The sequence below is a fragment of the Schistocerca nitens genome, chromosome 12 (assembly GCF_023898315.1).
Source record: "Schistocerca nitens isolate TAMUIC-IGC-003100 chromosome 12, iqSchNite1.1, whole genome shotgun sequence".
Lineage (NCBI taxonomy): Eukaryota > Metazoa > Arthropoda > Insecta > Orthoptera > Acrididae > Schistocerca > Schistocerca nitens.
The window spans coordinates 4,542,672-4,686,850 of NC_064625.1; the positions used below are offsets into that span (position 1 = coordinate 4,542,672).

A 144,179-nucleotide genomic window follows, 5' to 3' on the forward strand; every position below is an offset into this window, starting at 1 on the left:
AAGACAATACAGTCCAATATAAATGCATAAAGGAAAGGATCTGATAGGAACAACAGGAAGGAATGTTGAGATCCAAACGATGTCAGCAATATTTTTAATCAACATTATGTTGAGGTAGTGGAAAAACTCATAAAACATAGCAGTGTCTCCTAAAAATCAAGAAACGTAAATAACATATCCAATGTTACACTCATTTTATATTATGTAGCCTATGGGACTACACATGTGGTTTACACTGGTTATATAATCAGTGACAAAATTCGCTATAAAAACATAAATGAAGGATACATAATGAACTAAGATAAAAGAGATAAAATATAGAATACAATAAGACAATAAACAAAACATAACATAGCAGAAGATAAACTTCTTATCTTGTGTCTTCATATTCTGATGTCTAGATGGGTGACCCATTCGAGGCAGGATGCTGTGGTATTGAAAAAATCAGCCAGGTTACCCTAACAGGCTCTTAATTGACAGTTCCAGTTGACGTGCTGGACAGTTTGATTTGGAGCCTACAGTCACAGCTATGCCTGGGTGGCTTTCCCCACTAGTGGAGATTGTGTGCTCATATTCAATGTCCTATTCAGAATCTGTTTAAGCTCTTCCAAATCCATTGTGAAAGTTCAAAACCCTTATATTTTCTATTGGGTTGATTTGGCCACAGTTCACAGAGGAGGCATTATCACTCCAGCACTCATGCTATTTAATGTCTCTTATGAAGTCAGCAGCTATCAGTTATTGGTCCACTCTCAGAGGCTGGAGAGGGGGGGCCGGGATTATAGAATGAGGTCAGGTTGCTTCCAAAACTGAGTCATATTTGTGGTTCATCGATGGAAAGTAGAGAATTGCTCAGTACTTTCGTATTTTCCTTCACAAAAGTTTCCTGTCTACACACGGAAGGTATCTTAGTGTCAGAAGCCAATATAATGGGGTCATCCTTATAAATCCACTTATAAACCTCATAGTAGCTTTGAGATGGGTGTACACCTTCCTTGCATGCTTGCTGGTTAGCCACACTTGTGAGCGGTAATTGGTTGCAGAATACATTAATACAAAGGTGTATCTGCTGATGCTCCCCAATTAGTGCTGCAGAGTCTACAAATTTACAGCTGCATGAACATGTTCTGTAGAATACACTTTCATGATGTCATTTGAAGGATAAGGTATTATTACGAGTAACCCAGAAGCACTTTAGATGTAGGTGATTGGGAACTTCAATGTTATTCTTGTGAACCATCAGCTCATATCCCGACACTTTGTTATTCAAATGAAAACAGTCAGCCTACCTCAGTCTTGGTGAGGTTAAGGGGCTCCGGAAAGGCTCAAAATCATGAAAAGTTCAATTTTTACTTTTTTGCGTTTTCTGAATCTGCAGACTATTACCTTTTAATAGATATATAATTTATTCAATTCCGAAGACTACAACTATTTTTAATTTTTTTTTGAAATGTGTTCTACATGGGCATGACCCACTGTGGCGCTGTTAAACTGCTGTCAAATGGTGTTATTATTAACGTCCATGTTCATCAGGTACATTTTAGTGATGTGAGATAAAAGTGTGTGTTGTGGCTAACCTGTGATGGTTCAATATATATCGCTGGTGTGATTGTCGATTGTTTCATGTTTATTTACTCTGTCGTTATCTCGAAAATATTCGTAATTAATTCTGTTTCTTGAGTCTCTGTTTTGTTGAAGTATAATAATGAGTAAAAGTAAAGTTATTAGAAATCCTCTGAAGGCTTTTAAGAAACGGAGAAATGTTGGAAAGCCAAAGGTATGTGTTATTACTGTAAACAATAAAGACGATAACCAAGTGAGTGAACCTAACCTCTCAAGTACACCTGCCCATAGCAGTCAAAGTGAAAAAGAAAATACTTCACAGAAGAAGCTTGGTGCAATGAGTGAAAACTATGAATGTTTTATGGGCGAATCGGATGTGAATGAAATATTTGATATGTCGGTTCTCAAAGGAATTTTTTCAAACTGTGTAAGATGTATTCATTGTAGTGAAGTTGGTCTGGAACTCTCCATAATAAGGCCCGTAGGACTTGCTAGTGAAATACAACTGAAATGTGATAAGTGTTCATACATGACCACCTTTTGGAACAGTATTGCAGTAACTGCAACTGAAGAAAATGGTAGCAAAATCTACGAACACAACATTAGATTTGTTTATTCCTTGCGTTCAGTTGGTAAGGGTGCTACTGCAGGTGCAATTTTCTGTGGCATCATGAATCTTCCAAATTCCCCAACCAAGTTTACGACCTATAATAAATTAATAGGGTCTAAAGTAGAAGATGTCTGTATAGAATCTATGAAGAACGCTGTGGAAGAGGCAGTAATGGAAAATAATGGTAACAGAGATTTGACTGCAGCGTTCGATGGTACCTGGCATAAACCGGGACACACATCTCTTCATGGTGTAGTATTTGCCACCAGTATGTATACAGGGAAAGTTTTAGATGTAGCAGTAATATCAAAGTATTGTAGATGTCCACAAAAATATAAAGGTACACATGAAAATAATTGCAAAGCTAACTATAGTGGCAGTAGTGGAGGAATGGAAGTGGCTGGTGCTGCCAGTATATTCCAGCGTTCTGAGGCGTGTGATAAAGTGCGATATGTTAATTACCTAGGTGACGGTGATTCTAAAAGTTTCAAACATGTTCAAGGACTGAAGCCCTATGGTGATGATGTTGTAGTGCAGAAATTTGAGTGTTTTGGACACGTCCAGAAGCGAATGGGAACAAGACTTCGGCGACTGAAAGCTTCGTACAAAAAACAAAAACTCAGTGATGGTAAAGGGTTGGATGGGAAGGAAAGGTTAACTGACAGTGTAATTGACAAAATACAGAACTATTATGGAATCGCTATTAGGCAAAATACACAAAGTGTCGACGAAATGAAGAAGGCTGTTTGGGCTCTTTTTTTTCATACTTCTTCAACCGATGAAAATCCCCAACATAGCTTGTGTCCCAAAGAAGAAGACAGTTGGTGTAAATATAACAAAGGATTGCTAACTGGTGAAGTGTACACTCATAAGCATAGTCTGCCTCATGCAATAATGGAGGTGATAAAACCTATTTTCAGAGACTTAGCAGCACCTGAACTGTTGAAAACGTGTATTCACGGAAAAACTCAAAACCCCAATGAAAGTGTAAATAGTGTTATATGGTCGAGAATCCCCAAGACTGTATTTGTTGGAATAGAAACACTTCACTTTGGTGTGTATGATGCTGTTGCGACTTTCAATGATGGCAACATTGTAAGGTGCAAGGTATTTAGAAATATGGGAATGAATATAGGTTCTAACATGGTACGAGGGATGTTTGCTTTAGACAAGGAACGCCGTCGGGCTGCAGACAGGGCTGTAAAGAGTCTAGAAATACAAGCAAGAGTAACCAGGAGGAGGAACAAGAGGAAGCTGGAAGAGGAGTTTGCAGAGGATGAAGATAATCCATCCTATGGACCTGGAATGCACTAGAAAGTTAATCCAATCTTTGTCGCTCGATTCCCAAAACTTTTATTTTCTCAAACTAATTACATGTTTTCTAAGGATCTTCCAAACATATTTGTTTAAAACTTTCAGTAAATGTTACACAGTACCTTCTGCATAATTTAACACAGCCTTTTTCGAAAAAACTGTATATTTTTGAATATATAAATAAAAAATTGCAAAAAAATGTTGTGAAAAAAATCATCTTTAATAACTGAACTAAAATTTTGTAAAATCCCTGTGTTAAGTTGTAGCCCATATTCCAATAAATAATCTGTAAAAAGTTCAACTTCCTACCTCAAATACTTTGTGAGGAAAGATGTAATTTATAAGTGTTATTTTAACATTGCGAGTATAGGGTGTTCCGGAGCCCCTTAAGTGAAATACCCATGAATTTTATTTAGGTCAGCATTGTGAATGTTTTCAGCCTCTTCAAAGTGCTAGTGTTGAGTAGCTATAGCTATATCATCAGCGTAGCTGAACTTCCTCGACGTGGTTTCAGACAGATCAGAAATGAAGAGGTCCAAAAACATGAAATTAAATGAAATTAGTGTTAACACTGATCTTTGAGGCAGTTCGGTACTCAGCTTCCTCTTTTTGCTTATGTGATTACCCTGTATCACATGGAAGTGTCTAGCTCAAAGCGTGTTATTGTTAAATCTCAGCGTAGTTCAGCATGGAATTACTTTAATCAGTATATGTTTAAGCCGCATTTTCAGTAGTTGCAGGGGCAACAGTCTGGATGATTGACTGATCTGGCCTTGTAACACTAACCAAAACAGCCTTGCTGTCCTGGTACTGTGAACGGCTGAAAGCAAGGGGAAACTACAGCCGTAATTTTTCCCGAGGGCATGCAGCTTTACTGTATGGTTAAATGATGATGGCATCCTCTTGGGTAAAATGTTCCAGAGGTAAAATAGTCCCCCATTCGGATCTCCGGGCGGGGACTACTGAAGAGGACGTCGTTATCGGGATAAAGAAAACTGGCATTCTACGGATCGGAGCGTAGAATGTCAGATCCCTTAATCGGGCAGGTAGGTTACAAAATTTAAAAAGGGAAATGGAGAGGTTAAAGTCAGATATAGTGGGAATTAGTGAAGTTCGGTGGCAGGAGGAACCAGACTTATGGTCAGGTGAATACAGGGTTATAAATACAAAATCAAATAGGGGTAATGCAGGAGTAGGTTTAATAATGAATAAAAAAATAGGAGTGCGGGTAAGCTACTACAAACAGCATAGTGAATGTATTATAGTGGCCAAGATAGACACGAAGCCCATGCCTACTACAGTAGTACAAGTTTATATGCCAACTAGCTCTAGAGATGACGAAGAAATTGAAGAAATGTATGATGAGATAAAAGAAATTATTCAGGTAGTGAGGGAGATGAAAATTTAATAGTCATGGGTGACTGGAATTCGACAGTAGGAAAAGGGACAGAAGGAAAAATAGTACGTGAATATGTATTGGGGGTAAGAAATGAAAGAGGAAGCCGTCTGGTAGAATTTTGCACAGAGCATAACTTAATCATAGCTAACACTTGGTTCAAGAATCATAAAAGAAGGTTGTATACATGGAAGAATCCTGGAGATACTAAAAGGTATCAGATAGGTTATATAATGGTAAGACAGAGATTTAGGAACCAGGTTGTAAATTGTAGGACACTTCCAGGGGCAGATGTGGACTCTGACCACAATCTATTGGTAAATGGAAATGCCATGTGGCTAGGGCCTCCCGTCGGGTAGACCGTTCGCCTGGAGCAAGTCTTTCGAGTTGATGCCACTTCGGCGACTTGCATGTCGAATCTATTGGTTATGAACTGTAGATTAAAAGTGAAGAAATTGCAAAAAGGTGGGAATTTAAGGAGATGGGACCTGGATAAACTGACTAAACCAGAGGTTGTACAGAGTTTCAGGGTCAGCATAAGGGAACAATTGACAGGAATGGGGGAAGGAAATACAGTAGAAGACGAATGGGTAGCTCTGAGGAATGAAGTAGTGAAGGCAGCAGAGGATCAAGTAGGTAAAAAGACGAGGGCTAGTAGAAATCCTTGGGTAACAAAAGAGATACAGAATTTAATTGATGAGAGGAGAAAATACAAAAATGCAGTAAATGAAGCAGGCAAAAAGGAATACAAACGTCTCAAAAATGAGATCGACAGGAAGTGCAAAATTGCTAAGCAGGCATGGCTAGAGGACAAATGTCAGGATGTAGAGGCTTATCTCACTAGGGATAAGATAGATACAGCCTACAGGAAAATTAAAGAGACCTTTGGAGAAAAGAGAGCCACTTGTATGAATATCAAGAGCTCAGATGGAAACCCAGTTCTAACCAAAGAGGGGAAAGCAGAGAGGAGTATATAGAGGGTCTATACAAGGGCGATGTACTTGAGGACAATATTATGGAAATGGAAGAGGATGTAGATGAAGATGAAATGGGAGATAAGATACTGCGTGAAGAGTTTGACAGAGCGCTGAAAGACCTGAGTCGAAACAAGGCCCCGGGAGTAGACAACATTCCATTAGAACTACTGACGGCCTTGGGAGAGCCAGTGCTGACAAAACTCTACCATCTGGTGAGCAAGATGTACGATACAGGCGAAATACCCTCAGACTTCAAGAAGAATATAATAATTCCAATCCCAAAGAAAGCAGGTGTTGACAGATGTGAAAATTACCGAACTATCAGTTTAATAAGCCACAGCTGCAAATTACTAACGCGAATTATTTACAGATGAATGGAAAAACTGGTAGAAGCCGACCTCGGGGAAGATCAGTTTGGATTCCATAGAAATGTTGGAACACATGAGGCAATACTAACCTTACGACTTATCTTAGAAGAAAGATTAAGAAAAGGCAAACCTACGTTTCTAGCATTTGTAGAGTTAGAGAAAGCTTTTGACAATGTTGAATGGAGTACTCTCTTTCAAATTCTAAAGGTGCCAGGGGTAAAATACAGGGAGAGAAAGGCTATTTACAATTTGTACAGAAACCAGATGGCAGTTATAAGAGTCGAGAGGCATGAAATGGAAGCCGTGGTTGGGAAGGGTGTGAGACAGGGTTGTATCCTCTCCCCGATGTTATTCAATCTGTATATTGAGCAAGCAGTAAAGGAAACAAAAGAAAAATTCGGAGTAGGTATTAAAATCCATGGTGAAGAAATAAAAACTTTGAGGTTCGCCGATGACATTGTAATTCTGTCAGAGACAGCAAAGGACTTGGAAGAGCAGTTGAATGGAATGGATAGTGTCTTGAAAGGAGGATATAAGATGAACATCAACAAAAGCAAAACGAGGATAATGAAATGTAGTCGAATTAAATCGGATGATGCTGAGGGGATTAGATTAGAAAATGAGACACTTAAAGCAGTAAAGGAGTTTTGCTATTTGGGGAGTAAAATAACTGATGATGGTCGAAGTAGAGAGGATATAAAATGTAGACTGGCAATGGCAAGAAAAGCGTTTCTGAAGAGGAATTTGTTAACATCGAGTATAGATTTAAGTGTCAGGAAGTCGTTTCTGAAAGTATTTGTATGGAGTGTAGTCATCTGTGGAAGTGAAACATGGACGATAAATAGTTTAGACAAGAAGAGAAAAGAAGCTTTCGAAATGTTGTGCTACAGAAAAATGTTGAAGATTAGGTGGATAGATCATCTAACTAATGAGGAGGTATTGAATAGGATTGGGGTGAAGAGAAGTTTGTGGCACAACTTGACTATAAGAAGGGAGCGGTTGGTAGGACATGTCCTGAGGCATCAAGGGATCTCAAATTTAGCATTGGAGGGCAGCGTGGAGGGTAAAAATCGTAGAGGGAGACCAAGAGATCAATACACTAAGCAGATTCAGAAGGATGTAGGTTGCAGTAGGTACTGGGAGATGAAGGAGCTTGCGCAGGATAGATTGGAATGGAGAGCTGCATCAAACCAGTCTCAGGACTGAAGACCACTGTGGTGTCACCGCTAGACACCACACTTGCTAGGTGGTAGCTTTAAATCGGCCGCGGTCCATTAGTACATGTCGGACCCGCGTGTCGCCACTGTGTGATCGTAGACCGAGCGCCACCACACGGCAGGTCTAGAGAGACGTACGAGCACTCGCCCCAGTTGTACGGACGACATTGCTAGCGACTACACGTACGAAGCCTTTCTCTCATTTGCCGAGAGACAGTTAGAATAGCCTTCAGCTAAGTCCATGGCTACGACCTATCAAGGCGCCATTAACCATATCTGGAGAGAGTCTCACTTGTATTATCAAGAGAAATGTACCACAGTGAATTAAAGTTAAGTATACGAGAAGCTCCGTTCTTTTCTTTATAGCTTTCATCACGTATCCTGTTTCAGACTTAGCGCCGGTCTGCGTGTGTGTACGCGTGCCTTTCGGTTACCCGTCACTGTGGACTGGCTGCCTTGTCAGTCCACTACAACCACAACAATAACAACATGTTTAAGCCCCTCTTTCCACATAGTGTCATTGGCAAATGTTAGGAATATGAAAGCTACGAATGTCGTTTTTTGTTTTTGAAAACCTACCTCAATCTGTGCATTTAGGCACAAAATGCAATTCCTTTTTTGTCTGAGACCCGCCTGCTCTGATGGGATGACAGCAGGATTTGTGGACCCATCTTATTCAAAAGCACCCTTCCAAAGAGATTGTAGCGGCAGCTGAGAAGGGCTATCGAACAATATCTTTCCGCGTTATCCCGTGGTTTGTTTGAGTTCAATACTGAAATTACGTTAGCAACTTTAAAAGCTTTTGTTAAACAGTCCGATGTCTGTATGCGAAATTAAAATTTGGTCAGCCATTTCTTCGTTTCTTTCCCACACTGAGTCAAGAATTCAGGGCGCATCCCATCAAAATCAGTCGCCTCTTATCGTCATTGATAGCCGCTTCTACTTCTTCAGCGGTGAAGCCCTGAGAGTATTCAGTTTCCTGTGCTATTGATAGTTGTGCATTTGTATATTCCCTTTATACTTTCTGTGTGTGATATCTGTCTCCTGGTGCTCTAAATAGTGATGCAATTCCACTTGATATTTTCTCTGGTGATAATAAATGTGTTACTTTGACTCTCCAAATTCACCAGTAAGCTCCATGCTGGCCTGCTAGATTTCTTAAAACCATTTCAGTAGTTGTCTTAATCCCCTTTTCTTCGTGCTTCCTCCAGTCTCTGTATCAGTTGGTCGGCTACATCTGCATCGCCACTCTTTATTCATGCTTCAAAAAGTTTCTGAGAGTCTTTGAACAACAAACTTATCCTTATTAACAAAACACCAGCATGGTTTTAGAAGGCAAAAGACAACTACCACAGCTATTTATGAGTATCTCAACAAAACGTCAAAAGCACTTGATATTAAGGAAATCACTACTGGTATCTTTTTAGGTTTATCCAAAGCCTTTGATGTAGTTGACCATACCATACTCCTTAAGAAGTTAGCAAATGAAGGTATAAGAGGAATTGCAGACAAATGATTAGAATCTTACCTGTCAAATAGATTTCAAAAAGTTGAAATTAATTTTGAAAAAAAGATTACAACCACCCAACAATCTACTGTCCACTCCTCTGACACAATGCCTATTAGAGGTGGTGTGCCACAAGGCTCAATCCTGGGACCCATACTGTTTTTGCTATACATTGATGACATAAGCACGAAGCTTGCTACAGGACATACCACACTATTTGCCGGTCTCACGAGTATACTAATACAAAGGTATTGATGCAGAGGACCACAACCAAAAAATTAAACCGCTTATGTCGTCACTCAGCAAATTGTTCAACGAGAACAAACTGATTATAAATATACAGAAAACATCGTACATGAACTTCAGTCTCTCATCCCAAAAACAAGAAATGCCCAATGTGATTCTAAATAACCAAGAGCTTATGTGTGTGGACTCTGTCGAGTTTCTTGGCATATGGCTTGAAGAAAATCTTAAGTGGGAGACTCACACAAATTATATCTCAAAAAGGCTAACAACTGTGTGTTACATTTTAAGGATACTCAAATAATCAGTCACAAAATCTGTTCTCATATATGTATGTTATGCTCACTTCCACTCTACATTACAGTATGGAATCATATTTTGGGGGAACTCATCTGGAGGTAGATAGATTTTCAAAATGCAAAAAAAGGCAATACACATAATATGTAACCTAAGACATAACGAATCATGCAGACAACATTTCAAAACAAGTGGCATAATGACACTGCCCCCTGCTTACATTTATAATATCGTCTCATTTGTTAAGTCATACCTCTTAAACAATGACTGCACATTAAAATTCAATGGAGATATTCATAAATATGCAACAAGGCAGCAACCTGACCTACATATTATTCAGTCCAGAACTACCTGCTACGAAAAAAGTCTTTTAAATGTTGGAATACAAATGTATAATAATTTACCAAATGAAATCAAAGCAATAAAGAACCCAAGAGCCTTCACACATAAATTAAAAAAATATGTCTTGTATCATTGCTTTTATGCAATTGATCATTTTTTTGAAAGGGGTTAAAATTGTAAACAATTTTATGATAAATGTTCAATTAGGTCTGAAAATTATATACTGTGCATGTCTAAGAAATATACTGGATTCTTATATACTGTGCATGTCTATTAAATATACTGGATTATTTTACTATTACATTTGTATTGGCTATTTGTATTTTCCTATACAACATTTGTATTTATTGATTTGTTAAAGATAGCTAACTTCCCCATTACAAAATAATGTAAAATCAATTTATTAAAAATTACTTGCAAATATGTTGTCTTGACCTGTCCAATATCATATGTACAACTGTACAATTCTATGATTTGTATTAACTGTTTTGTTTAAGATGGATAATTACCTTGCTACAAAATAATGTAAAAATCAATTTATAAAAATTACTTGTACATAGCTCTCTTGACCTGTCCAATATCATATGTACAGCTGTAGAATACTATGATTGCCTGGATCAATAAAAATACAATACAATACAAATCAAATGAATAGAGAACTATATGTAGCTAGACGAATAAATCATATTACACTCATGTCTATGCATACATAGCAGCACTTTTCTAGCCGATGGCTGGTTTCCCCAAAAGATGTTTCCATATATTATAATCGAATGAAAATAGCTAACATAGCATTTTGCATAGTTCTGGGATTTGGTTTGCTATCAATATGTAAAACCAGATATTTTGAAGCATCTACCCTAGCTACCTACTGGTCATGCATTTTTTCTTACATATAAAGATCGTGGTTGAACCGCATCGTCATATTCTGATTTCTCAGTTTCTTCGGATATTGCTTGAATTAAAAAGAGTACATTTCGTTCATATCAAACATAAAAAGAGTAAAACGGGACTTAGTAATTCACAACTGATACATGGCTCTCGACTTGCCATTGCTCCCTCTCTGACATGCCGTGTATCAAATGCGGACGCGGGAAGTATATTTTGTTGCTCTGCGTGTTTGAGTTCTGTGAGACTTGTTTATGTGTTGACAAGTTCGACTGCTTTTGGTATTCTGCTAACGGAACGGTGTTGTATGTGTACAAATTTTCAGGATAATTTAGTGAATGGAACCTTGCGAAATTTACGGGTCTTGAGCAGATGTGTTATTCGTTGTGTTAAAATAAACACATTAGCTAACACCGCACAACTGGCGTCCAACAGCGAGTCTGTGACAGCTGTTAACACCAAAACCGCGTTTCGTTTTAAATACTCATATTTTTGTTTTATGAGACTTATTCAGTCGCCGAATTGAGAAGTACATATATGTAGTATTGGCATAAACAAAAAAACTTTGGATACTAGTGACATGCACTAACTTAGGATATAGGAAAATACATCCAAATGCTTTGTTTTTCTAATATCACAATACCAATTTCATGCACAATGATCGGAGCAGAAAAAGGTTAGTGTTGCACGTTTGATAAACTACCTTTACAAACATAATTTTTATATTAACATGTCGTTGTGGTTGCTTGTAATTCCCAGTAACAATTGTGTATGTCGTTTAGTGTGTAATAACTCTGTTAAAACAAGTCAACTGATATTTGCAAATTGAAGTGCCAACAGTGAATGAAAAGGTAGGTTTCTTACGTTTTAACAAATACGAAGTGAAATTTTGGAAGAAACATTGTGTGCAGTCGGTAACATACATTTGTTAATCGCTCAAAGCTCGAACTACCTCCTGTTAAACACAGAGATCAGCGTTCTTCGCAATCAAAAGTGGTCTTGTAGGTCTATAATGAATCCAAAGCCCCGTATTTCTTTCGCCAACTCATATAGAAGGTAATCGAGAGACCGTTTTAGCTAATAGTGTTAATAGTAAACTGTCATTACCATTACATTTCAGCTTTACATCTATGCCACGAAAACTTATAATAATAACAATAATATCATCATTTATCATCATCGTTATTCGGTTTACTCATTGTGATCGGCGTAACGTCAATTCTTCATCCATTTCGTAAGTAACCGCAACTTCGAATAGATGTCTTCAACGTTTTTTAATGTAATGAAGCACATTTATTGCCTATAAATAACCTCACTATCTTTAGACCATTAAAGTAGTATGCATCAAATACACAATATAATGCACATAATTATACAAAACTTCAATGGATTGACTGGCGACATTAAAAGTTTATAATATTAATAATTACTTTTATAGTGTAGAAGGGGATAACCAGCCATAGTGTTTGTTTGCTTGTTTAGAAATATCTTTTATTCATTATTTATTTGTTTCTTGAACATTTAATACAGTGGTATAGGATGTGCCAAATACATTTAAGATATATTTACACGTTATCCAACATGTATGAAGTTGGTTTATATCAGGCAACAGTGGAGCAGAAAGTTACGGCCTTTCAAACTGGACCATCCTAGCATTCACTTCATAGACTCAGGGGAAACCAGTCAGGATGGCCATACCAGGGTTAAACTTCAGTCCTCAATAGTACCATGACATGGTACCACCTCACTTGTTATTTGCTTTACAAACAAACAATAAATAATGCAATAACATATCTAGAATCTACGGTTAGCTCAATCCATATGCAAGAACTATAAACAATAACCTACTTGAATGTGAAAACTTGTATAAGTTCTGAAAGCTTATTTAATAATTAGTGCCCTGTTATTTCATAGCTGTTAATTGACTTTGGCCATATGTAGTACAATGTATAAATCAATAGAATAGTTAAGGGTCAGGCCATGATATTGTATGCCACAAGCACTGAAATTCAAAAACCTTTTAATGACCTTAAAGCTTTGTGCTATATCGTTCAGAAAACTGTGTAGTTTCATATGCTATAGTCATTTTCCTTTTTAAAAAATTATTAGTGTGATTTTTTTTTTCTCACACACTTAGAAAAAATAAAATATTTTCTGTATTGGAAGGACATTTCATTTTTATTATTTGTATCACACACATTGTTGATCCTGTGACAAAATCTATGTGGGCAGTTAAGTTAGCCTAACAGGAATAGTACATTGGTATTGTTGTTGTTGTTGTTGTTGTTGTTGTTGTGGTCTTCAGTCCTGAGACTGGTTTGATGCAGCTCTCCATGCTACTCTATCCTGTGCAAGCTTCTTCATCTCCCAGTACCTACAGCAGCCTACATCCTTTTGAATCTGCTTAGTGTATTGATCTCTTGGTCTCCCTCTACGATTTTTACCCTCCACGCTGCCCTCCAATGCTAAATTTGTGATCCCTTGATGCCTCAAAACATGTCCTACCAACCAATCCCTTCTTCTAGTCAAGTTGTGCCACAAACTTCTCCCCAATCCTATTCAATACCTCCTCATTAATTATGTGATCTACCCATCTAATCTTCAGCATTCTTCTGTAGCACCACATTTCGAAAGCTTCTATTCCCTTCTTGTCCAAACTGGTTATCGTCCATGTTTCACTTCCATACATGGCTACACTCCATACAAATACTTTCAGAAACGACTTCCTGACACTTAAATCTATACTCGATGTTAACAAATTTCTCTTCTTCAGAAACGATTGCCTTGCCATTGCCAGTCTACATTTTATATCCTCTCTACTTCGACCATCATCAGTTATTTTGCTCCCTAAATAGCAAAACTCACTACTTTAAGTGTGTCATTTCCTAATCTAATCCCCTCAGCATCACCCGATTTAATTTGACTACATTCCATTATCCTCGTTTTGCTTTTGTTGATGTTCATCTTATATCCTCCTTTCAAGACACTGTCCACTCCGTTCAACTGCTCTTCCAAGTCTTTTGCTGTCTCTGACAGAATTACAATATCATTGGCGAACCTCAAAGTTTTCACTTCTCCATGAATTTTAAAACCTACTCCGAATTTTTCTTTTGTTTCCTTTACTGCTTGCTCAATATACAGATTGAATAACATCGGGGAGAGGCTACAACCCTGTCTCACTCCTTTCCCAACCACTGCTTCCATTTCATGCCCCTCGACTATTACAACTGCCATCTTGTTTCTGTACAAATTGTAAATAGCCTTTCTCTCCCTGTATTTTACCCCTGCCACCTTCAGAATTTGAAAGAGAGTATTCCAGTCAACATTGTCAAAAGCTTTCTCTAAGTCTGCAAATGCTAGAAACGTAGGTTTGCCTTTTCTTAATCTTTCTTCTAAGATAAGTCGTAAGGTTAGTATTGCCTCACGTGTTCCAACATTTCTACGGAATACAAACTGATCTTCCCCGAGGTCCGCTTCTACCAGGTTTTCCATTCGTCTGTAAAGAATTCGCTTTAGTATTTTGCGGCTGTGACTTATTAAACTGATAGTTCGGTAATTTTCACATCTGTCAACACCTGCTTTCTTTGGGATTGGAATTATTATATTCTTCTTGAAGCCTGAGGGTATTTCGCCTGTCTCATACGTCTTGCTCACACGATGGTAGAGTTTTGTCATGACTGGCTCTCCCAAGGCCATCAGTAGTTCTAATGGAATGTTGTCTACTCCCGGGGCCTTGTTTCGACTCAGGTCTTTCAGTGCTCTGTAAAACTCTTCACACAGTATCTTATCTCCCATTTCATCTTCATTTACATCCTCTTCCATTTCCATCATATTGTCCTCAAGTACATCGCCCTTGTATAAACCCTCTATATACTCCTTCCACCTTTCTGTCTTCCCTTCTTTGCTCAGAACTGGGTTGCCATCTTAGCTCTTGATATTCATACAGGTGGTTCTCTTCTCTCCAAAGGTCTCTTTAATTTTCCTGTAGGCAGTATCTATCTTACCCCTAGTGAGACAAGCCTCTACATCCTTACATTTGTCCTGTAGCCATGCCTGCTTAGCCATTTTGTACTTCCTGTCGATCTCATTTTTGAGACGTTTGTATTCCTTTTTGCCTGCTTTTAATACATTGGTATTAAAAGAAGGAATTTGGTATGTTTGTCAAAGACATAAAATTTCCCCAAAAATTCTAAATGTCCTTCTGTAACAAATTGTTGACATAATTTCAGTATAAAATGTAATGAACAGTTAATATAAAATTTTCTTTTCCATAACTTCCAAATATAAGAGTATTATGATGTCGTCAGTAGCATAAATCCACATGAAACACGACTATTTAATAAATGTTTAATTTGTAAAACTTGTTATGGAAGGACATTTGTTATAAATGTCTATTTGAGTTTCCCTCTAAAAATCAAACCAGCCACTCACAGCATGTCTTTACCTAGCTAGCCAATGAAACAGTTGTGTCAGATGTTTTCCCTCCAGTTTTCTGGTCTCTCTCTCCATTGTTGTACAGGTTTCAAGCGGCTGTTCATGTTGGAAGTGTAAATTTGCTGGTTGTAAAGGTTGTAAACAATTTGAAAGTAAGTATTAGTTTAATGTAAACAAAGTTTGTTTATTTATGCATAAGTCTGAAACATTTTTTCGTATAAGCCTGATTACTTCAAAAGCCTGAGTGAAGAATGTAGGCCCGCATCTCGTGGTCGTGCGGTAGCGTTCTCGCTTCCCACGCCCGGGTTCCCGGGTTCGATTCCCGGCGGGGTTAGGGATTTTCTCTGCCTCGTGATGGCTGGGTGTTGTGTGCTGTCCTTAGGTTAGTTAGGTTTAAGTTGTTCTAAGTTCTAGGGGACTTATGACCACAGCAGTTGAGTCCCATAGTGCTCAGAGCCATTTTTGAAGAATGTAGGCTATAATTCAATGTGCTATATAAGCAAGTGTATCAAATATTTACATTCTTGAGGGATCTTGTTAATATTGTTAGTATTTATCTGACAACTTGCGAATATTTTTATAATTATTAACAGTGAAGAAATATTGTAGCCTACTCTGCAGAGGCTAGGTGACATTGTTATGTGCAACACTTTTAAAAACACGTAAAAAGAATTTCTCAGTTTTTTGACTTTGTAATTTTTAATTTATACCCTAAACAAACACGACATATGTCCGTCGTTGGCCATTCGTGCAGCCAGACGGTGTGTCATTTGTCGTGCCTGTGGAGAATGCGGCATTGTGGTTGCAGCTTAGCTTGTAGAGCACGTGACTGCTAACACAGGCAGACCTGCCATTGGTGGAACAAATGATGCTTGTGACCAGCCTGGAGTAGGTGCGGTCGGAGGACACACGGGGTAGGTCTGTTAGAGGGATACGAGTCGAGGGGTCGGGAGCAGGTGTCGTGTAGAGACAGACGAGGATACCGTGTAGGCAGGGTGGGTGGCGGAATACCACTGTGGGAGTGGTGCGAAGGATAGTGGGTAGAATATTCCTCATTTTGGGGCTCGACGAGATTTAGTCGAAACCCTGGTGAGGAGCGTGATTCGGTTGCTCCAGTCCTGGTGTTCAGTTATGGGGCGAGTGCTCTCTTGTGGCCAGAGTGCGGGTAAGTGGGATGTAGTAGGTCGCCGGAGAGACGAGGCACGGGAGATCTGTTTCTGTAAAAGGTTGGGAGGGTAATTAGAAGGCCTCAGTGAGACACGTGATATATTTTGAGTGAGACTGCTCGTAGGTTAGGAGGTCAGTCGAACATCGGGAAAGGTAGCGTTCGGACACTGGCATTGGGGATGTTAGTGTAGAGGGAAGTGACATTGAAAGTGATGAGCAGGATGCTGTGTGGTAAAGAAACAGGAATTGTGGAGAGTCTGTGGTGGAAATGGTCGGTGTGTTTTATGTAGGTGCGTAGGTTGTGGGTAAAAGGTTGAAGGTGTCACGAGTGCAGAGGTTCTTTCTGGTGGGCACAGAAACCGGCCACAATGGGTTTTGAGTTTATGGACATTAGGAGGTGTGTAGAAGGAAGGAGAGTGGGTACAGAGAGAGGTGGGGGAGAGTGAGAGAGAGAGAGGGAGAGAGAGGTGGGGAGGGGGGGCGTCTCTGGGGAGAGATTCTGGGATAGGCCTAAGAGTTTGAGGACTGACTTAAGACCCTGTTGGATTTTTGGAACGGGGTCACTTTGGCAGGGTTTGTTGGTGGATGAATCTGACAGCTGGTGTAGTCCTTGCGGTTCAAAACCGCAGTGGTGGAGCCTTTGTCAGCAGGTGGGGCTATAAGGATGGGATCAGATTTTGGGTGGAGGATTGCGGTTGTGTTCGCAGATGTAAGGTTAGCTTCCACGTCGAGAGACTCGGGGGAATGACGGTGAGGCGAGGTTCGAGGTTAAGAAATTGTGATGTTAACAGGGGTGATTTGAGAGTAGTGGGGGATGTAGGAGTCGGGGGCAGTGTTCGGCACTGACTTAGAGGCGAGTTTGGTCGGTAGGGTGGTGGCTGTAGGTTCCTGGAGGAGGAGGGAAGTTCGGCACGACTGAATTTGGGACTGGGGCAAAACATAATGCCTTTGGAAAGGACCGAAACTTCTGTGGGAGTAAAGCTTTAGGAGGAAAGTTTCGTGACTTCTTTTTAGTAGTTAACAGTAACATTTTTGTCCAAGAACCTAGTAAGCTGCCAGGATTTTTGCAATCGGGAAGGAGGCGTTTGGTTATGGGACAAACCGTTATATGTGGAGTAATAAAACTTGATGTGTTACTCTTCCAGACATGCGCCTTGAATTATTAAGTGTTTACTGTAATGATTAAAAGAGGGAGTAGCTGGCAAATAATCTTAAGATTTATATGTTTTGTGATACCGGAGACCCGTGGGTAGGAGTGTGGAACACCTGCCTTGTAGTGTGCAGAGGTAACCACTCACTATATATGGGACTTTGAGGAGCAGGCTGACAAGGGTGAAGTCAATTTGTTCAGATTCTAGCTTTTGCTAATAAAATGTCTTTGTAATTATCTCGAGCGTGTGCTCAGAATTGAAGTCCCTTGCCGTTATTTTAATGGAGAAAGTGCATTAGATTGTGCTTTTCGTGTAGCCGTTGCGACGAATAATAATCGAATTGTATATTTTGCAGTGGCAGCGACATGTGGTGTCGTGAGAAAGAGGCCGTTCGTGTCCTGCATCAGACTGAATGGAGTCCCCATTCTTCCACCACTAGTAAGTAGCTCTTTCCTTAATAATTTGTTAATTCTTTATAATGGTGTTTCAGTTTGATGCTGTATTACAGGGTAGCCACAATTTCTGGAAATCTGGGAATTTCAAACATGTCGTGGGGGGGGGGGGGGTGTAGAAAAATCTCATTTTTGTCGCAGTAGATGAAACGGTTTGTTTACTGGGATGCGGTGCACCGTCGCTGGCTGAGTATGTGCGCTGCTTCCCCGCTCCCTCATTCTCACTGCTTCTCCCCTCCTACCACTCCCCTCAGCTTGCAGTCAGTGCTGCCACAGAGTCTTGCCGACTAGTGGCAGGGAGGCGTGAGGAGTGGTTTATTCGGATCCGATTCTCAGAGACTGTCGAAGCGGTGGCCGGAGACGGCAGTTGTGTGTCCGTGAGTTGTCTCCGAGTGATCGTGTGAATGTATCTGTGCTCTCATTTTCTGACAGAGCCTGTGGCTGAAAATCTAGTTGTGAGAGTGTGATTGTCTTTCCTGTGTGCCTGTCTGCGGCTCCGCAATCATCTTTACAGGGATTTGTCACCGATTCTCGGGGTATTCGAGCAAGTTATCTGCCGTGCGGATCGATCACCCCGGTCTCGTTTCGTCGACACGGTGTTTGTGACGTGTAAATAACTTTCCACACGAATGGACTTGGAAAAGATAGGCTAAAACCGCAGGCTATTTTTGTGGGTGTACCCAATGGATCAGGCCTGCAGAACTGAAGCCCACAGCTTGTCACTAATGTGCAGATCCTGCCTGCTGTATCTAGTCTCACCGATCGGCCCGCAGGCTGGGTCTGTTTGTGTGTGACTTAATGTAGTGGATTTTTACGGTTATTCCACGGACCTAGGACTGCAGTGCTCGTCGGCAGGCTGTTGGGGATATGTGAACAAACATTTTGTAGCGTGCTTAGTGGCGCACAAGATATGATGTTCAGAGTGCATTAGACTCTGTGGAATATACGTGTTCCGTGTTTGTTGATGGGGCAACGTAATATAATTTTGTTGTCATAATATACACTCCTGGAAATGGAAAAAAGAACACATTGACACCGGTGTGTCAGACCCACCATACTTGCTCCGGACACTGCGAGAGGGCTGTACAAGCAATGATCACACGCACGGCACAGCGGACACACCAGGACCCGCGGTGTTGGCCGTCGAATGGCGCTAGCTGCGCAGCATTTGTGCACCGCCGCCGTCAGTGTCAGCCAGTTTTCCGTGGCATACGGAGCTCCATCGCAGTCTTTAACACTGGTGGCATGCCGCGACAGCGTGGACGTGAACCGTATGTGCAGTTGACGGATTTTGAGCGAGGGCGTATAGTGGGCATGCGGGAGGCCGGGTGGACGTACCGCCGAATTGCTCAACACGTGGGGCGTGAGGTCTCCACAGTACATCGATGTTGTCGCCAGTGGTCGGCGGAAGGTGCACGTGCCCGTCGACCTGGGACCGGACCGCAGCAACGCACGGATGCACGCCAAGACCGTAGGATCCTACGCAGTGCCGTAGGGGACCGCACCGCCACTTCCCAGCAAATTAGGGACACTGTTGCTCCTGGGGTATCGGCGAGGACCATTCGCAACCGTCTCCATGAAGCTGGGCTACGGTCCCGCACACCGTTAGGCCGTCTTCCGCTCACGCCCCAACATCGTGCAGCCCGCCTCCAGTGGTGTCGCGACAGGCGTGAATGGAGGGACGAATGGAGACGTGTCGTCTTCAGCGATGAGAGTCGCTTCTGCCTTGGTGCCAATGATGGTCGTATGCGTGTTTGGCGCCGTGCAGGTGAGCGCCACAATCAGGACTGCATACGACCGAGGCACACAGGGCCAACACCCGGCATCATGGTGTGGGGAGCGATCTCCTACACTGGCCGTACACCACTGGTGATCGTCGAGGGGACACTGAATAGTGCACGGTACATCCAAACCGTCATCGAACCCATCGTTCTACCATTCCTAGACCGGCAAGGGAACTTGCTGTTCCAACAGGACAATGCACGTCCGCATGTATCCCGTGCCACCCAACATGCTCTAGAAGGTGTAAGTCAACTACCCTGGCCAGCAAGATCTCCGGATCTGTCCCCCATTGAGCATGTTTGGAACTGGATGAAGCGTCGTCTCACGCGGTCTGCACGTCCAGCACGAACGCTGGTCCAACTGAGGCGCCAGGTGGAAATGGCATGGCAAGCCGTTCCACAGGACTACATCCAGCATCTCTACGATCGTCTCCATGGGAGAATAGCAGCCTGCATTGCTGCGAAAGGTGGATATACACTGTACTAGTGCCGACATTGTGCATGCTCTGTTGCCTGTGTCTATGTGCCTGTGGTTCTGTCAGTGTGATCATGTGATGTATCTGACCCCAGGAATGTGTCAATAAAGTTTCCCCTTCCTGGGACAATGAATTCACGGTGTTCTTATTTCAATTTCCAGGAGTGTAATTTGGTAGTCAAATGTATTAACATGTGTTGTGCGAATAAAGCGTAAGTTCATTTTGTCCCTTAAATAGTAGTTACCTGTCATTTAGCTGCGTTAATCTGCATAAACTACATCAGGTTATGGGCCCAGGTACTGGATTAAAGCGAAATAATAAGCTTTAAGGTGACGTGTATTTGCGCAAAAGGTGCGCGGAAGTTCGGTTAAACTTGGATTGTGTACGCTATACGAAGAACAAAATAACTGTAAAATGAATACAACTCAGATACTGCAGAGCGGCTTGTTGGGCACGAAAATTACACGACCTAGAAATTTGCCGTTGAGGCGTATTTGCAATCGGGTGACTAATGGGACGTTGTAAACGGTAAATTGGCACCTACGGAATCAAGTTTAGCAACTGAGGATTGGAAGGCGAAATCAAAACTAATCCTTTTGATTGATCCAGTGAATTATGTTCGCATAGAAAACGCTACGTCACCAAGGGAGGTATGGGACAAACTGAAAAATGCATTTGAAGATGGTGGTTTAACCAGAAAAGTAGGATTACTTCGTGAGCTGATAACCAGAAGATTAAGTGTAAAAGCGTGGATGAATATGTGAATAAAATAATTTCAATCTCTAATCGTCTGAGGAATATTGGTTTTGAAATTGCGGATGAATGGATTGGAACTGTATTGTTAGCTGGACTACCAGAGAAATATTTGCCAATGATTATGGGTTTGGAAAGTTCCGGAACATCAATTACAGCGGATAGTGTTATAGTATGATGTTCAGTCGAGGACTGACATTGGAATTTCCACAGTTGACAGACCTAAGTTAAGGTGTGAACCCGCAGGAAAAGTGGATCTCAATTTGCTTGTGAATGGGGAAAACGAAATTGTTACTGCTCGTGATGTACATTGTGTAAAGAATATTGCAACTAATTTGTTGTCAGTAAGCGAAATAGTAAAGAAGGGTAATAAAGTTATCTTCGATATAGAGGGAGCCTAAGTGATAGACTCTTGTGGTGATATTGTAGCTACTGCAACTAATGTAAGAGGTATTTGCAAAGTGAATACAGTTCAAAATACTGCTGAAACAGGAAATCACTCTGTCTATGCTGCAAAAGATTTCTTGTGGCATAGGAGACTTGGACATTTGAATAGGAAAAGTATGACTTTACTGAAGAATATAGCAACTGGGATGGAAAATTATGGAATGAATAATGTTCAATGTTAGGTATGTTTGCAAGGGAAGCAGGCTAGATTGCCATTTAAATAGAGTCAGAGCAGATCTACCGAAGTCTTGCAACTCACACATTCAGATCTCTGTGGACCTATGGAGAATGAATCCTTAGGAGGTAGCTTCTATTTCCTGACATTCATAGTTGATTTTTCTAGATACATGCTTGTTTATTTTATAAGTAGTGAGGACCAAGTAAATGATGTATATTTTATTTATTGCAAAATGGTCGAAAGACAGACTGGGAAGAAAATTAAAATTATTAGATCAGACAATAGATCAGAATATGTAAACAGACGGTTTAAGAAACAGTTGAATGGAATGGGTATTAGGCATCAGACTACAATTCGCTACAGTCCTCCTCAAAGTGGAGTTGCAGAACGAGCCAACAGAACCACTGTAGAAAAGGCAGGAAGTATGTTAAGCGATGCTGAGCTATGTAAGTGTTTTTGGGCAGAGACTGTGTCAACAGCAGTGTATTTAATTAACAGATCACCTACCAGAGCTGTGAGACACAAGACACCGTACGAAGTATGGACTGGGAAGAAACCAGGTCTAAAGCACTTAAATCTTTGGATGTGAAGCCATGGTTCAGATTCAAAACCATTAAGAGGAAAGTGGAGCGCAAAATCTCAAAAATATATTTTTGTTGGCTACTGTGAGGATTCAAAAGGCTACAAATTTTATAATCCTGTGAATAAGAAGATAATAAGTAGTAGAGATGTAGTATTTTTGGAGGATTATAGACCTAAAATAAAGGAAAGTAGTCAAAGTGATACAGTAATGCAACCAAGCATAATGTGTGATAGTGCTGAAACAGAGATGGAAACTGAAACAGAGGAAGACAAGAATAAAGAGGAAGCTGATGCGCTACCCGAGAATCAAATTGAGGAAGAAGATTCAACAGAGGAAGTCAGTTTAAGGCGGTATACACGTATAGCAAAACCAAAAGAATATCCAGATTATGAAATATATGCTGTCCAAACAATCAACAATGAACCAATCACAGTTGATGAAGCTTTAGCAAGTTCAAATGCTCAAGATTGGAAAAAGGCTATTGAAAAGGAGCTGCAATCTTTTGTGGATAATGAAACATATGAATGGGTTGACATGCCTGAAAATAAAAAGTCACTAAGAACAAGATGGGTGTTAAGTATTAAAAAACCTGAGAGTGCAATACCAAAATTCAAAGCAAGACTGGTAGTTAAAAGGATATTCCCAGAAAGAAGGAATAGATTACAATGAAACTTACTCACCAGTGGTGAAGTATTCATCATTAAAATTCCTTTTACCTCTTGCAGTAAAGGAAGACTTATTAATTCATCAATTGGATGTGAAAACAGCCTACCTGAATGGAAGACTGAAAGAGGAAATATATGTGATTCTACCTGATGAAGTTAAGTGACCCTATTAAGGGAAAGGGAGAATTCGGTGTTTGAAGAAAGGCATATACGGATTAAAGCAAAGTGGCCATTGCGGGAATAAATGTTTGCATAAAAGGCAGATCCCAGTATATATTATAAAAGGAGCAACGAAGAAATTGTAATCGTGGCCATATGGGTAGATTATTTTTTATTTTAACCAATAGTGAAAGCCAGATGTTCTTTTTTAAAGAACAGTTATGGTCAGAATTTAATATGCACGATTTAGGGGAAATTAATCAATACTTAGGCACGAAGATTCTACGAAGTGCCGACAGAGAACCATATGCGACTGGAACAGAAAAGGGAGGTAACGACAGTGGCACGTAAAGTGCCCTCCGCCACACACCGTTGGGTGGCTTGTGGAGTATAAATGTAGACGTAGATGCAATCGACTACTGGGTGGGTATCGCAGATGTTAGTGCTAATTTTACTGGATACAATTTCCTTGCAGGTAACTGCATCAATTGCTCAAAGCCCGGATGTGATGGAATTTGCTGTCTTTAATGTACAATGTGAACGGCAGCGGTCTACCTTAGACGTAGCAGCCATTACTCCAGCGTCTGTGGAGGACTCTTTGTCCAGGAGAGAGTGCTCGGCCTCTGACCTCCCTGTCGGGAAATTTTCATTGCTGTCACAAACCCGGTTCGATGCACTCTGGTAACAGATTTTCCTCAGAAGGTATCAGTGTGGTTTCGCAGTCCTCACTCGCAATAAAACTGCTTTACTGTATCTTCACGTGGGCAGTGGGTTCAGTTGTCCCACTTCAAACACTCTAGCCGCAGGTGCTGGTTATATTGGTTATGCTGATGGCATTTCTATGCAAATGAGGTGCCATTTACGATACTGGACGATGCAGGAGGTAGTGTGTGATGTCGAGGTGTCTGTTTCTAAGGAAACGGTAGTAGAGTTGAGTGCTCGTACAGAATGTACCACTGCTGCCTTTCACAGTTATTGTTTAGTTGTCCATTAAATACAACAGTAAGTACGAGCAACTCTGGGATGAACACCACAAATGTTTCTACAGTAACGATGATGTACAAAGATAGCTGTATGTCTTTGCACTTAATTTATTCTCGAGTCCCCCCCTGCGGGTCCGGGGTTTAGAATAGGCCCGAGGTATTCCTGCCTGTCGTAAGAGGCGACTAAAAGGAGTCCCTCCCCCTCAAGGGGGTAGTTAGCGCCTGCGTCCGGAGACGGACGGTTCCACGACCTCTATTTGCGGTCATTTTGCTTTTTCACTTCTCGTTTCTTCCTTCCTTTGGTTGGTTCCTTTCTTTGCTCTTCTCCACCTCACTGTCTTCCTTACACTTTCCCCTGCAAAATCTCCTTGCCCTCTCATTGCCTTCTTCTTCTTGCCTTCTCATTGCCTTCTTCTCATTGCCTTCTTCTCCTTGCCTTCTCATTGCCTTCTTCTCCTTGCCTTCTCTGGTCTCCGCCTCGGCGTTTGAGACAGTCTGTCCTCTCTCTCTCTCTCTCTCTCTCTCTCTCTCTCTCTCTCTCCCTCCCTCTCTCCTTTTTCCTCTTCTTCCTTCCTCCCTGTGCGCGCCTGAAGGCCGACCCACGCATTTGCACGCGTAGCCGGTGACGGGGTAACGCGTAATTCCCCACCCTGGGTAGACATGTAAGGCACGCGTACCCCCTGGTAAAGGCCAGGCCCGGGGAGGGGTGATTGCCTGAGCTGATGATACCTTCTGACCATGCCGATTGGTCCCTCCGTCTGTTTCTCGGGAGGTGTGACCTGAGGTGTAAACATTCACCTAAGGCGGGAGTGCCCTCTGAGAGGGTCCCCACAAGGAAGGAGCGCGCCATCGGAGACGCTGGCAATCATGAGGGATTCCTCCGCAATGGATTTCACTCCATCTCTCTCGACTTCTGCCCAAAAACGGAAACGTGACCAGCTACCAGTGACAAAAGTACTACCGCCTGCCCCACAGTTCCTCGTCGTTTCTCAATCTGAGGACGGAAAGGATTTTTCCTCTGTCAACCCTTTACTTATCCAGAAGGGCGTCGATGCCATAGCCGGATCTGTCAAATCTTGTACCAGGTTGCGTAACGGTACCTTATTACTCGAGACTGAGAGCGCCTTTCAGGCACAAAAACTGCTTCGGGCCACACTCCTGTACACATTCCCTGTCCGGGTGGAGGCTCACCGAACTTTGAATTCGTCTCGTGGTGTGGTCTATACTAGATCCCTCGACGGCTTGACTGACGAGGAGATTCAATCTTTCCTCGCTGAGCAGGGCGTGACGGCTGTCCATAGGGTCATGAAAAAGGTCAGCAATGACCTTGTACCGACCCGGACACTTTTCTTGACCTTCGATATTGTTAAGCTGCCACCGCGCATCAAGGCGGGCTAAGAGGTCATTTCAGTTCGCCCCTATGTCCCGACACCTAAGCGCTGCCACCAGTGTCAGCGTTTCAATCACACTCGACAGTCTTGTTCCAATGCGGCTAAATGTGTCACTTGTGGCAGGGATGCCCATGAGGGTGACTGTCCACCTCCGTCTCCTCGTTGTGTGAACTGTCAGGGTGACCATGCCGCATCCTCCCGCGACTGTCCTGTCTATAAGGAAGAACGCTGTATCCAGGAAATTCGAGTCAAAGAGAAAGTGTCCACCTCGGCTGCTCGCAAGCTATTGGCTAGTAGGAAGCCCACGCTGCTCCCAGCGGGGAAATACAGCACTGTCCTCGCCTCTCCTCGGACTACCCGGGAGGTAGCAACCCAGACATGCGATCTGACCTTCAGCACCACGGTCGTCCGTTCGGCCAGTGCTAAGATCGCGCGGTCGACGTCTCCTCTTCGTCCCATCACCCCACAGACACCAGCCCCTTCATCAGCTTCTGCTAAGACGAAGACCCAGAAGTCAGATGCACGGGCCTTCAAGAAGGAACCGTCCCGTGCAGACTTCCTACGTACCTCGACCTCCCAGCCTTCGACCGGTACTTCCACCAAACGACCTTCCAAGAAGGCTAATAGGAAGCACAGTTCTCCTTCTCCGCCACGGCGCATTTCTTCTCCTGCGCCACCCAGCGGTTGCTGCCCCAGGCCGTCCTCCGTTTCGCCTGGCCGCACCGCTGGTAGCCGAACATCTGGCCGTTCACCGGCGGAGGAAGCTCCCCCTCCCGGCCATCTTCCCAAGATGGCCGATGAACCTATAGACCCAATGGACGCTGACTGTCCGCCTACTGATAGCGGCGGCAGTGCTCGCTCGAAGCCAGGCCCTCAGCGGCCTTCGAGGTGACCCCTTCTTTCATCTTCTTTTTTTTTCTTACGATGGCACTTATTCACTGGAATATTCGCAGCATTCGCTCCAACCGAGAGGACTTGAAGTTGCTGCTCCGCTTGCACCGTCCGCTCGTCGTAGCCCTCCAGGACACGAAGCTACGCCCATGCGATCAAATTGCCTTGGCACACTACACCTCTGTGCGTTTTGACCTACCCCCTGTGGTAGGTATCCCAGCTCATGGAGGGGTTATGTTGCTGGTCCGGGATGATATTTACTATGATCCCATCACGTTGCACACCGGCCTGCAGGCAGTTGCCATCCGCATTACTCTCCCCACTTTTACATTTTCCATTTGTACCGTTTACACTCCATCGTCGTCTGCCGTTACCAGGGCAGACATGATGCAACTTATTGCTCAGCTACCTGCACCATTTTTGTTAACTGGAGACTTCAATGCCCACCATCCCCTTTGGGGCTCTCCAGCATCCTGCCCGAGGGGCTCCCTGTTAGCAGACCTTTTCAACCAGCTCAATCTCGTCTGCCTCAATACTGGCGCCCCTACTTTTCTTTCGGACACATCTCACACCTATTCCCATTTAGATCTCTCTATATGTACTCCCCAACTTGCACGCCGGTTCGAGTGGTATGCACTTTCTGATACATATTCGAGCGACCACTTCCCGTGTGTTATCCATCTCCTGCAGCATACCCCCTCTCCGTGCTCATCTAGATGGAACATCTCCAAAGCAGACTGGGGGCTCTTCTCTTCCAGGGCGACCTTTCAGGATCAAACCTTCACAAGCTGCGATAGTCAGGTCGCACACCTCACGGAAGTCATTCTCACTGCTGCTGAATATTCCATCCCTCACCCTACTTCTTCTCCACGTCGCGTACCGGTCCCCTGGTGGACCACAGCATGTAGAGACGCTTTACGTGCTCGTCGACGTGCTTTACGCACCTTTCACCGCCACCCTACAGTGGCGAATTGTATCAATTATAAACGGTTACGTGCACAGTGTCGTCGTATTATTAAAGAAAGCAAGAAAGCCAGTTGGGCTGCTTTCACAAGCACCTTCAACAGTTTTACTCCTTCTTCTGTTGTCTGGGGTAGCCTGTGCCGGCTATCTGGCACTACGGTCCACTCACCAGTTTCTGGCTTGACGGTCGCGAATGACGTCCTTGTGGCCCCTGAGGCTGTCTCCAATGCCTTCGGCCGCTTTTTCGCAGAGGTTTCGAGCTCCGCTCATTACCACCCTGCCTTCCTCCCCCCGCAAACAGGCAGAGGAGGCTAGGCCACCTAACTTCCGCTCCTCGAATCGTGAAAGTTATAATGCCCCATTCACCATGCGGGAACTCGAAAACGCACTTGGCCGATCACGGTCCTCCACTCCAGGGCCTGATTCTATTCATATTCAGATGCTGAAGAACCTTTCTCCTGCGGGTAAAGCTTTTCTTCTTCGTACTTACAATCACATCTGGATTGAGGGACATGTTCCCGCATGCTGGCGCGAGTCTATTGTTGTCCCGATTCCTAAGCCGGGGAAGGACAAGCACTTGCCCTCCAGTTATCGACCCATCTCGCTTACCAGCTGTGTCTGTAAAGTGATGGAGCGAATGGTTAACTCTCGATTGGTTTGGCTGCTCGAGTCTCGACGCCTACTTACCAATGTACAATGTGGATTTCGTAGGCGCCGCTCTGCTGTTGACCATCTGGTTACCTTGTCGACCTTCATTATGAATAACTTCTTGCGGAAGCGCCCGACCGCGGCTGTGTTCTTTGATTTGGAGAAGGCTTACGACACCTGTTGGAGGGCGGGCATTCTCCGCACCATGCATACATGGGGCCTTCGCGGTCGCCTCCCTCTTTTTATTCGTTCCTTTTTAATGGATCGACAGTTCAGGGTACGTGTGGGTTCTGTCCTGTCAGACACCTTTCGCCAGGAGAATGGGGTGCCACAGGGCTCAGTTTTGAGCGTCGCTCTCTTCGCCATAGCGATCAATCCAATAATGGATTGCCTCCCAGCTGATGTATCAGGCTCCCTTTTCGTGGACGATTTTACCATCTATTGCAGCGCGCAGCGTACGTGTTTCCTGGAGCGCTGTCTTCAGCGTTCTCTTGACCGTCTTTACTCGTGGAGTGTCGCCAATGGCTTCCGTTTTTCTGCCGAGAAGACGGTCTGTATTAACTTCTGGCGCTACAAAGAGTTTCTCCCACCGTCCTTACGACTCGGTCCCGTTGCTCTCGCATTCGTGGAGACAACAAAATTTTTAGGTCTTACATTTGACAGGAAACTTAGTTGGTCTCCACATGTGTCTTATTTGGCTGCCCGTTGTACCCGTTCTCTCAATGTCCTCCGTGTTCTCAGTGGTATGTCGTGGGGAGCGGATCGAACCGTCCTACTTCGCCTATATCGGTCGATCGTCCGCTCCAAGCTGGAATATGGGAGCTTCGTATACTCCTCTGCACGGCCATCCATCTTACGCCGCCTCAACTCCATACAACATCGGGGTTTACGACTTGCGATCGGAGCGTTTTATACTAGTCCCATCGAGAGTCTTCATGCTGACGCTGGTGAGTTGCCACTCACCTACCGGCGCGATATACTGCTCTGTCGGTATGCCTGTCGGCTACTGGCAATGCCCGACCACCCGTCTTATCGTTCCTTTTTTGATGACTCTCTCGACAGTCAATACGGGTTGTCTGTCTCTGCCCTGCTACCCCCTGGAGTTCGCTTTCGTCGCCTCCTTCAACACCTTAATTTTTCACTCCCTGCAACCTTTCGAGTGGGCGAGAGCCACACGCCACCTTGGCTCCAGGCTCAGGTTCGCGTCCACCTTGACCTCTGCTCGCTCCCGAAGGAGGTTACCCCCGGTTCAGTCTACCACTCCCGTTTTCTCGAACTTCGTTCGAAGTTCATTAATATGACCTTCATTTATACAGATGGCTCTAAGACCACTGACGGGGTCGGGTGTTCTTTTATTGTCGGGGCACAAAGTTTCAAATACCGGCTCCATGGCCTTTGTTCGGTCTTCACAGCTGAGCTCTTTGCCCTCTACCAGGCTGTCCTTTACATCTGCCGCCACCGACATTCTGCATATGTCATCTGCTCCGATTCCCTGAGCGCTATCCAGAGCCTCAGTGATCCGTACCCGGTTCACCCTTTCGTGCACCGGATCCAACGCTCTCTTCAGCAGCTGTTGGACGTCGGTTCTCCAGTTAGCTTTATGTGGGTTCCCGGCCATGTCGGTATCCCTGGGAACGAAGCTGCAGATGCAGATGCCGCGGCCAAAGCTGCGGTCCTCCAACCTCGGACAGCTTCTTGTTGTGTCCCTTCGTCAGATTGTAGCAGGGTAATTTGTCGGCGCATTTTATCGCAGTGGCATGCCGATTGGGCTGCTCTTACAGACAACAAACTTAGAGCCCTGAAACCTCTTCCCGTGGCTTGGACGTCCTCCTCACGCCCTTCTCGGCGGGAGGAGGTCGTTTTGGCCCGGTTACGAATTGGCCACTGCCGGTTTAGCCATCGCCATCTGCTGACGGCTGCGCCGGCGCCGTTCTGCCCATGTGGGCAATTGCTGACGGTCCGTCACATTATAACGGTCTGTCCGGATTTTGACACCCTGCGTCTCGATCTTGGCCTGCCATGTACTGTAGAAGCCATTTTAGCGGATGACCCACGAGCAGTTGCTCGCGTTCTTCATTTTATCAATTTGACAACCCTCTCAAAGGACATTTGATTCTGCTGTTTTCCTTTTTTAATCCTATGCCTGTCAGTCTGTCTTTTATCGTGTTTTCCGTTTCGTTGCTGTTTTATACTTGTGACCCGCGGTGCATTCCTCACGTAGTCTGGGCGCTAATGACCGTTGAAGTTGTGCGCCCTAAAACCACAAAAAAAAAAAAAAAAAAAAAATCTCGAATAATTTACTTTTGATTATAAATATGCACGATTTTCAGTTTATAGGCCATTGGCAGCCATACGTTATTTACATTGATATTTATGACAAATATGGTTTTGGACAGTTTATCAGCTGAGGAATTAACGTATTGTGTCACACCTTTGACATTCTCGGGTGGAACAGTCTGAAAAGTCCGTAAGAGTATTGTACGGTACGTTGTGCTCGGACATAATTGTTAAGAAAAAAATTTGTATGTTGCACCATTTCCGAGTTAATTAGCATTGCGTGTGCAAATTCGAATGTCCTTTGAGAGGGTTGTCAAATAGTGTCAGTTGTTCTCGTGGCACAGGTGATAGTGCACGAGACTTCCCGGACTTTGGCTCGAGCTCGATCCTTACCACTGTCACGTGCCCAATTTTTGTATCTCTCTCTTGTTCGGCTTTAGGAAACCGAACGCAGAACACGTTTGTCAACTCCTCTCTGGGGGGTCGCTCTAATTTGAGCACAAAGTGGTTCAATTGGCTAATGTCGATGCCGATTAACTCGGTAACGTCACTATATAGTGAATATTTTCGTAACCGTTATTTCTCAGCACAACACAGCTTGCAACACTCTTACTAGCTATTCAGGCTGTTTTTGACCACCCTCTATAGTTTCCCTTTTTATAGGTATCACTTCCTTTGTATCATTTCTAGTCAAATCTAATTTATTAATACCTTTCAGTGTGTCATAGTTCCTCTTCCATAATACGTATTTACTTTAATTGTTGTTGGTTGTTATTTTCAGCTGGACAAAAGCACCAAAACAATGGCAATGGAAGCAAAGAACAGGGCATTGCAGTTGGAAATGCAGCTTGGGTGGACTGATGGCTACCGAGAACAAAAGTGTGCTGAGAAGTTGGCAGAGAAAAGGAGAGAATGTGCGGTTAGCTTGTCAGTTCAGAACGGTACGTGCGGCAGAGGTCCCGGAGATGCGAGCGAGGCTTTCCCGCAGTGTACTTGTGGTGGAAAAGGACATCACATCTCGAGGAAATTTACCTCCGCACCGTGTCTGACGGACGGGTCACCGAATGCCGTGCCGTGGAAGTCGCAGACGGGCAGCTCTTCTGCCAGAAGGTCGACGATCCTTCCTTTCTCTCAGTCTACGGCGTCGACAAAAGTTTTGAGAAAGTGCAGTTCTGCAGAATACCTGCCAGTGAAACGGCAGAGCGAAAATAAGTCAGATTCGGAGTGCGCTCGCTGTAGGTGCGTCAGAGAACCCGATCGAGCTGTCGTATCTAGCAGCCGGTCATTTTCCTCGGAGCAGCAGAGAGCCAGAAATTCCAAAGTCAGTTTGCCAGCTAAGGTTTGTGACAGAAACGGGCCACAGATCACATACATGAAAGGCGGGGGTGTCGCATCTGCAGAGTCCGAGCTCTCTCTCGTGTCGGCGTCGCCCCAGAAGAATGACCCGAGTGACAATTCTGCTTCTGACTCCACGTGGGCGGTGAGCTTCTACAGACAGCTGTTCCCCCTGGAGAACGAGGACAGGAACTTCGACTCCGACTCGTCAGACGAGGTCGACGGGAGCCAGCCGCCGGGGACTGGGGGCTCGGGAGGCGGCTCGCACAGCGCGTCGTCGGACTACGTCACGGCACGGGAGAGCGGCGTGGTGCTGCTGGACATCCCGCCCACCCCCGGTGCCGACGACAACCGGAGCGGCGGCTACCGGCTCGTTCGCCAGGGCTCGTACGTCCTGGATAAGCCCAGCGAGGCACTGTTGGACCACCTGAAGAAACAGAGCACGGGTGAAACTGGGCTTCATCAGCCTGTCAGACCTACGAAAGAATCGTCAGTCCAGACAGAAATAGATGGTAAGTCAGTTTTTGTTCTTATGTAATCTGTTTGCTGTAGTTTTTTTTGCAGGTATCAGTTGGTACTCCTTTATGTGTAGCAATTGGAGATTATATGTGATAGTTCCCAAAATATGAATTTTGATGGAAAGTGTTGGGACCTCCCCTGCTCCCTTTGTTCCTGTTGTGACTTGCCGATTTTTCAAAGTGCCACTGCGCAGTTACGCGCGTCCTCTACATGTGGCGCTGTCTGCCAGCCGTGTAGCAGCAGCGCCACCTAAGTGGCCGGCCAGCCAGCGGCCGCTAGACTTGGACTCAGTTATGATTTGACTGTTAAAGTGTACACACATCTTACTTTGTTTACTTGATCTGTGACTCTCGTGTATTGCGTCATCCTTGAAATATGCTTGTTCAATTTGAAGTTATAACAGCTCCATTTCTTTCGCTGATCTTTCCTCTTCTTTCTTCCTTCTTCTTACCGCAGCTATATCGCAGGGTTTTCAGTGCAGAAATGTAGTGAGAAGGGGCACGTGTGTTGTGGTTGACGATATTGTAGTGCTGTGAGGGAGCATTACTCGTGCCTCTGGTTTGAGGAGACTGACGACTGAAGTACAAACATTTCTTAAAAGAAAAACAGGTATGTGCTCTCTTTTCTTTTAAAACTATAAATAGTAGCGTAGCTAGTACTATATATCGTTCTACTAAACTGAATAAGCGTGGCACCATTGATGGTGTTTCAATCTGGAAAGAAATTTATTATACCAGTTAACTGAAATTAAAAAAAAAAACTCATCCAATCCAGAAGTCACTCACAGTTAAAGTAATCAGTTTCTGATGTGTATTTAGTGGTTGTTAACACTTAAAAGATAGTTTCAATAATTCTATCTCTGTCCGTTTATGAGTTGCTAAGCAAAGTATCAACAAGCTGACTATACAATGATTAATATTTCTCATATCCCGACAGTAAATCGCTTCTCGTCTGCGTTAGTAATCAAGACGATTACTATGCTGCTCATATAAGTCTTTGATAGTTATTATCAAGCTAATGTCTGTAAATTGCGGTTAATGTTACAGAATCACACAGGCTACGATAATGCCCGATATCCAGCCGCGTATCTTAAACTCCTTCCCCCATGAACCATGGACCTTGCCGTTGGTGGGGAGGCTTGCGTGCCTCAGCATTACAGATGGCCGTACCGTAGGTGCAACCACAATGGAGGGGTATCTGTTTAGAGGCCAAACAAACGTGTGGTTCCTGAAGAGGGGCAGCAGCCTTTTCAGTAGTTGCAGGGGCAACAGTCTGGATGATTGACTGATCTGGCCTTGTAACATTGACCAAAACGGCCTTGCTGTGCTGGTACAGCGAACGGCTGAAAGCAAGGGGAAACTACAGCCGTAATTTTTCCCGAGGACATGCAGCTTTACTGTATGATTAAATGATGATGGCGCCCTCTTGGGTAAAATATTCCGGAGGTAAAATAGTCCCCCATTCGGATCTCCGGGCGGGGACTACTCAAGAGGACGTCGTTATCAGGAGAAAGAAAACTGGCGTTCTACGGATCGGAGCGTGGAATGTCAGATCCCTTAATCGGGCAGGTAGGTTAGAAAATTTAAAAAGGGAAATGGATAGGTTAAAGTTAGGTATAGTGGGAATTAGTGAAGTTCGGTGGCAGGAGGAACAAGACTTTTGGTCAGGTGATTACAGGGTTATAAATACAAAATCTAATAGGGGTAATGCAGGAGTAGGTCTAATAATGAATAAAAAAATAGGAGTGCGGGTTAGCTACTACAAACAGCATAGTGAACGCATTATTGCGATAGACACAAAGCCCATGCCTACTACAGTAGTACAAGTTTATATGCCAACTAGCTCTGCAGATGATGAAGAAATTGATGAAATGTATGATGAGATAAAAGAAATTATTCAGGTAGTCAAGGGAGACGAAAATTTAATAGTCATGGGTGACTGGAATTCGTCAGTAGGAAAGGGAGAGAAGGAAACATAGTAGGTGAATATGGATTGGGGGGAAGAAATGAAAGAGGAAGCCGCCTTGTAGAATTTTGCACAGAGCATAACTTAATCATAGCTAACACTTGGTTCAAGAATCATAAAAGAAGGTTGTATACATGGAAGAATCCTGGAGATACTAAAGGTATCAGATAGATTATATAATGGTAAGACAGAGATTTAGGAACCAGGTTTTAAATTGTAAAACATTTCCAGGGGCAGATGTGGATTCTGACCACAATCTATTGGTTATGAACTGCAGATTGAAACTGAAGAAACTGCAAAAAGGTGGGAATTTAAGGAGATGGGACCGGGATAAACTGAAAGAACCAGAGGTTGTAGAGAGTTTCAGGGAGAGCATAAGGGAACAATTGACAGGAATGGGGGAAAGAAATACAGAAGAAGAAGAATGGGTAGCTCTGAGGGATGAAGTAGTGAAGGCAGCAGAGGATCAAGTAGGTAAAAAGACGAGGGCTAATAGAAATCCTTGGCTAACAGAAGAAATATTGAATTTAATTGATGAAAGGAGAAAATATAAAAATGCAGTAAATGAAGCAGGCAAAAGGGAATACAAACGTCTCAAAAATGAGATCGACAGAAAGTGCAAAATGACTAAGCACGGATGGCTGGAGGACAAATGTAAAGATGTAGAGGCTTGTCTCACTAGGGGTAAGATAGATACTGCCTACAGGAAAATTAAAGAGACCTTTGGAGAGAAGAGAGCCACTTGTATGAATATCAAGAGCTCAGATGGCAACCCAGTTCTGAACAAAGAAGGGAAGGCAGAAAGCTGGAAGGAGTATATAGAGGGTTTATACAAGGGTGATGTACTTGAGGACAATATTATGGAAATGGAAGAGGATGTAGATGAAGATGAAATGGGAGATAAGATACTGCGTGAAGAATTTGACAGAGCACTGAAAGACCTGAGTCGAAACAAGGCCCCGGGAGTAGACAACATTCCATTAGAACTACTGATGGCGTTGGGAGAGCCAGTCATGACAAAACTCTACCATCGTGTGAGCAAGATGTATGAGACAGGCGAAATACCCACAGACTTCAAGAAGAATATAATAATTCCAATACCAAACAAAGCAGGTGTTGACAGATGTGAAAATTACCGAACTATCAGTTTAATAAGTCACAGCTGCAAAATACTAACGCGAATTCTTTACAGACGAATGGAAAAACTGGTAGAAGCGGACTTCGGGGAAGATCAGTTTGTATTCCGTAGAAATGTTGGAACACGTGAGGCAATACTAACCTTACGACTTATCTTGGAAGAAAGATTAAGAAAAGGCAAACCTACGTGTCTAGCATTTGTAGACTTAGAGAAAGCTTTTGACAATGTTGACTGGAATACTCTCTTTCAAATTCTGAAGGCGGCAGGGGTAAAATACAGGGAGCGAAAGGCTATTTACAATTTGTACAGAAACCAGATGGCAGTTATAAGAGTCGAGGGGCATGAAAGGGAAGCAGTGGTTGGGAAAGGAGTGAGACAGGGTTGTAGCCTCTCCCCGATGTTATTCAATCTGTATATTGAGCAAGCAGTAAAGGAAACAAAAGAGAAATTCGGAGTAGGTATTAAAATTCATGGAGAAGAAGTAAAAACTTTGAGGTTCGCCGATGACATTGTAATTCTGTCAGAGACAGCAAAGGACTTGGAAGAGCAGTTGAACGGAATGGACAGTGTCTTGAAAGGAGGATGTAAGATGAACATCAACAAAAGCAAAACGAGGATAATGGAATGTAGTCAAATTAAATAGGGTGATGCTGAGGGGATTAGATTAGGAAATGAGACACTTAAAGTAGTAAAGGAGTTTTGCTATTTAGGGAGTAAAATAACTGATGATGGTCGAAGTAGAGAGGATATATAATGTAGACTGGCAATGGCAAGGAAATCGTTTCTGAAGAAGAGAAATTTGTTAACATCGAGTATAGATTTAAGTGTCAGGAAGTCGTTTCTGAAAGTATTTGTATGGAGTGTAGCCATGTATGGAAGTGAAACATGGACGATAACCAGTTTGGACAAGAAGAGAATAGAAGCTTTCGAAATGTGGTGCTACAGAAGAATGCTGAAGATTAGATGGGTAGATCACGTAACTAATGAGGAGTTATTGAATAGGATTGGGGAGAAGAGAAGTTTGTGGCACAACTTGACTAGAAGAAGGGATCGGTTGGTAGGACATGTTTTGAAGCATCAAGGGATCACAAATTTAGCATTGGAGGGCAGCGTGGAGGGTAAAAATCGTAGAGGGAGACCAAGAGATGAATACACTAAGCAGATTCAGAAGGATGTAGGTTGCAGTAGGTACTGGGAGATGAAGAAGCTTGCACAGGATAGAGAAGCATGGAGAGCTGCATCAAACCAGTCTCAGGACTGAAGACCACAACAACAACAACAACAACAACAACAACAACAACAACATCATCTTAAACTCTGCGCTGATATTTGAGAATTCGCGCGCGTTTTGTTTGCACCAAAGTCAGGCCATGGTTCCCTAGAATAATTTTTAAATAAATTGCTGGTTGTAAATTAACAATTCTATGCCCTTCATGTAAGCTGCAGCATATCCGCACTCGACGACTACTTTATCGCGCACTCGTACAACACGGAAGTTTTTTGTTCTTACAAAGAGAGAACACATCATGGGTAATGCATCAAGGTGATTTACTGTGTCAAAACATATTTATATCTATCTCATTAAAATTCACCACCTATTAAATGTTGTACATAATTAAATTCTTTACTCTGTAAATAATCAATAAAATTTAGAAATGAATGACACACATGAAAAAATGTGAAGTTCATATGACGTCATGGGTCACTACTGGCTTCGACTCCCCTACACCCCGAGTGACACAAAGGAGATTCGACTATATAGGACATACTCATGAAATGTTACATCACCCCCCAAACCTTAATATCTTTGAAAGGTCACAGATATTGGAGGTTTCTCTGAACGATGTCAATATGGTGTTGTGTACTGTTGTTTTTGAACCAGTCATTCACGCACTCATATGACAAGTTACGAACATCGTACGTTGATCTTTACAACTTGATTAAATGTGGGCCCTAACAGGATTTGCCCATTAAATAAACCACAAACGTCATAATACTTGTCCATACTTTTTAAGCACCTTTTCACACAAATATTACACTTTTCACTTCACTGCACTAACTTCACAACACTATTAGTTGAGAAGCCCTTCTTTAACTGACCGCACAAAGCAGGGATTGCAGCCAGTTGCGATGGAAAAATGACCAGGCAGCGCCTGCCACCGAGCCGTTCAGGCTGCTAAAGACAGCTCGGCCATGTTCTTCGGCTCTTCGTCGTTCGACGATCCCGGTACTGCTGCTCGGCGATCGGCTATTCCAGATTTTAAACAGGCCACTCGTATTGCCGGGTTATTTAATAGTTCAGCTGATAGGGTCATCCCCGTTTCTCAACAGTGAGTGTTTCTTTTCTTTGGTGTCAGCATTACATCCTTGACATTTCATGTTTATCAACACATTGTATGTGTTAATGTAATCTGTTCCAGCTTTCATTTACAATTATACGGCAAATGATTCCCAACTTTAATTTAATAAGAAATATTATCAGTCTTAATACATCTTAGTACTGCTGTGCATTTACTATACTCCATTTGTTGATTGTTGAATACAGACTTCACTATTGTGTGATACATTCTACGAATCTGTTGTGAGTTCTCTTCAATCTTGAATTGGTTTATCCTTCTGAGATACCTTGAGTATATTTATTGTGTTTTTGCTTGCAAGTCACATTTACATTGTGTCATAATCCTCTTCCATTTTATATTAAAATCCTTTCCTATCTGCCGTTGTTTCTAAATTACTTCAATGAACCATTCCACTGTTTCCATCATTTTTGTGTTTACACGATGTTTGTCCTCCCATTTTGTACCTTACTGGTGATTAATTTTTGATAATAGTCATAAAATTATTTTACATATATCGTGTCCAGATTCACTCCAATTGACAATGAATTCTCCGATGTGATCTGTTGTAGGTCATCTTCTCGACAATGATGATCTCCTTTTCCTTTTCCGTATACATGTTTCCTGTTATCACGTCATGTCCTTTTTCTTTCTCCTACCCACCACACACACACACACACACACACACACACACACACACACACACGAAATTATTTTTCATCTTAATACTATTATTAATAACATATTCTTCATAACATATAAAAATGTGAGAAAAATATTTACAAATCTTAAATCAATTCTTCAGTCCTCTGAATAACACTTTTGGAATCCGTTAGCATTCTCTCTACCTCTCTCCCTCTGTGTAACGGAAAATCTGTTATCCAATTATTTTTCCAATTCGGATATATCTTTTTGCTTCTTATGACTTTATTCATTCCATCTCCTCGTAAAAAATACTTTCTACTATGCATATATACTATTTTCATAACAAAGAAAAAACAAATACTCTTCTTAACCGTATAATACCAACATACAATAGCAGTCTTGATATGCCTTTGTATTATTCATAAGGCTTCATTCCATTAATGGTGTCTCAGTATCAAATTTCTTCTTTCTTTTTCTTTCTTGCAGTTTATTTCCATATTATTGTTCTTCTCTTCTTACTGAAAGTATTTCTTAATTTCTGTACGGTGAAACAGTCCCTTTACGATATCTGAGTCACAGTCAGCTAAGATGTAACTTCCTTCATGTGGTATTTGAGTTATCTTATAAGGCCCGGTATACAAATACTGCCACTTTTTGTTAAGCTCCTTCTTGCTGGATGGTTTTGGATGATTTCTTAATAGTATTTTCTCACCAACTGTATATGTGATTACTTTCTTTGCACTTTTGTCAAACTGTACATTCCGTAGTTTAGCCTGATGTTGTAGGTTCTCATAAAATTTTTGCAGAATATCCCCTTGCATATGATCATCTTCTTGAATTCTGGGCCAATTCCTTAACCAATCTTGAAATTCGTTTCTTCCACGCTTTGTCTGGTTCAGTGAATATCCAGTAGTACCATGTGGTTGGTCATTGTAGATCCTCTCGAATTCTGGCAACCAATCAATTCATTGGTATTGTCGCTGTGGTGTATGTGCCTGTAGAAAGCGGTTTAATTCCCAAAATAGTCTCTCTATCGGATTCCCACAAGGATAAAACCGGGATACGTATATATGTTTGATATTATGTTCCTTCCACAGTCCACTAGTAAAATATGCTGCATTGTCAGTCAGAATCGTTTTTGGTTTCCCATAATCAGTAATGTAACTGATGATAAATCTCCATAACATTGGTCGGACATGTAGACTCCGTAACAGATATAATTTGACATATTTTGAAAAAAATGTCGTAACAAGCCAGTATATACTTAAATCTTCCTCGAGCAGTCGGACACGGACCACACACATCGCAAGCTATTAGTGTTAAAGGTCGGTGAGGAATTGTAGGATGTAGTTCGATTCTTCGACAATAATTTATGGGTTTGGTCTGTTGGCATATTTTGCGTTTCTTCAGAATATTGTTCGCTAGTCGTTCTAGGTTCGGATAATAGCAATATTCACCCAATTTGGCTTTAAATTTAGAAGGCCCAAAATGTCCCCACTTCAAATGAGTATACCAATGTAATGGCTCTATATAACCCTGTGGGACACAAACTTTCCAGTTGGTATTGGTAGATTCTTTCCTAAATAATACCTCAGATTGTACAGTATATTGATATTTAGTATTAGTAGGATTTTTGTGCATTATCTTGTCTCTAACAGGCTTCCAGTGTAGTTCTTCTTCTTGTAACTGTGGCAGCTTTTGACACAGCTCTGAAACTTGCCTTCATAAGAATTTTCTGATATGTCCATTACTTTAAAATTTAAAGATAGTTCATCATCCTTTTCATTCATTCTCCCTTTTGGTAGTCGAGATAAAGCATCAGAAATTACGTTGTCTTTTCCCCTTATGTATTGCCCATCGGGTTAGCCGCGAATGAAACGTTCGACCTGTCAAGATTCGTGATAAAGCCTTACGATCACAGTATATCGTAGTCCTCTTGCCATCTGAACTTCTCGAGTGCCCAAACGACAGCTTAAACCTCTAATTCAGTGGTACAATATGCTCTCTCGCATTTAGACAATGTTCTGATTGCAAACCCTATAATTTTGATGGTGTTCAGGTCACACGGATCATCTATTTGAGACAATGTGGCATCTAAACCAGTTTCTGAAGCATTCATTGCAATACAAATGTCCTGTTCCAGATTCGGACGGTGCAGATGTTGTGCATTAATCAAAGGATGACTGATTTTATCAAATGCTTGGCTGCATTCCTGGATCCATTTCCAAGTAATGTTCTTTCGCAGTGGTTGTAGTAAACAGTCTTGGCTAATTATTTGGTCAGGTAGAAGTTGACGGAAGAATGAAGCAAGCCCCAAAAAAGACTTTGTCTTTTTTACTCCGAGGATATGGGCACTTTTTGATAACATTCATCTTCTTGGCGTTGGACATAATTTCGTTCGGCGTAATTGTGTGTCCAAGAAATTTTGTTCGATTCTTGGCAAATTCACTGTCACTCCGTACTCTGAGATTTTCATTAATACCGTCTCTAACAAATCGAGGTGCTCCTCGCTCGTCGTTGTCGTCGCAATCGAAAGGTCGTATATGTACAAAGTAACTTCGTCAAGGAGATCTCGTCCTTGTAAAGTATATAATGCGGAAATAAACACTCCTCCGCTGATGTTTAAGCTGAATGGCATAACTGTGAATTGATAGCTTCACCCAAGAAAGATAGAAGCAGTGTACTTCTGTGATTTAGGTGATATTCTCGTCTGCCAATAGGAACTCCTCATATCCAGGGATGTCAAAAACGGGCACATTTAAACTTCTGAATAAGTTCTTTTAAATTCTCAAGTCTCGTTTGTACTGGAATAATAATTTTGTTAATTTCCCTAGCATCAAGAATTAGTCTTACATCACCATTCGATTTTATGACAGCCAAGAGAGGGCTTGAATATTGAGGACTAGAGGGTTTAATTATTCCCCACTCTAACATCTTAGGTGATTTCTTTTTTCACTGCCTCTCTCTTAGACCACGGAATAGGGTATGAAGTGCGACAAAAGGCTTCATGAGGATAGGTTTGAATATTAAACTCGATCTCTTTGATGATTCCTGGACGTTCACTAAATACTGATGCATAATTAGTTAACAAACATAGTAAGTCTTCCTTTGTCTCGTATTGTGCCTTGATCTATCTCTTCTTCAGAAGATTCGATAAAATGAATTTCATTTGCTGAATCGCACTTAACACCAATACAGCTAACCATTAGCTTTATACAACGTTGCTCTGGGACTACTTGCTCCTTCATCATAGGAATTGTCATAATCTCGCCTCCAGAGTTCAAAGTACGCGTCCCTTCTTTCAAATTAATTACTGCTCTGGCTCTACTCAAAAAACCAAGACACCAAACACAGGGTACGGCCATTTTCAAAACAATCAGGAAGGTACTATCTATAGTAGCCCCCCACATTATAATGTCGACTAGTACCTGTTTTGAGATACTCTGTGCTTTCGCACCAAATGCGCCGGATACAGAGCATCCAGTAACAAGAAACTTTAATACTCTCCGTCCTCTGCTGATCTGTTTATAACACGCTTGCATCACTACGCTAATTTTTGCACCTGTGTCGACCGAGACCTCAATATCGATATCATTTACTACTGCTTGCACGACAGCTTGTAAGATTCGTCCACCTTTATTGGAAATATTCGTCACTTCTTCACTCGACTCTTCCCTTAAGTCCAAATCGTTATTATATCTCGATACATCTACTGAAAAATGATGCCTGCCCTCCTTTCCATCCCCGGTCATCCTAGGAAGGCTTTTGAAGACCGTTTTTAGTTTAACCTTTCGGTGGATGTCTTCATTGTTAATTCGTGAACTTCCACTGTACGAATATTGTGTTCAGTGTTCGTTATTGGTTTGTCATTCAGTGGTATCAGTCCTTGCAGTTGTAGTGCTGGGGCATTACCTTGCGGATAATCTACCCACGGTTGTATCCTATCAGGGTCTTCTTCCGGATATGTATCATGTCTCCATTTACGATTAGGCTTGTGTTAACATAATTTACACAATTACCATTATTCTGAGAAGTTTTCTTAGTATAATAAGCATTGCATTTATATATATCTCTTTCATTGTTACTTTTATGATAGTCATAGTGTGTCGTTTGGTTTCCATCTGACGAAAATGTCTGAAATTGCCTGCTTTTAAATATGCTAGTTTCAACTTGTAGAGATAATAGGTACCCTCTCTGTACAAACAGATCATGTTCATTCTCGTAACATTCATAAGATTTATCAGGTACCGTGGTATTGTAGCTACATTTACTCTCACTACAGTGTCTACTGTTTTTCGATTTGTCCATTGAATGATTGTTGTCAGTCAAAACATTTTGTCATGACCTCCGACCTAAGTCAGACATTTTAAAATTCGTGTCCCTTTGCCCCTTCAGCAGTTCTTCAATTATCCTTTCCTTAATTGCCTGAAATTCATCCGTAAACAATTTGATAAGTTCGTCATGTTCCAACTGTACCCTTTCGATACGTTCAGATTGTTTCACTTCGAGAGCATTATTAAATTTCTCCTCAACCTCCTTGTTCTTAACCTCAATCCATTCATTAAGATCTTCCTCCAATTTTGAAAGTTGTTCCTTTAAATACTTACGAATGCCCTTACACGTATCGCTTTCGAAACCTGTCATTTTTGCGCACAGATCTTCGATCTGCACACCGGTTTTCAGACAATTACTTTCGCAACTACTGACTCTGTTTGATAAATCGGTATGCCCTTGTGAAATAATATCACCACCAACAAATCCAATATCTTGGCGTCCCTGTCCATTATCGTGCTAGTGGACATCTCTACCTCACGTGGGTCAACGGCTGTGACACCTGTCTCCCTATCTGTTTGAGTATCGTGCACATCACTTTCACCCAAACCTGGTGTTTGTGATTCTCTCCCCTTCACATTTGACATTTCGTGGCTCTCCTCCCTTAGCCCATGCAATGTCTGTCCCACATTTAATTCCTGAAACGCCTCACCCTGGGGCTCAGGTTCTGTTTCCTTATCACTACTCCATGTGTCCATATTTTTCGTACTCTTATTCAAATCTCTTTTTCTTCGAGTATGCATTTCACATAATAAATCTCCCAACACACTGCTGCTACTGACGTTGTTACGACACACACAAAAGATTACAATAACAACTTTTGATTCACTAGTCTACAAATACCTGCAAGTCTCGCATTTCAATAGCGAATGCTTATTCAGTTGGTCCGTGCGAAGTTAGACGTTGCGGCCAGATGTTTCCTGCGCCGCAAAGTACTCAGGCCAACTCGTTGGGCACCAAATGTGACCTTCCCTTCTCTCTTTGCTCCGTTTCTTTCGCTGATCTTTCCTCTTCTTTCTTCCTTTTTCATGTCGTGGCTATATCTCAGGGTTTTCAATGCAGAAATGTAGTGAGAAGGGGGCACGTGTGTGGTGGTTGACGATATCGTAGTGCTGTGAGGGAGCATTACTCGTGCCTCTGGTTTGAGAAGACTGACGACTGAAGTACAAACATTTCTTAAAAGAAAAACAGGTATGTGCTCTCTTTTCTTTTAAAACTATAAATAGTAGCGTAGCCAGTACTATCTATCGTTCTACTAAACTGAATGAGCGTGACACCATTGATGATGTTTCAATCTCGAAAGAAATTTATTATACCAGTTAACTGAAATTAAAAAAAAAAAAAACAACTCATCCAATCCAGAAGTCACTCACAGTTAAAGTAATCAGTTTCTGATGTGTATGTAGTGGTTGTTAATACTTAAAAGATAGTTTCAATAATTCTATCTCTGTCTGTTTATGAGTTGCTAAGCAACGTATCAACAAGCTGATTATACAGTGATTAATATTTGTCGTATCCCGACAGTAAATCGCTTCTCGCTTGCATTAGTAATCAAGATGATTACTGTGCTGCTCATATAAGTCTTTGATAGTTATTATCAAGCTAATTTCTGTAAATTGCGGTTAATGTTACAGAATCACACACGCTATGATAATGCCCAATATCCAGCCGCGTATCTTAAACTCTGCGCCGATATTTGAGAATTCGCGCGCGATTTGTTTGCACCAAAGTCAGGCCACGGTTCACTAAAATAATTTTTAAATCAACTGTGGGTCGTCAATGCCCGTACATGTAAGCTACAGCATATCCGCACTCGACGACTACTTGATCGCGCACTCGAGCAAAACGGAAGTTTTTTGTTCTTACAAAGAGAGAACACATCGTGAGTAATGCAACAAGGTGATTTGCTATGTCAAAACATATTTATATCTATCTCATTAAAACTCATTACGTATTAAATGTTGTACACAATTAAATTCTTTACTCTGTAAATTATCAATAAAATTTAGAAATGAATGGCATGTATAAAAAAATCTCAAGTTCATATGACATCATGGGTCACTACTGGTTTCGACTCCCCTACACTCACACGATGCAAAGTAGATCCGACTATATAATACATACTCGTGGAATGTTACAATGTTTACCTGTATACTGAAGTACTGCTAGGGTCTCCACATACATCTTCCTCCGATCAGTGTGGTAAACGGCTGTAGGACGGGTGGTTTGTTTCATTGTCGTCGAATGTATTTCCATTGTTTTGCTTGGACTAGTTTGCCACTTTGCAGTGGCCAACCTGAAAGAGCAATAACTTTGTATTAAGTTTTGTTGTAAACTTGGGAAGATCACTGCAGAAACACACAGACAGTTGGAGCGAGCTCGTGGAGGCAGTGTGTTAGGTCAGACACGGAGTTGTGATGCTATATATATATTTAAAACAATGGTCATATGTCGACTGCTGATGTTTGTTCCAGTTCACAGTCAACTGGAGTCTGGCTATTAAATGTCCAGAAAGAGAGGGATTTGATTTTGCAAGATCATAAACGGATCATCTGAGACACTGCAACAATTTGGGAGTAAGTTACAGTACATACGAATGTGTTTTATCACAAGAATTGACACGAGGAGGAGTCCAGCAAATTGCGTCAATGTGCTCAGAAGCGACATTGTGTGGAGGTCTCCAGCAAACTTTGAATGCTCCTAAACTGTCCAAACTCTAATTTCAAAAGTTGGATTTGTGACATGTGCCTGAAACTGAGCACAGTTGTTGCAGTGGAAGTGTCCCGCTGCACCTCGACCTACAAAAAGTTAGAGAGAGTAACATTGAGCCTTCGTTGATATTTTTCTCATATATTAGTGGAATTGTACGTAAAGAGTTTGTCCCTCCTTGATTGTATGCTCAATAAAATTTCTTTTGCCGATTCCGAGATGTTTGGAGGAGGACAGGAGGAGAAAATGCGTGTAGAAGTGCCGTACAATGATTGTGTACTCAACTGTATCAGTATGTGACATTATGTGGCCTACAGTATTCAGGAAATTTTTTGTTCTCCACACACCATACTCACTAGACTTAGCTTTGAATGACTTCTTCCTCTTCTTTGAGATGGAAGTCGAGTTGAAGGATCAGAGACTCGATACGGTAGAGGAGTTTCGGGCAGAATGGTTGTTGGTAATAAACGTACTAACTAAGAAAAGACTGCAGGGTGCATTTCAAAATTGACAGAAACATCGTGGTCAGTGTATCCTTTCCCAGGAGTACTTCTAAGGGTAAGGAGCAGAATAAGGCCTAGATAAGATGTAATAATTAAATTGATAAGTTTTGGGAACTTATGGATACCACCTTATCATCAGAGGCCTTCATTGCAGATTGTATTTTCTCTCACTTTTTGGTGGGGCAGAGCTAAGTAACACACGTGTACCGACACTCCACATGCTGCCGTATCGTGCGTGGCAGTCATTTCCTCTCCTGTTTCAGTTGCAAATTGTGTGAGGCAAAACAACTGTTTATATTCCTCTGTATGCCCTAATTTATTTTGTCTTGTATTTGCAGTCTTTACATGTAATATATGTGGGTGGCAGTAGAATCATTCTGCAGTCAGCTGCAAATACCATTTCTCCACATTTTCTTAAGAGTGTTTCACAGAAGTGCATACATAGGAAAAGAAATCCACTACTGTACAGCTACACTATTGATGACAAACAGCCGGAGACAGCGTCTGCCGTAAAATATCTAGGCGTAACTATCCGGAGCGACCTCAAGTGGAATGACCACATAAAATGGATAGTGGGAGAGGTAGACACCACACTCAGATTCCTCGGAAAAATCGTAAGGAAATCGTCGGAAGAATCTTAAGGAAATGTGACTCGTCCACAAAAGAAGTGGCTTACAAGGCGCTCGTTTGCCCGATTCTCGAGTATTGTTCATCTATCTGGGATCCCTGTCAGGTAGGACAGATAGAGGAGATAGAGAAGACCCGACGACGAGCGGCGCGCTTCGTCGCTGGATCGTTTAGCTGGAGAGGAAGTGTTACGGAGATGCTAAACGAACTCCACTTGCAGGTGTTACAAGAGAGATTTACTATTAAAATTTCAGCACAGCACTTTTCAGCAGGAGTCGGACAACAAATTATTTCTCCCCCACATACATCTCGCATATTGACCACGAGGAGAAAATTTGAGAAATTAGAGCCAATACAGAGACTGACAATCATTCTTTCCACACACTATTCGCGAGTGGAACAGGATTGGAAGGATCGGACAGTGGTACCGAAAGTACCCTCCGCCACACACCATTAAGTGGCTCGCGGAGTATGACGTAGATGTATATCACCTTCCTTCCGAGGATTCCCATATGAGTTCACGAAGCATCTCTGTAATATTCACTTGGTGATAAGCCGTATTGGTAACAAATGGACGTAGCAGCACACCTGTGAATTGCTTCGATGTCTTCTTCAGTCCGATCTGGTGGCGAACACAGAGACTGGACCAGTACTTGAGAATAGGTAGTGTATGTGGTCTCCTTTAGAGATGAACCACACTTTCCCAGAATTTTCGTAATAAACCGATGTCAACCGTTTATCATCCGTACTATTACCCTCACGTGCTCATTCCGTTTCGTATTACTTTGCAATGTCACACCTATATATTTAACTGACGAGAGTGTGAAAGCAGCTCATCACTAATACTGCAACGAAACGTTACAGGAATGTTTCTTGCTCGTACACATTAACTTACATTTTTGTACATTTAGAGTGAGCTGCAGCTCATCACACCAAATATAAATTCTGTGTACGTCATCTCGTACCCTCCTACAGTCATTCGGCAACGACACTACCCGTACACCAAGGTGCCGTCAGCAGTTAGCTGCAGATAGCTGTTCATTCATATCTGCCAAATCATTTATGTACGTAGAAAACGAGAGTGGTCCTATCCCACTTCCACGGGACACTCCCGATAATATTTCGTAACTGGCAAACACTTACCATTCGGGACAACACGGTGGGCTCTATTAATTGCGAAGTCTCGGAGTCACGCACATCTGAGAACCCGTTTCGACATTTGTTAGGAGGCTGCAGTGTGGCACCGTGTCTGATGCTGTCTGGAAAACTGGGAATATGGAATCTGCCCATTTCCCCTCATCCCCGGTTCACAGGATACCGTGACAAAAGGGCGAGCTAAGTTTTGTACGAGCTAGACTCGTGAACGGGAGTTTTTCTGTCTCGAGGAAAGGCCTGCCGAATCCACCGCGCAGCACTTCCTATTCCAATCCTGTCACAGGTTTATCCTACCCCGTCAGGGGCAGGACTACCTGTGAAAGCGGCCGTGTCGTGTACCGGGTATGCTGCAAATGTTTCCTACATCGGTACGACTGCCGACCACCTGTCCTCCAGGACGAATGGCCGTCGCCAAACTGTGACAGAGAGCAAAATGTGGCACAGAGTGCTGCCGAGTGTAACGTGCTCCATTTCTGTGGCCGCTTCACTACCTGAGCTGTATGGATTCTTCCCTTTGCTACCAGTTTTTTGAAACTGTGCAGATACGTGCTATCCGCACCGCACATTCTCCACGCCCGTAAGTATCCCGGACTCGGGCTCAGTAATGTGCTGTCTCCACACCCTCCACCCGACTGTTTTCACCCCAGAATGAGGTTTTCACTCTGTAGCGGAGTGTGCGCTGATACGAAACTTCCTGGCAGATTAAAACTCTGTGCCGGACCGTGACTCGAACTCGGGACCTTTGCCTATCATGTTTACAGTTAGTAGCAATATATCTTTTTCTATGCTGCTGACACTCCGACGTAGAGTTTCTGTTGTTTAAATTTGTCGGATATTAACAAATACCGCTTTTTCAGAAATGCTTTTCTTGCTATAGCCAGTCTGCGTTTTATATCCTCTATACTTTGACCGTCATCGGTCACTTTGCTGCTCAAGTAGGAAAACTCTTTCACTACTTTCAGTGTCTCATTTCTTAATCTAATTCCTTCTGCCTAACCTGATTTGATTTGACTACATTCCATTACACTCGGCTTGCTTTTGTCGATGTTCATGTTATAACCTCTTTTTGAGGCATTATACATTCCATTCAGATGCTCTCCCGAGTCTTTTGCCATCTCTGACAAAACTGTGACATCGTCGGGAAATCACAAAATTCGTGTGCCTTCTCCTTAACTTTAACTTTCTTTCCAAATTTTTCTATGTGTTCTTTGTTGCTTGCTTAGTGTACAGATTACCTTCAAGGAAAACCTACGACCCCGTCTCGACCGGTGCTTCCTTTTCCTGTTGTCTGACTTTCATAACTCGTCACGTTCCACCGATTATTTGCCGTGACAGTGGGTGGCAAAATGAAGTCTGATTGGGAGCTGAGACTTCCTATTATTCAAGCTCGCTCACCTTATTAATTCCTCGCCAATACCTTCTGATCCAGTTTTGTTCCTCGAAGTGCTGCAGTTCCTGCTGTAAGTGTAACAGTACAAATCCTAAATCCATTTCTCAAAATAAATACGACACTTCTCATAAAGTGTGTTCCGTATATTGTACTCCCGTTTCCTGTGACCGTGCATTACAAAACTGCTTCGTTATTAAGAACATAGCAAATACAGTGATGTGAACTAGGAGTCCGAAAATGATCTGTCATATTTAACAGATTCCAATCGGGTAACTATATAACACATTTTATCTTGTCCCCACGACATCGCAGGCATTGTCACAGCCAGTCTTCCTCAGTATCTCCGAAGCAGGAACCGACGACACGGAGTAAACTGCCCGACCGGCAGGTATTGCGAATGTGGTACGATGTCTATCTTTGACCCAGCTTGCAGATTTGTTGCGTCCATTCATTTCATAATACACATGCATAAGTAAAGCACACATCTGAAAAGGAGGTTATTCTAAATCATTACGAAAATAAACTTTTTTGTAGTGGCGATTATCATTCTTCTGTTCGGAAAATGCTTGTGTGGCACTTTGCTTCACCAGAATGATAATGCTACACTAAAACCTGTAGTTTTGTTTCTGTGCGAGCTGTAAGTAATCTCCCGCTCCCTGTGTTTTATCCGTGCTACAATCAAAAGTTAAAAGAGTGTAGTCCAGTCAGCAATGTCTTTTTCTAAATGTACAAACACGGTAAGTGTAGGTTTGCCTTTCTTCAAATTAACCTCTTAAGACAAGTTATCGAGTCCGTAATCTCTTCAATGTTCCTACATTTCTCTGGAACCCAAACTGATCTTCCCCGAGCTCTACCATTTTTTTCCATTCCTCTGTAAATAATTTCTGTCACTATATTGCAACTGTGATTTATTAAACTGATGGTTTGGTAGTATTCACACTTGTCAGCACCTTTCTTCTTTGGGACTGAAATTTTTACGTTCTTCTTAATGTCTGAGGATACTTCCTGTGTCTCACATATCTTCCACATGAAATGGAGGAGTTCAATAGTTTTGCAATAGCTTCCTCTCTCCCCCTCTCTCCGCCTCACTCCCCCCTCTCTCCCCCCTCTCTCCCCCCTCTCTCCCCCCTCTCTCCCCCCTCTCTCCCCCCTCTCTCCCCCCCCTCTCCCCCCTCTCTCCCCCCTCTCTCCCCCCTCTCTCCCCCCTCTCTCCCCCCTCTCTCCCCCCTCTCTCCCCCCTCTCTCCCCCCTCTCTCCCCCCTCTCTCCCCCTCTCTCCCCCCTCTCTCCCCCCTCTCTCCCCCCTCTCCCCCTCTCTCTCCTCTCCCACACCTCTCCCCCTCTCTCCCCTCTCCCACACCTCTCTCCCCCCTCCCCCAACCCTCCCCCTCTCTCCCCCCCTCTCTCCCCCCCTCTCTCCCCCTCTCTCTCCCCCTCTCTCTCCCCCTCTCTCCCCCCTCTCCCCCCTCTCCCCCCTCTCCCCCCTCTCCCCCCTCTCCCCCCTCTCCCCCACTCTCCCCCCACTCTCCCCCCTCTCTCCCCCCTCTCTCCCCCCTCTCCCGCCCCTCCCCCTCTCTCCCCCCTCCCCCTCTCTCCCCCTCTCCCCATCCCTCCCTCCTCTCCCCCTCTCCCTCCTCTCCCCCTCTCCCTCCTCTCCCCCTCTCCCTCCTCTCCCCCTCTCGCCCCTCTTTGCCCCCCTAGCGCCCCTCTCTGCCCCCTCTCCCTCTCTCTGCCCCCCTCTCCCTCTCTCTGCCCCTCTCTCCCCTCCCCCTCTCTCCCCTCCCCCTCTCTGCCCCCTCTCTCCCCTCCCCCTCTCCCCTCCCCCTCTCTGCCCCCTCTCTCCCCTCCCCCTCTCCCCTCCCCCTCTCCCCCTCCCCCTCTCTGCCCCCTCTCCCCTCTCTCTCCCCCCTTCTCTGCCCCCCTCTCTCCCCCTCTCTCCCCCTCTCTCCCCCTCTCTCCCCCTCTCTCCCCCTCTCTCCCCCTCTCTCCCCCTCTCTCCCCCTCTCTCCCCCTCTCTCCCCCTCTCTCCCCCTCTCTCCCCCTCTCTCCCCCTCTCTCCCCCTCTCTCCCCCTCTCTCCCCCCTCTCTACCCCTCTCTCCCCCTCTCTCCCCCCTCTCTCCCCCCTCTCTCCCCCTCTCCCCCTCTCCCCCCTCTCTGCCACCCTCTCCCCCCCTCTCTCACCCCCCTCTCCCCCCTCTCTCACCCCCCTCTCTCACCCCCCTCTCTCACCCCGCTCTCTCCCCCCGCTCTCTCCCCCTCGCTCTCCCCCCCCCCGCTCTCTCCCCCCCGCTCTCTCCCCCCCGCTCTCCCCCCCCCGCTCTCCCCCCCGCTCTCCCCCCCGCTCTCCCCCCCGCTCTCCCCCCCGCTCTCTCCCCCCGCTCTCTCCCCCCGCGCTCCCTCCCCCCCGCTCTCTCCCCCCCGCTCTCTCCCCCCCCGCTCTCCCCCCTCCGCTCTCTCCCCCCGCTCTCCCTCCCGCTCTCCCCCCCGCTCTCCCCCACGCTCTCTCCCCCACGCTCTCCCCCACGCTCTCTCCCCCCCGCTCTCCCCCCCCGCTCTCCCCCCGCTCTCTCCCCCCGCTCTCTCCCCCCGCTCTCTCCCCCCCGCTCTCTCCCCCCCGCTCTCTCCCCCCGCTCTCTCCCCCCGCTCTCTCCCCCCGCTCTCTCCCCCCGCTCTCTCCCCCCGCTCTCTCTCCCCCCGCTCTCTCTCCCCCCGCTCTCTCTCCCCCCGCTCTCTCTCCCCCCGCTCTCTCTCCCCCCGCTCTCTCTCCCCCCAACCCTCTCTCTCCCCCCCAACCCTCTCTCTCCCCCCCAACCCTCTCTCTCCCCCCCAACCCTCTCTCTCCCCCCCAACCCTCTCTCTCCCCCCCAACCCTCTCCCTCCCCCCCAACCCTCTCCCTCTCCCCCAACCCTCTCCCTCTCCCCCAACCCTCTCCCTCTCCCCCAACCCTCTCCCTCTCCCCCAACCCTCCATCTCACCCTCCATCTCCCCCCTCCACCTCCCCCTCCCTCTCCCCCCTACACCTCCCTCTCCCCCACCCTCTCCCCCTCCATCTCCCCCACCCTCTCCCCCTCCATCTCCCCCACCCTCTCCCCCTCCATCTCCCCTCCCCCTCCATCTCCCTCTCCCCCTCCCCCTCCCCCTCCCCCTCCCTCTCCCCCTCCCTCTCCCCCTCCCTCTCCCCCTCCCTCTCCCCCTCCCTCTCCCCCTCCCTCTCCCCCTCCATCTCCCCCTCCATCTCCCCCTCCCTCTCCCCCTCCCTCTCCCCCTCCCTCTCCCCCTCCCTCCCTCTCCCCCTCCCTCTCCCCCTCCCTCTCCCCCTCCCTCCCTCTCCCCCTCCCTCTCCCCCTCCCTCTCCCCCTCCCTCTCCCACTCCCTCTCCCACTCCCTCTCCCACTCCCTCTCCCACTCCCTCTCCCCCTCCCTCTCCCACTCCCCCTCCCTCTCCCCCTCCCCCCCTCTCACCCTTTCCCCCTCTATCCCCCTCTCCCTCCCCCTCTCTATGCCCCGCTCCACCCCCTCCCCCCTCTTTCCCCCTCTCTGCCCCCTCTCTCCCTCCCCCCTCTCTCCCCCTCCCACCTCTCTGCCCCTCTCCCCCTCTCTACCCCTCTCCCCCTCTCTACCCCCCTCTCCCCCTCTCCCCTCCCCCTCTACCCTCTCTACCCCCCTCTCCCCTCCCCCCTCTACCCTCTCTACCCCCCTCTCCCCCTCCCCCCTCTACCCTCTCTACCCCCCACGCCCTCTACCCTCTCTACCCCCCACTCGACCTCCCCCCCACTCGCCCTCCCCCCCACTCGCCCTCCCCCCTCTCTCCCCCTCTCTACCCCTGTCCACCCCCCTCGCCCCCCTCCACGCTCTCTGCCCCACTCGCCGCTCTCTGCCACCCTCCCCCCTCCCCCCTCTACCCCCATCGCCCCCTCCCCCCTCGCTACCCCCGTCGCCCCCTCCCCCCTCGCTACCCCCGTCGCCCCCTGCCCCCTTGCTACCCCCGTCGCCCCCTCCCCCCTCTCTACCCCTCGCCCCCTCCCCCCTCTCTCCCCCCTCTCCCCCTCTCTCCCCCCTCTCTACCCCCTATCCCCCCCTCTCTACCCCCTATCCCCCCTCTCTCCCCCTCTCTACCCTCATATCCCCCCTCTCTCCCCCTCTCTACCCTCATATCCCCCCTCTCTCCCCCCTCTCTCCCCCCTCTCTCCCCCCTCTGCCCCTCTCTGCCCCTCTCTCTTCCCCTCCCCCTCTTCCCCCCTCATCCCCCCTCTTCCCCCTCTTCCCCCCTCTTCCCCCCTCTTCCCCCCTCTCCCTCCCTCTCCCTCCATCTTTCCCTCTCCCTCCCTCTCTATCTTTCCCACTCCCTCCCTCTCTACCTCTCCCTCTCCCTCCTTCCTGCAGATCTCAATTACTTCTTAGGGTATGTCTTCTAGTCCAAGGACCTTGTTCCCACTCAGGTCTGTCGGCGATCTATCAAATACTTCTCGGTATTATTTCGCTGATCTCATCTTCACCAGCTTACTCTTCCCTTTCTGCAATATTGCCTTCAAGTTCGTTTCCCTTGTCTAGCCCTTCTATATACTCCTCACACCTTTCAGCTTTCACATCTTTGCTTAGTACTGGTTTGCATCTGAGCTGTTTATATTCCTACAGCTCCTTCTCTTTTCTGCAAAAGTATTTACAGACAGCTTCTAACTTTCCCCTAATGCTTCTATAGCTCTGCAATTTTCCTCTAACTGCCTTGTACTTTCCGTCAGTCTCCTACTTTAGACATAGGGCACGGGCTTGTGCGTGCTTCATTTACTACATTTTAATTTTTTCCCCTTTTGTCTGTCAAATAAAATATCGCATGCATTATTTAAGAATTTATCCAAAGTCTTGCCTTTTTGCATATTTCAACCTCTGCTGACTGCAATGTATCACCTCTCATAGCTACCCATTGGATTTATTTCCCCACAATTCCTTCAGTTTTAATCTGCCATTCATAACCAATAAATTATGTTCTGAGTCCACGTCTACCTCTTGACATGTTTTACAGTTCAAAATATGTGTGAGAATTTTCGGCCTTTCCATTAAATAATAACTTTGATACCTTACGTTCTCCGTTAAACTGAAAGCAGATTTGATTTATAGAAACGCTTCCTGTTTTTCAGTATTGTCATATCACATATGTTATCAATGTTCTTCCCACAACTTGCATTACCAATTCACACGCAGACTTTTTTCTCCAGAGCTCGAGCTGCCGGACGTCGAAGACGACACCGCGGACCTGGTGGCGAGTTCGAAGGTGTCGGAGCTGCGGGAGAAGCTGAGGAAGAGGTTCGACGCGGCGATGGAGGCACTGCTGGTGAGGCAGCGGGCCGAACAGGAGGCGCTGGCCAGGTCATTCCTGCAGGTGCAGCAGTCGGCACGGCTGCAGGTGAGTGCCGGGAATCCACGTGTTACTGCCAGTGGCGGCTTAAGCAGGTCAGCTGCTGCGGGCTGTGGTGTTACTCTGTCACGTATGCAGCTGACGCCATAGTTTCTTTAGCATTCGACCTTTTTAATGCGTGCGGTTGCAGGACTTCTCACAGTGACTATCTGACCTACTTCTCTGATCTTTAGATTGTGCCTTGAAAAATTACAATAATCCAATGTACGTTAAATTTTGTACGCTCTCAAACAGACCGCTTTAAATGAACAGCAGCACCAGTGCCCGAGGTCACTCACTGAGCGAACATGAAGTTTCTTCCAGATCTACTGACCGAACTTGTTCATTTTGCTGTACGTCTTCTCAATATTCTCTAATATACGACACGGAGATATTGGTGCTCTTCCGGGGCGGCACGTCGCACTGCGAGGAGACTCTGTTGCCTTGCCCGAACGGGTACTTCTTCTCGACACACCTTCCTAAATTGTTGTGAATGCCTCGTTCTGAAGGCACTAGTCAACCCCAAATATATCTCACCACGTGTACGTAGAAATAGAAATGCTGACAGTATCTGACAATTATATTTGTCCTATATCAGTCACCATTTGCTAGCACGAACCGTGTGGAGGGGTGCGTAATTGCCTCGGAGTGGCGTGTCCCACTAAATATATTCCACCACCTACGTAAATGATCTTGATGACACTCTTGTCTGTGAGTTATTTCCTGCTGTTGTTTATGTGCCAACAGTGTCAGTTGTCATTGACTTTGTACATTTTTTCTCAATTACTTGTTATTTGTACTTGTTCCCAGAATGTTTCTGCATCCGTTGGCGATATCTTAAGTCTTGACCTGGGCTTAGTGTTAAATAGAGACCTTAAACTAAATCGACTTGCTGCAATAACACTGGTGCTTGTTTTTTCAAGAAATGCATTCAAAAAACCCTTGCGGCCATGATATTAACAAAAATCTTTTGTTCTGGCTTATAATCAGGTGAAATCTGAAGACTTACAAACTGTTAGTTATGCAAATAGCTTCTGCATGACCTCGTCATTTTCAATTGACTTTTCTGATGTATATGGTCTTAGCTGCTCAACTCGGGTACGTCATTCATCATCTTCAGACCCTCCAAAGTACGGAGTTCACCCTATTCACGCAACACTGCAGTAAGCTTAAAAAATAAAATTTCATATTCTTGAGGAAAAAAACCTTTTTTCACAAAGAGCCTAGCATCCAGCGCATGTTGGTCTGTCGATTATTTATATAATTTTGAATCGCATCCCTGTCGGTTTTTGAACATATTTGAACACATTCCAGTTTGATTTCCGAATGAATCATAAGTTGATTTTTGAATGCGTCCATTGTGTACGTGATGTCTCTGTCAGGGGAATCCCTGTCGCATCTGGCAATAAACTTTTCTGCAGACAAAAGAGGACGGGGCTATATGAGCTGAGCAGGTGAATGCCAATCGCTGTTTATGTGGTTGACTGAATTTGGGAATGATCAGCGTTGTTATAATTACTAGTGAAATCAAAGGTTCATACCACCAGAATGAAAATAAACAACTAACAGGAATAACAAAGTAAGAAAGATTACATATCATCTTCTCATTGTAGTCAATAAAATGAAAGTTTGACAGAAAAATTTTGACCAGACTGCTACACTAGTAAGGACCAGTTGTACATTTGCTGGCCAGCAGCCGCTTAAGATCTTTCCTGGGAGTAGCCTGGAAAACATGTTGTACAAACATGTAATAACACCCAACTGGAGAATAAATGCGGGATAACTGAACCGGTGAGTGTGGCAGGGTTAGTGAAGTTAACTGGAGAATAAGTTTTGACACTGGAAGGAATAGTTACAGAATTATTGATGACATGAGTGTTTATTAGAACGACAAAGAAGATGAAACAGGGACATCGAACAAATTATGGAAGAATATGATGATTCCAAATTTATATAAAAATTTTGTACTGCTATTTTTTGATCTCATGTTTGAGAAGCTGGAGTGTATGAGTGAACTGTGAAACTATTTCTTAACATAAAGCTCTTTGCTTGTAGTATGCCTAATAGGAATTTCATACTGGTACTTCATGAATTATATTCTGTCGTGTTATAAAAATGACCATTTGTAGCAAAACAGTGTTGTTTATTTGGTGTGTGTGTGTGTGTGTGTGTGTGTGTGTGTGTGTGTGTGTGTGTGTGTGTGTGTGTGTGTGTGTTAAAACTGCTGCAATATTAGGCAGGCCTATTTGATTTTATCTAACAGACAGTGACAAAATACGCGTAATCAGATCGGGAAACCACACCAGTCTCAGGTACTGTTTGTATTATCAGCTTTTTCAGTATTAGATGATGACATTTTGTTTTTTCACTTAGCAAAATGTTTGACGAACTTTGAGGTAATAAATTATTTCCCAGAAAGGAAAGCACGCCTATGTCACACAAAACAGCAAGTTATTAGCTAATAGGCAATAGAGAATGCAAATTTTCTGAAGAGTTCTTGTTCTCCCGGTTACAAATAACCCCATCCAGTATTAATTGCGAGTTTGTTTTAAGAGGGGCGGGATGTAAAACCGACCGACTGGGAACAGGAGAGGCACCACAAGATATTTTAATTTTCCCTGTCCTGAATATAGTTTGATGGCACCCATTACAAAATATTACACATTCGAATTCCACAGAGCGAAATACAGTGACGTGCGATTGAACAGTAATGTGTGAAGAAGCGTGGGACTGCACTTTGGCACACCTAAGACCAAATAACACATCTTACATTTCCTCAAACACATATGTTTTATGTGTCAGACTCTTTAGAAAGATGTGCACTACAAAATGAACATTTTTTTTTTTTCCGTCCTACCTCAAACGCTTGGGGTGCGGAGGGGGGCAGGGTGGGGGGTGGGGTGGGGGGGGTCGCCGCTATCTAGTATTGCCCCAGTCCAGAAATATCGGAGATCCGGACGTGATGCACAGAGCAGTCTGAGTTGTAGTGGGGAGGTGGGTAGTCTCCATGTGACTCGTGTTTATGTTTAGTGATTTTGCTGCTTCCTCTTCATTTATTCCTCTCACGTCAAATGAAAACAAAACGGATTTCTGTGGCCAGGAGCTATCGAGTGAATTAAAATACATTCAAATATTTTATTTCCACCTTTCTGACATTGAGCACTAATTGCCTTGCAGAACAATGAAGTTATTTTTGTCGGATTGCTAAAGAAATTAGACTTTTATTAATCTTTTCCACTGATGCAGTCAGTTTATTTGCAATGAAGTGTTTAATTCCATACTATTAGCTAATTTCAACTGTTCACTGCATTTCAAGTGCACATTTTCATCTTCTAGCATGTGTGTCATTACGCCATAATAAAAAACCAAACATTATATAACACGGAAAGAAAATTTACATCCGAATTTGGACATACAAATCTACACTTTAAGCCGAATTATGCATTTTAGTATGGTTCACAAAATGCTTATGCTCTTGGAGTCTCCTCTAATGTCCTGTTTATTTCATGACATAATGTAAGATCTTTCAGTGTTTTACTAATGCAAACATATGGGCTTCCTCTGTCATCGTAGCTGCACAAGCGTGGTGACTCCTGTTACCCGGCGCTCTCTGGCAATTGCTGAAACGGACCTATTCCTAACAGGGTGCGGGAAAATATTGCGAAGGGTTGTTTGAAAAGCGTTACTTTCGAAGTAAATTTCCTTTTACACAAGATGAACTATGTGCGAGAATGTACAATGAATTTCTTAAATCGCAGAGCGTTTGACTCTTATTTAAAAATCAAAACTTTGAGGATGACCATTTAGAAGAATTCCGAGCCCAGATGATCAGACATTTATGTCGTCCTTAAAAATTTTACTGGCACATTTGTGTGATTTATCTTAAGTGTAACACGCAGAAAAAAGATTGACATTATATGTGAAATCTTATCTTCTCTTGCAGCATATTAATCTTAGAGACTCATATTATATGTGAAAGCTTTTTTTTCTCCTAGCAACATTATGTATATTAATTTAAACCATTAACTTTTACTATTTGTGTGTTCGCGCTACTTAACAGTGATATTGCTATTGGCTGACTATGTCATGTGTCCTACGCTTTGAATATCCTCTGTCATCAGCTGGCGAGATCACGTGACACGAGCCATGACTGGCTTACGAAAGTGCATCACAATCTCAATTTCGGTGCTTCGGAAAGCAACGTGCAGTGTTTGGTGGAATTCGAATTTATACTTTTGTAATATGAAAAATATGCAGTGTACATATTGGTGTACATTACAGATCTTTCCAAAACATTCCCCCCCTCCCCCCATGCCACCTCCCCCTTGAGTTTTGTTTTCTAAAGTGCCAGTAAGTTCTATGGCGGTGTATAAAACCATAAAGCATTGTTATGTTTTACAGTTGAGAGGAAAAGTAGACAGTCACTTAACACAGAAAAGATGTGTTTTCACCTGGGAGAAAGTGTATTTTTACCCAGGAAATCTGGAAAAATCAGGGAATTTTTTTCCTTTGTCCGTGTATACACCCTGTTAACGCAGTAAATAAAAAAATACAAAATGGGAATTAATGCAAGACCGAAATACTACACACACACACACACACACACACACACACACACACACACACACACACACCATCATCCTGTGCCCCTACATGGTGCTGGATGTGTCCGGGTCATGGGACGGGTCTGTTTTTTTTGTGTGTGTGTGTGTGTGTGCTGTTTTTTTTTTTTTTTTAACTCCATCTCATGACAGGATAACTCCGAAAGTTGGCAAGTTTTCTTTCTTTGTGTTGGTCTATCAACAGCTCAATGCTCCTGCTTTTTGGAGTGGTCTCCTTTAATACAAAAGTATTTGATTTGAAAACAAAACAAAAAATATTGAAGTGGAAAAAAAGTGTTAAGAGTTGCATATGGGGCTTAGCATTTTAAGGGTGTGTTTGAGCTGCGGTGTCAGAGATTCGAGCCGCGGTGTTGGAGATGCGGGTTACCGGTGTGACAGATGGGTCGAACCACTGATCTATTTCATATAGTTACTCTGAATTTTCCAGTGTTTAATTTTACAGGTTCTCACATTTGTCTGCATTAATAACAACTATGTTCAGTTTGTACCATTTCTTACTGCCTGCAGATGAAAGCGTCGGCAGTTATAAATGCTGCCGCGAGGGGCTACCTCGTCCGGAGGCTGATGAAGACGAAGCACGTGCAGGACCTGATAGAGACCATGGAGGAGAGTTTGAAATGCATCTTCGAGTTGAAAGGAGAGTCACTGAGGCCACTCCGTGCCGACCAGGAGCTGTACGATCGGCTCTTGCAGCAGGTAGGAGTCGCTTGTTCCTCGCCCTGCTGTTTTTTGTTCAGTATAAAACTGACAAGCCTGAAAATGGCATTAACAGTGGATCGGATCTTTTTCTGTGCCTATCTGCCGTTTAAACATCCTGTCAGTTACGAGCTTACATTTAATTTTTAAGAAACACAGCTAGCTGTAACCCAGACTCGAGAGTACATAAAGCTTAGGATATGTTACTGCAAATCATTCCAAATTTCTACTATTCATGTACATATAACTGTTTCAGCATAATAGCAGCAACTGCAACCAGGTGTATCTTTACCAAACACGATAGTCGCATGCTAGAGTGCACTGTAAATTGATAATACCAACATTGATAAATGACCTCTGGTGGTGACTCAGAAATAGTAAATTGGACTTTTTTCTAACAAATTTCTCCATTACTGCCAGCAGCTGTATGTTCCATAGACATTTTGTCTAAGATAAAGGTTATTTAGGAGAAGTGGTATCTTCAGTTTTATCATACAGCTGAAGAAATGTTACCTTGCTGCAGTGGTTCTAAAACTTTTCTGCTTTTGCTGCATGCATGTGAATCATTTGCCAAACATTGACAAATTTCTAAAAATCTGTGACATATTTTGAAGACCCGAGGGCCCGAAAGGAACCTTATTGAATGCAACAAAAGTAGCAGCTTCAGAGGCACACAATAACAGTTTAACTCTTACACACTTCCTGCCCCAGGAGTACTACACACTGTGGTTGACTTCCCGTCCCCTTAGCTCGAGTGGCACTTTTTCTTTGCTGTGACTGGTTGTCTTTCCTAGTACCGGCACAGAATTTCACGTTACCACAATGTTTACTACCCGTGTTCTTCTTCACGGTACATATTGATGAAAATAATTAATTTTTGAAAATATGATATAATTGGATAGATAAAGAAAATCTACTCAGCGGCAGGAGAAAACGTGTATAAAGCTTACAGAAATTTACTAGCTCTTGGGGCCAGTGGCTGCCTCTTCTGGCAGAAGGGTAGAAGGGAAAGGAAAAGGAGTGAAGAAAAAGGATTGGCGAGGTTCAGAAAATGAGGAGAATTTGGAAACGTTGCCCAGAACCCCGGGAATGGAGGCACTTACTGGAGGGGATGAGAATGAAAGACTGTGATTGTCGGGGGCTACACCGGACGAGATTTGAAAAACTGAGAGCTTAAAGGTAGAAGATAAGGTAATAAAAGCAGATATCTAAGTGCATTGTATGTAATGGAGGTGGGAGGAGGACGGTGAAAATTAGTTAGGTTAGAAAATGGAAGCTGGACAAATCTAAAATGGAATGAAGAAAAGGAGTAGTTGCTGAGAAGTAGTCCTGTGTCCAAACGAGTTGACATAAATGTAGGCCAGGTTGTAATGCCAGTTCCCACCTGTGGAGTTCTGAGAAACTGGTGTCGGGGGGAAGATTCCAGATGGCATGTGTGGTGAAAAAGGCACTGATGTCATAACTGTCAAGTTGCGGAATCAGAGGATGTATGGTTGCAGCAGACAATATCCTGTTGCAGAGCACTGTCTTCAACACGGCAGTCGTGACCTCGGTGCCTTTCTCACCAGACGTGCCATCTGCATTCTTGCCCCAGACACCAGTTTCTCAGAACTCCGCACGTGCGAACTAGCGCTACAACGTGTCCTCGGTTGTCGCCACCCCCCTGGCCTAAATTTACGTTAACGTCTTCAGATACTGCACTTATTCACAGTAACTATACTTTTCTTCACTCCATTTTAGTTTCCTGTATATTTATTTTCTGATAATCTATTTTTCCGTGCCCCACACATCTACCACACACAAATGCATTTAGCTTTCTGCTCTTGCTAACTCTAGCATAATGTTTAGCCAGTAATTTCTGTCTTGTGTATTACTGTATATTCCAGTTTTAACAGTGTGGCAATTTTTTCTGGAAAACCTAGAATTCTCAGGGAATTAAATTTTACCTGGAAAAATCGGCGAAGTCATGGGAATTTAAAGAATTTCATAAAATCTCAAGGAATTGTGCATTTTTGACGTATTTAAATCAGATTTTATTGAGTTTTATAAATCACAAATTTAAAAATACTTAATATGTCGAAATGTGTAAATAATATGAATATTATTCCATATAGAGTATTAATGTTTAAAAATTGTGCTTCTACTGCTTGTGGCAGGTATATAGCTCAGCTGAGAGGAAGTAAGTCATTATTGTGGTATGCTGCCCTTGCCCCGTTCTCCATTCACCAATTATCAGGAGCTTCTTGAAACTGTCTTCTTCCTCGGACCTAGAATTCTCAGGATATTTTAATTTTCTCTCCATATTTGAGTAGCCACCCTGCTTTAAGCTCTCAGATTTTCAAATCTCACCCAGTGTGGTCCGCAACAATCGAGTCTTTCTCAGTACAGTTTGTTTCGAGCCTATCCCACCTTTTACTTGCACCCAGTACATTAATCAATATTTTAAATGTAAGTTTTAGTGGTTTTCTCCATATGTTCACATGACTAATTTACTGCGCATTATAAACTTCCTTGCCCAGCATTTGGAGTGACTTTTCCTGCCTTCCATCATCAGTACGTATTGATCTTTATTTCCGTTTTGCTAAGAGAAAATAGCTGGGTGTGTGCATGTGCGTGTGCTTGTGAGTGGGTGTGTGTTATTAATTTCAGATTTATTGCATATTTCTAGACATGATTGTCTGCAATTCTACTCAACTACAGATTTAGCTTCATTGAAAGTAAGGGGAAAGATTGTAACTGTAGTAAACACTACATTATTTGGTTGTTATGTTGTTCACGAGAAATTGTACTGTTTTCTTGTCGTGTTGTCTTAGTAATCGGAGAGCCTCTGTAGAACACGACCGTTGTAATGCCCGATATTTTCTCTGCCACTTCCTCGTACAGCCCTCGATGCGCCACGGAAAGAGACAGATCCCGTGTCTGACACAGGGAACACTCGGCTGCAGTCCACCTGCCCAACACCCACTCTCGGTCCCCACAGAACAGGCACTTCACGTGCCGTGCGTCTTAATCTCATCTGTAGGCCTGCATTTGGCCCGTGAACACGTGCTGTGACTTCACTCTGCTTTACAGGGTAGAGTAATCGTAGCAGCGTGTGACGAACACTGTCGTACTATACTGTAGGTATTCTGCACCTGTAGACCCAAATTCAGAAGAAATACAAACTTATGTGCCGTAAAAGAGGAGAACGTGGAGAAATATTGAGGTTGCAAATGTGTACGTTCTTACAATGTATCATTCTTAAAGTGTGTGTGGTGCAGCACAGTGCATCATTTGGCCACAGAATTAAGAGTTCTGTAATACAACTACCGTAGTTACATAACAATTTGCCTAAGAAGGGATGCGAGGCCCATTGTGATTCAGTCCTAGACATTTGAGAGTTGGATCCGCCGACCAATTTGGTGGTTTCTTTTGGAAGGTTTCTTCATTATTATTTGCATTAATATTTTAAAATGGTTAGTTTGGATATACTACTGAATTATGCTTACCTTTAAGGTGGAAGTGTAATATACCTAAAAAAATTCGGACAGGATAACTGCAAAACAATTCAAATACAGTAACATTTGTATAGTTCGATTAAATTTATTTCTTTGGGGGATGACACATTCTCTGTCTCGACTAATAACTTACATGAAAAATGGCCCTTTTGCAGTGTTGCCGCCTCCTAATTTTGTGTCTGTTACCTCTGCTCTATTTGCTCTGGTTTCAGGATCTGGTAAGCGGGTATATTTGTTATTTGTTAAGTATGGTCAGTTGAATCTGTGGGAGAGACTTCATACGGGTGGCATTAAATATGAATGATTTGGGCCATATTGTATACTTGAACAACAGTCGCAACTCTTCTTTAATATAACTGCTTATGTTATATGCGTACTTACAAGTAGACTGCTGCAAATAAAAACTGTAGCAGCATTAAGAAGGGTCTCACTGACATAAAGTGTACTACATCTACATCTACATATAGCGGAGATGCCGAGTCGCGATAGGCACAACAAAAAGATTCACACAATTATAGTTTTCGGCCATTGAGGCCTTTATCAGCAATAGACACACATGCACTCGCACTAACACAACTTGCACACACACATCTGCAGTCTCTGACAACTGAAACCACACTGCGCACAGCAGCACCAGTCCACAATGGGAGCGGCGACAGGGTGGGGGTAACAAAGAGGTGGGGAGGGGGAGGGATAGTATGGTGGGGGTGGCGGACAGAGCAGTGCTGCAGTTTAGACAGAGGGCAGGAGAGAAGGAGGGGGGGAGGGGCGGGTTAAGTAGCAGAAAGGAGAGAAATTAAAAGATTGGGTGTGGTGGTGGTGAAATGACTGCTGTGTAGTGCTGGAATGGGAACAGGGAGGGGGCCGGATGGGTGAGGACAGTGACTAACGAAATGTCGAGGCCAGGAGGGTTACGGGAACGTAGGATGTATTGCAGGGAAAGTTCCCGCCTGCGAAGTTCAGAAAAGCTGGTGTTGGTGGGACGTTCCATATCAAACCTAATAACCACCAGCAATACCTCCACTTTGACAGCTGCCACCCATTTCATACGAAGAAGTCCCTTCCGTACAGCCTAGCCACCCGTGGTCATCGCATCTGCAGTGACGAGCAGTACCTCTCAGAATATACCGAGTGTCTCACTCGAGCCCCACTGACTGTAACTATCCTCCCGACCTTGTACAAAAACAAATCTCCCTTGCCTTATCTTTCCAGTCTCCCACCACCTCCCAAAGTCTCACAGTCCAGCCAGAGAGGAGCATTCCCGTCGTAACTCAGTACCGTCTGGGACCGGAGCAGCTGAATTACATTCCCTGCCTGGCTTTCGATTACCTCTCGTCGTGCCTCGAAATGAGAAATATCCTGCCCACTATCCTTCCCACCCGTCCTATAGTGATATTCTGCCGTCCACCGAACCTACGCAATATACTCGTCCGTCCTTACACGACCCCTGCTCCCGATCCCTTTCATCGTGGCTCGTACCCCTGTAATAGACCCGGATGCGAGACCTGTCCCACGCATTCTCCCGACACCACCTACTCTACTCCGGTCACAAACATCACCTATCGCGTCAAAGACAGAGCTACGTGTGAAACCAGTCGTGTGATTTACGAGCTAAGCTGAAACCACTGTGCTGCATTCTATGTAGGCACGACAACCGACAAGCTGTCTGTCCACACGAAGGGCCACCGACAAACTGTGGCCAAAAAATGAGTGGACCACCCTGTTGCTGAACGCACCGCCAAACGTGTCCCTCATCTCAATGACTGCTTCACAGCCTGTGCCATATGGGTCCGTCCCACCAACACCAGCTTCTCTGGACTTCACAGGTGGGAACTTTCCCTGCAATACATCCTACGTTCCCGTAACCCTCCTGGCCTCGACCTTCGATAGTCACTGTCCTCACCCATCCGGCCCCCTCCCCATTCCCATTCCAGCACTACACAGCCGTCATTTCACCACCACCACACCCAATCTTTTAATTTCTTTTTATTTCTCTCCTTTCTGCTACTTAACTCCCCCCCCCCTCCTTCTCTCCTGCCCTCTGTCTAAACTGCAGCACTGTTCTGTCCGCCACCCCCACCATGGTATCCCTCCCCCTCCCCACCTCTTTGTTACCCCCACCCTGTCGCCGCTCCCATTGTGCACTGGTGCTGCTGTGCGCAGTGTGGTTTCAGTTGTCAGAGACTGCAGGTGTGTGTGTGTGTGTGTGTGTGTGTGTGTGTGTGTGTGTGTGTGTGTGTGTGTGTGTGTGTGTGTGTGTGCAAGTTGTGTTAGCGCGAGTGCATGTGTGTCTATTGCTGATAAAGGCCTCAATGGCCGAAAGCTATAATTGTGTGAATCTTTTTGTCGTGCCTATCGCGACTCGGCATCTACGCTATATGGTGAGTGGCAACCTTCCTTCTCTAATATTGTTACATTCCATCGTGGATTTTCCATTGTTTCATCTACGTCTACTACGTACTGCACGAGCCGACGTACAGTGTGTGGCGGAGAGCGCCCTCTATCACTGTCAGTCATTTACTTTCCAATTGCACTCGCAAATAGAGCGATGGAAAAACAGATGAGCCCTAATCTCTGTAATATTATCTCCGTGATCCTTACGGGAAATGTACGTCAGCAGCAGTAAAACCGTTCTGTAGACAGCCTCGAGTTTCGGTTCTTTACATTGTCTCGATAGTGGTCCCGGAAAATATCACCTTCCCTCCACTCGTTCCCGTTTGAATTCCTGAACCGTCTCGGTAACACTTACGTGTTGTTCGGTGCTATCATTAACAACTCTAGCAGCCCACCTCTGAATCGCTTTGACGTCTTCCTTTAATCCGATCTGGTGCAGATCCGAGACACTCGACCGGCACTCCACGCTAGTGACCTGTATGCGGTCATGTTTACAAGTAAACCACATTTTTGTAAAATTATCATTACAACTATCCTGTCGAGCTCATTCCACTTCGTATTGCTTTGCAGTGTTACGCCCAGATATTTAAATGACACAACTGTGTCGAGCACCACACTGCTAATGCTATACCTCAACATCGTGAGTTTCTTTCTCCTACCTATCAGGATTAACTTACATTTTTCTTCATTTAGAGCTAGCTGCCATTCGTCACACCAACTTGAAATTTTGTGTAAGTTATCTCGTATCCCCGTAGGACACGGCGTCGTCAGCAAACTACCGCCAATTGTTGCTCACCGTGGCCGCCAGATCGTTTGTGTACGTAGAAAATAACGGCAGTCCTGTCACACTTCCCCGGGGCACTCCTGACGGTACCCTCGTCTCTGACAGACACTCGCAATCGAGGGCAGTGTACTGGGTTCTATTGCTCGAGAAGTCTTTGCGCCACTCACGTATCTGAGAAACTGTTACGTAAGCACGTACCTCTGTTAACAGTCTGCAGCGGGGCACCGTCTCGGACTCTTTCTGGAACTTAGAACCTACCTGTTTGCCCTCCTTCTGTGGTTTGCAGGATTTCACGTGAGAAAAGGACAACCCGAGTTTCACACAAGTGACGCTTTCTACAGCCGGTCAATTTGTGGACAGAAGCTTTTCCCTCTCAGGGAAATTTATTGTAATCGTACTGAGAATATGTTCAATGATTCTGCAGCAACCGGCGTTAAAGATGTCGGCATGTAGGTTATCGGGTCCATTTTTTTAATATTCTGATGTGCCGGAGGCCCGTGCACTTTTTTTCCAGTCGTACGAGACTTTGCACTGGGCGAGAGATCGGTGATAAATGTGAACTAGGTAAGGGTCCGATGCTGCAGAGTACTGTTTGTAAAACTGATTGTACAAATTGTGAGAATTTTAGTGCAGTCGGACAGCACAGGTAGGAGTAGATCCACTTACGTTCTGTGTATAAGGAAAGATTGTGCGGTGGGTTTCCCGTCCAGTAATCGGATTTTGGTGTCGCTCATTTGTGAGGAGATCCTCTCGTGTCACGTGTAAGACAGAGAAATGTCTACCGGCACTCGTCCGATTTCGACTGTGGCGGGACCGTAGCGTGTCGGGACTGCAGTTCCCAGTACCGCAGTACTGTCGTTTCCGTCGAGGGAGGTCCCGAGCCCGTCACGCGAATACGGAATCGGGAGGCACAGAGGGCCCGTACCGGACGCCATGCAGAATCTCGACGGTCGCACGTGAGTCGCACTCGAGAGGACGTACGTGTCGTTTACTCGGTCGCGTGCCTCTGAGGGGGAAGTGGCCCGTACGTGGCGAGACGTCCGGAGTGCCGCACACTGTCGGCACGGCGACCGTCGCCATGGCAGTAGAGACGGGAGTCACGACAGTGGAGCGCTCGACGCGGGACCCGGCAGTACCACCGTGTCGACAGAAAATCTGACGTATCGCAATTTCTGAAGGGCGGACCCACCTCGTGAGCTTTCCTTATGGGCGAGCCCCCCAGTTACCGCGACTGTGAAGGTGTGAGACTGCATGGGTAACGGGATGACACGGACACCAAAAATGAGCAGTTTCTATTGTAAAAATCATCTCTGTCGTATTTGTGAAACACTCTGCTCGTCACGTTTGAAAGCCGCTCCCTATTTGCACGTTATTTGCCTCAAACTGACACTTATTTACAAAATTATACTTAAAAAGCACTGTATTTCATATTGTTTGCTTTCAGTTTACTTTCAGAAAATAATCGTAGGTTTTTTTCTCTGTTTATGTTTCTAATTCACTTGTCTCATTTTCTGGAGACTCAAAGCTTCGCTACAGTCCAACAAATTTTGTCACAGTAGGCCTACTCTAATAACAGGTTGACTCGTCGCAGTGGCTCATAGTGTGATTTGCGTGCTAGTAATGTGTTCTGAGCAAAAATACTTGTTGTGATGAAAACAGAAGACTTCAGGCTTTATTTTCCATTTTTTCAAGAATTCCCAAGTAATGTAAAGGGTGAGTGAAAAAAGACTAAACAACTTTGAGACTATATGGAAATTTACTGAGGTAACTTACAGAATCATTAGAGGTGTCATTTTGTGGCAAACAACCTCAAGGTTCACGTATAAGTGCCAAATGTCATTTTGGTTCAGTGTGACTACCATTTGTGATGTGACAAATGTCCTGCCAGTAATCAGTTTTTCCTACACTCGTTGCACCAAATTGGGCATAACTTACATGGCAGCAGAGTGGATTCAATTTTTTCGATCACGTACAGTATTTAGTAGGAAGGGACATACACACGGCCTTTAATGAAACCCGAGAGCAAGAAATCCCGTGTTGTCAAGTCTGGGGAGCGAGGTGGCCACGCGATTGGCCCTTCGCGGCCAGTCCGCCGACCTGGGAAGAGATTATTGAGAAGGAAATGTGGTGCACCATCTTGCCGGTAGTAAATAATTCCGTATCGGTCTTCTTCGTTGAACTGCGGAATTAAAATTTTTTTGGGCTTATCCAGATACACGATACCGGCAATGGCTTTCTCCACGAAGAATAGAGGACTGTACACTTTCAGTTTGATAAGGGCACAGAACACATTAACTTTGGGGCTGTCACGAATGTGTTCTGGGGTTGCACGTAGATTTTCGCTGCCCTGTATTCTGCAGTTATGGGTGTTCACTGTACCACTTACACGAAATGTCGACTCACCATTACAGATTATTATGTTCGGGAATGTCTTGTCGTCCTTTGTTGTGATGCAATGTTTCTACCAGCATACCCCACAAGCAACTTTGTCTGGACCACTACCTTGCTGTGCCATTCCGAAACTGTACGGTTTCACTTTTAAAGTCTACACAGTACTCACCAAATGGTCATTTGAGGAATGCAGATGTTACGATATGCACGTATGTCGATTCTCGTGGACTGCGGACAGAGCTCTCCCTAACCTCTTCGATACAATCGTCAACGTGTGCGTGACCTGACAATTTATCGTTTCACAGTGCACGATCCATCTCGACAAAGTTCTTGAGGTGAGAGAAAATTTCAGGATGGCTTAGAGGTTGTTTAGCATATTCAGTGCAAGTCTGCCACCTGCTTTACCCACAAATGAACCTATGTGGTCATTCCATTTCATATCCCCACGAACAGCTGCACCCAGGTATTTGTACAACACCGACTCATTGATATTGTAGTCACAGGATACTACATTCTTTTCATTTTGTAAAGTGCCCAATCTTGCACCTCTGAACGCCTAAAGCGAGTTGCCAATCTCTGCATCATTTTGAAATCTTATCATCATCTGACTGAGTATTTATGCAGCATCTTTCTGATAGTACTTAACTAAAGATAATTGCATCATCTGCAAAAAGTCTGAGGTTACTATTAATATTGTCTGCAAGCTCGTTAATATACAAGACGAACAAGGGTCCCAGCACAGTTCCCTGGGGCATACCTGAAGTTACTTATGCTTCTGTGATGACTCTCCATCCAAGATAACATGCTACGTCCTCCCTACCAAAAATTCCTCAATCCAGTCACAAATACGATTGTACTTGTGACTTATCTGAGTGTGTAGTGCATTGAGGATCTGTTAAATGGCGATCGATTTGGCTTTAGGAAAGGTAAAGGCACCAGAGAGACTATTCTGATGTTGTGATTAATAATGGAAGCAAGACTGAAGTAAAATCAAGACACTTTCACAGGATTTATTGATCTAGAAAAAGCATTTTACAGTGTAAAGTGGAGCAAGGTGTTTGAAAATCTGAGGTGTAAGCTAAAGGGCAAGGCAGTTGGTGTGGATAGTCTTTCACTCCAACTGTTCAATCTACACTCCTGGAAATGGAAAAAAGAACACATTGACACCGGTGTGTCAGACCCACCATATTTGCTCCGGACACTGCGAGAGGGCTGTACAAGCAATGATCACACGCACAGCACAGCGGACACACCAGGAACCGCGGTGTTGGCCGTCGAATGGCGCTAGCTGCGCAGCATTTGTGCACCGCCGCCGTCAGTGTCAGCCAGTTTGTCGTGGCATACGGAGCTCCATCGCAGTCTTTAACACTGGTAGCATGCCGCGACAGCGTGGACGTGAACCGTATGTGCAGTTGACGGACTTTGAGCGAGGGCGTATAGTGGGCATGCGGGAGGCCGGGTGGACGTACCGCCGAATTGCTCAACACGTGGGGCGTGAGGTCTCCACAGTACATCGATGTTGTCGCCAGTGGTCGGCGGAAGGTGCACGTGCCCGTCGACCTGGGACCGGACCGCAGCGACGCACGGATGCACGCCAAGACCGTAGGATCCTACGCAGTGCCGTAGGGGACTGCACCGCCACTTCCCAGCAAATTAGGGACACTGTTGCTCCTGGGGTATCGGCGAGGACCTTTCGCAACCGTCTCCATGAAGCTGGGCTACGGTCCCGCACACCGTTAGGCCGTCTTCCGCTCACGCCCCAACATCGTGCAGCCCGCCTCCAGTGGTGTCGCGACAGGCGTGAATGGAGGGACGAATGGAGACGTGTCGTCTTCAGCGATGAGAGTCGCTTCTGCCTTGGTGCCAATGATGGTCGTATGCGTGTTTGGCGCCGTGCAGGTGAGCGCCAGAATCAGGACTGCATACGACCGAGGCACACAGGGCCAACACCCGGCATCATGGTGTGGGGAGCGATCTCTTACACTGGCCGTACACCACTGGTGATCGTCGAGGGGACACTGAATAGTGCACGGTACATCCAAACCGTCATCGAACCCATCGTTCTACCATTCCTAGACCGGCAAGGGAACTTGCTGTTCCAACAGGACAATGCACGTCCGCATGTATCCCGTGCCATCCAACGTGCTCTAGAAGGTGTAAGTCAACTACCCTGGCCAGCAAGATCTCCGGATCTGTCCCCCATTGAGCATGTTTGGGACTGGATGAAGCGTCGTCTCACGCGGTCTGCACGTCCAGCACGAACGCTGGTCCAACTGAGGCGCCAGGTGGAAATGGCATGGCAAGCCGTTCCACAGGACTACATCCAGGATCTCTACGATCGTCTCCATGGGAGAATAGCAGCCTGCATTGCTGCGAAAGGTGGATATACACTGTACTAGTGCCGACATTGTGCATGCTCTGTTGCCTGTGTCTATGTGCCTGTGGTTCTGTCTGTGTGATCATGTGATGTATCTGACCCCAGGAATGTGTCAATAAAGTTTCCCCTTCCTGGGACAATGAATTCACGGTGTTCTTATTTCAATTTCCAGGAGTGTATATATCAAAGAAACAGCGATGGAAATAAAAGAAAGATTAAAGTGTGGGATTAAAATTCTGGGTGAAAATATATCAAAGACAAGATTCACTTATGATTGCTATCCTGAGTCAAAGCAAAGAATGGACAATGTAATGGGTAAAGAATATGAATTGAGAGTAAATCAAAGAAAGATGAAAGTAATGACAAGCAGCAGAAATGAGAACAGTAAGAAAATTAATATCAGAATTGGAGTTCACAAAGTAGATGATATCAAGGAATTCTGTTACCTAGGCATCAAAATAACCAATGATGGACGGAGCAAGGACATCAAATGCAGACTAGCAGTGGCAAAAAAAAGGCATTTCTGGTCAAGAGATGTCTACCAGTATCAAACATAGACCTTAATTTGTGGAAGAAATTTCTGGGAATTTTTATTTGGAACACGGCATTGTATGGCAGTAAAACACAGACTGTGGGAAAACCAGAACAGAAGAATATCGAAGCATTTGAGAAGTGGTGCTACAGAAGAATGTTAATTAGGTGGACCGATAAGGTAAGGAACGAGGAGGTTCTACGCAGAATTGGCGAGGAAAGGAATGTATTGAAACCGTTAATGAGAAGAAGGGACAGATTGGTAGGACGTCTCTTAAGAAATCGGGGAATAACTTTCGTGGTATTAGGGGAGCTGTAGAGGTTAAAAGCTGTAGAGGAAGACAGAGATTGGAATTTTTGTTGTTGTTGTTATTGTTGTTGTGGTCTTCAGTCCAGACACTGGTTTAATGCAGCTCTCAAAGCTACCCTATCCTGTGCAAGCTTCTTCACCTCCATGTATCTACTGAAACCTACATCCTTCTGAATCCACTTAGTGTCTTGGTCTCCCTCTATGATTTTTACCCTCCACGCTGCCCTTCAATACTAAATTGGTGACCCCTTGTTGCCTCAGAACATGTCTAACCAACCAATCCCTTCTTCTGGACAAGTTGTGCCACAAATTCCTCTTCTCCCTAATTCTATTCAGTACCTCCTCATTAGTTACGTGATCTATCCACCTAATCTTCAGCATCCTTCTGTAGCACCACATTTTGAAAGCCTCTATTCTCTTCTTGTCTAAACTATTTATCATCCATGTTTCACTTTCATACATGGCTACATTCCATACAAAGACTTTCAGACTTACTGACACTTAAGTCTATATTCGATGTTAACAAATTGCTCTTCTTCAGAAATGCTTTCCTAGTCATTGCCAGTCTACATTTTATATCCTCTCTACTTCGACCATCATCGGTTATTTTGCTTCCCTAATAGCAAAATCCCCTTACTGCTTTAAGTGTCTCATCTCCTAATCTAATTCCCTCAGCATCACCCGACTTAATTCGACTACATTCCATTATCCTTATTTTGCTTATGTTGATGTTCGTCTTATATCCACCTTTCAAGACACTGTCCATTCTGTTCAACAGCTCTTCCAGGCCTTTTACTGTCTCTGACAGAATTACAATGTCATTGGCAAACCTCAATGTTTTTATTTCTTCTCCATAGATTTTAATTCCTACTCCGAATTTTTCTTTTGTTTCCTTTACTGCTTGCTCAATATACAGATTGAATAACATCGGGGAGAGGCTACAACCCTGTCTCACTCCTTTCCCAACCACTGCTTCCATTTCATGCCCCTCGACTCTTATAACTGCCATCTGGTTTCTGTACAAATTGCAAATAGCCTTTCGTTCCCTGTATTTGACCCTTGCCGCCTTCAGGATTTGGAAGAGAGTATTCCAGTCAACATTGTCAAAAGCTTTCTCTACATCTACAAGTGCTAGAAACGTGGGTTTGCCTTTCCTTAATCTATCTTCTAAGATAAGCCGTAGGGTCAGTTTTGCCTCATGTGATCCAACTTTTCTACGGAATCCAAACTGATCTTCCCCAAGGTTGGCTTCTACCAGTTTCTCTATTCTTCTGTAAAGAATTCATGTCAGTATTTTGCAGCCATGACTTATTAAACTGATAGTTTGGCAATTTTCACACCTGTCAACTCCTGCTTTCTTTGGGATTGGAATTATTATATTCTTCTTGAAGTCTGAGGGTATTTTGCCTGTCTCATACATCTTGCTCGCCAGATGGTCGGGGCCCTGTTTCGACTTCGGTCTTTCAGTGCTCTGTCAAACTCTTCATGCAGTATCTTATCTCCCATTTCGTCTTCATCTACATCCTCTTCTATTTCCATAATATTGTCCTCAAGTACATTGCCCTTGTATAAACCCTCTATATACTCCTTCCACCTTTCTGCCTTCCCTTCTTTGCTTAGAACTGGGTTGCCATCTGAGCTCTTGATATTCATACAAGTGGTTCTCTTTTCTCCAAAGGTCTCTCTAATTTTCCTGTAGGCAGTATCTATCTTACCCCTAGTGATATATGCCTTTACATCCTTACATTTGTTGTCTAGCCATCCATTCTTAGCCATTTTGCACTTCCTGTCGATCTCATTTTTGAGACGTTTGTACTCCTTTTTGCGTATTTCATTTACTGCGTTTTTATATTTTTTCCTTTCATCAATTCAATTCAATATCTCTTCTGTTACCCAAGGATTTCTACTAGCCCTTGTCCTTTTACCTAGTTGATCCTCTGCTGCCTTCATTATTTCACCCCTCAAAGCTACCCATTCTTCTTCTACTGTATTTCTTTCCCCCATTCTTGTCAGTAGCTACCTAATGTTCTCTCTGAAACTCTCTACAACCTCTGGTTCTTTCAGTTTATCCTGGTCCAAACTCCTTAGATTCCTACCTTTTTACAGTTTCTTCAGTTTTAATGTACAGTTCATAACTAATAGTTTGTGGTCAGAGTTCACATCTGCCCCTCGAAATGTCTTAAAATATATAACCTGTTTCCTAAATCTCTGTCTTACCATTATATAATCTACCTGAAATCTTCCAGTGTCTCCATGTCTCTTCCACACATACAACCTTCTTTCATCATTTTTGAACCAAGTGTTAGCTATGATTAAGTTATGCTCTGTGCAAAATTCCACCAGGCGGCTTCCTCTTTCATTCCTTATCCCCAGCCCATATTCACCTACTACTATTCCTTCTCTTCCTTTTCGTACAGTCAAATTCGAGTCCCTCATGAATATTAAATTTTCATGTCCCGTCACTACCTGAATGATTTCTTTTGTCTCATCATACATTTCTTCAATTTCTTCGTCATCTGTAGAGCTAGTTGGCATATAAAATTGTACTACTGTCATAGGCGATGGCTTCGTGTCTGTCTTTCCTGCTATGTTCGTAGTAGCTTCCCCTGCTCCTATTTTTTTTTTATTCATTATTAAACCTACTCCTGCATTACCCTTATTTGATTTTGTATTTATAACCCTATATTCACCTGAACAGAAGTCTTATTCCTCCTGCCACCGAACTTCACTAATTCCCACTATATCCAACTCGGTTTGGAATACATCCGACAAATAACTGAGGCCTGTGTGGTGCTGCAGTTTTAATGGCGAGCAGTGAACATCGCAGGCAATCTGCAGCCATTATGCTGCCTACTGTGGGGACTGTGACTTCAGTAACATACAGCCAGAACTAACACAGCTTCAGATACGGAACACTGTTAAATGTACTGTTGTAATGTCGGCCTCAAAGTTTCTCTTGTCTGTGGAATTTTCAGTGAAATTTTTTCTAATGTCTTCTGTGTAGCAATATTTCTACTACAAATTGTCCCTTAGGAATTCACACACACTTGAACATTTTCTGCGAATCACCTAACCATTTTCCGACCGAGTTGGAAATTCACATCTGAGTGCAATTTGTGTATATCTGCATCTCTGAATATGTTCGCTTGGAAAAAGGCTGTTGCGATTTTGATGCACACCCATCAGAGGTGAAATGTTTTGACTCAATCGGACGTACGCCTCAGAAGTAAGTATCGTCATCGAGGAAACGGTAATGTGTAACTGAGTCCGTAATAGCGTGTGCCCGTCACACTGTGGTTGCAGGTCACGTTCTGAAGTCGGTCTTCGGGTCGTGGCTTTGGTTGACGAAACTGGGTGACATTTGAGGTGGCGGTCTTTCAACAAAGAAAGAAATTGTCGTTTACGTCCGAGTAGTGTACTTCTCTGGCCACGGATCCTGTGCAGGTGTCGCTGCAGTTTTCCGGCATCGCAGCCCCACTGTGGTTGGCAGCATTGTCTGCTGTAGCCTCGTTACTGAACTTCTGATGCTCCAGTTGTCATTATTTCAGAATTCTACAGGATTTACACTCCCCCTCCCCGCCCCCCCCTTTTTTTTTTTTTTTTTTTTTTTTTTTTTTTTTTTTTACGCCCGACTTCTTACTTACACGGTGTTCTGTCTGATGATGGCTTACTGAGAACTGAGAAGTTGAAACTGGTAATGATACCGTTTGAGTGACCTGATAACGAAATACGTAAGAGAAAAACTTTGCAAGGTAGTCACCGTGTTTACCCACAGCTTCCTTGCGCAGGACACGAAAGCGGTCGAGCTCGGATGACGTTTGCGGCATCAGAATGTGGAATTTCACGTGCGGGCATTTCTGAGGTGGAAATGGAGAACAGGACACGTGAATTTTTTTCTTTGTGGGTAAGAATGTGGCCAGTGAGACGAGAGATCACTTCTATGTCACGAGCGGAACTTGAGCGACACCGTAATTGATTAACAGTGTAGGAAAGATAGATTGCTACTTACTGTACAAAAGGTACGTTAAGTTGCAAATGGGCACAATTGAGACACTTGCACATAAGCTTTCAGCCACAGCCTTCATCAGAAAAAAGAGAAACGCACACTATCCATTGACACAAGCGTGCACACGTCATGCACACGTGGCTGCCAGCTGTGGCAACTTGTGCCAGAGTGCTGCTTTCCTCGTGCATTAGTGTTTTCTGATTGTGGCTGTCTGCCAGTTAACGTGTCATCTTCACGGTAATGAACAATCTGTCTTCTCCTACATTGTTGATATTCCTACCTGGAGTTTCCATATTGGATTAATTTGTTTGCAGTCGAAGCCTGTATTTGACGATTGTTACACTGCAACTCGTATGCTGCGAGTATGTCCACGGGCACAGTGACAGTCTTTACAGCTCGATACAATAAAGTGACAGGAACAATATATTGACGATTAAAGGCTTTTCATTTACAAGTTGCGTGACACAGAACAAAGTGTTTGCGGGCACCGGCACATTGAAGATTGAAATGCAGTTGCAGTGATTTTTAGTACAGCAGCAGTGTTGCTTTTCCAGTGTGTGATCTGTAATCCTGTTACGTTTGATATCAGTCGATTTATTTATTAAAATCTCTTTCAGTCACCTTTCTCGATATTTGCTAGGATAGACCTACTGCTCACTTCTACCAGACCGTGCTCCGACAGTCTTCGCAAGACAGATGTCGAAAGAGTGTGTTATTTGTCTTCCGAGGTACTCGAATGGTGTAAACGACTGAATTTTAAATCTTTTGTATTCACACACACTATTACGACAACACCGTCTTTCGTAATACGATCTCGTATACGGAGGGGGTCGACAGATCGTCTCAAATGTTTGTAGCTTGTGTAGCGGACAAGAACTGTGTCTTTACGTAAGCCAAATCGAGTCTTTTGTCACAGCATCCACAGTAGCTGTGACCTTTTCTGTTTTTTTCGTCAACTTCCAAACACCTACAAAGTCAGCGGTGCCCCACAGCAGTGGAGACGCTTTCGCACTCTAGAAGTGATGAGTTTGAGCCATTCTCCCATCTGCACGTACTCACTAAAGAACGTCACAAACATTGTTTGTCATCACGTTTGCTTGGAAGTGGGACGTGACACATTTGAAGATTTATGAAAAATGTGTACCATTTTTGGTTTGATCTTTTTGTAATGGTAATGGTATATCAACAGTTAAAACCCTCGGGGCATATAAAATGTGTGTGTCCGTGTCCGTGTGTGTGTGGGAGGGGGGGGGGGGTGTTGCTTGCAGATGCTCAATGTTAAGGTTATCACTGCCCTTGCGCACATTAAAAGAAACAAATGCGAGTGAAATTACTAAAATGTGATTGTATGCACTAAGACGATGGGAACAAATAAAAGATCTGTACGCCGCTAGTGCCACACGTCGGAGGGTCCTCTCACCAGAGGGAAAAGCCGTACATCACGGGGCTGTGTCCTACGTGAAGACGAGTGAGGAGAACCTCGTCCTGTCTACGTGGCTGAAAGGAGGTACTCCGTGGCTGTGCTAGACAGTACTTGTCGTATAAAAGTGAAGACGGAGAGATGTGAACTCTGTATTTCTACTGAACACAAATCTTCTGAACTTCTCCTAGATTCACCTGTGGTCATTCTGTCTTGTCACTTCTGTTTAGTGACAGTCACCGTAGGTCCCCAGCTCCTCTCATCCATTTGTTTGCTTTCCTGTCACTTTTTGTCTTGTCCGACAGGTGCCCTTTCCGTTGCTTGTCGGGCAACTGTCCATTTTTGAACTGTTCGCGCATTTAGCATTTACGTTTCACTACTACAAATTAGTAATGGTAGTATACACTCGTTACATTTGTTCTGCGAGAGGAAAATCGGCCATTTATGCCAGACTACAGTGTTTGGCTTCCCAAAAGAGCCTCGGGCCATTCTTGGCTTCCTTTGTATTTCTTGGAATGTTCACCTGCAAGTTTTTTTCACTTCTACATATACAGGGTGTTTCAAAAATGACCGGTATATTTGAAACGGCAATAAAAACTAAACGAGCAGCGATAGAAATACACCGTTTGTTGCAATATGCTTGGGACAACAGTACATTTTCAGGCAGACAAACTTTCGAAATTACAGTAGTTACAATTTTCAACAACAGATGGCGCTGCGGTCTGGGAAACTCTATAGTACGATATTTTCCACATATCCACCATGCATAGCAATAATATGGCGTAGTCTCTGAATGAAATTACCCGAAACCTTTGACAACGTGTCTGGCGGAATGGCTTCACATGCAGATGAGATGTACTGCTTCAGCTGTTCAATTGTTTCTGTATTCTGTCGGTACACCTGGTCTTTCAAGTGTCCCCACAGAAAGAAGTCACAGGGGTTCATGTCTGGCGAATAGGGAGGCCAATCCACACCGCCACCTGTATGTTTCGGATAGCCCAAAGCAATCACACGATCATCGAAATATTCATTCAGGAAATTAAAGACGTCGGCTGTGCGATGTGGCCGGGCACCATCTTGCATAAACCACGAGGTGTTCGCAGTGTCGTCTAAGGCAGTTTGTACCGCCACAAATTCACGAAGAATGTCCAGATAGCGTGATGCAGTAATCGTTTCGGATCTGAAAAATGGGCCAATGATTCCTTTGGAAGACATGGCGGCCCAGACCAGTACTTTTTGAGGATGCAGGGACGATGGGACTGCAACATGGGGATTTTCGGTTCCCCATATGCGCCAGTTCTGTTTATTGACGAAGCCGTCCAGGTAAAAATAAGTTTCGTCAGTAAACCAAATGCTGCCCACATGCATATCGCCGTCATCAATCCTGTGCACTATATCATTAGCGAATGTCTCTCGTGCAGCAATCGTAGCGGCGCTGAGGGGTTGCCGCGTTTGAATTTTGTATGGATAGAGGTGTAAACTCTGGCGCATGAGACGATACGTGGACGTTGGCGTCATTTGGACCGCAGCTGCAACACGGCGAACGGAAACCCGAGGCCGCTGTTGGATCACCTGCTGCACTAGCTGCGCGTTGCCCTCTGTGGTTGCCGTACGCGGTCGCCCTACCTTTCCAGCACGTTCATCCGTCACGTTCCCAGTCCGTTGAAATTTTTCAAACAGATCCTTTATTGTATCGCTTTTCGGTCCTTTGGTTACATTAAACTTCCGTTGAAAACTTCGTCTTGTTGCAACAACACCGTGTTCTAGGCGGTGGAATTCCAACACCAGAAAAATCCTCTGTTCTCAGGAATAAACCATGTTGTCTACAGCTCACTTGCACGTTGTGAACAGCACACGCTTACAGCAGAAAGACAACGTACAGAATGGCGCACCCACAGACTGCGTTGTCTTCTATATCTTTCACATCACTTGCAGCGCCATCTGTTGTTGAAAATTGTAACTACTGTAATTTCGAAAGTTTGTCCGCCTGAAAATGTACTGTTGTCCCAAGCATATTGCAACAAACGGTGTATTTCTATCGCTGCTCGTTTAGTTTTTATTGCCGTTTCAAATATACCGGTCATTTTTGAAACACCCTGTATTAATAGGCAGGCTGTTTCTGTAAATTAATCATTCACATTTGCTGTTCCATGTTTGCCCTTTATTTTGATCTTACCATAATTGATTTTCAGGTCTGTCATTGTACTTATTATGATGTGTTCCTCCATCTTTCGCTCAAGTTCCTTTGGATCTGTAGCAAACAAAACAGCGTCATCTACAAATTGAAGGTGGTCCAAATCGGGCACGTATTCCTCCTCCGTGCCAGTTTAATGGTGTGAAGACCTCTCCTGAGGCTGCAGAAGACAGTTTTGCTGAAACAGAGCCCTTGCCAAACCCCTTTCTCAACCCGAATTCTCCGATTTCACGATGTAATGCTGTGAAAGCTGTAACCCCCTCGCATATATTCTTGTGTACTGTGGGTACATTCTCTTCCTCAGCTCTCGAATGCTGCCGATACAGATTTTATTGTAACAGCCAAACTCCATTCGAGGTGGTGACTGATACGAGGTGCATTCAAGTTCTAAGGCCACCGATTTTTTTTCTCCGAACTGGAAAGAGATAGAAACATGCGCATTGTTTTAAAATGAGGCCGCGTTCATTGTCAATACGTCTCAGAAATGGCAGCACCGTACGGCAGATGGAATTTTACCGCCAGCGGTGAGAATGAGAACTGTTTTAAATACTTAAAATGGCGACGTTTTCCTTACTTGAACAGCGTGCAATCTTTCGTTTTCTGAATTTGCGTGGTGTGAAACCAATTGAAATTCATCGACAGTTGAAGGAGACATGTGGTGATGGAGTTATGGATGTGTCGAAAGTGCGTTCGTAGGTGCGACAGTTTAATGAAGGCAGAACATCGTGTGACAACAAACCGAAACAACCTCGGGCTCGCACAAGCCGGTCTGATGACACGATCGAGAAAGTGGAGATAATTGTTTTGGGGGATCGCCGAATGACTGTTGAACAGATCGCCTCCAGAGTTGGCATTTCTGTGGGTTCTGTGCACACAATCCTGCATGACGACCTGAAAATGCGAAAAGTGTCATCCAGGTGGGTGCCACGAATGCTGACGGACGACCACATGGCTGCCCGTGTGGCACGTTGCCAAGCAATGTTGACGCGCAATGACAGCACGAATGGGACTTTCTTTTCGTCGGTTGTGACAATGGATGAGACGTGGATGCCATTTTTCAATCCAGAAACAAAGCGCCAGTCAGCTCAATGGAAGCACACAGATTCACCGCCACCAAAAAAATTTCAGGTAACCTCCAGTGCTGAAAAAATGATGGTGTCCATGTTCTGGGACAGCGAGGGCGTAATCCTTACCCATTACGTTCCAAAGGCCACTACGGTAACAGGTGCATCCTACGAAAATGTTTTGAAGAACAAATTCCTTCCTGTACTGCAACAAAAACGTCCGGGAAGGGCTGCGCGTGTGCTGTTTCACCAAGACAACGCACCCGCACATCGAGCTAACGTTACGCAACAGTTTCTTCGTGATAACAACTTTGAAGTGATTCCTCATGCTCCCTACTCACCTGTCCTGGCTCGTAGTGACTTTTGGCTTTTTCCAACAATGAAAGACACTCTCCGTGGCCACACATTCATCAGCCGTGCTGCTATTGCCTCAACGATTTTCCGGTGGTCAAAACAGACTCCTAAAGAAGCCTTCGCCACTGCCATGGAATCGTGGCGTCAGCGTTGTGAAAAATGTGTACGTCTGCAGGGCGATTACGTCGAGAAGTAACGCCAGTTTCATCGATTTCGGGTGAGTAATTAATCAGAAAAAAAATTGGAGGCCTTAGAACTTGAATGCACCTTGTATTTGTTGCTGGTTTCTTAACCATTGAGGACAGCCAGGAGATTGCCCATATTGCACAATTTCCTCAGTTTTTTCCTCTCTCCGTGTGCCAGATTGCTTTTGTTCCTTCTTCCAAAAGTTTTGCCCAGATGCACTCATTTTCACAGTCTCTTCACTGAGTTTTTTTTACCTGAACTGCAGGTTTCTCGCCAGTGCCATCTGACATCCAGGCAGAGGTATGTAAAATAAAAGTTTTTCAGCAGAACTATCGTTGTGCTGTAAATTTTTATCTTATCTACATTTCATTCATTCCAACGTATGAGCTAAAATCAGCTGCACGCAAAGTTTACACGATGCGATTTTACCTCTGAAAACTCTTTAAAATTGTGTGCAGTGTTTTACTTAATGTGATGCAGTGTAGTAAGTGTGACGGATAATGAAAAGAAATTCAGTTGAAACTTCGTGGGAGATTAAAACTGTGTGCCGGACCAAGACTCGTACTCAAGACTTTGTCTTTCATGGGCAAGTGCTGTACCACTGAGCTACCCGAGCTCGACTCACGCCCGGTCCTCACAGCTCTAATTCTGCCAGTACCTCGTCTCCTACTACCCAAACTTCACAGAAGCTCTTTTGTAAAACTTGCAGTACTAGTACTCCCGGAAGAAAGGATATTGCGGAGACACGACTTAGCCACAGCCTGGGGGATGTTTTCAGAATGAGATTTTCACTCTGCAGCAGTGTGTTCGCTGATACGAAACTTACTGGCAGATTAAAACTGTGTGCCGAGACTCGAGTCTCGGTCTGGCACACAGTTTTAATCTGCCAGGAAGTTTCATATCTGTGCACGTTCCACTGCAAAGTCAAAATCTCATTCTGGAGAAATTCAGTTCTTTATCGACTGAAGGTATCGGACTGTAAGGTGCCTGAAAAACAAATTTTTCCTACTAATAGTTTTTTCTAAAAGTCGGACGGTAAGTATTTCTTATTGGCCGGAATGCCGCCTTTCGGCAAGGGCACTGGCATTCGGCGAGCAGTACGGCTGTAACAAAACGAGGCTCGGCACCGATTACAAAGAGCTCATCTGTACCGGCAAAAGGATTAATAATCTTTTGCTGAAACATAGGACTGCACTGATGTAGAGTTCTACGCATTGAAATGAATTTGATATTACATAATGCGCTGTCGGATCAAAAGTGTCCAGACACCCGTACGTATTCACTGGATGTCACGGGAGGCAGACCTGCCAGTATAAGAGGAGGCGTGGAGTATTGTGCTGTCAGTAGAAAAACAATAACAGCTGATTGGGTCGATCAGGAGAGCCCAGTGGATTTGAAGGTAGACCAGTCACTGGGTGTCGCCTGAGTAACAAATCCGTCATCGACATTCCAACACTTCTAAAGCTGCCCGAGTTGACTGTCAGTAATGTGATTGTGAAGTGGAAGTGTGAAGGGATGACCGCAGCTAAACCAAAACTGGGCAGGCACTGTCTGCTGACGGACGGGGACCATCGAACGCTGCGGAGGATGACTCTAAAAAAATCACTCGGAATCGGCGGAAGGAGTTTGACTACCGATAGCAGTCCAGCTAGCACGACTACTGTGCGAAGGGACTTAAAAAGTGTCGACCACAGTGGTCAGACAGCTGCTCGTGAAGTGTTACGTGCCGTTTAGGCAATGACATTTCACACGACCTTCGTGTAGTATGACAAAAGTCGATTGTGACGGAATAGTATTAAGTAGGGAGTAAATCGCGTAATGTATGCCTTTCGGCATCGCAGCTCGGTGGTGGATCGATTGACCGTACTCTCTGAGAATGAATATGAGAGATGAGACGATTTTGTGACAGACGAAATATATTGTAATCTTGAGTGTCACGATGAGCCTTTGTGGCTTATGTCATATATAAAGTTGTGTTCTAGTCAAATTCGCGAGTCACACTAACGATGTGTGTGCCGTTCGAGAAAATATACGTTTGTCAAAAGAAAGTGGTGGACACGCTTTCTCGTTATACGGGTAGAAGTGATCTGCTTTTGCTCCACTAATTGCTGTCGAACGTGAAGAAGTCGAGCCTTTCCTCGCCTGCACACGGTATTTCAGAGCCACCGATCGGCAGGACCCCGCTTCGAGAGAATCGACTGTGGCGACCGGATTAAAAGAAAAAGGTAAATACGTCAGGTATTACATCAGGTGACAGATCTCGTGAAGTGTTCTGACTCGGCTTCAGCTCTCGTCTCCCGAGAGGAGCGCGACACTGTCGGTGACGGCGCTCTTACCTCGAGCGACGTAGTCCGCGGGGACGGTAGCGCGGACAGCTCTCAGAACCCGACTACGACTCGCGTAACAGCTAAAGAGCGTTCTCGGGGATGTGGAACTCGGTGTAATTCTCGAGGAAGCCCAGGGTAAATGAAAGCCGTAATAATCTCACAAATGTGGAAGGCTATTCCTGCCGCTACCGACTGACGGCCTCTATCTCGGCAATTACTGCCCCGAATGCCGACTTTGGTGCACTTCGAGACAGCTGTCTGCAAATCTGTGCCCGTCTCCTCCGTGACGGCCCTGTGCCGATATCTCCTATCCTTCTAAGTCCGCAGCCTGGCGACGAGCGACACGGGTGTAGCGTCACAGAAGCCTACCGTACTGTCCCGTAACGTGATTGTAGATCCTACCTTTTATACTTGTCACTCCCCTACAGCCCCGTATTAGGGACGTCCTGGAAAATTCCGTCTGACGTACGCGGGGTCAGTTACACGAAATGTACCGTGTTTGCACATATTCCGAGGCACGACCTCTGCCGCCGTGCCGAGTGTGTCGGGACGGCGGTCACACGTTCGGTAAACACTGCGATTCTCGTTCGTGCACAGCCCGTTCGCCTGCACGGTGCCGGGCCTACACCGGGTGAGCACGGGTACGGAGTGGCTGTCTGTAGAAAGCAGCAGCAGAAGCATTCGTTAAAACTCAGATTAGTGCCTACGTTTGAGACCAGTTTCAGCTCTTCTGTGCCGAGTGACACTCGAGGCGCCGCAAAGGTGCGACACCGCCGGGCGGTGGAAGATCCTAAACGAGTGGTTCGGAGTGATATACCCTGAGCCAATCTGACGGAAGGATTTGGGTTTGGCAAACGCGTGGGGAAAATTACCTGCTATCGTGCGTAGTGCCGACAGTGAATTGCAGAGGTGGCGGTGTTACAGTACGGGAATGTTTTTCGTGGTTATGTTGCGGTCCCCTTTTCGCACGTAGGAAAATGTCGAGTGCAGAATGATGTGAATACATTTTACTGTATTGTGTACTTCATGTAATTTAGGAACAGTTCAGATACAGTGATCGATTACATCAGCGTCCCTGTCAGAAAACGGCACGTGTGAGGCACCGGTCTGTCGACTGTGAACTGGCCTGCACTGATCTAATGAAATACCTGCGGAATAAGTTGGAACCGGTACACGATCCACAGATTGTCATCAGTGGAGGGTGAAATGAGAAGTCAGGACGACAGCAGATTTGTTTAAATTACTTCTTTATTCTGGCCCTCGGCCGTAGTACACTGGGAACGGCTCTGCGGAGTCGTCCAGTGTCCTCTCGTGTAAACGACAGATATACGGCACTGCCGACAGCGCAAAGAGTGGGGCCGAGTGTGGCGTCACTCGGGTGGTGTAGTCGGCGACGTCTCCCGCCGCGGCAGTGCTGCGGAGGTGGCCTCGACCTTCCTCCGGCGGGCAGGTGGCTCTCCGCTCCGGTGGCAGCTGCTATCTGTATCTCGGGACAGGCAGCCCCGTACCGTGTTCGAATGGCGGACCCCGTACTGCGTTCCGGAACGTTGCTCCGCCTGTCGAGAGCTCGCAGTGTAGGCTGTGATACTGAGACAAAATATTTTAGTACGCGACTGGCCGAGTACTGGTACACTCCGGACTGGGTTCGTTTAGGGCTCGAGGCACGTACTCTAAATACTTTCGTTCTTCTGTCAGTGTATTGCAGCGTCAACTGTCGCCGTACCGCACCCGGCCGGCTCTGCTTCGCAGTGCCTGTCGGCAGTGTTTCACTTCGCGACGCGTAATAGTCTTGCCTGCCTGCAGCTGGCTCAGTTGCAACTCACTTCTGCTCCGGCATACTTTTTCATCGAATACGGTCGCTACGCTGTGTCGCCCTCCTTTTTATCGAGACCCTGTCCTTCGGGTCGATCGAACTAGATTATCCTTTACACTGAGGGTTCCTGGTGACAGGCCCTTCTGGCCCTGTTTTGCCTCTTAAGAATTATTCGAACGATCAGGTTCCTTAAAGCTGCTACTTAACCTTACACATTTCCACAGGGCCTCCTGCCGTGATCCTTAACTCGAACACCGTGGAACTTATTTCGTTACTAGGCTTCTTGCTCAATAACTAATAATCAATTATGCGTAATACTAATTCTTTGCATGTTCATCTCCCTTCCTCTGTTTTTATGCTCTGGGTATCTAATTTACTGGAATCTGAATTAAGTCTCGTTCTTCGTACTCTGTGTACCGAAACGAGGACTGTGCTCGGGAGACCGAGTGCCCCTTCAGTAGTCGGTATGACGGTAGTCGGTGACGTCTGTTTCCGGTACTGATTTTCCTGATATAAATTTACGTGGTGAAATAAGGTTTCCAGGGAGACTAATCCCTCCTGCTTGTACACAAGCGTGTTTATAAGACTGCATTAATTCGGGCCCTAGAGTGTGATTTAAGCTGGTTAGATTCGTGACACGTTGCACTACTGTGAGCTCCTCTGGCCGATACGAACGAGGCTGTGAAATATTCAGACAGGCTAGCCCTGAAATTGCAGCGAGCAGATGGAAAGTAGATCCCAGTGTCTCACGTGCTGTTCCATTTAATAACAAACTGTTCCCTTTTAATTCTAGCCTCTTTGCTGACGTCAGTTTCCCCTGCTCAAAACAACTAGCCACTACTACCATCTTGTCAGAGGTAGAGTACAGCCGATGCACCTCGACCTGCTGAAAGTACAATTCTGGCTCGATCACTTCTCTCTTGCATTCTCTTACCTCCTTTTGTCCCATTAGCAGTTTCACTGTTCAGGAATTCTCCCTCTCTCTTGTCACCGTATTTGGACAGACTGCGATTTCCCCTCGGTAGCATTTTTGTAGCTTTACTTCCTCCATTTCTACATATCTTCCCTCGTCTATTGCAATTAATAGTAATAGCTGCGTTTTTAATCTTACAAATTTATTCGATATCCCTCACACGACAGCGTAAGCGTGAAGTATGTGGCATTTGTAATGTGCTTGTTTGTGTGCTACTGGTATAGAAACATAAATGTAAACTTCCACTCCATTAGTTCCTACAAATACTGCGACTACCTTGAAATAAAAAGGTAAGTTACTGTGCTCGTATTCTGTACTTTCCTTAGACCCACTAAATACTGCTTTGGTGACAACAAGTTTACCTGTAGCCGACCTGTTACAGCCTGCTGTGTAGCCTCCTGTAGTTCTGTCGCTTTCCCTCGTGCTTCCCAAACTCTATCTTCTATGGACTGAAACAATTTTGTCATTACTACTTCCCTATCTAAGACTCCTACTTCAGTTTGTGGTTCCCTGATATTCTGATTAACTGCCTCTTCTGTAGCTCTGGCTCCAGTCAGTTGTAGTCTAAACTTGTAATCTGTGTAGTGTGCCAATCACTCTTAGCTTTGCTCCTTTTTGCACACTGCTTCACCTCTTTGGTGTCACTCACCCTTCAAATGTCTTCCTCATCAGCAATGCCAGATATCGTTTTCATAAGTCAACTTCCAGTGTCGATCCGACGCCTCTTCCTCCGCGTACGAGGAATGATCCACAGTACCTGTTGCATTTCACTCCTCGATTTCTCGTACGCTCCGTGTACACTCTCGCGTACCCGGGCATCCTCTTTGACTGTCCCGTGTCTTTCTTTTCCCTGACAGAATTTGTCGAATGCTTCTTCCGACCTTCTCACCTCGATACACGTCTCCCGTACGTCGAATACCACCCGTATCACAAAGGGATGACTGGCGATCACTACGTCTCCCTGCTTGGCGAGCAGTTTCCACTTCCAGGTGCCGGTTCCCTAATGCTTCCACCTCGACGAAGATCAGTATTCCTGCTATAAATTGCATCATCTCGCCTTCTCTGGATCTGACGTACGAGCAGGAATACCTATTACTTTCCTCCCCATTAAATTCGTTGCTGCTCCACATCTGCTTGTACTAATTGCACTAAATCTATACCGAACGTGAAAAAATATAAGTGACCATCTTGTAGGCCTTAATCCGTACGGGTTCCTCGTTGCCGTTCATTCACAACCTCTCGTTCATCTCTCGATACCTTTCTCCTTACTCTCCCTCCTTTTTCTGTCTCTCTGGCATATACGAAGTTGATAGCATCACCCACTGACCAACCACTTAGTGTGACATTCTTGCCATACGGTCTGCTGCCTCTTCCCGTTTCTCCAGTGCTCGTGTACTTGCCATCTGTACTCTTATTCAAAATTTTCCTAATCACTCTGACAATAACACTGTCTCCAGCCTTCCGTTTCTTCGTTTTCAGTATGTCGAATGGTGACAGCATTTTATGACCGTATACTACTCTGTATGGCGATAATCCTGTATTCGTATGCTGTTCCGAGCATCGTCCCGATTGTACTGTGCACTCTTCCAGTTATCCCATTGGCTTGTGGACGGAGAGGATTCGTCCTTACCTTCTTCACATTCGGTAACTTACAGAATTCCTCGATGTTCATTCCCTGGTCTGTTACTATTGTTTCAGGCACTGAAAACTTCTGTATCCAATTATTCACAAGTGTTCGTGCCACTGCTGCTGTGTGCCGGTTTGGCACAATTTCTGTGTATCTTGAAAAATAATCTGTGATTGTGTGTTCGTACTTTTTCCCTGCGGGTTTTTTATCGAATGGACCTAAATCGTTCATCTTCAGAAATCTGAATGGTGATAATACTTCAGGTAGCCTCTGCAATGGTACTCTTGTTCGACACAAATCTGAACTGTGCGCACTGAATGCAATTCCACACATACTGGTTTACATCTGCCTGCCTATTCCTCCACCTATACCATTCTGCTATTCTCCTGCAACCTCTACAACCCGCTGATATGTTATCGTGAGCTTCTTGTAGCACTCTATTCCTTAGCTTCACTGGTATCACTACTTGCAGCCCCAAATTGGTTTCTCTGTATAGTATCCCATCCTGCATACAAAATCGTGACTGCTTAAAATACTGCTTACATTTGTCATCTTCTGTCTGTGCCGTCTGACATTCCTTACGCTCATTACCCCCAGTATGTAATACTGCTACTCTTCTACTTAAGCTGTCCGCATTTCTGTGTTTCTTCCCAGGTTTATATGTGACTTCGAAATCAAATTCACTCAGTCTTACTGCTCATCGCATCATGCTACCAGAAGGATACTTTAACCCCAAAAACCATTTTAATGCCACACAGTCTGTTATTAATCTAAACTTTTTACCGCACAGATAACATTTAAAATATGTTATGCCATAAACTAGGCTTAGCATTGTGTAATAATCCTTTCTGCAGGATTTTGTTGTCTTGACGGGTAAGCTACTGTATGTTCTCTGCCTTCTACCTCGTCTGATAATGCAGAGCGAAGTACACGGTTTGATGGCTCGTATGATAAAACAAACTCTTTATTAAAATCTGAAAATACCAATAGCGGACTCAGTGTTAAAGTTTCTTTCAACTCTTCAAAAGCATGCTGGCGCTCTTTTGACCACTCAAATTTAGTAGCTCTTTTTCTTAACAACTGTGTCAACAGTCTGGCAGTATCTGCAAATCCTTTTACAAACCGGTAGTGATAGTTCGTGACTTCTAAGAGTGATTGTAACTCCTTTATAAATTGTGGTGCAGAATATTCACTTACAGCTCCGACTAATCTTGGGCGTGTCTTTAACCCCATCTTTATGTATGATATGACCTAGGTGTGCCACCTCATCCATCACAAAATTACACTTTTCTGTGCTCAGTGTTAACTTTGCTGCTTCTGACCTTAGGAATACTTCCCTTAATTGCTGCATATTCTGTTCCGTATCACTCCCATAGACGATTATGTCATTGAGATACACTAAGCATTGCTGTGGTTTTAAACCTCTGGAGTATGTCATTTGAGAATCACTGAAACGTTGCAAGTGCACTTTTTAATCCAAATGGAATTCTTCCGAATTGGTAGTGTCCCCAGGGTGCTGAAAATGGTGTTTTGTGTTGATCCTCTGGTGCAGCCCCTGTCTGATAATAACCACTCTTCAAATGCATTGTTGAAAAAATATTTGCATTGCCCTAAATGATCCAAGTTTTCTGTGATTGTTGGCAAAGGATAGGTGTTCGTTATGGTTTTTGTATTTAGATGTCTGTAACCACAACAAAAGCCATATTTTCATGTTCTATCCATTGATCCTTTTTGGCACAACCACTATTCATGCCCCCCACCCCCTGTGTGCTATTATTTTGTTAAATTATTCCATCTTTCAGCTGTTGCTCTATAAATTCCTCCAAAATTGGCTGTAAGTACCTAGGTATTTTGTATGGTTGGCAGTAGACTGACGATTCATTTTCCATTGGTAAGCATTGCTGAATAATATGCATAGCTGCTAATGGCCTTTAAATTCCAAAAGTAATTTTTCCGTCCATTCTCTATTGCTTCCCTCTAAGTGCATCACTCTTCTTCGCAATGCATTCTCAATTGCGTCTGGAAATTGTCTGTGGCTGACACCCCTCCTTCCTTCCAGGATAACCATATATCCTGTCCTCTGCACTAAAATTATCTATAGAAATACGTACCTTCTTTTCAACCTTTATTTCTTGTACGTGTAAAATACCTCTTTTTAACTAGGCAACCTCCCCGATCTTATACTTTATTCTCTTCGAGCGGTTCCACCACACACTAACTTCCTACCAGCAAGCTAGTCTCAGAATGATGCAAAGTGATTTCCCAGTACCCTTTATGTGGTCATTCACGGTTTAATCAGTTCGTCTTTCGCGACAGAGTTCCCTCGTGACATCGCAACACTGGCAGTGGCTTTACGTGACTGAAACATTTTTCCAGCAAGTTCCATCCTATGTTGCTGAATATTGTTTACAGCACAGTGCTAATAGCAGAAATCTAATCCTAGAATCGTATCGTAGCCCTCACTCGTGTGTGGCACAATCTCTACACATTGTTTAAATTGAACCGTATCCAGGCAAAAGTCTACGTCCACCGATGCTAACGGTGTGACATCTGTATCTCCCACTCCACACTATCTGCACCGCCGTGGGTTCTATTGCTTATGTTTCACCAGACTACTACTGGCAACAGATACATCTGTACCTGTGTCCAATAATATCCTGTAACCTTTATTTCCTACTATTCCTCGTATCGTATAATCCGCCTCTGCATACGATTTCGTAGCATCCGATCTTACTGGGAACGATTATCGGTGAGCCCAGGGTTCCCATTGTCGTTAAACACATTATTTTTCTCTGGCCCTCTACTTGTAAAACTAATACTTCTCGGTTGCTTTATTCACATCACCCTGAGGGTGGTGACAGTGCCTCCTTACGTGCCCCGTTTGTCCACATCTGAAATGTTTTATATTAGCTGCAAACGTTGTCCGTTTACCCTGCATTGCAGTCGACAAATTCATCCCCTCTCGCTCTCTAGTTAACCGCACTGGTGTGTGCAAATCTGCCAGTCCCCCTCTTCGTACGTGTCTTGACATTTCTGCAGGCAGCCCTCTTAAAAAAGCACTGAGCAGCCTCTACTCAGCTTCGTGCAAACTAATTTCATTGACTGCTGTATCCTGTTCTAATTCATAGGTACATCCATTAGTTTTCCTTGTCCTATCCACAAATTGTTCCTCAGTTTCTTTAGTTATTACCCCTAATAATTCCTTATAGAGTCTGGCACTATTTCATTTTGTATATCTGTGAATTAGCTCTTCTGTAAATTCTTCAAACATTGTGGAGTCTTAGGTTCCTCTATTAGTCTCAATTTTGCAAAACTCAATAATTCCTTATCAGACTAACCTTCCATCTTAGCCAGATTTCTAGGGTCTCCCACAAAAGCCAGTACATCTCGGTTGCCTTTCCAAAAAAAGGAGCAATTAAACTTGCAACTGACAAATGTACACTCCGTCGTGACGATCGCAATTCTACCGACCCGTGTAGTTCTGTATCGTTCGCTGTTAATTGTGCTACCTTTTCTAACAAAACGTATACCGCTTCCGGTTCTGACACACCTCGCGTCTCCACTTCTGACGAAGCGCTGTCCTCGAGGACACTCGTTTTGAGATCTAACCCTCACAGGACGAGAAAACAGATTACATTAACTTAATAATTCTTATGTCTAATCGTGAGCCATCTCGAGTCCCGACACTGCGCAGCTGCACGTCACTGACGATTACACGTATAACATTTTACTGGAACCGGTTCCGTACTTGGCACTGAGCGGACCTCGAGGTTAGAGTGTGCACGTCTAACAGGCACTAACCGATCGTGACTTCCATTACCTCTAAAACTAGACAAATTCATCGACTCGCTACTTGCAGTGAAATCTACTTTGCAAAATGCACCACTGTCAAACCTTTTCTCTGTAACTAAAATACACTCTAAAGTTTTGGGTTCACTGTACTGTAGGCTGTAGGCTGTAGGTTCAGACGTCACTCTTAAGAGGGCGGTGCCAGTGCAGCAGTGACGTCCCTCCGGCAAGCGGGCTGCTCTACGTTTGGGGAGTGGCCGCTCTGTGTGACTCGGGACTGGCTGCCGGCTGCCCTGTCCCTCGTTCGAACGGCGGATCCTGTACCGCATTCCGGGATGTTGCTCCAGATTTCACTGGCTCGAAGTGTAGGCTGTTATACTGAGATGAGAATATTTTAGTACAAGAACTGCCGAGTACTCGTATGCTCCAGACTGCGTTTGTTTAGGCGTTAAGGCACGTACTCTAAACACTTCTGTGGTGGCAAGTGAGGAAAGGCTCCCATCCTTCTGCCAGCGTATCATTCGGTCAGCAGTCGCTATACGGTGCCCGGCTCTCTGCGACACCCGTCGGCTGTGTTTCGCTCCGAGATGCATAATGTGCTCGCGTGCCTCTGTCACGACTCACTTCTGCCCCGGCGTACTTTTTGAACGGGTACGGCTGATACGCTACAGACTGTAACTTCAGTGTTTGACGTGAGGTTTGAGCTCTCGAGGAAGAATGGTCTGCCATTCCTCTGTGGACGTCGGGCACCTCATTGAAAGTGTCCGAGAAGAGCGGGAGCTGTCATAAAGGCAGAGGGTGACACACCCTGTGTTAGTGTCCTCCAGTAGGCATCTGGATACTTCTGATCGTGTAGCACATGTAATAAACTTTAGGTTTTTTCAAAGCTTTCATTGTTCACATAAAAATGTGATGATGAAAATTTTTTAAATTCTGTTCCAAAATAGTAGAACCTGTTCAAAGAATTACGTAGAAGTAGTGTGGGTTATTTTGGAAAAGAGAATAGCACTTGCCACTGAGTGAAGTGTAATTGTTTAGGGGTAGGCAAAACTATTTTTGATGTTTCCGGCCAGAATTTTTCATAAAAACTGTATGTCGGCAAATTAATACCCGGCCTAGCCGTACTGTCTGACACAGAGACTGTAACGTAATGAAATTCTCTCTCTGCATTTCTCAGCCTTCGGTCACACAGTGCCGTGACCAGGTGTGACCCCGTAATAAATTATCGTATTACGACTTACTGACGAGTCGAAACCGATCACAGTACTGTTTGTGTGACCCTGGGCTGAGAAATATGGAGGGGAAACTTTACCAAATTAATACTTTTGTACGAACTATTAATCATTTCGTACCACACGTTTTCATGTGGCCACCTGCCGATGTGCCATTAATTGAAATCTGTCGGATACATTTTGTCCCTCGTAAAGCTACCCCAGTCAACTGCTGTACGATTGTGAAGTGGAAATACGAAGGAAAGACTGTAGGTAAGTGGAGACCGGGCAGATCTCGTTCACTGACAGACGGGGGGCCGTCAGGCATTGCGGGAGGTGTTCGTAAGCGACCGTGCGAAATCTGTGGGAGGAAACATTTGAAAGTTCCTAAAATCTTACCGCCAGTCCAGCTAGCGTGACGACTGTGTGTAGGGAGTTAAAAAGAATGAAATACAATGGTCGAGCAGCTCCTAGTAAGCCGTACATTTCTGTAGTTCTCGGCAGGCGACACACTCGAGGCGGAGTAAAGAGTGACGTCATTGGACAGTGGGTGACCGATCGGATTGACGAATTGTGCTACACGCGAGGGTCTCTGACCGTCTTCGGTAGAGCAAATGTCGATCGACTCGGGACGGAATCCTTTGTTTTGTATGACACTACTCTACTAAATGAGAAGTGACATTCCTCGAAAAAAAATACAGAATAACGACCTATTATTTCTTTATAAACGTAGGCGAATACAGACCAGTGAGATGACTAAAAATCTCGTTCTCGTGCCAGAAACAATTGACTTTCCCTTCCAAATTCTTGTCAGCTCTACGTTCAGGTCTTCAGTATTCCTCACGAACTGCGTCCGGCCCGAGCTCTCTCTGCCGCTACGTGCGACACGTCACCGGCAGCCCGACTGCTCTCGGCGCCGCACGTAGCTGGAAAGGAATACCTCGGACGAGAATACGACAACTGCAGACTATGAAAACGAAACAATTCTAAAACTGAAATGATGGTATTTATCTCCTTAACAAGAAATGCACCGATTCTCAACTCGGTCTGCCTGTTCCTTCATTTGAAGCTTCATTACACGGATATAAAATTGGGATATATATAAGAGAGACTTTGTACCTTTAACGTAAGCCCTGCGACAATCTGACAGGAGGGTTAGGGTTTGGCGAATGCCTAGAGGACGGTACCTGCTGTGGTGAGTAGTGCCGACAGCAAAGTACGCAGAATGTGGTGTTATACTGTAGGATACGAACATATTTTACAGCATTATGTACTGCATACAATAGAGCAACAGCTGGCAGACGACAATGCTTTGTACCGACATAACAGTGTCACCTGTCGTAGAGCGGCATCTGTGAGCCAGTGGTTTGTGAACAGTAGCATTCCTGAAATGTACTGGCCTGCCCAGAGTTCCCACTCCCACCTGAACTCAGTGGAACACCTTTGGGATGTAATTATAGAATAAAAATCTGCTTCAGTTGTCAGTAATTTTCTTAATTTATTCCACGACCAGTTTCGAAGCTTGGAGCTTCGTCTTCAGGTGTGGTGGTCGTCGGTCACTCACGGGAGGTGGCGCCGACTCTAGTCGTTTCCGTGTCGCGCTCTCTAGGCGGCCACTGCTGTTGCGGGTCCTACACTCTCGTGTGTTCCTTTGATGTGGGTGTGATCTCCCACAAGTGACCCAAATGCCACACATTTATCTTTCTGTGATTATTTGGTGGCACCTGAGGATGAAGCTTAAAGCTTCAAAACCAGCCTTGGAATAAATTAAGAAAATTCCTGGCAACTGAAGCATATTTTAATTCTATAAATATGTTTCTCAGTTGTGAGTGTTCACCAGATGAAATATATTGTACTTTCGGGACAAGGTAGAACGTTGACTTCACTCCGGACCCTAGCGTCAGACGTGTCGCCGACTTCACCGGTTTCGACTGTCGAGGAAGAATGGGCCGCCATTCTTTCAAATATGTGCAGAAATCTCATTGAAAAGTTCTCAGCAGAGTTGGAGGTGTCAATAATATCTGTGCAGGTATTTTTGATTTTGTAGTGTATGTGTGTATCAGAAAACGTAGAAAATGAACCACAGGATTTACGTAGCAAAAGAGACAATTGAGTGGTCAGTTATTTTACCATTCGAGAAATATTCAGGTATTCTAATTACTTTGAAGTCTCTCTCCTGTTCTTCCAGTCATCTTTACGGAAAATCCCTTCCTGTCAGAGAAGATCTCAGAGAGCAGATTTGCGCTGCTGTTAGTGATGTTCCCACTCCGGTATGCGGCACAAATTTGTCTGATAATGGTGGAGATTGTGGGTAATAGATAATAAAAATCTCAGCCACACACTGCAGAATGGCTTGCCAAACATAGATTTAGAAGTGTTGTGTACAGGTGAAAGCTGTTAACTTGAAGGCTAGTGATTGTGTAACTAAACGGCAAAACTTGTCTGAGGAAAATACGAGGTTATTGTAGTTGATAGAAGTCCTTCCACAGATTTTCTGTAGCTATATTATTTGACAGATTGCCATGGGGACTTGCACACACGTAGAAAAACTCAAAGTGTTTTTGACACGGTACAGGTGCTCCGTACCTGTCCCCTACTCGTCGAGCTCTTCCCACGTTCGACACAGTGTGTCCCTATCGATTTGTTCGAAAGCACTATCGGTACGAGCTTGCAGTTCTTGTAGGTTTGTCAGTAGAGGGTACCCGAACACTGAATCTTTCACATAACCTCATCCAAAAAAATCACGAGAGGTTGGGGTAAGGAGAATATGGAGACCACGACGTAAATTGCTGATCGTCAGCACCATCACAACCGACCCCTCACCTTCTCAATTTCCTGTTGGACAATTCACGAATGTCGTTACGGAGCTGGGGTGGAGCACAGACCTTTTGGTAGATGAAATCCACACTGTCGGTCTCCGGTTGTGGCACGAGCCAATTTTTCACCGTGTCTAGATGCACGTGTGTAATTGTGGTCTTTTCGCAGAAGAAAAAGTTGCAGTAAATTTTAAACTGCGAGATGCGCAGAACACATTAACTTTTAATGAATCTCAAATGTGCTGCATGATACTGTGGAGATTCTGTGTCCCACAGATTTTCACACTGTGCCTGTTCACTGGGCCATACCCAAAATTGTTGCTTTATTACTGAAGAAGAGTTTCTCACGAAACCGGTTATATTCCGTAAGCCATTGCTCCTGTGCTGAAAATCGAAAGCACCTGGCTTTTGTCATCTAAAGTTGGGGCTTGTAGCAGTTGCGAGTGGTAAGGCTTCAGACGCTTCCTCAACATTTTCCAAAGATCGGTTGTGATACATTCAGCTCTCTACTTTCTCCGTTTGTCAACTTCTTTGGTCTACGTGCGGAACTCGCCTGCATGCCATAAACTGCTTCACTCACTGTAGGCCGACCCATCAATGTCCCCTCACACGGGCATCCCAAAGCTTCAGACCGCTCGTACTGTTGCCGAAAGGAGATGGCAGTTAACGGATATTTGTCAAAGTTCACTCCGAATTGTCGCCACATTGTTACAGCGGACCGATACGCACGCATTTTGAACACGGTGCACACTTTCTCGTCGCCTGTTGCCATCTTGCCTAACTGCTCACTGTTGCGTTCTCGTGGTAGAAATCTAAAGTGCAGCTGCAGCAGTGCAAAACTTTCTGAGTTTTTTTCTGTACGAGTGTTGAGTTTCGTGACAGGTTGTCAATTAATGTAGCTACAGTGAATTTTTGAAATGGCTTCAGTCGTTTGTAATAACCTTGTATAATTTTATAAGGAGGGAGAATGACTGGTCTGAACTTCCTTCAGGAAGTGAAATTCCAGTACTGCCGATAGAATCACATTAAAGTATAAAGAACATTACCTAGCTTCCGGAAGTGCGATTAGTTCTTCAGGGAGGACAGAAGGATGTGTTTGGGAAGACAAGAAAGTAGAGGGATCCATCTGTAGTGAGGACGAAGAGGGAAGGAAAAAGGATACTTTCGCTTCCTGTATCCTCACAACAGGAGGGTGTCCCTTTAATCCTGAGGTCTGGGTGACCTGTGTCTCCTTCTAGCCTTCTCTAACTTCTCTCCCTTGCCTTCACAAGGAAGGAATTCTAGTCCTATTTCAATCGGTCATTGTTCGACAGCTAGCAGGCTGAAATACCCCACCGGCAAATCGCAGCTCGGACAGCTGTGCCGTACACACACACACCACTGCCAGCTTCGGCTCCCACTGTGTTGCAGCTCCTGCTACACAGAGCAGTCTGCTCGGCAGTTCTCGAGGGCAGAATTTTTGTAGGTGCGAAAAATGAAGCTATTTCGGGGGAAAAAAATGAGAAGATTTGACATACGTGAAATTAAAAACAGGTTTTTGGCATAAAGATTTAGCAAAAAGAAAACCCAATGGAATTGGAGCAAAACCCTTAATAAAAAGAAACTGACAAGCATTTGCAAATGATTTAGCTCTCAGTGTGGAAGAAGTTCGTCCCCAGATCACCAGTCTGAGAAATCGCCTTAAAACGTACTCCTACTGTTTAAATATCTTGGGAGAAATTGTCGAGCATAACTCGAATTAGAAAAAAGTGTGGTTAAAAGGACTGAGAAAATGGAAAAAAAAAAGAAAGTCAATTTCTAACCTGATCAGCCTATAATAAGAAATTATTGTTACTGCAAACAACAAATTGAAATGACGAATAATAAGAAATGCTTGTAGTAGGCACTGATCAGACACTATAAATCTGTAACTCTCGTGGAAGCCACATATGCTTTCAGAATCCTGTTCAAAAATAAAAATGAAAGAAGTTATCATCTTCTCAAAACTGAAAGAATTATTATTAGAGATTGCACAAATAGAAAAAGCACAGACAAAGGATTGTGGAGACTCCTCCCAGACGAAACTGTCTGTCGACAGATTGATCCGATTATCGGCACAGTGAAGAAGAAAAGAATCTCTTAATTTTTTTGCATCTTGTGAATGTGAGAAAACAGAATTTTACAACAATTTGTGGCAAGAAGTCTTAGAAAGAAGACAGGAGGAAAATGGATCCAATAAATTCAGAAAGCTCTTAAAGCAGTTTGACTCCAAATGAAAGATACAGAGAACAAAGATTAAATTAATACTATTTGTAAGAACCACAAATTTTCAGCAAAAATGGCATGTATTATAGAAAATTTTAATTGAGAAAATGACGATTATAAAGAATGAAACACTAAAGGCTGCAATATAGGAACTAAACACTAGAAATTTCAAAGAAAATTTGAATGTGTAATGGTTCAAGAGGTCTGATGTCGCCAGTAAAGTTAATAGTCTCATAGTTGTAAAGGAGAGTGTAAGTGTGTATGTCCGGGATATCCTCTCAAACCCCTGGATCGATTTGAATCAAATTTGGCACAGAAACAGGGGGCCCCGTGAATATTGGCACTCGTGTTTATAACCTCCTAGCTCCAATAGAAACAGATATGGGCAAAACCTTTTTTTTTCTCCATCCCCTGCTTCATAGGCTGCTGTGCACGACAGATGTTGTGTGGGAACAGTATTGACCTGCCACATCAACCTGCTTTGCAGGGCAGCCTACATTTCCGGGGCGAGAAAGAGCTCTGTAGGCCCCGACACGTATTCTGCCCTGCTCGACCGCCGGGTCGTGTCGGAATAGCACCGGCCATCTGGCTTCTACGTCAGGGGCAAATAAGCTCCCGATATGTAGCCTCCTCTTCACGGCAGGCGTGTTGTCGGAGGAATATTGGCCCGCTTTATCGAGCTGTATTGCAGGGGCTACACGCGCTGATGGGCACGACTGGGGAAAGGTCGGAGTGGATAAAGGAGGGGACGGACAGAGAGAGGGGTGGAGGTAGAGGTGCGTGCGGCAGGTGGAAGTTGTAGGTGGATAGTGGGCTGGAGGAAAAGAAAGAGGAGGAGGGGGGGAAGGAAAGGAGATAGGGGAGGAGGATATGGGCAGAGGGAAGGGGGAGGAGAAGATAGACAGACTGAGGTGGCCAGTTAGAGGTGGGTGGATGAGGTGTGTCCGATATGAAAGTCGAACGCATACGCGGGCAGAGCTACAGGGAAAAGGCTGGGATTGATAATAATAGAATTTTTGGGTCTGGAGAAAGCTTTTGACGTTGTCGGTGCCAATATGTTCGATATTCTGAAGGTAGCGAGGTCAAAATCCAGGGAAAAAAAAGGATATTTACAATTTGTTCAAAAAGCAGACTGCAGTTGTAAGAGTTGGACACGTAAGGGAAGCAGTAGTTTAGAAGGTAGTGGATAGGGTTCTGCCGTGCCCCCCGACGGCATTCGACCTAGCAGTAAAAGAAACTGATGAGAAACTGAGAATAGAAATTAAATTTCACAGAGAAGAAATTTAAAAAAATTGCATTTTCTTATTACATTTTAATTCTGTCAAAGGTGGCAAGGACACAGAAAAGCAGTTAGATGGAACAGATCGTGTCTTGAAAAGCAGTTATAACGTGAACAAAAATCAGTTATGGAATTGAGAAGAATTAAATAAACAGATGCTGGAGGAAGTAGGTTGAGAAATGTAGTAGTAGATGCAATTTGTTATGTTGACAACAAAATAACTGACAATGGCCAAATTAGAGAATATGAAAATTGCAGATTGGCAATAAGAAGAAAAGAGGCAGGAGAAATTTGTTAACATTGAAAATAAATTTTGTTGTTACGAACTTTTTTCTGAAGGTATTTTGGAGTAAAGCTTCATACAGAAGTGAAGTATGAATGATAAGCAGTTCAGACTAGAAGAGTACAGAAGTTTTAGAAATGTGCTGCTATAAAGAATGCTGAAGATTAGATGAGTAGATTGAGTACTTGATGAGGAGCTGCTGAATCAAATTGACGGGAAAAAGAACTTTATGACACAACTTGACTAAAAGATCAATTGTTCGATATGACACGTCCTGAGAGATGAAGGTGGTTTCGTGTTGTTAACACAAATTGATACAAGATTTTGGAAAGATCTGTTGCAGAGATAAGTTTCTGCTGATCAGTTGTTGCTGTGTGAAAATGTAAATTAAAATTAACTACAGAATTTTGAAACACTTCACAAGATCATTATACCATATCTTGCGTATAATATTTTTTGCTCGAGTTTTGTAGAAAACTGAGACATGATAGTGATTTTTGAGTCTCTGCAGAGCGCTGTGGTGGCTTCCAGCAGACAGTCTTGTTGTGACAAATCCCCCTCCTTTGGACCATAAAAATTAGATGCCCCCTAATTTAAATTAGAGTAGCATGCTTTGGACAGCTAGGAAATTTTTTTCTACTTTCATGTGTGTGTGTATCAGCACCACTGGTGTTTCACCTCGTGAAGGTAAGTACTGGACGGCCTTTCTGCCTGTCTGTAATTTTATAACCGATTAGAGAGCCATGCGGGTCCCGAGATGTCTCGATGACAGTGCCCTGAAGCTTGGAGGCTCCACAATGCCAAAATTGAGGCCAGATGGCCCCTCTCAAGAAATGACCAGTTGTCCATTTTGCTGAGTGTGTTGAGCTTTGTCATTTTTACGCATCAAGAGTAGCGTACCAATTCTGTTGCCGGTGCACACACAAACTGAACACACCTTCGAGAAATATCGGTCACGTCACATCGAACTCGATCACACGGCGTTAACAAAAATATTGTAGAAGGATTGTGACACTCTTCTGCTGTCTGTATCAATTTAGTTCCGTGCATTGTCTTGTGCATTCTCAAGAGTTTGCCGATTTGGAAATTGTCTAAACTTGTAACTGTACCGGTAGGTAACAAGCGGGCTTCCATTAGTTGCCGTTCAAACAGGAAGATACGTATTAAGCTGCCCGGCACGAAATGACGTTTAATAGAATCTGTAGACTGCTGTTGTTTGTAGTTGCAGTGTGACTTTACCTAGAATGCATACTTATGTGGTGGAATCCTATTGTTTTGTTGTTCTTATAGCTTGAAAATATTTAAGAAGTTGTGGCTTTTACCTATTCCCATAAGTAGTGCATCTTGGCCTGTTGGTGTTTACCTTCTATAGAAGCAGTAAATACCTCTTTAATAGCTTTGAAAATACTTCAAATTTGAAATTAAACTAAAAAATTGTTAAGCAGTACACGTCCAGTCACATTAATGTGGCCACCTGTCAAGATAGCGACGGGGATGTGGAGCTGTGCCGACTCCGAGGCTGTGCCCGACAGCACTAGGTTTCAGAGTCGAGGATACGTGGTGCGAACAGCCCGATCGAGGAGCTCCGACACATTCTCGACCGAGTTTAAATCTGGGGAGGTTAGTGGCCGGGAGGGTACGGTAAACACTCCCTGGCACTCGTCGCACCACCCTCGTACAGTGTGAGCTACGTGACACGTGCTCTGTCCTGCCGGTAGACGTCATTGTGCCGAGGAAAAGCAAACTGCACGTACGAAATAATTTAATTGCACAGATAAAAAAAATCTACGTACCAAATGCCGGCAGAACACACAGAAGTAAAAGGGGGTCGTAAGTAGGGAAGCTTTTGAGCCAGTGGCTCCTTTTTCAGGCAGAACGGTTGACGGGGAAGGATGGGAGGTGAAGGAAAAGGACTCGAGATGTCCAAGAAAAGAAGTAAATTTCGGGAAAGTCACACAGAACTGCAGGCCGGGGGAGACTTAACCGTACGGGATGAGAAGAAAACACTGAATCGGTCTTACTTCACATCCCGTGCGGTTAAGTCTCCCCTGCGGTTCTGGGTGACTTTCCCAAAATCTAGCCCTTTTCTCGGACGTCTTCAGTCCTTTTCCTTCACCCCTCGTCCTTCCTCTTCAACCGCTCTGCCTGAAGGAGGAGCCACTGGCTCTGAAAACTTTCCTAATTACAACCCTCTTTTATGTGTGTGTTCTGCCACCACTTGGTGAGTAGATTTTTTTATCTATCCAATTGAACTATTTTCTCAAACTCGTCCGAAAAGGTCACCTGTCGAAGCTCGGTGGACGTCCAGTTGCGGTACTGGCATTCGGACTCCGGCTTCTGTCGCCGAGAAAACGGCAGTCGGCACAGGAGCGCGAGCCGGGTGCCCGGTGTGGAGGCCCGTACGCGGCAGTCTCCTCTCGTCAGTCATTTAGGAGACACTGTCGGTAGCCCCTCGGTTCATCCGGGCATTCAGTTGCTCAAAAGTAGCACGTCTATTTGCCCGTTCACATCTCCGTAGCCTCGGCTCGCTACCGTCGTCTGTGCCACAGTTGCGTCGGCGACGGTTTTGGATACTGCTATTTTTTGCACGCACGGTATACTTCAACTGTGATGTCACACGAGCAGTTTACAAACTTAGCTTTTTCGGAAATGCTTCCGACCTTGGCCCAAATCCAATAATCGTTCCCTTTTGCACGTCAGATAAATAACTCCAGTTCTGCGTTATGACAATGACTGCACTGTTTTCTGCATCTCCTGACACAACTTATATGCCCTCCACTGGTAGCACTGCCACGTGCCATCTCTCGAGTGGTTACTGCACGTCGACTTTCGACACAGGCGATGGCCGTGTTTGTGTGTCTGGACAGTGTATTTTTGAAAATCTGGTATATACTTTTCATACTGTAAATGAAATTGTAGATTATTTTCACATCTATATCCTCATCTACGATTAGCTATTGTAATATTTTTTTTGGTCCCTAAATTCCTTTCCGTTTAATCGTAATTTAATTTACATATTTTTAACTTTTCAGCTGACTGCTGCATGCAGTACATTTTACGAAACATTTTTCGATATTTCTACTGGAGAGAGGATGAAGATTATTGCAGCTGACAGGGAGAGGTTGAAATATCTCCAGCTAAAGGCAGCCTCTCTCGGTCTGCACAGCATACGGTAATTACAATGACTTGCAGCCTAACAGTACTTAGATATATGTAAGAATAATATGTGGTGCTGTGACCCTCATTCGACTTGCGTGCACCTCCTTTGGGAGTCTGGCATTTTAGGTACTCCGCAGAACGTAAGCGGGTGAGCCGGAACATTGTGACGACTCGTTTAGCAGCTGCCGGTCCACCTCCAGAACACGGAGCACTTCTGCACGGTGTGGATTCGACAAGTACCCCGTAGCTTTCCAGATGTGCGTGCCACCGGGTGTGTCTGCACGGCTCACACATTTCCCGTATATTGTAAGCCGGTGGTTTCTGGACGCTCAGCTAGCACCCAGTAGTGTCCCAGGTGCATTCCCTCTGCTCCTCAAACCACTGTAGCCCAATTCTGGCCGTGTCACGGGAGCAGTTATACTGCTCGGAGATCCCTCGTAGGGAGTGAGGTATCGGACACGGGGAGAAGTAGATTGTCCTTAATGATGTTTGTGCAGTCCGTAGCTGAGACGGTGCCTTCAGTTATTCTCACAGGTCCCACAGAAACCCAGATAAATGTCTCCCATTGCACAGTACTGCCTACAATCGGTCTGTGGCGTTACCGCGGTGAACGTATCGAGCGGACGTTTGCGCGTACGGTGGCGTATGCGGACACGTGCGTCGACCTGGTGTAATGAAAAATATTACGTGGTCTGTTCAAAAAATTCACAACATTCGTAATTTCACGCCAATGGTGTGTCGGAGCGAAATGCGGTTGGCATCACTGCACACACCTGCGTCGAATATCTAACTGCTGGAAATTTCATTGTTGTACGTTTGTTAGTTATTGTTCAGTGCTCTCTCGAGTAGAACACGGTGTCACACAGTTAGAGGAGCAACGCTTCTGCATTAAATTTTGCGTGCAACTCGAGAAAATCTTTACAGAGATGCACCAAATGATGCAGAAAGGCTACAGTGACGAGTGCTTGAGCCATACTCGGTGTTACGAACGGTTTACACAGTTTAAAAATGACCGTACGGAAGTTAAAGGTGACTGTCACTCGGGACACCGTCCGACGTCTACCGACGACCCTCGTGTCGGAAAAATCGACAAAATTGTGTGTGCCAATTGAAGAGTGACTGTCGGAGAGACTGAGAAGAACGTAACATTGCAGTTGGATCGTGTGACGAACTCCCGATGCGACCTCTCGGAATGCGTAGTGTTTCCGCCGAGTTAATCCCTCGACTCGAGAGTCGAGACCAGAAATACCTTCGCCTCGCAATCTGTGAAGAGCTTTTGGATCACGCAAATGAGAACGAGATGTTCCTTAAGAGAATCGTAACTGGTGATGAGACGTGGGTCTGTGGGTACGGTGTTGAGGCCGAGGTTCAATCTTCACAGTGGGTCAGGAAAGGTTCTCCGAGACCAAAGGAGGCTCGTCAGGCCAGGTCAGGTCAAATGTCAAAGTCGTGCTGACAGTTTTCTTTGAATTTGAAGGATTAGTTCATCACGAATTTGAGCCACAGGGAAAAACTATTAGCCCACGGTACTGTTGGGACGTGTTGCATCACCTGTGAGGAAATGTGAGAATGAAATGGCCTGAAATGTGAGGGGGGGGGGGGGGGGGGGAACAATTCGTGGCTCTCGGTCACGGTAATGCACCGGCACATTTGTCGGGTGCACGGCTCTCGCACGAAAAGCGAAATCAGTGTGCTACCTCATCCTCCGTAGTCACCAAACCTGGCCCCTGTGGACTTTACAAAGTTGAAAACCCCGTCGAAATGACGAATATTGTCAACGGTAGACAAGATAAAAGAAAATTCGCAGACTGTGCTTCGTGCAGTCCAGCAAGAGGTGTACCGAGCCTGCTTCCGGAAGTGGAAATGGTATTGGGAGCAATGTATCAATTGTGGAGGAGAGTATTTTGACTATGCACATTAGTAAAAGGTAAGTGTAGGAAAATGTCGTGGACAAAGTTGCGGAATTTTTTGAACAGACCTCGTATTCGTCTGACAGAGTGACCCATTTCTGTCGATACATTTTGCAATCTCGATGATCCTGTGCCCACTGGATTCGTAACCGATGATGTCGTCAGATCGACGTGGGTACGCCTAGAGGGCAATCTGCTGCAGAGCTCCACGTTCGACTGAGATGTGGCAAATGCTCTGCTCTAAAAACATTTGTTCCTGCGTCGGCACTGTACTTTGTCTTCAAATGGGCTGCAGATCGGCACATTTCCCGGTTTACGGAGCCGGTGAGCCCCTGAACTTGACGTTCTGTGATGACTTGTGGGCATCAGTTACCTCGTCACCTACTTGTGGTTTCAGTGTACGATGATGGCTTTTCACAGATACTCACAGTAGAAACTCGTGAAGAGGTGACAGGCTCAGCATTTCCGAGATGTCTTTCCCAGGCAGCAGGCATCGTGGAGTGTCCGATTGTCCGATTCACTCCGGCCGGTGAATTCCCTCGCTTGTGACCTTGTCGTAATGAGAATGATTCCCTGTTCGTCTGTGCTCCACGTACGTACCTTCCTTACCGTGCCGTGAGGCAGCATTCGGACTCCTGGCGAGCAGTGGTCGTAAAGTTTTGGGTCACCGATGTAACTCTTCTTGTGAAACTTGTTGCAAATAAGCCATTGCTGGTCAGTGGGAATAGCTTAGAAACTTTACATAAATAGTTTATGGCTGTCCATTGACAAATTGTGACCATGTGTAAAAATAAATGTGGTTAAATACATGCCATTGTACTCATCATTATCTTTACATGCCAAAAAAGGTAAACATTAAGATAAAAGAAACAGTTCTAAGTGAAGATGCTACAAATGAGGAGGAGGAGGAGGAGGAGGAGGAGGAGGAGGAAGACGAAGAAGAAATTCAAATTGTGATGAGTAGTGCTGCAGAAACATGAGGAACAAAGACCTAATTTGTACCTTGATATTGCATTTAACACGGAGAAAATATGAAAGTACTCGAGATAAAACTAAATTGTCAATATGAAAAGTTCGTCAGCATCGAGGAGAAATCATTTTGACAACCCACAGTACACGAGTTACTGCTAACCTAGGTAGCCTGTTCACTTCTGAGACAAAAAAATTTGCAGGACATTTTTCTTTTCATATTTTCCAGAAAAATAATAAAAAGCATGACTCAAATGCAGATGGAAAATCTTTTTTGAATGATTCAGTAAGGCGTAAATGGATGTGCTCTTATGTGAACCACAAGTCACACTCTTTGCGTTTTATATTCTTTCCCTTTTTTTTTCAATGAAAACATTTTATTCAGAAATATTTATATGTTTTATTTGAAACACTATGCTATATATGCTAATGCACATAGCAAATAGGATTCTTAATGTTAAGAGTTTTGAAATATATGAATTCCAATACAAGTTTTTGGTGGTGCTCAAAACCACTTCATAAATGTAAGAAAATAATTATTTACTTCTTCTGCAATCTTAGTGATTTCAAAATTGTTCCACAGTTTGGCCAAAATACTACATCGTATTTCAATATCAAACAAGTATAATCAAAATATGTAAGCCTGGGCTTCCAATATGATGAACATTTCTTTGTATTCGTATTGCTAAATATGTTTTTCTGAGTTCTCTCTTCACACAGTCCACATATCTACCCCATTTCATGTCTTGTATCCACATCCTGAGAAATAGTGTTTTGATTTTTACCCCAGTTACTTGTCCATTCATTTGAATATGAGGATTAGCTGGTGTCCTATTATGGGTGGTTAATATGTCAATTTCAACAAATTTTTCCATAGTTACTGCCAGATTGTTTACATAATTGAAATAAATGGTTGTAACTCCATCATAAGTTTCATTCATAAGTGCCTTTTTTGTTTCTTAATGGTGACTAGTTTTGGACGCCTATGTCCATTTTCAAACCACTTATATTTTAATCGTGACAATACGTGCGAAAGCCTACGTACAAAAATTGCTGCTGCAGTGACGATCGCAGTACGGCTGACTCGACGGCAGTAAACAGACCACATAGAACAGACACTGGAGACCTCCAGTGTGTATCCTGTACGGTGTGTTTACTGCTTCTGTTGTCACTGCGTAGGGAATTTTTGTACGTAGGCATACGATAAAAGTGGTTTGAAACTGGACATAGATGTCCGAAAGTAGTCACCTTTAAGAAATAAAAAAGATCCTTCTTAACGAAACTTATGACAGAGCTACTACCATTTATTTCAATTATGAAACATGTTGTGAACGTATTTTTCACCAGCAGCATGCTGCAAATTGTTTGCATCAAATTATTGTAGTTTGATTGTAAGAGCATTAATCCCCCCGCCGGTCCCCGCCCAGCCTGAAGGTTTCTTTCATACTTGCTGTAATTAAAATGCTGCAAATCTGTACTGCTGTCTGTAATACTGCTTATATCTAAATCATTTACATAAAGTAAAAACGTAAAACTGGATTGTAGCCAGTATGGAATTTTGGGGAACTCAATATTTGACTGCTAATAAATCTGACACATCGTGTCTTATCACTGAGCTGTTTTCTTTTCATGGACACATCTGTGTGCTGTTCTCCTAATACTTAGTAATTTATCATATCTGAGGACTCTGATAAGTTCAGTAATATGTTCGATGTACACTCCTGGAAATGGAAAAAAGAACACATTGACACCGGTGTGTCAGACCCACCATACTTGCTCCGGACACTGCGAGAGGGCTGTACAAGCAATGATCACACGCACGGCACAGCAGACACACCAGGAACCACGGTGTTGGCCGTCGAATGGCGCTAGCTGCGCAGCAATTGTGCACCGCCGCCGTCAGTGTCAGCCAGTTTGCCGTGGCATACGGAGCTCCATCGCAGTCTTTAACACCGGTAGCATGCCGCGACAGCGTGGACGTGAACCGTATGTGCAGTTGACGGACTTTGAGCGAGGGCGTATAGTGGGCATGCGGGACGCCGGGTGGACGTACCGCCGAATTGCTCAACACGTGGGGCGTGAGGTCTCCACAGTACATCGATGTTGTCGCCAGTGGTCGGCGGAAGGTGCACGTGCCCGTCGCCCTGGGACCGGACCGCAGCGACGCACGGATGCACGCCAAGACCGTAGGATCCTACGCAGTGCCGTAGGGGACCGCACCGCCACTTCCCAGCAAATTAGGGACACTGTTGCTCCTGGGGTATCGGCGAGGACCATTCGCAACCGTCTCCATGAAGCTGGGCTACGGTCCCGCACACCGTTAGGCCGTCTTCCGCTCACGCCCCAACATCGTGCAGCCCGCCTCCAGTGGTGTCGCGACAGGCGTGAATGGAGGGACGAATGGAGACGTGTCGTCTTCAGCGATGAGAGTCGCTTCTGCCTTGGTGCCAATGATGGTCGTATGCGTGTTTGGCGCCGTGCAGGTGAGCGCCACAATCAGGACTGCATACGACCGAGGCACACAGGGCCAACACCCGGCATCATGGTGTGGGGAGCGATCTCCTACACTGGCCGTACACCACTGGTGATCGTCGAGGGGACACTGAATAGTGCACGGTACATCCAAACCGTCATCGAACCCATCGTTCTACCATTCCTAGACCGGCAAGGGAACTTGCTGTTCCAACAGGACAATGCACGCCCCCATGTATCCCGTGCCACCCAACGTGCTCTAGAAGGTGTAAGTCAACTACCCTGGCCAGCAAGATCTCCGGATCTGTCCCCCATTGAGCATGTTTGGGACTGGATGAAGCGTCGTCTCACGCGGTCTGCACGTCCAGCACGAACGCTGGTCCAACTTAGGCGCCAGGTGGAAATTGCATGGCAAGCCGTTCCACAGGACTACATCCAGCATCTCTACGATCGTCTCCATTGGAGAATAGCAGCCTGCATTGCTGCGAAAGGTGGATATACACTGTACTAGTGCCGACATTGTGCATGCTCTGTTGCCTGTGTCTATGTGCCTGTGGTTCTGTCAGTGTGATCATGTGATGTATCTGACCCCAGGAATGTGTCAATAAAGTTTCCCCTTCCTGGGACAATGAATTCACGGTGTTCTTATTTCAATTTCCAGGAGTGTATGTTCCTGCTTATGCAATGCCTATAGCACGTCATTTAGAAGAGAAAACATCGTTGTTTCGGTTGAGTGGTTCTTCTAAAGCCTTGTTGTGATTCTATTGGTAACTTATATAAAAAAATTACAAGTCTTTTCATAAAGTCCTTTTTTTCCTGAAGTTTTGAAACTACAGGCAGCAGAGAAATGTAACATATCTTTCTGGCTTCCTTTTTTGTGATGGTGTTTCACTTTAGAAATTTCTAAATGTGTTCTAAAGTTGTCAGTCGAAAAGGAAAAAATATAAGCTGAAAATTCACAACTGGGCACCATTTGGCCTGAGGATAAGGAAAGAGCCCAATCGGAGAAAATCAAATTAGTATTGGGGAAAGAGAAAGGCTGAGAAAAAGTCTTAAATGCCATTTCATGTTCATTGCATGTTCTGGCACAGCCGAAATGATGATGTTGTTGTTGTTGTTTTTTTTGTTGTTGTCTTCAGTCCTGAGACTGGTTTGATGCAGCTCTCCATGCTACTCTATCCTGTGCAAGCTTCTTCATCTCCCAGTACCTCCTGCAACCTACATCCTTCTGAATCTGCTCTTGGTCTCCTTCTACGATTTTTACCCTCCACGCTGCCCTCCAATGCTAAATTTGTGATCCCTTGATGCCTCAGAACATGTCCTACCAACCGGTCCCTTCTTCTTGTCAAGTTGTGCCACAAACTCCTCTTCTCCCCAATTCTATTCAATACCTCCTCATTAGTTATTTATCTACCCATCTAATCTTCAGTATTCTTCTGTAGCACCACATTTCGAAAGCTTCTATTCTCTTCTTGTCCAAGCTATTTATCGTCCATGTTTCACTTCCATACATGGTTACACTCCATACAAATACTTTCAGAAACGACTTCCTGACACTTAAATCTATACTCGATGTTAACAAATTTATCTTCTTCAGAAACGCTTTCCTTGCCATTGCCAGCCTACATTTTATATCCTCTCTACTTCGACCATCATCAGTTATTTTGCTCCCCAAATAGCAAAACTCCTTGACTACTTTAAGTGCCTCATTTCCTAATCTTATTCCCTCAGCATCACCCGACTTAATTCGATTACATTCCATTATCCTCGTTTTGATTTTGTTGATGATCATCTTATACCCTCCTTTCAAGACACTGTCCCTTCCATTCAACTTCCAAGTCCTTTGCTGTCTCTGACAGAATTAAAATGTCAGCCGAAATGTTAATAAAAATAATCATAACGTCAATGTCATTGTTTGTGTTTTACACAATTTAAAAAAGTGCTTGTGCAGTGGTCATTATTCCTTTGCCCCTGCCTCATTATTGCCTGATTTTCTTTTTAAGTTCTTACACAGCACCTCTGACTTTTCTCGGTTTGTTGCAGGCCTGCCACACGATAGCAGCGGAAGGCGTGACGTACCACATTGAGGTATTGTCACGTGGATTGTTTCAGCAGAAGAAGCCTGCCTGCATTGAAGAATATCACTGTAGAGTAGCCAATTGCAACACGAGGTGTACTACTATTGAAAAATTTGCCGTTCTGTTGGCTGTGCTGTTTCTGTGCCTTTCTGAACTCAGATACCACTTTAGACTCGCTATATATATGAAATTACACACCTTCCGTATTGTCTGCACAAATACTAAATGAGATTTCAACAAAACACTTCTGCTCCACACCACACTTGATTGCTCTCTCCTGAGTGACAAGCTGTAATGATAACGTTGTACATTTTTTGTACAACCAGCATTTATTTCACAAGAATAGGTTACCAAATAGTTCCTCACCTACCAAAAATAATTGTATCTAGTCCAGTACTGACGTGCACATTAATTATGCATTTAACTGCACGGTCGTCGCATTTTTGCTAAATACTCACTGTCGTTTGTCACTGCAGTCGGTGGTAATATTTAATGAGTGCCTTCATTATATAAGTTTTGTGCCTGTTTCAGTCACATAGTCAGACTGAACTGTGGCCTGCATGAGTAGATAGGTGAAAATAAAGAAAAAATGCATTAGTTTTGTGTTTGTTTTAGGAGGGAAAAGGAAGACCAGCATCACCCTTTTAGAGGCTAAATGTGATGGAGTAAGTGGCTATAAACGGGGACACGAGCTTGAAAAGACTGAACTGGAGCTTATGTAATCCAAAGATAATTAATAATTCTTACTATACAAAGAATTATTTTCATCGAAGCCTGCCACTGTTTTTCTGTGCGTTTGTAACTGTGTAAGTTGAATTAACTGTACTTAATTATTCCTGAGGCTGTGAATCTATCAGTGCTTGTTTATTTTTTTATTTACCTTTTTTCAACTGCTGACAGGTTGTGAGAATTTGGGACAGATAACCTGCAAGAACATGTCCAGTCCATTGGTAAGCCTGTTCCTATCCTGAAGGTGGAAACTGTTCTCAGTGTCATTGGATGGGGGGGGGGGGGGGGGGGGCTAGTGGCTAGTGGGAAAAGTGATTTCAGTCCACCTCCATATCGTGCACCTTCCTGTGCATAGGCATCTCAACTGTTCACTTTGTGACCCAGTACTGCTTTAGTGTTCTGTCCTTGGTCTTCTCTCAGAAAGCTAATCTCACATTCCAAGAAATTTTGAAGAAAAATGTTTTCTTATTGCAGCTGTGGGGGGAAAAAAGAAAATAAACAGAACCATGGACCTGTTCCAATGAAAATTATATATAAACATTATCAAAGTCTATAGATGCATGTGATACGTATTTTATTGTGAAAACAGAAAAGTGTTCTGAGATAAAAAATAAAATACCATAAGAGGCATGCGAAACTGTTCTGCCTGTGTAATAAGAAATGTGATTGCTGATGAATTTGCATTTTGCTAGACCTCGTAGAAACTTCTAGCGAGAAAGTTTCTAAGAAAACTGTGAAATAAGTTTTGGTAACATTGGAGACAGCATTATTCTATCACATCACATATAAACTCATTTTATTTAAGAGGGAAGCGGTACGTGGCAGCACGTGAGTACTCAGGTGCCGGGATTTTACTTCAGACAGCTCACATTAATACGACCGAGAATATTCCCTACCTCCTGAAAATTTTTTATTTGCAGCTCCTACTGACCCTTTGCCACCGCACCCACTGCTCGAACCGGCGATATATGCTATACAAAAACAATTGTAGGTACTTTCTGGCCAATACTTCTACAGAAGTCGATCAAAATATATTTTCGCTCATGGTTTTGTGAAACCCGAGTTTTATCAAAGTATGCTACAAAACTATTGTCCTCGGCACGAATAAGTGCATCGTACACAAACTTTCTTTCTTGCTGCTGCAGTGTCTCTCCATTCCAATAAATCTTTTTGTCCATTATTATACTTTCTGCACCAAAAACCGAATGAGTGGAGAAGACAAGAGCCCGAATAATTTATATTTTTCACAGAGATCAGTCTGTTTTTCTAGCTGTCGGGTACTTCCCTGTGTTGCGGTTCTAACAAACACTTTCTGTAAAAATCATCAAATTCTGTACACTTTCACGTTTATTTACATCCTTTTCTCATAGAATCGAAACGGAGAGATTCTGCTGTCGTTACTGCACTATTAATACAGAATGCAGTCAAATTGGGAACAGCATTATGTTTTGCTGTCATTTTATGAACTTGCAGAAACTCTACATTATCCCAGGCTTCTTCACTGTCGGTCAGATCAGTGAAGAGCTTCAGTACATTCGATACGAGAATTTTAGACTGTTTTCAAATGTCTCTTCACCCTGTACGTACACCGACCAGAGCAGCACTATACGTCGGCTGTAGCCCCTGCGTTTTGCTCACTACCGAGCACACGTCAGTGCTCAGGTCTGTGGGAGACTGAGACCACAAGTGAACACACAATACCGCACGGACGCACCGAGCACACAGCTGGCACTGACCTACACGCGGCAAGGAAGCTACGAGGCAGGCAGTTTGTAGTGCCGAGTACCGGCCGACTGTGAGAAGCTGGTGTGACCTCGAAGTGTCCAATTCTGTGACGGCTGCTCTAAACATTGATACAGTTCGGTACGGCTACTATCCTCAAGTGGATTGGTTTAGCCACACTCTATCGACTCCTAACTATCGACACAATTTTGACGTGCTCTCGAAAGGTGCTATTGTGTTGAAGTCTCTGGCACTCTTGTTAAGCATAAAAAACTTTGGTGTGATGTCGTTTGTCATTTATTTCTTTCATAATAATTCAATAACAGTTCAGGCATAGAAGTTTATGGACTATTCCAGTAGCGTTCTGTGGGTGGTACACGATTATTGTAATTGCGTGCTCACACGGGAGTGTTTGCGCACCACCTGGAGAGCCCGTATCTTAGCGAGACAGAGGCAGCAATTCATAGTGCCTGCTCTCTCTCTCTCTCTCTCTCTCTCTCTCTCTCTCTCTCTCTCTCTCTCTCCATTCAGTTCTGTGCCAAATAATTTAACCTCCGTCACCGAATTTAACCTCCGTCATCAATTTGTACGAAGCCGAAATTTCTTTGCGTGTCGGTGAAATGTGCCATTTTTACTCTCTTAGATCTACTAAATTTGCTAAAACAGTTAATTCTATAGAGGATTTAATCTAACACATTGTAAAAGTAAAAGCCAAAACACAGAAATAACACTACTTTTTACTAAACAGTTTTGTAGTATATAATTCATCAGTCTCAAAATGCCATTCATTTATCTAGAAGAATATCTCCTCTCATTCACAGCCAGAATAGAAGTAAGTCACTTGTCTCAAATGTTTTAGCGTCGTACAAATTTATTGCCACCAGAGTGAGATGACGGTACAGTTCACAACTCAGCTGAGCGAGTTAAGTGATCTGGAGACAAAACTAGGACATCAGTAACACGACACTAGGTGTATTTTGCCGGAGCACTACTTCTACATCAATTGGCGCCATTTTGATACTGAGTACTTAATCGATTCTTTACTTTCCTTCTCGTGGACTGGCTGAATTACACTTATTTTATGGCACTCGGGTTTACATTTTCACTAGTACTACAATTAATAATACAGCTATCAGGTTTAGTGATCTCGTCGGCACATTCCTTTAACACCACTGTAGAGATACCGTCCCGTGTGTACGAGTGTTCTTTCGTTAGCTTTCGCATTGCGTTAAATGCCTCCTGTCGATTAATCTCCACAGATTTGAGTCCTGCAGTGTATGTGAGATTTTTTGGTGTAAGCCGGTTGATCTGTAACGGGGGCTGATTGGTCAAAAGGATAGATAAAGTGCTTATCAAATAAATACACATTGCACTCAGATTGTTCGCTATGTGGCCTTCACATCTAGTGCCGAGTGGTTAACTTCGCACCTTGCTGGAGGATTACTGTGTTTATGGAGCTCTCTCTAGGATGCATTGTATATGTTGTCTGTCGCCTCATTGTCTGTCTGTCGCCTCATTGTCTGACTGTCTGTTTCCTGAAGTGTAAAAGGTCTGCCTTGAACGTTTTTTGGTTTTATTGTACTTTTCTTTAAAGATATGTAATTTTGTGTCTTGATGTAAATGGTCAGGATCATATATATTCTGGCTAACTTAATTTGAGCAGGCAGAAGTTTCAATCTAGCAGACATATTAATTTCAATATTACAGTTTGTTGTACCCACGTTCTTTCTTTGAAAGGTCAGCAGTTGTCGAAATGGCTCGATACGGTTACGAAGAATTAATCCCGTTTCATTTCTGAGGCTCTGGCTCAGTGAACTGTGTCCCACCCCTCCTCCTGCCAGCTCAGTTTCGAAGGCGCCGATGTCGGCGCTATTCGGAATCCGCATCCTCTCCATTACTTCAGTTGCTTTGGTACAGCAGAGCTTAAGTACTCTTAACATCTGACAGCAGCGGTCGGAGTAATGAAAATTGACACTTTATCACTTCTGCTGGCAACTGCATAATCTGTCTTACAGGAGCTCGAGTGTCAGAGATTACTACAATTGTGAGATTATACGAATTTAATGTATCTGTCATTTTTATGTATGTTATATGACAGCAGTTTGCATCATTATTTAGGTCTTCAACAATACGGAGGTCAGTAGTCTGTTTGCATAAACTGCACTGTTAAGCATATCAGTACAGCACAACACATCAGAATTTGTTGGCACATTCCAATAACTTTGTTTAGCTAATCCACTCGAATGAGCATCTGTGTGGACCGTAACACCAGTCATTTCAGTTGCTCCTTTGTGAATGTATTGTTAGAGGAATGAGATTCAGATTAATGTAAGATATTAATTAACAAATACTGCCAACTTACCCTAATTCTATTATTGCCTGCAGTAACTATCTGCTAATGCGTAAACATTTAATTTACGACACTCAATTTCATTGACTTTCAGTTAATGTTCTGTTACAAGTAATAGGTGTGGTGAGTGCTCATCCACAAAACGTTGCAGCAAATTGAGCTTATTTCTAACATGCTGCAGATTAGGTGCATTATCTTAAGAGGTACTCATCTTTTTTCCCTACCTTTTGTTCTGTATAATGTGAAATGGGATTCTGGATTGATGTATTTATTATAAAGGCCATTCACATTGCAAGACTTGTAAGGATAAGGTGTTGTCATTTTAAATTTTTTGACTTCTTTGGTGCTGTTAGTGTGTGTTTTATCTTCCTTAGTGCACACATGAGGGCTACATTACACAAAAAAAGGGACTTGACACTGAAAAGAGGGACTTCGAGTTCACTCTGAAATGAACTGTTTTCGTATGTTAGGCCACTCAGTTCAGTCTTATCTGCAATCATTTTGCTAAATTTTTTTACACAAAAAGTACTTAGTTCATAGTCAAAATATGATTCACGTTTGTTATAAATGCTGTTATATAATGTACTTACCTGTATATCTAAAGCCAAACATTTTTCATACTTTGTGACCCCCCCCCCCCCCTCAACCCCCCCCCCCATCTATTTTGTTCTAGATACTTAGTCAAACACTTTTCCGTCTAAAACTCCGTCTACTGTGACGTTTTCTGTTCTCACATCACCACGTTGCTAACTGGAATTTTAACAATTTTCCTTTTGTTTATTATCAGCTAGCTTTCTTCTGTAGCTATCGGCAAGCAAAAGTACGTTGTACTTTGTTGTGAATTTCAGAGTGTGCTGCCTACAAAGTCCGTCATCCCTTTTGAAATCGCCGCCGCTTGTCGACAGTACACTGTACCTGTTTCTATTTATGAACATAATTTCGTTTGTTAAGTTCAATACTTGTTCGGTGCTTCCTTTCCACTTCTCGTGACTCTCTCCATTCACATTTTGTGGTTTAGTTGTTTTATTGTTTGGAACTTGTCAAGATTTCTGCAACTCAGAAGTTTCATTTCTTAGATGTGAAATATCATCTCTGAGAACAATGACGATTTTTTATAAACTTGAAATACGGTCATTTAGTTTCACTTTCGTACAAATTTATCGCCTCTAAAGCTAGGCGATGGCACAGTTAACAACTAGATTGAGCAAGCTAACCAAATGGAACACAAAAAAAGGACATTAATTATGCAACACTAGGTATATTTTGTCAGGGCACTACTCCTAGACAGATGAATAGGTGTTATTTTGAGACGGAGGAACTATACATTAACTATCTGGTAGCCGCTGCTTCACGCGCATATCTGTAGTTTTGTTACGACGAGTGACGGTAAGTTAGTAAGCTAGTAATTTTACGAAATGTGTGCATATTTAGTAGGAGCGTATGTATAAGAAATGTGTGCTGTGCCGGTATGTAGGTACATAATGAGTGTTGGATTTGAGTAGCTCGAGCTCTCTTAGAACTATGCAATAACTTAGAGTTAAGTTTGTGAGGCTTACCATAACAGTTTTACGTACGGTTCTCAGACTAACTGCCCGATTTTTTGTCCTCGGCACTCGCACATCGTCCGTCCAGCTGACTTACATCGGCACGACAGCACGTACGGCTGTATTAGTATACAGTTCTTTAAGTAACTCACAATCTCTCTCAATTCAAATGGTTACTATTTTTCTCTGGGAAAATTTGACATGTCAGGTGAGGTCTGACATCATAAGAGGTCCACAAATATGTTGCGGGATCCGTTGTGGCTGTCTGCTGTTTGTACATTAAGCACATCATCAAATCTGTGCTGCTGGGTTGATATTTCAAATCATTCAGGTATGCCATATTTTCTTCCATTCTTATCTGTCAGTGGATGGCCTGTCTCGTGTATATGCTTGGCTGCAACTGATTTCCCTGCTTAAAAGCACCCGTGTTCTTTACATCTCATTGAAAATGTTCTTCAATTTCACCCATTGTATTTTGTGGCACATGATGGACATTGTCAGATAGATAAAAAATCTACTCACTGAACAATGCAGCAAAACACATATAGAAGGTGTGGAAATACACATTCTTTGGAAACCTGTGGCTCCTTCACCTGGCAGAAGGGTTGAAGGGAAAGGACTGCTGATGTTAGGAAATGGGAAGAGTTACAGAAATGTCACCCACAAACCCGGGTCACGATAGACTTACCGGTTGGGACAGGAAGGAAAGATTGACCGTCAGTACTTGCACCAACTCGTCTGGTTCAGGCACAGACAATCACCATTGTCTGATGCTGCATTTCTTCCCTTACCACGCGGGCCGGAATGCCGGCACAGCCGATGCATTATCCCTGCAATGTTTACACGTACTGAACTCAGAATGATTCCACTTTTTCTTTTTCACATTGCCTGCCGTACTGGGCTGCACAAAAAGTTGTTTCTGTATTACGTCGGGCTTCACTGTCCAGGCTGCTGCGTATTGGCAGAAACAGAAATGTCTCCTTCAAAATCTGAGTCACAGTTAACTTTTCTTGTTACTGCTCTCACAGTTCACTTTAAAATGTTGCTGCTTTTAATATAACCACTACTTCAAATAACTCATATATGTTGCATCAGATGTAATATACTTTAAAAATCTGACAAACAACTGTTGTCAGTTGACTGCTCACGACAAAAGAAATTTGTAATGACACTCCTCTTTTTTAAAACTGTGGTATGCTGTCATTGTTACTGTCTTGTCTGCCACTAACAGTGGTTCTGTCATATCAAACTACGTAGCATTTTGAGGGCAGGTAAAAATATGTGATACAGTTTGTTTTTCTGCATTAGCATATGGGATCTTCAGTTAACTAAATAGTTTTTGGATTTGCTCCTTTCAACCCGCAGTCTGGTAAGGATTCTCCAGACAGTCTAGCCGTGCCACGGTTCTGGAGCAATTTCCTAAGCAACTTTCACACGCTAATTCATTTGTGTTACCCGGTATTGCTTTCCAAATCACAGATAACTTGTATATGGTTATCAGTTTCAGCTGTACTACAATCCTCAGACCAATTTCTCTTAAAAAGAACGAAACGGGACTGTGATGAACTTAATTGTTAACACACGAGACTTACAGTGTTCGGGCAAAGCAGCAGTCTCCTAGTGACGCGGCTGTGTCGAGCTCTGCCCCCTTTACCTCACGTGGAGAACAAGTACAGGGTTATTTAAAAAAATAAACAAATTTAATTAACTGTCATTTCATTAAATATAAATTAGATATTAATCTATATGCAGCTGTGAACAGAAAGTCTTAAAGTTTACAAATGAAGGTCGTAAATGTTCAGTGTGTCGCCCTCTTGTCGGACAGTAACTGTCTGAGAACCAACTAGACACGTAGTCAGCACGCCTGTCATCCTTTGCCGAGACATCCAGTTTGTCGAAATTGTTTGAACTGACATCTTATAAATGTCTGGGTCGGTGGTTCGATAACAAACTGGAGACGAAATAGCCTCTGTGCTGAAATTACGGGCTCACTTCTTCTGAACTCTAGAATGCAGAGAACCTTACAACTGATAGCAACTACCTCACTCACAGCTGATGCAAACTGGCAGTCTGGCGGTCGTTTGCACGACTCTCGGCACTGTAGCAGTATTGACCGGAACTTCCGATCCTGTTTTTGTGACGGTGCGTAGAATATCTGTATCCAATTTATACACCCTGAAACGAAAATGAATTAAATGGCATCCATATTGTCTAATAACCTTGTATAAAAGAGTTAGCTTACTTGCTAAAAATAAAGCTTCAGCAGGCAGAGTGGGGCACAGCTCGAGGGCACTGTAACGTACACACACACTCTCTCTCTCTCTCTCTCTCTCTCTCTCTCTCTCTCTCTCTCTCTCTCTGTGTGTGTGTGTGTGTGTGTGTGTGTGTGTGTGTGTGTGTGTGTGTGTGGAGATGATGACCATCTCTCAGTAACTCTGTAGTAGGTAATGGTTGTACTGACTTTTCCTGCAATATAGGGCAACATTCTGAGATTTGTGCACAAGAGTACCCATGCATCACATGTCGTGTACAGGCTAGCTGCTCACAATGCTCCTGAGCTGGAGCCACAACGAACGTGACATTTTTTGATGTGCTGGCCGACAGCTATCCAAAATATTAGTGAATACCTATTGCAGTCACTGCTTCTCCAACCCTGTGACTGCCTTGTCACTAAAAACATGCTTTAACATTTAATGTTGACAATCAGGTGTCTGGTTAGGTGTGCTACAATGACACACAAATAATATTTGTGGGAAATTTGTTGTAGTTCTGAAGATTCCTGCACTAATGCTACAAAATTATAAAGTTCAGTGTATATATACTTGCACATCGCTTATAATGTTCTGCAGAAATTAGGAACGTGGGTCAGTGTTTAATAGAAACTAGGTAGTCCTCACAACTGATATTCCAGATGGTTTTTTTAATTCGTGTCAGAAGTACCAGGGCACATACTGTGCTGATTTAAAAATATGCATATTTGTATACACGAGTAATTCAAAGACATATAAACGTAATAAAATGAACACTTAGGGAAAAAAGAGTAAGAAATCAACATTTACATAATACGCACAGGAGTAAGAAATCAATTTTTACATAATAAACACATTTACACTAGTTGTGTCCAGTATTTGGCAACATTGACTGCGTCGCTATAAGCCGAGGCCAGTTCGAGACCCGTAAAAGAGTATCGGCAGAGACGACACTTCAGGAGACGGCTCGTAGTTTGTTCGTCTCCACACTCGCACAGTGTGTCTCCGCCTCGTGCGACGCTCAATTTCTTCGAGTCGTCCTCCGTTCTCGCGACGCCGGAGCGCAGTCTGTTCGAGGACTTACGTGTGCACCCGTCCTCGGTGACCGGGTAGCAGAGTTTCTTCGATTATGTCTCGCTCCGGACGGACGGGATATCTTCGGTCTCTGTCAATTGGAACAGAAGACCGTAGAAAATTCTTCCCGGACTTCAGTCTAGGTGGCGGTGGCCGACGTTCGTGCGAGGGGTGTGCCGGGTTATTGCAGATCTTTTGCCTCTCACTGTTACTGGCTATCTCGCGTCTAATATCGGTCGGTGCTGTACCTGCAAGTGTATACAGCTTCTGTATTGTTGTCGGCTTCAGACAGCCTGTGTCAGCCTGCAGGTTCCATTCGGGGTGGCGTCCACTTTTTTTGCACGTGCAGAATTGTACCGCACCGGAGCGGCATATTCGGCAGCGGAGTGGCGGAGTGCCGGGGCGGTCGTTCTTACTGTCTGGGGACGGGCACCCCGTCCGGAACCGGTCACCTCGCGCGGTAGGCAATTTCGCTACGAAACCTCGGCTAGAGGTCGGTGCGGTGTGCCTCGAAGGTGAGGGAGGGGCCCAGGGTAACACTGGAGCACTGCAGTGTCCTAACTCCTTTCCATTCCAGTTGACGTGCAGCTGTCGAGAAGCTTCTCTGTTCTACACATTTTAGTTTTTGATGGGTTTGGCTCGAGATGGTTTTCCTCATAATATTCTGAGAGAATCTTCAGAGCAGCAGTCAGATTTTCTTCTACCGTCTCAAAATTCTTACCCCGAGTCGCCAGTGCCAGGTCGAGGAAGTGGTCGGTCACTGTTGTAGGTATTAAACAGCACCGGTGTCGAGACACTGCCTTTTGGGAGACCGTTCTTTTGTAGTCTCCGTCTGATCCGCCCGCCTTGAAATTCTACAAAGAAATGTCGATTATGCGACGGGGTGGCGACGATTTGTGTAAGCGTGATGTCCGTGGTAAGGCCGTAAATCTTCCTTAGGGTGATTTGCTGTTGTACAGTCTCGTAGGCTGAAGAGAGATTGAGAAAGGCCACTCCGGTGATATTTCCGAGCTGAAAACCGTCTTCTGTGTGCTGTCAGTTGAAGGATCTGTGTACGGCAGTTCTTTCATGGCCTAAATCCAGCTTTCTGCGGTACGAGAAGAGGTTCGACCGGTAGTGTTATGCGATTCGATAACGGTCTTTCAAAAACCTTGTAAAGATGGCACAGAAGCGATATTGGCCTGAGGTTCTTTGGGTCTATTGGCTGCTTTCCAGGTTTCAGAACAGCAACGACAGTAGTCTTCTTCCAGATTTTAGGGATTTGGCATCATTCCAGGCAGTTATTGAAAAGATGTAGAATCCGATGCTTCGTAAGGTTTCCAAAGTGACGAATCTGCTCCGTACGCGTATCACCTAGTCTGGCTGCCTTGCCTATCTTACTCTTTTTTTTTATGGTGTCTTCCAACTCTCTGATAGTGAATAGGTTGGAAAAGTTAGATGTTTCTTGTTCGACATTTCTTTGGAGCTTAGACGATCTTCTTGTTTTATTTGTTTTGCCATTTATCGAGACTTTTTTTTGCCACGTCCAGTTCTTCCATCAGCTTAACCCGACGTTCACTCTTTATTTCGCCCGTAGACTGAATTAGTTGTCTGCCAGTTTTAATAGTGTCCTTGCTAAATGGGTTATCTCCGCAAAAGGAGATACATTCTTTCGACGTATGTGCTGTACTGGGGTCTAAGCCCTGTATATAATGAGACCTACAGCCTCAGGGAATTGACTTACAAGAGCGTTCTAGCACAGCAGTAGTAAAAACAACATATTTCTCTGAAACAGGTTGGATGTCTGCTATCCTTTCATCTAAGTATTTTGTGAATTTCGTCCAATCCGCTTTTTTGAAGTTATATCTCCTCCTAAATGGGACAGATTGTTGGCGTACTGCTGATACAACTTGGCACGTGGTGGGTCTGTGCTGTGTATTGGGTAAAGATTCACAGACGTTCTTCACACACTCCTGTGATAAAGCCCCACTGACATAAATTAAATCCGGATTGTATCCGCATCTCCATCGGCCGCTGTTGAAAGGTGCAGGTAGTTTGCTGTCGTGTATTAGAGATAGTTCATAAGATTCTGCCCGTGTAGTCACGGCTTCACCATCTACGTCGTCTTCACTGTATCCCCAGTGGCAGCTATAGCTGTTGAATTCTCCCACAATCACACGGATCTTCTCCTCTCGCCCTGCGTCTGGTTCGGCAAAGTGGAAGGGAACAGTCGGCGGTTTGCATACAGATGGTGTTATACAATTAGATAGTTCAACTGATAATATTTCGATGTCGTTGTCGTCTGTGTTAGTGCTAGATATTACTTGTAGTGGTGGCTTTATGAAAATAGTGCTTCATGGGGTCTCTCAGACGCTAAGCGCATTCCTGGGACCTTTGGTCACCTTTGCTTAGCATTCCTGCGGGTCTCTCGAACACAGAGAACGTCGCACTTATTGCTTTGACACAGTTGTTGTAGCAGGGTTTCCTTGTTTGAAGTTATGCCTTCTATGTTAATTGATAGGGCTGTCAGCTTTGGCCCCGAGAGGGGCCGATTGTGCGGGCTATTAACCGTTGTCATTAACTGTTGGTAATACTGGAGTGGAAAGATCTGCCGGTTCATCACCTTTCCCCAGGGGACGAACAAGTGTGGGTTATACACTCTTCTGTGAGGCTCTTTCCATGTCCCCCATTCCAGAAGATGAATAATATTGTAATATAAAATTTGTATTTACATTTGAGTTGTATTTCATATTCGCTTGTATTTGCATATTAAACACAAAAACATGTATAGTTAATCAATCTCCATCAATGCATCATTGTCCGGTACCATTATTTTGGTAATGCTAAGCTAATTTGAAAACATTTTTAAATGTAATCTGTCAGCGAGCTTCTCTCAGATGGCAGGTAAGATAATTTTTATTTATTCAGTATGGTTGTTGCCAAGGAGGTGAAGGTGTCGTTTTTATGTGACACAGTAAAATATTACACAATAATTTTCCATAAAATTAAATTTACGCTTACTGCATGTAATCTGTGGTCTTTCTTCACTATTGCACCAGCAGAAAATAAGTTGTCCATACATGTGTAAGAATCAAAATGTGCACATTGTTCTGACTGCAAGATTGTGAATTTAATAATCTTTTAGCTGAGGAAATTCCTCACAATATCCATAAAACTAATTTTGTTTGAGTGTGTATCATTAAATGTGTGCCACGTAGTATAGTATTGGTTCTAAATTAAATTTGTTCTCAGATGGTTTGCGTTGACAGAAAAGTTCACCAAGCGAGGTGCTGTAATGGTTAGCACACTGGACTCACATTCGGGAGGACGACGGTTCAGACCTGCGTCCAGCCATCTCGATTAGGTTTTCTCTGATTTCCCAAAATCGCTTCGGGTAAACGTCGGGATGGTTCCTTTGAACGGGTACGACCAATTTCCTCCCATAATCCGAGCTTCTGCTCCGCCTCTGATGACCTCGTTGACAGTGGGATGTTAAACACTAGTCTCCTCCTCCTCCTCCTCCACAGAAAATTGTGTCTAATTGCTGGGAAAAATCTGAAATTTGTGGAGAATTTCATGTAGTATGCTTTGGTACCTTAAAAAATTACGAAACTGCTAACGATTTATTTCAGTCTCATCTGATTGCCAGCGCAGAAGTTAAAGATTCGTAATGCTGTGTGAGGTACGCACACGTGCATTGGTCAGAACACAGTTGGCACTCCTCTTACAAATTGGAGCTTGTGTGTGTATCTCACTTATTTTCTGAAACTGTAATTTGTCAGTTTGTTTCTTTTGCGAAATCGGATTCTTTAGTCGATGATTTCTCTCTGTATTACAGTTTGTTGCCTTTTTCTTTTGCTTTTGAATTTGACATATGTGTCAGTACTCAAATTTGTTGTGTGAACTTGCCAAAAATTTGTCACACCGATTGTTGGAATGGTAGTGGTGACTGAGAAGACTGTATAAGCTTCTTTAGCCTTATGTATGTAGTTCTGAGCTATGTACTTACTAAGACTGATTTACAAATGTCACTTATAAATCACACTGCTTGTAATAAAAGATATTTTCTATATTTTCTGCTGTGTTATTATTATTATTATTATTATTATTATTATTATATTTACATTCCTCAAAAACAAGAATTGATTACTTGAAAAGGATAGATTGCTACTCACCACGTAGAGGTGGTGTTGAGTTGCAGATAGACGCAATGAAAAGATTGAACACCATTTAAGTTTTCACACAAAAAATTCTTCCTCCAGGAGTAGCACATGCACTGCAAACCCGTCCCCACGTCCCACCCCTCCGCTTCACACACACACACACACACACACACACACACACACACACACACACACACACACACACACACACACACACACACACACAGCTACTGTCTCTGGCAACTGGGGGCCGGCAGGAGTACTGTTGAAGGATTTTTTTTGTACGGAAGCTTAAATATTTGGCAGTATTTTCGTTGTGCATGTCTGCAACTCAGTGCCTCCTCTGCGCGATGAGTAGCAATCTGTCCTCTGCGTCTTGTTGTTTTTCCCCATCTTGGATTTCCCATTTCTCGAATTAATCATTTGCTACAGTGAGATCACGTGTGGACCGCAGTTTAGGTTACCTGCAGCACTAGTTGGGGATCAGCATTTTTGCTTACCTCACATTTATGCTTCGCTTTTTAGGCACTTACATGGCACACCTGAGGTGTCAATAAGTCATCGGATTTGGTTACAGAAGAAAATATTTGGGGCAGTTGGGGAGGGGGGGGGGTATGCTGAGACCGAGGGGTGAACACACTAAGCAGGTTGCATGAAAACAGACTTGGGGCTGAAGAAGAAGAAGAAGAAGAAGAAGAAGAAGACGACGACACGTATGATGTAAAAGTAAAATGCACACATCATCATAGTTGCAGTTTTTACAATCTTTATTCTGCTTTCATTTAAGCAGTCGCACAACCTGTTCCCTAAAACCCAACCTAAAGAAGAGACTTCAAGGATGTAGAATCGGTGAAAAGTAGGTACGAACGGCCGCTGCTGGCTCCACCTATAAAGTGGAAACGGCAGTCAAACAAACACGGAACACACGATCCGCACAATAGTTGGCCTCTGCAGTCAGTACATTTCGATACTATCACCACTGTCGTCAGGAAACGGCCACATCGGTGCAGTTGTCAGGTGGTGACCTCGATAGTTGGCGGACCCGTCTAGTGTGTTCGTCCAGCTTCTTACGTGGAGGCGAGCAAAAGAGACCTGCGAGGTGCGATTAGGTTTACAGTGGCCGAGGGCACTGGAGTACGCTAAATTGTCATCGCACATCGACTGTGTACGGTGACTGCTGTGTGTACCTGCAGTGTGCGACCGGAAGAGGAGATTCTGGGAAGGGCGCACTCTGCCGAGAGACGATCCGCGCCCGGTAAGGCCCCGTCGGCCCCTGACGTGACGGGGCGGACCGGTAGCTCGCAGTGCGCCGTAAAGTCGAAATGCCGGGATACGGTGTGGGACGGAATCGTCCTGTCCCACTGTAATGCCCACCCTGCACTGCCGATCGGACACAGGCTACACGTCTGCGATTCGGTAGCAATACAGTGTGACATCCTCCGTAGAGCCCAGATCTTTCACCGTGCGACTTTCGCACCGTCGGTGACCCGAAGAAAGGTGTGCGTGGACGTCGGTTTCGGTCAGACGAGAGAGTTCGAGAATTGGTGTGGCAGTGGGTCCGTTGGCGAACTGACCACGTTAGTTAAAACGGGAAGTGGGATAAATGTCTTAACACGTGTGGCGATTACTTCTGTGGTAGGTGCTCTGCCCTCGTTTGACTGACTCTCTGTACTGACGACGAATTATGGCTAGCACTGAGCCACTCGAGCTGATAATAGAGATAATTGCTTCTGAGATTAATTTACGTGTTTGTGTTTGGGAAAAAAATTATACTTCGGAAGAAGGAATCGCTCCTCAATTAAAGAGCCTCCGTGCACTGTAAAGAAATCCGGCAACAGAACCGGATTGACGGTCAGACTCGAATGAAGTGTAGGACTGCAATATACGTGAGAATATATGTGGTGCTCCAGGAGAAGTGATCGGTATCCACCCCTGGAGTCCTCAGCCCACCACGAATTCCTCCCTTGTGCTAACCTCTTCATGTCGGAGCAGCACTTGCGACCCACATCCCCCATTATTTGCTGGATGTATTCCAATCTCTGTCTTCCTCTGCAGCTCCCTCTAGTACCGTGGAAGTCATTCCCTGTCACAGGACCTTATCAATCCACTGAATTTTCAGCATTTGCCTGTAGCACCACATCTCAAATGCTTCAATTCTCTTCTGTTCTGGTTTTCCCTCAGTCCTTGTTTTATTACCATACAATGCTATACTCCAGACGTACATTCTCATAAATTTCTTCTCCAAATTAAGGCCAATATTTGATGTTACTAGACCTCTCCTGGCCAGGTTCACCTTTTTTACCATTGCTACTCTGCTTTTGATGTCCTCTTTGCTCTGTCCGTCACTGGTTATTTTGCTGCCTAGGCAGAAGAATTCCTTAACTTCGTCTACTTCGTGACCACCAATCGTGACGTTAAGTTTTTCACTGTTCTCATTTCTGCTACTTGTCATTACTTTTGTCTGTCTTCGATTTACTCTCAATCTATATTCTGTATTCATTAGACTGTTCATTGAATTCAGTTTTACACTGTATAGCAACGTCATCAGTGAATTGCATCATTTATATCTTTTCACCTTGAATTTTAATCTCACTCCTGAACCTTTCTTTTATTTCCATCGTTGCTTCTTCAATGTACAGATCGAAGACTAGGGGTAAAAGACTGCATCCCAGTCTTCAGCCCTTTTTAATCTGAGCGTGTCGTTCTCGGTGATCTGAGCGTGTCGTTCTTGGTCGTCCACTCTTATTATTCCCCTCTTGGCTCTTGTACATATTGTATATTACCCGTCTCTCTGCATAGCTTACCCCTGTTTTCCTCAGAATTTCGAACATATTACACCATTTTACATTGTCGAACACCTTTTCCAGGTCGACAAACCCTATGAATGTGTCTCGATTTTTCTTTAGTCTTGTTTCCATTGTCAACTGCAACATCAGATTTGCCTCTCTGGTGCCTGTAACTTCCCTAAAGCTAAACTGATCGTTATCTAACGTGTCCTCAATTTTCTCTCCAATTTTTCTGTATATTATTCTTGTCAGCAACTTGGACGTGTGAGCTGTTAAGCTTTTTGTATGATAAGTCTCACACTTATCATCTCTTGCAATCTTTGTAATTGTGTAGATGATATTTTTCTGAATGTCAAATGGTATGTCGCCAGACTCTCACATTCTACACGCTGACATGAATAGTCATTTAGTTGCCACTTCCCCCAATGGCTTTAGAAATTCTGATGGAATGTTAGCAATCCCTCCTACCTTATTTGATCTTCAGTCCTCTAAAGCTTGCTTAAATTCTGATTCTAATACTAGATCCCCTCTTTCTTCTAAACCGACTCCTGTTTCTTCTTCTATCATGTCAGACAAATCTTGCACTTCATGGAGGCCTTCAGTGCACTCTTTCCACCTATCCACTCTATCCACTGCATTTAACTGTGGAATTCCCATTGCACTCTTAATGTTACCACCCTCCATTTTAATTTCACTGAAGGTCGATTCGTCTTTTCTATATGCCGAGTCAGTCCTTCTGACAATCGTTTCTTTTTTTTTTTTATTTCTTATGTTTCATGCAGCCAGTTCGTCTTAGATTCCCTGCACTTCCTATTTATTTCATTCCTCAACAATTTTTATTTATGTATTCCTGAATTTTTCTGAACATTTTGATACCTCCTTTCATTGATCAACTGAAGTATTTCTTATGTTACCCATGGTTTCTTCACAGTTATCTTCTTGCAACTATGTTTTTCTTTCCAACTTCTATGATTGCCCTTTTCAGAGATGTCCATTCCTCTTCAACTGTACTGCCTACTGAGCTAATCCTTATTGCTGTATCTGTAGCCTTAGAGAACTTCAAGTGTATCTGGTCATTCCTTAGTGTTTCTTTATCCTACTTCTTTGCATACTGATTTTTCCTGACCAATTTCTTAAACTTCAGCCTACTCTTCATCAGTACTGCATTGTGATGTGAGTCTATATCTGCTCCTGGGTACGCTTTACGATCTAATATCTGATTTCGCAATCTCTGTCCGACCGTGATGTAATCTAAGTGAAATCGTCCCGTATCCCCTGGTCTTTTCAAACTACACCTCCTCCCCTTATGATTCTCAAACAGAGTATTCCGTATTACTAAGTGAAATTTACTACAGAACTCTATTAGTCTTTTTCCTCTCTCATTCCTTGTCCCAAGCCCTTATTCTCCTGTAACCATTTCTTTTACTCTTTTCCCTACAACTGCATTCCAGTCGTAGCTCTTAAGGTATGCATTTTAGAGCCCATATGAACTGGACTTTTTTGTTTCAAATGATCATTCCAGTCATTTGCCTGAATACTGACCATTCATCCTGGGAAACCCTGTTCAGTGGGACATCATAAAATGGCAAACCATTTCTCTCTCTCTCTCTCTCTCTCTCTCTCTCTCTCTCTCTCTCTCTCTCTCTCTGTCACAGAACTGTGGAAATGAGGCCAAATATAATTTATGAATGGTGCATTGCAGTAATAAAAACTTTGTGATTTTAAATAGGACTGAACTACAAAATCATAACATGAAATTGAAAATAGGAATTTAACAGTCTAAATATAACAAAATCAAATAAGATAAATCAGGACATTCGAAAATTCTGAGTGTACATGTTTTTACACAATAATAATTTATATTTCGTTACTGGTTTTTGCACTAACATTTATAAAAGAAGCATTAAGTCATTACCAGTTGGCCATCTATCTTACGGGTGTTCTTTCTTGACAGAGAATGTAGTGGAAGAAAATTGAAGCAGAAAGATAATTTTGAGGAAGCTGCTGCTTTGACGTACATCAATCATTACATCAAGCAGTGTCTTGAGTGAATTTTTTATTTATTGGTGATTCGGTCTTCTGCTGAAAAAAATTGTATTTTACAATAATATCCATTCACTTAAATCATTTGGAAACTGGCAGAAAATATCTTGGAGCATTAACAAAACCGTACTTATTGAATTTCTCTGCTATAGTGTAGATATCACAACTGTCCGTTAATTCCAAAAGTCGGAACTGCATTAACTAATACATGAAGAACTATAACAATAACTATGGTCAGTGAAGCTTACATCAAAGCTTTAGTCACTTTTTGAGATAATACCACTCAAAAGTGAAAGAAGTGCTGAGGAAACAAAAAAGTAGGATTAGAGTCACAGATGGAACAGAAAAGAATATAAGTTAAAAAGTGGAAAATCCAGGATGGAATGATGGCAGTCTACAAAAATGGTAGACTGCTACATAGTGTATAGCACAGATGTCAAATCGTAGGCAAGCACAACAAAAAGATTGCTAAACAAGTAACCTTTCAGCCAAAAGACCTTGTTTTGAATTAGACACAATACACACATCCACATTCTCGCAAACACAGCTTACCCACACACGACCACTGCCTGTGGCAGATGGGAGAACCGATCTGGGTGTTAGGTGTAAGGAGGGGGCTGAGACAGGGAGGGGGAGGGAGAACAGGGTAGGGTTGTGGTACAGTAAAGTACTGCTTGTGAGAGCATACAGGGATGTGGTGGGGAGTAAGGAGAGAAGAGGGTACGGCAGCTAGATGTAGGCGGGCAGGAGGGGGGGGGGGGGGGGGAGCAGAAAAGAAGAGAAGGAAAAAGCTGTGAGTGCACGTCTTGTGGAGGTATTACTCCACTTCTACAGCTGCCACCTGTCCTGTACTGAGAGGTCCCTTCTGTATTGCATAGCCACCCTCAACTGTCCTATCTGTAGTGACAAGCAGTTCCACTTGAAATATAGCGAGGGTCTCACTGAGGTCTTCACAGACTGTAATTACCCTCCCAAGTTTGTGCAAAAACAGATCTCCCATGCCTTATTTCTCCAGTCACCCACCATCTCCCAAAATCCCACCATCCGGCCACAGAGGAGCATTCGCGTTGTGACTCAGTACCGACCGGGAATGAATCACATTTTCTGCCCCGGTTTCGATTACCTCTTGCCGTGCCCTGAAATGGGGACTGTCCTATACACTATGCTCCCCATCACTCCCACAGTGGTATTCTGCCCCCACCAAAGCTACACAATATCCTCGCCCATCCCTACTCGACCCCTGCTCCCGACCCTTTGCCTCGTGGCTCGTATCCCTGTAATAGACCCCCTGCGGGTTAGATTGGGCCCGAGGTATTCCCACCTGTCGTAAGAGGCCACTAAAAGGAGTCTCGTACCTTTCGGCCTTACGTGATGGTCCCCTGTAGGGTTTGACCCCCTTTTTTCAAAGTTTTCCTGAAGAGTGAGCGAGCCAACTGGGAAGGGTGCCTTACACGGTGAATCGTGTCCGTCGTGGATTGAGATCTTTAGCCCACTGTCTCGTCGTGGCATCGCAGTCTCACTCGTCTTCCATCTCACGAATGAGGACACCTTCCTGGGCGCATGTTCCTCCAACCGTTATGCAGTGTCGTTTCCTGCACCGTGGATGACCTTGGAGTTCTTTGTACCTCGTATCCAGCACAGTAGCCAGTCTGTTGTGGTGGGATCGCCATGTACCCTGCTAGTTGCAGTCCCCTGACTACACGGGGATCACTCTGCTGATGCCTGCGCCGTTAACTCCCCACGTATGTCGAGGAGTAGATGACTGTGTAGGGCGGATGACGTGGCACGAAGCGTACCCCGTCGTCACTTGCTGGTGATCAAATGCCAGCAGTCTTTTAAGCGTTCCAAGTCTCAGTACAATGTGAGGAATTACGATCCTAAATCGTTCCTCACCGTGGGAGGAATGCCAGGCTAAGGATGGCAGCGAACCTTATTTGCCCCGGTACCTCCTATGTACGAGAGCTGACGGGGACTCCTTTGTCTCGATGAAGCCTCAGTTTTTTTGTAGAGCATTTAGAGGACAAGTTTGGGGAGGTGGAGGGCTTGTCCAAAATGCGGTCAGGGTCAGTATTGATAAAAACGGCATCATCTGCCCAGTCACGGGCATTACTCGCTTGAGACAACCTGGGGTATGTTTCCGTTACCATCACACCTCATAAGAGCTTAAATACGGTCCAGGGTTTTACGAGGGTTGGAACTTAAATAGTGACAACTATTTATTCACAAATGATACAATAGAGTTACATGTTTGCACCTGTTACTGTCATTCAAAGTAGTCACCAGTGTTGTGTAGAACGTGTTGCCAGCAATGTGGAAGGTGTAGTATACCGTTAGCAGAGCTCGTTCTGTCGATGATGCGAATGGAGCGGTCTAAAATTATGGTGATTCTCGTGTACGACTGTGACGGTGTTAAACTAACGTTCCTCCACAGCAGACTGTCAATGCTCAGTATTACTGTTTATTTTTGGAGCATCACCTGCGACCAGCTTTGTGAAAGAAGCGTCGACACTTTCTGCACGACCCACCCGTCGTGTTGCACGGCAATGTGCGGGCGCATACAGTGCGAGCTGCTGCTGTCCTGTTGGGTCGATGGGACTGGGAAGTATTGTACCGTCCACCGAACTCCCCAGACTTGAGTACTTGTGACTTTGATTTGATTGCAAGGATGAAGGAATCACTTTGTGCCATTCGCTTCAGAACTGTTCCACAGATTCGACAGGCAGTAACTCTTTTATATCGGTTGTGAATAATTAGTTGCCACTATTTAAGTTCCAACCCTCGTATATTCCACAGGGACCTTCTTTTGCAGTCTGATGAGGAGCTGCGCACCAACTTAGAGTGACAAGGAATTCATTTCGTCCGACACGTCCGTCAGAGTCAAAGGGATAACCAGGTTGCTACCAGAGCCCTCATCTTGGCGTTTGAGGGTGACACATTACCCAAGAAGGTCACGGTGATGGTCTACCGCTGTGATGTCAAGCCATATATCTCTCCCCCAATGCGGTGGTTTAAGTGATGGAAGTTCAGCCATATGTCTTCCCACTGTACTTCCAGCATCACATGTCGAGATTGTGGACGTCGATCCCATCCCAATACTCCATGTGTTGGAGGGCTTGTCCAAGATGCTCTCTGGGTCAGTTTTTATAAAAACAGCATCCTCTGCCCAGTCACAGGCATTACTCGTTTGTGGCAAGATGGGGGATGTTTCTGTTACCATCACGCCTCGTAAGAGCTTAAATATGGTCCAGAGTATTACATTCCACAGAGACCTTCTTACGACGAGCTACGCGCCAGTTTAGAGTGGCGAGGTGTTCATTTCGCATGGCGCATCCATCGGGGTCTGAAGGATAACCAGGTTGCCACCGGTGCCTTCATCTTGGCCTTTGTGGGTGACACATTGCCCGAGGAGGTCAAGGTGATGGCCTACCACAGTGACTCGAGCCCTATATCCATCCCTCGATGCCGTGCTTTAAGTGCTGGAAGTTCGGCCATATGTCTTCCCGCTGTACTCCCAGCCCCACCTGTCGAGACTGTAACGTCCTTTGCATCCCAATACTCCATGCGCCCTGCCCCCCATCTGTGTCAACACGGAGAGCATCATTCCCCTTCCTCACCAGAATACAGGATTTTACAGTGGGAAAGGAAAATCATGGAATACAAGACCCTGGATTGACTGACCTACACTGAGGACAAGAGGAAATATGAGCGTCTACATCCTGTGGCTATGACCTTCTCTTATGCAGCCGCTATGAAAACAGTTGTAGCCCCATCAGTACCAGGAGTTCCAGTCGGCTCTCAGAGCCGGAAGACTACACCTGCCCCCTTGATGGTGGGGGGCACTTCCCTCCCTGTTGATCCCGCACCACCTACCTCGGGAGCACTGTCCCCCCAACCGTCGGGGACACCAGTCCCCACTTCTCAGCTGGAGAAGCGTAAGTCGTCTTCGGCTCCTTTCCCAGGTTTCTGCTAGTGGCATAGATGACACCCGCCAGTGGCTGAAGTGCCCAAAAGCAGCTTCACGATCATTCTCAGGCCCAGAGACTGAATCAGTGAAGCCTTCCCAGCCAGAGAAACCCAAGGATCAGCAAGAGAAATCCAGAAGGACGAACCCGAGCCCAAGGGAATTGCGGTGAAACCCACACCACCAGTGCCTACGAGCTCTGCATCTGCTGAGGACCTAGATCTCGCCATACCATCGGACACAATGGATATAGCCTATTCAGGAAATAAGGTGACCCTGAAGGGTAGACTGCCTCATTGAGTGTTCCATACCTTCCCAGTCTCACGATCACGTCATCCTCCAGTGGAATTGCGGCGGTTTTTTCGACCACCTGGCCGAGCTACGGTAACTGAGCTTTACACCTGCTTTTTGCATTGCACTCCAGGAAACCTGGTTCCCAGCAATGTGGGCCCCTGCACTTTGTGGCTACAGGGGAGATTACAAGAACCGTAGCGAATATAATAATGTGTCAGGTGGAGTTTGCGTTTATGTTCTGAACTCGGTATGTAGTGAACGTGTGCCCCTTCAAACTCTCTTGAAGTTGTGGCTGTCAGGATACGGACGACACAGGAAATAACTGTCTGCAATGTGTATCTCCCTCCAGATGGTGCGGTAACCCTGAACGTATTGGCTGCACCGATTGATCAACTCCCCAAACCTTTCCTACTTTTGGGAGATTTTAGCGCCCATAACCCCTTGTGGCTTACAGGCCATGACAGAGATGTCGAAAATTTACTGTCCCAACACTACCTCTGCCTCTTAAATACCGGGGCCACCACACATGTCAGTGTGGCTCGTGGTAGTTACTCGGCCATTGATTTATCCATTTGCAGCCCGGGACTTCTCCCATCTATCCACTGGAGAGCACATGACGACCTGTGTGGTAGTGACCACTTCCCCATCTTCCTTTCACTCCCCGGTATAATGTCCACGGATGCCTACCCAGACGGGCTTTAAACGAGGCAGACTGGGTAGTCTTCATATCTGCTGTCACTGCTGAATCTCCCCCACGTTGTGCCATCGATGTTGTGATTGAGCGGGTCATTACAACGATAATTTCTGCAGCAGAAAATGCTCTCTAGGGTGCCCCCGGTGAAAGACAGTCCCTCAGCGGTCGCCAGAAGTCGACGAGGCAATTAAAGAGCACCGTCGAGCTTTACAGCGACATAAGTGGCACCCTTCCCTAGAGCACCCAATCGCTTTTAAGTGGCTCCGTGCCTGCGTTCGCCTGCTTATAACAGGACAGAAACAGGAGTGTTCGGTGAGGTACGTGTCGACTATTGGGTGCCGTATGTCACCTTCCCAAATCTGGACGAAGGTCAGACAACAGGTGTCCCTCTGGCGTTAACGTCAATGGCGTGCTCTCTACTGACGCAAACGTGAGTGCCGAGCACTTTGCTGACCACTATACTCGAACCTCTGCATCGGAGGACTACCCCCGGCCTTTCCCACCCTCAAACGGCGGATGGAAAGGAAAGTCCTCTCGTTCACTACACGCCACAGTGAGCCCTGTAACGCCCCATTTACAGAGTGGGAGCTCCTCAGCACACTTGCACTTTGCCCTGACGCAGCTCCTTGGCCAGATCGGATCCACAGTCAGACGATTAAACATCTCTCATCTGACTACAAGTGACTTACCCTCGTCATCTTCAACCGGATCTGGTGCGACGGCATCTTTCCGTCGCAAAGGCGGGAGAGCACAATCATTCCGGTGCTAAAACTCGGTAAAATTCCGCTCGGTGTGGATAGCTATGGGCCCGTCGGCCTCACCGACGTTCTCTGTAAGCTGCCGGAACGTACGGTGTGTCGGCGGTTGGGTCGGGTCCCGGAGTCTTGTGACCTTCTGGCTCCGTGTCAGGGCGGCTTGTGCTAGGGTCGTTCTGCCACTGATAATCTTGTATCCCTCGAGTCTACCATCCGAACAGCCTTTTCCAGATGCCAACACCTGGTTGCCATCTTTTTTGACTTACGTAAAGCATACGACACGACCTGGCAACGTCATGTCCTTGCCACATTGTACGAGTGGGGTCCCTGGGGCCCGCTCCCAAATTTTATCCGAAACTTCCGGTACTTTCCGTGTCCGAGTTGGTATCTCCCATAATTCCCTCCGTATTCTGGAGAATGTCGTTCCACAGGGCTCCGTATTGAGTGTATCTCTATTTTTAGTGGCCATCTACGGCTTAGCAGCAGCTGTAGGGCCGTCGGTCCCCATCTCTGTATGTGTACGACTTCTGCATTTTGTATTGCTCCTCCAGTACTGGTGTTGCTGAGCAGCACCTGCAGGGAGCCATTCACGAGGCGCAGTCACGGGCTCTAGCCCACGGCTTCTAGTTTTCAGCCCGCAAAGTCGTGTCTCGTGCACTTCTGTCGGCGTTGTACCGTTCGTTCGGAACCTGAACTTTATCTTAATGATGATCCACTCACTGTAGTGGAGACGTATTGATTCTTAGGACTAGTTTTCAACACCCGATTGATTGGGCTTCCTCAACTTCGTCAGCTTAAGCGGGAGTGCCGGCAGCACCTCAATGCTCTCTGCTGCCCGAGCAACACCAGATCGCTCTACACTGCTGCACGTCTACAGAGCCCTCGTTCAATCCCGCTCGACTGTGGGAGTCCAGTTTACAGTTTGGTGGCGTCCTCACCGTTGCGTTTACTGGACCCAGTGCACCACTGTCGCGTTCACCTAGCGACGGGAGCTTTTAGAAAGAATCTGGTGACCAGTGTCCCGGTGAAGACCGGAGTCCCTCCATTGCGGATCCGACGTCAGAATTGCTCGCCAGTTGCACACATGTTGCACACATTCGTAGTTCTCCTGAGCGTCTGAATGACGGTCTCCTTTTCCCACCCGCGGCAGTTCATCTCCTGCATCGGCGCCTCAGGTCAGGGCTCACAATTGCGGTTTGTGTGTGATCCCTTCTTTCCAAACTGGAGTCCTTCCCTTTTCTTGAGGTCCATTCACATACACCTCCATAATGTAAACCTCGTCATCCTCGGTTCCGGGTTCAAAACCTGCCACCTCTTAAATTTTGACTGATAATCGACAGTGGCGGCCGAAGACTTCCGGCATAAGAAGTCGGCCTCATTCTGCCGACGGCCTTGTCGAAGAGGGCAGAGGGGCAGATGGAGATTCGGGGCACACTCTTGTCCTAGGGGTGGGAAACTGCCCTGAAGGTGGAAGAATCGGCAACGATCGACGGCATGAGGATGCAAAAGGCAATGGAAACCACTACATTAAAGATACGTAACGTGTACCCAAAGGACATGTGTTCTGTTGTCGAAAAAGTGTCACGATGATCTCTCCATTGGCAAAAAGAGTCCCCCATCCGAATCTGCAGGAGGGGACTGCCAAAAGAGAGGTGAACATGAGAAAAAGATTGAATAACCAACAAAAGGATACCATTCTGAGAGTCGGGGCATGGAATTTGTTAGGGAAGCTGGAAAATCTGAAAAGGGAAATGCAAAGGCTAAATCTAGATATAGCTGGGGTCATGAAAGTGAAATGGAAAGACGACAAGGGTTTCTGGTCAGATGACTGTAGGGTAACATCAACAGCAGCATAAAATGGTATAATGGGAGTAGGATTTGTTATTAACACGAAGGCTGGGCAGTTCAGTGGCAAAGTTGTCCTCGTCAGAATCGGCAGCAAATCAGCACAGACAACAATAGTCCAGGCATACATTCTGACATCACAAGCTGAAGATGAAGAGATAGAGGGAGTATATGAGGATACTGAAAGTGTAATACAGTTCGCAAAGGGAGATGACAATCTAATAGTCATGGGGGACTGGAATGCAGTTGTATGGGAAGGAATAGTAGAAAAGGCTACAGGAGAATATGGGCTTGGGAAAAGGAGTGTCAGAGGAGAAAGACTAATTGAGTTCTGTAATGAATTTCAGCTAGTAGTAGTGAATACTCTGTTCAAGAATCAGAAGAGGAGCTGTACTTGGAAAAAGGTCGGGTTATACGGGAAGATTTCAGTTAGATCACATCGTGGTCAGGCAGACATTCCAAAATCAGATACTGGATTTTAAGGGGTAACCAGGAGCAGATATAGACTCGGATCACAATGTGGTAGTGGTGAAGCGTAGGCTGAAATTTAAGATATTAGTCTGGAAGCATCAATACACAAAGAAGGGGGATACGGAACTCCTAAGGAAAGACGAGGTACGCTTGAAGTTCTCTAAGGCTACAGATACAGCAATAAGGATTAGCTCAGTAGGCAGTACAGTTGAAGAGGAATGGACATTTCTGAAAACGGCAATCAAAAAAGTTGGAAAGCAAAATATAGGTACAAAGAAGGTAACTGCGAAGAAACCATGAATAACATAAGAAATACTTCAGTTGATCGATGAAAGAAGCGAGTACAGAAATGCTCGTGGAAATTCAGGAATACTAAAATACAAGTCGCTGAGGAATGAAATACATAGGAAGTGCAGGAAAGCCAAGAAGAAATGGCTGCATGAAAAAATGTGAAGAAATCAAAAAAGAAATTATTGTCGGAAGGACAGACTCGGCATATAGAAAAGTCGAAACAACCTTCAGTGAAATTAAGTGAGGGTGGTAATGTTAAGAGTGCAATGGGAATTCCACTATTAAATGCAGTGGATACATCGGATAGGTGGAAAGAGTTCATTGAAGGCCTCCATGAAGTGCAAGATTTGTCTGACATGATAGAAGAAGAAACAACAGGAGTCAGTTTAGAAGAGATAGGGGATCCAGTATTAGAATCAGAATTTAAGCAAGCTTTAGAGGACTGAAGATCAAATAAGGCAGGAGGGATGGATAACATTCCATCAATTTCTAAAACCATTGGAGGAAGTGGCAACAAAATGAGTATTCACGTTTGGTGTGTAGAATGTACGAGTCTGACAACGTACCATCTGACGTTCAGAAAAATATCAACCACACAATTACAAAGACTGCAAGAGATGGCAAGTGTGAGAATTATTGTACAATCAGTTTAATAGCTCATGCGTCCAAGTTGCTGACAAGAATAATACACAGAAGAATGGAAAAGAAACTTGAAAATGTGTTAGCTGATGATAGCTTTGGATTTAGAAAAAGTAAAGACACCAGAGAGGCAATTCTGACTTTGCAGTCGATAAAGGAAGGAAGACTAAAGAAAAATCAAGATGCTTTCATAAGATTTGAAGATGGTAAAAAGTGTTCCACAATGTAAAATGGTGCAATATGTTCGAAATTCTTGGAAAAATAGGGGTAAGCTATAGGAAGAGACAGTTAATATACAATATGTATAAGAGCCAAGAGGGAATAAGAGTAGATGACCAAGAACGAAGTGCGTGGATTTTAAAGGGGGTAAAACAGGGATGTAGTCTTTCACCCCTTCTGTTTAATCTGTACATCGAAGAAGCAATGATGGAAATAAAAGAAATGTTCTGGAGTGGAATTAAAATTCAAGGTGAAAGGATATCAATGATACAATTCGCTGATGACATAGCTATCCTGAGTGAAGGTGAAGAACAGTTAGGAGATCTGCTGAATGGAATGAACGGTCTAACGAGTACAGAATATGGATTGAGAGTAAATCAAAGAAAGATTAAATTAATGACAAGCAGCAGAAATGAGAACAGTGAGAAACTTAACATCAGGATTCGTGGTCCAAAAGTAGATAAAGTTAAGGAATTCCGCTACCTAGGCAGCTAAATAACCAATGATAGATAGAGCAAGGAGGACATCAAAAGCAGGCTAGCACTGGCAAAAAGGGCATTTATGACCCAGAGAAGTGTGCTAGTACAAAAACATAGTCCTTAATTTCAGAAAATAATTTCTGAGAATATGCGTTTGGAGCACAGCATGGTATGGCAGTCAAATATGGACTGAGGGAAAATTGAAACAGAAGAGCATATGAGATATGGTGCTACAGACAAATGTTGAAAATTAGGTGAACTGATAAAGTAAGGAATGAGAAGGTTCTGCACAGAATTTGAAAGGAATACGTGGAAAACACTGGCGAGGAGAAGGGACAGAATGATAGGACATACATCATCAGGGAATGACTTCCACGGTGCTAGAGGGAGCTGTAGAGGGAAAAAAAACTGCAGAGGAAGACAGCGATTGGAGTACACCCAGCAAATAATTGAGGACATAAGTTAAAAGTGCTACTCTGAGATGAAGAAAAAAAAAATGGGAATTATCACTTCATTGACATAAGTGCTCATTGCTGGTAAGTGTCCACTACGCCCTAAGACTCTCATTCTTCCCTGGAACAAAGATGTCTCCCAAGAACAATAATTTTTGATGATATCACAAAGTGAGTTGGGTTTGCATATCTGCAAAGTTTAAAGTTCATAATAAAATGTTGGTGGGAAAGTATTAGGTTGGTGCATAAGTTCGTAGCATTATTTTGCACATTGGTATTCCAGTTGATAGGTGTTTATTTATCAGTTGTCTTTTTTATTTCTAGTTCACTTTCGCTGTTTGTGATCGCGAGTGAAGCTTCGGACACTAGAGAATGGAGTGCCGAGTAGAGAAATCGGAACATTACTGACATATTTGTCCGTCTTAGTTCATTAGAGACATGACAGCAGCAGACGGCAAGAAAATGGTTTCCTCATTTTAAGGCAGACTGTTTAGACATTAGTGACCCTCCACATTCAGGAAGACCTTCAGGGTTTGACAAAGATCATTTAAATGCATTTAATCCACAATGATCCGTGCCATTGTACTCGAGAACTGGCAATTTGATGAACTGTGTTCATTCTACCATTGTGCAACATTTGCAGGCAATGGGGAAGGTCCAAAATTTGTGTGTACGGGTACCGCACGCTCTAAGCCAAAATCACAAAAATCAGTGGGTGGCCGTACCTGCACCTCTCCTCGCTCGTCGTCAATTGGCTCGTGAATGACACTGACCTTCCCTACCCTGTGTATCTCATCCTGTACAGCTCCCGGTGACGAGAAGTGGCGTTCTTATGCTAACGTAAGAAAATGAAAGGAATAGTTAAGTACAGACAAATCGGCAACTCCCCGTACAAAGACCTGCACAGATCCACAAACTGTAACGTTACGCATTTAGTAGAACGTCGATAGTGTGGTGTACTACGGATGGATTCTCCGAAGTTTAATCGTCACTACTGAAACTCGTTGTCAACAACTGAGACGTCGTGCAGACACTATCCGAGAATAGTGAGGAGGAATAGTGTGTGAAGTGAAGTGATGCAACTCCACGGTAACACTTGCCTGCATACGGCTAGATTGGCAAAAAATATTATATAGGAGTTCGATTGGAAAGCCATTCCGCACCCACCTTATTCCCATGATCTTGCATCCTCAGATTTTCACGTTTTCTGTTCTGTGTTGACTATCCTTCGATCAACTTCCTTTCCGGATGAAAATGCGTGCCGAATGTGGCTCGACAAGTTCTTCGTCTCAAAACCACGTGATTTCTACAGTAATGGAATTGGAAAGTTACCCCAGCATTGGCAGACTGTCATAGAGGAGGAGAATATGTTATTGATGACTAAAGTCTCTGTCATGTTTGTCTGTTGTGTTTATTAAATGTATGGAAAAAGCTGCAAACTTATACAGCAACCTAATATATTGTAATCGACTAGTCATTCGAAGTGCATGTAATTTCAGGAATCCTTTGAATGAAGTGAAAGATGGACTGTGATAGTTCTTCGGTCATTAAATACACATCATTGTACACGGATAACACGGGTCGACGGAACCTATCGATATCAGATGTTGCTTTTATTCCAGGATGTACTGATGATGTGGCACGTAACAACATTTATGCGCAAAGGAAAAGAACAGCTTACTAACAGCTTTTTTCTTGTATTTATTCTATGTTTTAGACCGTAGAGTGTGGTGACAGTGACTTTTAGCATAGCCCAAGGTATAGACTTGTTTGACAGGTGATTATATTGTTGTGTGTTTTTGAAACTATCAAATGCAAATACAATACCTTTTGGTGGCATAGTGATCTGTAGTGCAGATAATTTTGAGATTTTACTGTTGTGAGTCAGTCGAGAGGAAGACTGTGTGAAGTGATGCAACTCCACGATAACACCTTGTACACTGTATTGTACCTAATAATCGTACAGCGAATAGTCAAATGTCTCCAACTTTTGGGAAATAACATGTTTAATATACATACACTGGAACATTTGCAATTTTGTACTTGCATCATTCCTCTCACTGCCTCTCTTTCATAGCTGTTACTACTTCCCCGTGTTCTACACGAAACTGGTTATGCAAACCGTACTTTTTCAAATAACATTCTTCAAAAGTGGTATTATGTCTCACGAGGCAAAGGGTATTTTAAATTTTCGACGAAGCATCTACGCGGAAAAATAACATCGAAGCTATCGTACGAAAATGTGGCACATTCTGTGCAGGAAAGCAGCCTGGCATTTGACAAAACCTGAAAGTAAGCTTATGACAAATATTATTTTGTCTGAAATAGGCTTTACTGTTGAGGCAAAACAAAGCGTATTGTAAATGAGGTGTTTATACTATGTTGCTGACATGTGTACATCTATTCTGTAAACAATAAACATAAATATTACTTTCCTGTTTTTTCTTAAAATAATACAACAAGAAATGTAATTTTTATTTGGGTTCACAAAATTTAATAATAAGAAAAGCCTTTTAAAAGTAGTAGTTCTTGCTATTTAACGTATTGCTTGCTTTAGTGAAACAGGATCGAACTGTGTACCATTTCGTGCACCCACTGTCCGTTTCATTTATACAAACACTAAAAGGCCCCATGCACACACCTTAGATTTACATTGACTAGTTTAGAACTAGGCCTGAAACAAGTGACACAAAGCTGTGGGAAAAGAAATGACTTCATCAAAGAAAGAAATTCAGTCACCCCTCATCAGTGAAGGAACTGGGATCAGGCCATTTCCAAAATTATTGAAGAATTGACGAGAAATGTCTTTCTGAGCTGCTAAAGCTTTGTCAAGTTACACTCGACAAAAAAGAACAGCTGTACGATGATGAGAGCGGCTGTAACCTGTAAGGGAGTGTAAGGGGAGTGTCGTACGACCGTTGCTATTCACAATATATATAAATGACCTTGTGGATAACATGGGAAGTTCACCGAGGCTTTTTGCAGACGATGCTGTAGTATATCGAGAGGTTGTAACAATGGAAAATTGTACTGAAATGCAGAGGATCTGCAATGAATTGACACATGGTGCAGGGAATGGAACTGAATTTCAATGTAGACAAGTGTAATGTGCTGCGAATACGTAGAAAAAAAGATCCTTTATCATTTAGCTACAATATAGCAGGTCAGCAACTGGAAGCAGTTAATTCCATAAATTATCTGGGAGTAGGCATTAGGAGTATTTAAAATGGAATGACCGTATAAAATTAATCGTCGGTAAAGCAGATGCCAGACTGAGATTCATTGGAAGAATCCTAAGGAAATGCAATCCGTAAACAAAGCAAGTATGTTACAGTACACTTGTTCGCCCACTGCTTGAATACTGCTCACCGGTGTGGGATCCGTACCAGATAGGGTTGATAGAAGAGATAGAGAAGATCCAACAGAGAGCAGCACGCTTCATTACAGGATCATTTAGTAATCACGAAAGCATTATGGCGATGATAGATAAACTCCACTGGAAGACTCTGCAAGAGAGACGCTCAGTAGCTCGGTACGGGCTTTTGTTGAAGTTTCGAGAGTATACCTCCACCGAGGAGTCGAGGAGTATATTGCTCCCTCCTACGTATATCTTGCGAAGAGACCACGAGGATAAAATCGGAGAGATTAGAGCCCACACAGGGGCATACCGACAATCCTTCTTTCCACGAACAATATGAGACTGGAATAGAAGGGAGAACCGATAGAGGTACTCAAAGTACCCTTTGCTACACACCGTCAGGTGGCTTGCGGAGTATGGATGTAGATGTAAGGAGAGGCTCATCGCTATGTTCAGTTTTCTAGCTGCCACAGTGCAACAGTACTTATAGGAGCCTGAGAAAATACATCACTGTAAAACAAATCAAATTAAACAAAAGTTATTCATGTACACTTTATGTATTTATTTGTGTATGTAGCATAAAAAATTATAACTGGAAACTTATTTTAGGTCGTAAGTACAAAGACTGGAAACAGTGATGCCACCTTGCACTCTGTTGTGTTAGCATTTTTTCTACAGGCCTCGGTGTCAGCCTTTTGTCTGGTTTTAGTTAACAACTGGTAAACTCAAAGTTTGTGTGAATAAATTGTATTTTACCCCACAAAGGACTATAGTGGCTACTCTGCTAAGGTTCTGCGGTTTGTGGAGCCTGCAGAGGAGGAGGTCGGTGTAACTTTTCCGATGCTCTGGAAACACTGGCAACTGCTGCCAATGTCGTACAGGTCCCGCACGGTGAGGATCTCAGTACGGACGCTCGAGATGTCAGAAACGGAAAACGCCAAGTGGAAACTGAGGCGACGATGTCGGATCGGCACACAGCCTCGGTGCTTAACTCACAGTTCTGGTATGAGCCATTAGTAGCAAAAAAGGTAGTGTCCAGTCCCTAGTGAATGAGGCAGGAACTGAAACTGAGGACAGCAAAACAAAAGCTGAAATGCTTAATTACATTTACAAATGTTCCTTTATAAAGGAAAACCCAGGAAAATTGCCTTAATTTACTCCTCGTACCACTGAATAGATGAATGAAAAAGTATTAGTATCGGTGGCATTGAGAAACAGCTGAAATCGCTAAAACTGAACTCGGGTCGAGGGCCCGATGGAACCTCTGTCAGATTCTATACTGAATTTGTGGTTGAGATAGTCCCTCTTCTAACTATAATCTATCGTAGACCCTCGAAGACAAAACTGTACCCAATTCTTGGAAAAAAAGCACAGGTCGTGCCTGTCTACAAGAAGGGGGTCGTAGAAGTGATCCACAAAACTACCGTCCAATATCCTTGACATCAATCTGTTGTAGAATCGAGAACATATTCTGAGCTCAAACATAATGAGGTATCTCGAACAGAATGACCTCCTCGATGCCAACCAGCACAGATTCCGAAAACATCGATTGTGTGAAACCCGACTCGCACTTCTCTCACGTGATATACTGAAAGGTTTGGATTGAGGACACCAGGTCGATGCAGTATTTCTTGATATCGGAAAAACATTTGACTCGGTACCACACTTATGCCTATTGTCAAAAGTACGATAGTATGGGGCATCGAGAGAAATTTGTGACTGGATTGAGGACTTTTAGATAGGGAGGTCACAGCATGTTATCTCGGATGGAGAGTCATTGTCAGACGTAGAAGATCCTTTGGATGTGCCCCAGGGAAGTATGTTGGGATGCTTGCTGTTCATGTTGTACATTAATGACCTTGCATACAACAGTAATTGTAACATCAAACTTTCTATAATGAAGTACTATTGGAAAGAAGCTGCATAATTATTAAGTCAGATCTTGATATGATTTCAAACTGGTGTAAAGATTGGCAACTTGCTTTAAATTGTCAGAAATCTAAAACTGCACATCACAAAATGAAAAAAAGATATAGTATCTTATGATTATAACACCAATGAGTCACTGTTAGAATTGCCCAACTCATACAAATACTAGGGCTTAACACGTTGTAGGGAAATGAAATGCATATCGCATA

The 144,179-nt window shown here is 44.1% G+C and overlaps 1 protein-coding gene across 1 annotated transcript; it reads left to right on the forward strand.

Moving 5' to 3' along the window:
• Positions 1–11,173: 11,173 nt before the first annotated feature.
• On the forward strand, positions 11,174–110,327 carry LOC126215228 (uncharacterized). The gene is made up of 7 exons (XM_049941895.1): positions 11,174–11,398; positions 17,830–17,912; positions 30,903–31,968; positions 53,990–54,177; positions 59,298–59,486; positions 102,389–102,528; positions 109,910–110,327. Exons 1-7 carry the CDS (start codon positions 11,338–11,340, stop codon positions 109,923–109,925), a joined length of 1,743 nt encoding a protein of 580 aa, XP_049797852.1. The 5' UTR covers positions 11,174–11,337; the 3' UTR covers positions 109,926–110,327.
• The last annotated feature ends 33,852 nt before the right edge of the window (positions 110,328–144,179 follow it).

Coding starts and splice junctions, on each gene's coding strand:
- LOC126215228 (XM_049941895.1), top strand. CDS start 11,338: ATGCTTTGTTTTTCTAATATCACAATACCAATTTCATGCACAATGATC. Junction 17,913..30,902: donor TCCCCATTCTTCCACCACTA/GTAAGTAGCTCT, acceptor TGTTATTTTCAG/CTGGACAAAAGCACCAAAAC. Junction 54,178..59,297: donor AGCAGTCGGCACGGCTGCAG/GTGAGTGCCGGG, acceptor TACTGCCTGCAG/ATGAAAGCGTCGGCAGTTAT.